At 40.1% G+C, this 120,173-nt stretch overlaps 1 protein-coding gene across 9 annotated transcripts; it reads right to left on the minus strand.

The window, feature by feature from the left end:
* Positions 1-28,259: 28,259 nt before the first annotated feature.
* On the minus strand, positions 28,260-119,887 carry qkia (QKI, KH domain containing, RNA binding a). 9 transcript variants are annotated; one of them, XM_068006733.1, is made up of 9 exons: positions 119,540-119,887; positions 99,139-99,281; positions 85,370-85,486; positions 67,639-67,782; positions 42,118-42,205; positions 39,573-39,851; positions 35,137-35,211; positions 33,154-33,266; positions 28,260-32,324 (listed from the first exon to the last, which is right to left on the minus strand). In XM_068006733.1, exons 1-9 carry the CDS (start codon positions 119,679-119,681, stop codon positions 32,301-32,303), a joined length of 1,125 nt encoding a protein of 374 aa, XP_067862834.1. In that variant the 5' UTR covers positions 119,682-119,887; the 3' UTR covers positions 28,260-32,300. The 9 variants fall into 9 exon arrangements, 7 of the variants coding, with proteins under 7 accessions (XP_067862834.1, XP_067862832.1, XP_067862833.1 ...); XM_068006731.1 differs by having other exon boundaries at positions 39,573-39,875; XM_068006732.1 differs by having other exon boundaries at positions 67,639-67,800.
* Positions 119,888-120,173: the final 286 nt, after the last annotated feature.

The following is a 120,173-nucleotide window of genomic DNA, read 5'->3' on the forward strand; positions in this document are numbered from 1 at the left end:
TTAAAAATTACTGAAGACAATATGCAAAAACAAATCTCTACAGTAACAATCATGGGATACTATTTAAACTACCTTACCGCCTTGCTAAACAGATTGCAGGTCAGTAAATTCTAAAACAAAATACAGAAAGTGTATACTTACAGTGTTTGGGGCCTCTGAAGGGAAATGCATGAGGTAAGATACAAAGTTGAAGTGAACGTAGGTGGAAGTTTTGGGACTGTTCTCGGTACACTTAAATGGGCAGACAGGTTTTTAAATGAATCGAGTGCCCAGAGGTTGCAGGTCTCCGTTTCTGCACTGCTGCACTAGGAACCCAAATGCTAAGGGTGCATTTACTTGTTGAGCTGTAAATCAGGAGCCCGACCTGACTCCAGAGTGAAGTTTCCTCCTCTGGGGGTTCTGACTCCAGATTTAGCCTGCATTTACACTATGGCCTGGAATTTTCTGCGTAATTGCACTCAGAGACCCGTGCAAACAGGGCGCAAAGCAAATACGCGGCCTAAAAGATCACGGCATGCTGGACGCTTAAGTACAATATGCCCAAATTTCCTCGATCTTTTACAATTGTCTATCGACCCCTCCGCCTGAACGCATCTCTGCTCGTAATAATGACCCCCGCCCCCAAGTTACGGAGCCTTGTACGCAGGTTTCCTGCAATTGCGCTCGCTCAGAAACTTCAAATTACAACCAGATTTTCAGGTCCAGCAGGGAACAAAGTCATTTTTCAGGTGTTTTATTGCAGTTTTTATAAAAAATTTACCCTCACTGAGGCCTGCGCTCTATTTTCTGTTTCCTTGAATGCATTTTCACGACATCAGTTTAAGTTAAGACTTGAAAAGCTTCTACAATTGTAGGTTCTTAAACATGCTATGCCTATTGTGCATGAATGATGGTCAAATTGGTTGAAACTTTAATCTTCATTCTTAAAGAAGGAATATAAGGTCAGTGTGGCGCTTTTCTTGGGCCCCAATTGTTTACACTGATTGCCACTGATTTATGGCCATTTTTATGGACGTATACTAATGAGAGTTGCAGGAAATTTGAGCGTAATTTGACATTGGCGGCACGGGCGCGGAAATGGGTGGAATTTCAGGTGCAATGTCCACGTAAGAATTTCCAGATGTATAACGGAAGCATTGGTGCAACACAAAACCAAAGTGTAAATGTAGCCTGAGGTAAAAGTGCCTATCGTAAACACTGCAGACAACGAGCCTATAGATAATGAGGTGACTGCAGTATTAATAGTCTGACCATCCTTTGAGCGTAAAGTGAAATAAACATTCCACTGCTCACACTGTTACTTGTCACCTTGTGCACGCACAAAAAAAGTTTGTTTAAATAATGGAAGGAGTGAGCACACCGGCTGGAACGTGTCTGCAGCAGACTCCAGGGGCACGATTTTTTACTCCGAGCCGGGTACCCCACGCGGCCACAATCGCAACTCAATTGAAGATAAGTACTTGAGCTTCTGGGTTTCCCACTCACCAGGCAGCCAGAGCGACAGGCTGTCAGCAGTGAAAGGAGCTGCAAATCAGAGTGGGGGGGGGTGGGAGGGAGAGAGGGATCACCGGGCTTGAAAAAAATTCAGAGTGGGGTGGGCCACCATCGGAGATTGATAGTGGATCCAATCAGCAACGGAGATTGGGGGGGGGGGGGGTGGTCGGCCGATCGCGGGGTTCCCGTCAGCCAGGTGGCCTTGTTGGGCCTGGATGAAGCACTCCTGCTCCTCTGTGTCCACAAGCAGTGCAACAGAGGCACTCACCTCATGGATCCAGCTCTTCCCACCTGCTTTCACCTGACATGATTCAGAAGCAATAGGAAAACCGAACAGGTAAGATCATTTTAATGTTCCAGATACAAAATATTAAGCACCTCACATACTTCAATGAGGTACAATGCCCTTTAAGGTATTGGCCCGCTGGCTTTAAGTGGGGGCAGGACTTCCTGGTGTCTGCTGTCCATACGCATACAAACCTGCCTGGGTTAAACCCAGAAGTGGCAAGTTGGAGCCCAGGATGCAGTCCCACTCCAAAAACCTGTTATTTTAACCTCCCTCCCATTCCCAACCCACCGGTTCTTGGGGGTTAAAATATACCCCCAGATGTCATCATGGCAACTAGATGTCCAGACTGGTTGCGAACTTATGACCCATTTATTCTGAATTTTATTTCTGACCTACTAGAACAGAGGTTTGTAAAGTTCACAAAGTTCCACAATATTAATACAAGGGGCAGCAACCATTGGCTGAGAGCGATGGCTACTTTTAAAATGAGGAGTAATTCCACTTCTCATTGAACCAAGTGGAAAGATATGCTTTGAGTTGCAACATCAGTCAGCACAAGGTATCTTGTTCCAGCATGCAAGGGACAACAAGTTGGTACCTATTTTAAGGTTCCACTATTAAGGTCTAACTTCAACACAAAGAAACAACTTAGTTGAACTCTGAAGATTATAGTGGCATTTATTTACCGCAAGTCCAAAAAATATAAATCAATATCTATTTTTAATAATTCTTCCCCACCCCCCACTCCCCCTCTTCTTTGTGGTTATACTTTTCTTCCTCTTGTCCTTCAGGTTCAACCTCTTGCCCCCTCAATGTGTCACACAACATTCCCCAAGGTGAGATCTCTGCTGCCAGATCTCCAATCAATGGCGCACGACGGCCATCTGCTCGGATCTGCAGAGCTGCCAACATCGGGGAAATGTTGGAAGTGACATTTGTGATCAGTAAACGTGACACAGATTGCAAACCCATTTAAGAACGCAGAGCTGTCTTCATTTCCAAGAACGACACAGACCAAAGTGCCTCACATTTTAAATAAGTGTCACTTGCCAGGTCTGGGCTTGCTGTTTTGAGTTTCTGTTTTTGCGGGTAAGTATCCCTCCGAGACTGTGAACATGTCACACAAGCAACTGTGAGCATGACTCTTCACTCCACCACCTCATCAGTTCCCCTTTCCAACAGCTACTCTATCATTTTCAGTCGTTGAGGGGAGGGGATGAAGTATGTCAGTAATAGGGAATGGAATAATTCCACTCTCATTTCAAGTAATTATAGGTCATGTGCAAGGAAAAGCTCCCTCACACTACATGCCTTGACCCATGACAGAAGAAAATCCCTTAATGCACCAATGTGAAACCTCCATCACTTATGTCAGCTAGCCTGGTGGCCTCTCAGTGAGTATATACAATTAGTGACAAATAATGAGCAAATCCACTGGGAACTGATGTTATATTTATATAGCAGTTTATAATTATTTTATATTACTTCAGCTAGAAGTAGTTTAAGAGCAGCAACGTCATGGGAACATCACCTCCAAACCACATACCATTCTGAATTGGATACATATGGCTGTTCGGTCATTGGCGCTGGGTCACTATCCTGGAATTCCTTACCTATTATGAGAGCACCATCATCACAAGAACCACAGTGATTCAAGGAGAAGGCCCTCCACCATCTCCTCAGGGCAATTAGGGGTGGAAAATAAAAGCAGCATTGCCCATATCCTGAGAACAAATTTTTAAAAATGGTTTCTGTCATACATTTGGTTCTCAGTACTATAAAATCCTGCCCATTTACATTGTTGGGCAAACTCAACAGTATAGGTACCAAAGAGAAGCAATTAGGCAAATGCATTGTTTGAAGGTCACAATTCACAGCTTTATTTACCTTGCCTGAGGGGCACAGAAAGACTGCACAGGCCTGTAATGGAAAATCCACATTGTTTGGCTTGTATGGGCAGGTTAAGTGCTGAGCCCCCATGGTCACGAACAATGGTGGTCACTCACTCCAATTAATGGAGGGCGTCTTTGGCTTAGTGGTAGCATTCCCGCCTCCGAATCAGAAGGTGCAAAGTTCAAACCCCTCTCCAAACAGTACTGGCAAGTGGAGTCAAGAGGTCCGGCTCGGAATTCTGGGTTGATATCCAGCGAGGTACTCACACGCGGTGGGTGTTGGTGGTCCTCCCTCATTGTACGGGTTGTGGGAGCCTATAAAGCCCTCCCGTCATATAGGACTAAACTACACTATGGGCTGATATAAAGGTGGTCACATGCATGTAGGGAGCGCTCTCGTCATGGCCTTTCAGACTGTTAATCTACCTGTGAATCCTTCCACTATTTCACACTGTTCTCCAAGGGAAGAGTGTGAAGATATTAAAACAACAACTTCAATTAACGATTTGCATTGCTGCTCCAATGACGTTGCCTCTGGAGATGCTAAAGAACACTGTTTATTTTGGCGAGGTCTCCATTCAACAACTACAACTTTAATTTATATAGCACCTTTAGCATAGGAAAACGTCCCAAGGCACTTCACAGGAGCGTTATCAGACAAAAATTGACACCATACCAAAGGAGATATTAGGATGGATGACCAAGAGCTTGATCAAAGTAGTAGGTTTTAAGGAAGGTTTTTAAAGGAGGAGAGAGGGTTGGAGAGGTTTAGGGAAGAATTCCAGAACTTCGGACCTAGACGCCTGAAGGCACGGCCGCTAATGGTTGGGCGAAGGTTGTGGGAGATGCACAAGAGAATTCTTTTGGAAACAGTAGTGCTGACTCATTTATCTTACAGCAAAGCTGGTGAAATCAGAGCTGCTAATAGTAGCAGAGTTGGCAGGTAAGTGAAGCACGAGTTAAAACTGGACAGACTCATTTCACTTAGGACCATAGCAGTTGTTGGAAAGAGCATACCATCATCCCATCTGTTTGGATCCGAACCTAAATACCAGAGATGAAAGGGCATTGTTCTAACCTGCTGTGGCGCCCAGTCCCTTTCATAGGGCATGCAAGTTGATACATGATATTCTGTGCATTTTTCTCCAAGTAATCAGCAGAAACAGATTATTTTAGAGAATTATGAATTTGATGTGAAACTTGCTTCTCAAAAACTAGAACCTCTTGAAAAGGTTCAATGGTTAATATTGCTTCCCTGCACAATTTAATCCAATACAGTGCATTAATATTAAACAGTTAAATTAACTGGGAATAATTTCGTGAGCTTGCCTATCAAGCTTTACTTCTGTGCTTATAATTGCACCGTCTAGATATAGCATTTTGGTGAATATGAATTAAAACATATTTACTTTACTTGATTAAGTCTATTGTCTTATTCAGCTGAAAGCCCTTATCTTGATACTTCAGTTACTGTCTGCAGTTATTAAACATCTGACAGCTTCTTCACAGCAAAGCTAATTAAATAAATTAGATCCAATCAACCACAAATATAAACTCTAATATGCTTTCCAGTACAAAGTATGGGGGGGGGGGGGGTGCGGGGAGGGAGATTTTGACTTCGGCGCATAAAGTCAAATGTTGCAGAGCCAGTCAGGTATATACACAGGAATACGGGGTAGAGGCTGTGTCTAGTTATATTCTTCATATGGTATGACTTAAAGAAAAGTACTTGCACATTTCTATAATGCCTTTACCAGATCACGGAAACCTCTCTCAAAAGGTGCTTCATGCAATTACTTTTTGGAGCGCAGTGACTCTTATATAAGCAAATTTGACAGCTGTTCTGCACCAACAAAGACCCATGAGCCGTGAGACAAATGATCAGTTAATCTATTTTTTTTACATTGGTTGAGGAATTTTGGCCAGTACACTAGGAAATTGCCCTGTTCTTCTTCAAATAAATATATGAGATCTTTAAAGTGCATTTGAATGTACAGAAGCAACCTCATTCAATATTTCATCCAAAGGGCAAGACCACTGACAACCCAGGAGTTCCTGGTAAATTGCACTGGAATGTCAGCCAGTGCAGTAGACCAGGATGTCCTGCATGCCCCTCAGGTCCACTGACATTGGACATGAAAGCAATTAAGAGCTAAAAAGTTTTCAAATGAAGGGTCACTGCCCTAAAGTTTAAACCGCCTTTTTTCAGATGCTGATGGACTGCTGTGCATATCCAGCCTTTACTATTTATGTGATAGCAGATCACCTTAGACTCAGTTCCACATGCCAGGTCTGATCATTTCAGCAATACTGATTTCCATAAATGGACAAGGACTGGCTAGGAAAATACATCACAACTTGTTGTTTGGAAAGAACGATGCACGGCTGGTACAATCGGTGACACAGTGGAGTCAGGACTCTATTGGCTTGTGTTGTGGCAATATTGTACCTGCTGCAATGGGAGACTTCTTGGTGGTTAATGTGGTGACTCTTTAAAAAAAGAGTTCAGTGAAAGCAGCAGCCATGAAACCTCAGGAAAGGACAACAGCAACTTGTATTTATACATAGGGCTCCACTTAAAGCAGAAACAATCTCCAATTGGTTAGCATGGAGCAGTAATATCCATAGCACTCACTGCTTTCCTTTTTATAGTAATACTACTTGCATTTATGTAATGTTTTATTACATTGAAAAGTGTCAATCATTTTACATAAATTAACTTGAGTGCAGTGACAGCTGTCATATACAACTGGTTATAGTGTAGAGAAACCACCTGCTGCCAAATTCAAAACCATATAGGGATGTGCGGGATGAAATCTTGGTTTCAGCTCTGATGTTCGTTCTGTTGCTGATGAAAATTAATTGAAAACCTTCACTAATTCCATGTCTTAAGCCCCAGGAGTAAGTCGGGGTGGGGGGGGGGGGGGTGGAAAGTAATGTTCCGTTTACAAAACCAGACGTTTGTTATCTATATTAGGGAAGTTTGTGTGCTCTTCTGTTTTTTTTCTGATTATTGGATTGCTACACAAAAAAGCCTTGCAAGAAACGCTGCCTCACTGTACAGCTCACTTACACTAACTCCTCTTGTCTGACATAAATCAACCTCAGCCTGAAAAAACATTGAATTCAGTTTGTTATATATATTAAACATATTTGCATTTGCAACCATTTTCAGCCAGAATTGCCGAGTGGATGATCCTTCTCAGCTCCCTTTTAAGGTTCCTAACATCACAGAAGACAGTCTTCAGCCAAATTGATTCAGTCCATGTGACATCAAGAAATTGCTGAGTGCAATGGACAGAGTGAAGGCTACAGGACCCGACAACATCCTGGCTGTAGTTGTGAAGACTTGTGTTCCAGAACTAGCCACGCCTCTAGCCAAGCAGTTCCAGTACAGCTACAACATTGGCATCTAGCCGACAATGTGGAAAATTGCCCAGCTATGTCTTGTCCACAAAAAGCAGGACATATCCAACTTGGCCAATCACTGCTCTATCAGCCTACTCCCCATCATCAGTAAAGAGATTGAAGGAGTCATCAACCCTACTATCAAGCAGCTTTTACTCACCAGTACTCAGTTTTTGGGTTCCACTAGGACCACTCAGTTCTAGGCCTCATTGCAGTGGTCCAAACATGGACACAAGGTGAATTCTAAAGGGGAGATGAGAATGAATACCTTTGAAATCAAGGCAGCATTTGACTTAATATGGGCACCCAGTAAAACTGAAGTCAATGGAGATCAGGGGAAAAATCTCCAGTGGCTGGAATCATACCTGGCACAAAGGAAATGGTTGTGGCTGTGGGAGGCCAATCATCTCAGCCTCAGGACATGAATTCCTCAGGGCAGTCCTAGGCCCAACCATCTTCAGCTACTTCATCAATAACCTTCTCTCCATTATAAGGTCAGAGGTGGAGCTGTGCTCTGATGATTGCAGTGTTCAGCTCCATTTGCAATTCCTCAGATAGTACGAGCCCACATGCAGCAATATCTGGGCAACATCCAGGTTTGGGCTGATAAGTGGCAAGTAACATTCGCACCACACAGGTACCAGACAATGACCATCTCTAAAAAGAGAGCGTCTAACCACCTGCCTTTGATATTCGATGGCCTTATCATCAATGAGTCGTGAACCATCCGTATGCTGGTGGTTACCATTGACCAGAAACTCAACTGGACCAACCAGATAGATACCCTGGCCACTAGAGCAGGAGCTGGGTATTCTGCAGTGAGTAGCTCACCTCCTGACTCTCCAAAGCTTCTCTACCATCAAGTCACAATGAGTGTGATGGAATACTCTCCACTTGCTTGGGATGGGAGCAGCTGCAAGACCACAAGAAGCTCAACACCATCCAGGACAAGGCAGTCCACTTGATTGGCACCCAATCTACTAGCCTAAATATCGACTCCCTCCACCACCAGCATACAGTGGCTGCAGTGTGTACTACCTATAGGATGCACTGCAATACGTCGCCAAGGCTTCTTCAGCAGCATCTCCCAAACTCGCGACCTCCAATGCAGAGAAGGAAAAGTTGTAAACAATTTTACAACACCAAGTTATAGTCCAGCAATTTTATTTTAAATTCACAAGCTTTCGGAGATTTTCTCCTTCCTCAGGTAAATGTTTCAAGATCTACCTGAGGAAGGAGAAAATCTCCGAAAGCTTGTGAATTTAAAATAAAATTGCTGGACTATAACTTGGTGTTGTAAAATTGTTTACAATTGTCAACCCCAGTCCATCACCGGCATCTCCACATCGAGAAGGAAAAGGGCAGCAGCTGCAGGGGATCATCCAAGTCCCACAGCATCCTGACTTGGACATATATCGCCATTCCTTCATTGGCACTGGGTCAAAATCTTGGAAGTCCCTACCTAACAGCACTGTGCGAGTACCTACACCACATGGACTGCAGCGGTTCAAGAAGGCAGCTCACCACCACCTTCTCATGAGCAACTAGAGATGGGTAATAAATGCCAACCTTGCCACAGTGAAGCCCACATCCCAAAACTGTATATTAAAAGAAAGTCTTCATTCCCATCCTGAGGACATGCATACAAGAGCAGAATTTGGGTACTCTCCATTTTCCACTGATATTTTTTTTTTTATTCGTTCACGGGATGTGGGCGTCGCTGGCGAGGCCAGCATTTATTGCCCATCCCTAATTGCCCTCGAGAAGGTGGTGGTGAGCCGCCTTCTTGAACCGCTGCAGGCCGTGTGGTGACGGTTCTCCCACAGTGCTGTTAGGAAGGGAGTTCCAGGATTTTGACCCAGCGACAACGAAGGAACGGCGATATATTTCCAAGTCGGGGTGGTGTGTGACTTGGAGGGGAACGTGCAGGTGGTGTTGTTCCCATGCGCCTGCTGCTCTTGTCCTTCTAGGTGGTAGAGGTCGCGGGTTTTGGGAGTGCTGTCGAAGAAGCCTTGGCGAGTTGCTGCAGTGCATCCTGTGGATGGTGCACACTGCAGCCATAGTGCACCGGTGGTGAAGGGAGTGAATGTTTAGGGTGGTGGATGGGGTGCCAATCAAGCGGGCTGCTTTATCTTGGATGGTGTCGAGCTTCTTGAGTGTTGTTGGAGCTGCACTCATCCAGGCAAGTGGAGAGTATTCCATCACACTCCTGACTTGTGCCTTGTAGATGGTGGAAAGGCTTTGGGGAGTCAGGAGGTGAGTCACTCGCCGCAGAATACCCAGCCTCTGACCTGCTCTCGTAGCCACAGTATTTATATGGCTGGTCCAGTTAAGTTTCTGGTCAATGGTGACCCCCAGGATGTTGATGGTGGGGGATTCGGCAATGGTAATGCCGTTGAATGTCAAGGGGAGGTGGTTAGACTCTCTCTTGTTGGAGATGGTCATTGCCTGGCACTTATCTGGCGCGAATGTTACTTGCCACTTATGAGCCCAAGCCTGGATGTTGTCCAGGTCTTACTGCATGCGGGCTCGGACTGCTTCATTATCTGAGGGGTTGCGAATGGAACTGAACACTGTGCAGTCATCAGTGAACATCCCCATTTCTGACCTTATGATGGAGGGAAGGTCATTGATGAAGCAGCTGAAGATGGTTGGGCCAAGGACACTGCCCTGAGGAACTCCTGCAGCAATGCCCTGGGGCTGAGATGATTGGCCTCCAACAACCACTACCATCTTCCTTTGTGCTAGGTATGACTCCAGCCACTGGAGAGTTTGCCCCCTGATTCCCATTGACTTCAATTTTACTAGGGCTCCTTGGTGCCACACTCGGTTGAATGCTGCCTTGATGTCAAGGGCAGTCACTCTCACCTCACCTCTGGAATTCAGCTCTTTTGTCCATGTTTGGACCAAGGCTGTAATGAGGTCTGGAGCAGAGTGGTCCTGGCGGAACCCAAACTGAGCATCGGTGAGCAGGTTATTGGTGAGTAAGTGCCGCTTGATAGCACAGTTGATGACACCTTCCATCACTTTGCTGATGATTGAGAGTAGACTGATGGGGCGGTAATTGGCCGGATTGGATTTGTCCTGCTTTTTGTGGACAGGACATACCTGGGCAATTTTCCACATTGTCGGGTGGATGCCAGTGTTGTTGCTGTACTGGAACAGCTTGGCTAGAGGCGCAGCTAGTTCTGGAGCACAAGTCTTCAGCACTACAGCTGGGATGTTGTCGGGGCCCATAGCCTTTGCTGAAGATGGTTGCAAACTGATATCTGTTCCCCGGTAGGGGAGATAGCCCACTGCATAAACTCCCCCCCCTCCAACAAATTACAAGACTTTGCTAAAACATTGTGTGTACACGTAGCAACAGGGGAGGTTTGACTCACATTTAATCTCAATAATCCTTGCAGACCTTCCAATATCAAGACCTGGCTGCCTCTCCTTCCACACACTGCTTCACATATTTGCTATCTTCACCAAGGAAGTGATTATTTCTTTTCAGTTGTCAATCTGAATAACACCATATTATATAAGCAAAAAATTAGATTGTTCATTTTAAAAGGTAAAATGCTTATTACTACTTTTGATAGTGGCAGCCAAAAAGCCACTTTCATCTGAATAATCTTTGTTCAAACACAGAATCATGAATATTTCATTTCGCTTGGATTTCAGAATCAAAACGAACTAGTGATCGAGTAAAATCATTCACAAATTATTGCACTCTGAACACCCATCAAATTTCAGTTTACTGTAGGTTATTACAGAAATAGCTCACATACAGGGATGCTCTGGTACAGAAACAAATTTCAGGGACATTGCAGGGAGTTTTATTAAATGTCATGGGTGTGTCACCTCAATCGAAACACCATGTAGGAAACAAATATTGACTACAGTTAAGGACTAGAACAGTAAACTATTGATCAATGGGTTACAGAAATAAGAGTGCTGTAATTAAGACTGCCCACAATTCCCGAGAGCAAGCTCTTACTCTTGGTCAGGCTGTCAAAGGAGACACCAAACAAAGGAAGAGGGGGAGGAAACCCAATGAATGGCTCACCTCAGGCTGCTCTTGATCAACCAGCAGTTTTGGCAGACGACAGGAAGACTGCCGACTGGATCTTGACCGGGGAACAGTGCAGGAGGGAAGGTGATCAAAAGAATAAAATGGGTTGGTGGAAAGAGTGAATGAAATCAATCGAAAAATGACAGGGCTTGAATTTTTCAGATTTTAATATTTAGCTCCAGCCACAGCTAGAGTATTGAGTACAGTTCTAGTCACCACATTTCAGGAAAGATGTGATTGCACTAGCGAGGGTACAGAGGAGATTTACAAGGACATTGCCAGGACTGGAGAATTTTAGCTATGAGGAAAGATTGGATAGGCCGGGGTAGTTTTCTTTAGAACAGAGAGGGGCGGAGGGGAAATTTAATTGAGGTGTATAAAATTATGAGGGGCCTAAATACAGTGGATAGGAAGGACCTATTTTCCTTAGCAGAGGTCAATAACCAAGGGTGGGGGAGGAGGGGCATAGATTTAAAGTAATTGGTAGAAGGATTAGCAAGGACTTGGAGAAATTTTTTCACCCAGCGGGTGGTGGGGATCTGGAACTCACTGGCTGAAAGGATGGTAGAGGCAGAAACCCTCATCGCATTTAAAAAGTACTTGGACACGCACTTGAAGTGCCGTGTCCTACAAGGCTACAGATCAAGAGCTGGAAATGGGATTAGGCCGGATAGCTCTTTTTTGGCCGGCACCAACACGATGGGCTGAATGGCCTCCTTCTGTGCCATAAATTTCTATGATTTTATAGGTATTGCCAGTTATTTTTGCAATTTAATTTGAGCATCCAAAATGGTTATTGCTGGGTGACCCATTAAATTGTGAGGATTCATTATTCATGAAATAATGCAACTTATGATTTCCAGAAGGCATCTTAATATTTATGGCATTCTGGATATGTATATTCCTTTATTTTCAAACACTTGCAGTTATATCCTCTGACCAAATGTTGGAGTCAGCAAGGCACTCAGGCCGTTTGGCAGGGCAGCTACAAAAGAGTAAAAACCAGGTCGCAGTCGAATGGTATTCATAGCTCTGGAAATATTCAGGGCACCAGAACCTTAGGTTAATTTACAAACTGGTTACATATCTGAATGGATCAAGTGACATTCAGGGGACATGCATGTTACTTTAGCACACATTAATATAATTCTCTTCATTAATATAGAATTAGCATCTCTGCGAATTAATTAGATGAACAGATTAAGCAATGCTCCGAGCGTGTATAATTCTGTGAATTAATTATGCGAACAGCTGAAATCACATTCAGTGCACGGAAACTTTCTGTTGTGTCTATCATCTGAGCTCATTTTCTTCTGCATTTACGGATGCATCAGGCTCTCGGCTCTGAACTGTGCTCGTATCAATTATCGGAGATCACATTTGTTGTTGAACAGCAGTAAACAGACCTAGTCTGGGGTGAGTTAGCTGATCTCAGCTGGGGCTGCAGGGCAGGGCACTGCGATTGGCTTAAGTTATGAAAGAAGGAAAACAAAAATGAATTAATCAATACTCCCACTCTTTCCAGCAGGAGTGACATGATCGCGAAGTGCACGTGTGGATTTCGAAGGAGGAAGGGATTGATTTCAGTGGTGAGGTCCTCCACGGTCGAAATGCCCGCTGACATTCTGTATGCTCACACATTACGAGATACTCATCCAAGTAGCTGCACCTAGCAATGGGACAGTGCCTGCAGGACAGCAGGGGAGTAAACTGGAAGAAAAAAAAATACAGCAGTACATATACTGCCACTGATTGTCCCGACACATATCCACTTCCTCATGTCTGTCCATCACTCTTAATGTGAAGGATTCCTTCCAAAAACAGAGAGGCCACAGGACAAGCTGTTAAAGAGTTTGAAGAACAAGTACATTCAGGCAATTATAAATCATATAAATGCACCCTGTTAAAGTTATTGAAAGCACTTTTCTAATTACAGTTCAACTTGGCAGTGAAGCCAGCAGAATCACCAGGACACAGAATCCAGCTGATCACACTCCCTTCTATGGTTCAAGGCATTTACCCAGCTGAGTCACGCAGGCCTGTAAGGCCCCAGGTTCCATCTGGTCTGTACTGAGTTAGTTGATTTGAGCAGAGGTGGTTATAGGACACCAGAACTGGCCTCAGTACCCCTGGGTTGGCAAGGTTTAAAAACAACCAGGATTCAAACTCCCAATTGCTATCCTAATACCGCTGCTGGAATTGCACATACGTGACATCAGCTGTCAACACTCACCATCAAGGCTAACACGAGAAATAGCCACTTATACAAGGTACTAGAGGGTGACTGGGGCCCGTGGAACTGTACCCACACATGAGCCAACACTTTCAGGACAGGCAGGCAGCGGGCAAAGAAAGGAAAGTGAACATAGTAAAACAAATAATAGCAGACTAGTAAGTTACAAATGTAACAAACAGTAACAGTATTGAAGACTTCAATGACCTCCAGTTCTGCCATTAGTTCAATTCCTCAACATAATACATATGATCATTATCATCAGCAAACACTGACTGCAGGAACCCCATGGAAGTCTAGTGATTTATTAAGAGTTGTAGGGAGCTGTTTTTTCTATTGCCTGAAGGTATTTAAGATCACATTTGAATGACTCAGTGCAATGCTCCTTTCTTAAAGGGGTGTTTTTCTCTATCTTATGTCTTGGTCTTCCTGTGCCACATACAGAGGGCAACCTACTCCTAAGACCTCTGCCAATACCACTTAAACTACTACAAGGAGATACAAGAGAGTAAGTGACTTCCTTTGGAGATACAGCTATCCCCCATTCCCTACCTCCCCATGATAGTATGGTTGAGATCAGTAACTCGCTTTATAAAAGATCATGGCTACCAAAGTACATTCTAATACTCCATGGCACAATGCATTGAGGCTTCAATAAGCAATGCCACTACTGCCCTAAGCAAACATTTCTGAGGCATTGTTTGCAGCAAGTATTTTTATAACATAACTCAGACATCATAGAAAAGACGTGGTCCCTAAACAGTCCAGGCAATACTGATCAAAGCACCTTTCCTGATAAACTTGGTTAAGAAAGTTTTTAAGATTATTTTGGTCTCTCTCTTTTAGGGTACAGCAGATGTCACACTCCCACCCTCACGTTGCAAACAGAAGGACGACCCTTGCAATAAAAATATAGTCTGTGACTAAAAAAGGACAAGCAATAATTCATCATCTCATCCAAACAAAAGTATTTTACCATACTAGGCATTACTTCACAATGTTCAAATGACAATACTCAATATACTCCAATTTAAGACATTTAGTTGTATAAAGAGCAAAAGGTCCTACCAACAATGAATTCATTTTACTGAAGCTTGAAAACCACTGTCCATTATACAGCATGGCTGTAGGTTTTGTGTTTATAGTTTACCCGGAATGCTAATTAACACATTTCAATCTACTGCTGCAGAAAATGCTTTTACACTAGTTAGGGAGACTGTAAAAACACTAATAATAATGGCTAGCAACACTTCTGATTCATCTCCACTTCACACTAGAAAAAAACTGCTTTGCCTTCTAACCTGCTCCCTAATTTTCTCCTCTCCAGTTCTGAAGCTCCCTACTTCTCATTTGGGTTCAGTACCTCACCCATGTGGCCACTCTTTACGCACAAGCAGAAACAGTGTGTGTTGGCAGCTTAGCGAGCGTGGATGGCATCACAACTGAGTTTGATCCCCACACACACCTTTATAGCACAAGTCACTGGACAGTAATCAGGAGTGAGACTCCTCCCTTCCCCAGGGCACCGAGGCCCATTACAGCTCCAGAACTACCGCAGGGCGCACACAATTCTGATGGACACCCGTGGTCCTTATTCTTTTCCATCTCACAGCAGAAAATTTGCTTTCGTAGCACATCTGATTTCATCTTTTAAAGTCATTTTTAAAAAGCAAGCAAACAAATGACCTGCTGCTGAGCCTTGTCCTGTACTGCTCTATAACAATAGGTCACAAATTTAAAAATCACAAAAGGAATTAAAGGGGACGTTACAAAAACAACCACCCAGAGATTGGTTAGAATATGGAATCCTCTGCATAGTAGTATAATTAGAAAAAGGGGAGGGGATATAAAAAAACATTGAAAAGTCAGAGAGGAAGTATCAGTGGAATAATGTAACAGATCAAAATTGGTCAAGTATTAGAATTTGAAGAAACAAAGGATGTGAAAAGCTAAGGAAGTGAGATGCTGGAGGTAAATGCAGGAAATTGGAAGCGATGGAAAACTTGAAGGGTCAGGTATTAAATTAATACAGGTTTAAAATGAGGATATACCTAAAGTCTGAAGTCAAGTGATCTGGAGAAAAGATGAAATATTGTTCCTGAAGCTTGAGTATGTGGAGCTTTATTGCAACAGTGTACAAGGCCAATGAGAGGTCAGACTGGAAATGGTAGGGGGAGTTAAAGTAGAGAAGCATAGATGACTTGAGATTCAGAAACAGATGTATTTGGCAAAGCAGTAACTTAATCTGCGTTTGATCTCCCTAACGTAGAGGAGACCACCTCATGAGTAGCGAATACAGTATACTTGAGTCGAGGAAGTATACAGCGGTGTTGGGGCTGTCCAGGGCCCTGGACAGTGGTGTGGGAGGTGGTAAATAGGCAGATGTTTCCTCTTTTGTTTGTATGAGAAGGTACCAGGGGAAGGGCAGCTGGAAGTTGGTCTGGTGGAAGAATAAACCAGGATGGTGCAGAGGGAACTGTCCTTCCGGAAAACAAAGTAGGGAGGGGAGGGAAGCCAACATGTGCTTGCTGGTGGAACCACATTGTAGGTGGTAGAAATGGCAATGATGATCAAATAGAGGGGCTGGTGGGTGGAAGGTGAGGAGGCTCAGTCATGGTTGAGAGGAGGAGGAAGGGATGAAAGCAGAGCATGGGAAATGGGATTGACGTAATCACGGGGAATCTTCAGCTGAGGGAAAAGGAGGACATTAGAAACTCTGGTGGAGAAGATAAAGTTATCAGAGTACATGGGAGAGAGAGACAGAGAAGCTGGAAGAAAGGAAGTGTTCTTACAGGAGGCAAGGTGGACAATAGCATATTCCAGGTAGCTGTAGGAATCAGTGGGCTTGTAATGGATGTCTGTGGATGGACCATGTGAAGGTGAAGCATGGGTACATGACCCATTAAACAAATTCAGATTCATACGTGTAAACAGAAATGAGCTGAAAGACAAAGCTGCAATTTATCCTTAATAGCATGGATGAGGGCACTCTGTCTGATAAACTGGAATAATATGTAATTAGGGAGATTGTATGCACTCTTCTTTTGATTATATATTCATGATTCACAAGAAAGCAGCAACTCCCAAGACTGAAATAATTATTATAATGATGTACTCATCTTGGCATTATTCAGGAACAGGTCTCAAAATGCAAGCAAAGTGCAATTAAAAATGAATGTTTAACTTTTAAATATTAAATACAGAATAGATCACTTCTGTAAAACAGAATTTTATCTGACCTGCTGAATACAGCTCACACTGGGATGGAAATCTCCCCTCTGTTAGATACAAAGATTACAAGTGAGTGAGTTGCAATTAAGAGGCATCACTGAGGCAGAGAACAGGAAGCTGTACTTTCCTGGCCTGGGAATGCTAAATGCTAATATCAATAGTTGTGGAAAAATATTTTCTTCCCCACATACTGACATCCCTCACTTGAACACAAAATTCCCCAGAAAATTATGTATAATGATCCAGCCTTTTGTCCTCACAAGTTAGCGCTCACTAAGGACTGGAGATTATAGAATTTCTGGATTTTCATCCTCACATATTAAAACATGAGCGCCCCAGTTTGGATCATCAGTATTACATTAACATCCCTACAATAGTCCAGAGGGTGACAGATACTAAGGATAACATCCTGGTGACAGTCCATTGCTGCTCCCCCTCCCCCATGAGTGAACAAATAATGACTGCCATGTGCCAGTCACGAGAGAAAGAACAGTGGTATTGCAATAATCGAGTTGCACAAAGTGTCGCTTTTTAAAAGCTTAATCAAGTATTTAGTTTTGAATTACATTGCAAAACATTTAACTGAAGAAAAAACATTGGCCGTAGAATAAACAGATCCAGCATTGCAACGAAAAGGCACTGTCCTTTATTAGTATTGAAGATGTACCTTACTTCGTAAGCTGATCAGAATGCTGCCCTTTCTCATTCATTACATGCTGATTAGAAGTATGTGTATAATGCAAGAATTGTTTGTAGGTAGCAAGACCGTTGTCTACATTTCTTGTAGAGGGCATCACAATGGCACCTGGGTAAATCTGAAGCACCATTTGGCTATAGCATTGGGCAGTGTTGCCCAATAGAAAGCACTGACTAGCCACAGACATGCCTATGGCAACACTGTTATAGCCACATGCACTAATTTTAATAGAAAACACCTTACATGTCCTCACAATACAGGTAAATGTACTTAAGTATCTACCACCACTCAGTAACAGAGGAAGTAAAGCACTCAATGATCAAAAAACATTCGCACTCTGCTTTTCATCTGACCATTTTACCAATAATCATACCGAAAGGTTAAAATACAAATGCATATGCCTTGCAAATATGAGTATTGAGATCACATGCCCAAGGACAGTGTCCGTAAATCATTTTTTATTTACTAATCAGAAATGCAATTAGTCACATCTGGATTCGCAATTAGTCACATCTGGATTCCCAATTAGCCACATGTGGTCAGTATATTAGACAACACTGGCATAAGGCCATACAAACCAGGGCTGAGCCAAGTTAGCTAGGATAGCAGTGGGGCAGTACAATTGGCCTCAGCTGTTTCCTGGGCTGGAATGGAGAGGAAGATAAATTGGCCAAGATTCCCATTCATGATAACTATCCAGTAGCCGTGGCTGCAAAACGCCCATGGGTAGGGGTCAGGTGAGGTCAGGCTCAGCCAGGATGTTTCCCTGCGTTCAAATAGCCTGCCTGCACTTGCCATCCAGACTCTCAGATGAGCAATGGCCTCAAGGGTGAGGTACTGAAGGGCTGATGGTGCTCATCAAACTGTAGCCCAGTAAGACTAAGGAGAAATGGGGGCAGAAAGAAAAAAGCTATTTTTTTCTTTTAAAAATAAATCAGGTTAAAGGCAATGAGACCACGATTCTTTAGATGCAGTTGGATTTCACACTAATGGTTCGCAACTTATAGTCATATGCAACATCTATATATTAAAAATCTTACATCGGCATGTACACTCTGCCAGCTTACTATTATACATTCTTAGGTCCATATTTATAATGGAAACTGCCTATGTTGACATATCACACTAGTTACATCCCCTCCCCAGAGATGCTGCACCACCATCACTGGCAGCAGGATGTAATTGGTACTTTCCATTATAAATGTGGACCAAGGAATTTATAATGTAAATATACAGGGAAAGAATGTATAACTTTAAAAAGACTGAATTTCATCTATGCATGCTGGTTCAATTATCCCCCATTCTCTAAAACCAATTCACCCGAAGACTACAATTGGTCTCTGCTCCCCATGTGCAAAGCCATGGGGAATTGATGGGTATATAGAAACTGTGCACACCACTGTAAGACCAGTTTAAATGTTAATCAGTTCTTAGGATACGGTGGAGCTCTGCAGTTACTCAGTAATTTAAGAGAGAACTTTAAAATATGGTTATAGAAACTACAGCCCACATTAAATTTTGCATCAGATTTAGGAAAAATAAATTTGCATCATGATCTGTAAAGGTTCACCAACACAAACAAAAGAAAAAATTGGCAAATTCCTCCCAGGTTAGTGGGACACAACTTGGACTTGATTTGTCAGAATGGCATCACATGTAAGTGATAGGATGATGCATTTCAGCATGACTTAAATAGCCACATTGTTCGCATAGAAATGAAACTAGGTTGGCTGACCACCACCTTGTGAGGGTGGTGCCCCTTTAAGGTCAGTCTCAGTTTGTTGTTCTTTACAAATTTTCTTCAGAGAAAATCATAATGGGTATAATGTTTCAGTAAAAGGGTAGAATGCAGCCCCACTAATGTAGAAAAGTGCTGGAAAGAGTAATTTCAACTGGAAAAGCTTTTTCCTCTCCTCACTTGGATGCTCCAGCCTTAATTTTCCATGTAGAATTGGTAGCAAGGAATCTCACCTGCCAACAGCACATTAGAAATTCAGAAAGTGCACTGCCAACAATTTGGACAGAAAATTGCAGGCAACACAGTTGCAATCTCCTGATATATGCTAGCAGCAGGTGGCTCCTTACCAGCACATGCACAGAAAGTGACCTCCAGTCTGATCACAGAAATTACAGCACAGAGACCATCCAGCCTAACGGATCTGTGCCAATGGAGCTATCTCTTCCCCCATATATTTTTATATTCATTTTCAAATACTTAGCCAATTTCTTTTAATAACCTTGTTTCCAGCATCATTTCAGTGAGCCAGTCTAACACACTTCCTACAATGGGGTTTTTGTAACTGCACGCAATATTCCAACTGTGGCCTAACCGATGTTCTGTAAAAATTCAACATCACTTCTTTGCTTTTATATTCAATGCTCCAAATGTATAAAACCCAGAATCCTATTTGCTTTTTCTATCTGCATTTCCACTTTTAAAAGGTTTATGCACCTGCACCCCTAGATCTTTCTGTTCATCTAATTAAGAATGTTACAATTTGGGGTATCTCTCAAAATGTACTACTTGACATTTCACTGCGTTGAACTTTCGCTGCCACCTGTCAGCCCACTCAGCTAACCTGTCTACATTGTCCTGCAATCTATAATTTTGTATCAGCAAACAATGGTATTATCCATATGTCCAACTCGTCTATAAATGGAAAAGCGGTCATGCAGAGATTCCTGGTTCACACCAGCCACTCCTATCCTTCCTTATTTCGCCAGCCATTTCTTTATGCGGTTGATATTTCCTTTAGTACCATGTGCCTTAACTTTTGTAACAAATTGCTGTGGCCACTTATCAAATGGCCTCTGCTGTACACCTATTACATTCCCTTTGTTCATTTAGTGATAATCCTGAGTTTACCAGAATTTTGAACGCCTCTACTGGATCTCCCCTCTCCACCCCCTTAACACTCTGATCCAGGGAGAAGGAAAAATCCCAACTTGTTAAACCATTCCAATCTAAATATTATACACTCAGACTTCTGTTTCTAGGTTCTGATCAGCTGAAAGTCATTTTATGTTCAATACTCCAAACAGCATGGTAGCATTTTATGAAAGGATTTTAATACTAGATTCCATCCATATCAAGAACTGTGCATTGTTTTCCAAAGCACATCACAGATCATTGGTAGAATGTAAAAACATGATCATCCAAAGTTCATGTTATTGATGTTCTACTACAGTTAACCTAAATATGAGGGAGTTTTGCCAGAATGGAAAGCTTCCATTACCAGCATTCAATAGAGTGGCAAGGTACTGCAATGGCTTAGTGCAGTGTCACAGATTGTGAGATTTCAGTTCCATCAGAAATTCAGAGAGGATTGGCAGGCAGAGCTAGCTACTTTGTTTCTGCTTACTGGCAATGGTAGTCAAGCAAAAAACATCTGGCATTCTACTTTGTATCACACTGCAGCATTTCTTACTACTTGGCCAGAGAACAATAGCTGGGGAGATTTACTGGTCTATGGCTGCCGTCTCAACTAGAGCAGGTGGCCATGGAAGGTACAAGGGGAAGAACAGTACACCAAGGGGAAGGGGGTAATTTAGTTTAATCATCAATAAATTGATTATACCACCATATGCTCACATATCCAGCAATAGTGCTTTCTTGCCCATAAGAAGCTTCTAATCAGATAAGCAGAGGTCCCTCAAAGCCTCTTTGGGATGGACATTCTCAGTGTATAAAAGTTTACCCTGAAGTGGTTAGATGACCATATGGAGTTCATCTAAGACTCAAATTTTAGAGATCCTTTTAAAATAATTTAAATTCCATAATTCCTTAGAACTGACATATGCCATCTCAACACTTAGAGAAAATTGTTGCCCAGTTAATTATTGATTAAAATAATGCATAATTGACAATCCTTGTATTAACTATCCAACTCAAGGACCAAAGATGAGTGTGGTGGGACAGTTACCCATGGAAGCTTATAACAGGAAGACTATTAGCCAATATGTAATCTGCCTATTGAATAGATCTTCTTGCTTCGGGAGACTGAACAAGAGGTTAGAGTACTACCTGCCCGCTCCAATTACATATGCAAATAGTTATGCTCAGCAAATGCGCAAGGATTACTCCAAATGGCTGTTTTCCAGAGATCTTCAATATAGATTAAAATTGAAATTTCAACTCTTGCCAAATGACCTTTGACTTGACAGAGGAGGCTTCCTCTCCAAGACATTCAGATACACTGGCCCAGTCATACCAAATTGACCACTTTTCTGAAATTTAGTTGAATCATTTTGGTAGCTGAGGTTTACACTTCTGAATGATATCCAGCAAGTCCTGCCAAGAAGTGCGTATGTGAGAAAAATCAGATGAGGCCAGGAATAGGTTTGGCTGTGATACTCACCATTGTTCAGTGGCTGACTGACAGACTCACTTGACAAATAGCCACTTACCAGACTGCTAACATACATGAAACTGTACCTCAACAGCCAGTACTGTCAGTTTAAAAAAAGGAAATAAATTGGAACCCCCACATCAATAAAATGATGAACCAGGTCGCCACGGAAGCAATGTTTCATGAGAACTGATTAGTCCATTACAAACGACTGATCCTGTTGGTGTGTGCATGTGAGGAAAGGGGATGAAGTGTAGAGGTTAGGGAGGAAGAGACTTTCACCTCCAAGTCCTTCACAAAGATCTACAATTCTACCATTAAAAACAAACTTTTGTATGAGTTGGAGGAAGGCCCTGGATAATGTCAGGCTAGGAACAGGTGCATGGGGAAAACTGGGAATAAATCACAAGAAAACAAAATGCAGGAAACCAAAAAGAGGAAAAAAAGGGAAGTTGGAGGGGAAAGAATGGTAAAGGTAGAAAGAAAAAGGAAGATAAAGTTAAGAAGATTAACTAAATGTGGAAGCTACATTGAAAGGCATGAAACCGTTAAAGAACCATGCACAATCAACACTATAGCCAAGTTTCAGAGCTCTCGGTGTGATTTTTGTGTTCACTTTGTCTTTCTGCCATCATTTATGCTGGACAGAGTAAGTGCCAGCAAATGGATACAATTTGTATGCGAGACACACTGGAAATGCTGCAAGAGTAACTGATGCAGCCAGTCCAGGACAACCATAGCTCTGCCCCTACAGTAGCCCAGCTCTCTGTTGGTGAAAGAGGAGGGGAATGACCTCATCAGTCGAAAAAGTTGCCCGTGTACAAATCTGGAAAACTATGGGTCATCTGGCCAGACTGCAGGCATTCTGGGTAAATTAAAAGCAGTCATCTTTGCATTAAAAGAAAATCCTAAATATTGTTTCTAATTAAGGCTAGTGCAAATTTCAACTACGGCCCAAGCAAAACTACAAATCAGTAAACTGGTTAACGTGCTATGGATCGATAACGATAATGCCTGAAGAGCCTTGAATAAATTTGCCATCAGATTTAACACAGAGCAGAGGAAGTGTGTGTAACAGCTAATTAGTATCCTGCTCTTCAAAATAGTTAGTTTTTGACACATGCTTGTCTGGTTGAATGACAATGGGGAAAGGGTCCATGATAATGGTCACTAAAATAGTAATAGTCAGGTTTTGACCAACCAAATGGAATTTCCCAAGTGTCAAAAGCTGAGAGAATGCAAATGTTGATGTGTTTAATCAAACAGAAACAGACTACAAAATACATCACAACTATTAGCCAGAGCTTAAGTTTTTGAGCAAGATGCAATAACCTTTGATAAATATGTACATGCAAGGTTAGTTAGGCTAACTTAAGAATATGACAATGACTTGCTGCAGGCATTCACAGAGAAAGGCCAACTGCCAGCCTACTATAGGACATGGCTGTATATTTTGGGCTAGTGTCAGACAGACAGCTGTAACGTTGGAAACTTAGTGACATGTTAACCAAATGCAAACTTAATTTTGCTAGGCTGCAGTGTAATCTTGAAATATTGAAAATTAACTTCTACAAAACAGACCCAGCTAACACTGAAATATGTTACACCTAAGTTACAGGTGAGTCCACAATTCAGGTTCTTGTTGAATGAATATTACTGTAATCTTCAACACCCAAGTTATAGATGACTTAGTTATTGAGAAGTTAATGACAAGTTATTGATGACTTGAAGTTAATTATACTTCAGTGTTGGTCCTGTTGATCGACATGGCTTGGATAACTATGGATATAACGTGAACTAGGCTATGTGGGACAATGAAAAGGCAAGATAATTTAGGTTTCTTCTAAACCCTAGCACGCCAGATTGTAATTTTCTCATCAGTATGTGGGTTGGGGAGGAGAGGCTTGCCTGATACCCTAATATAGTTTAAATATTGGAATTCACAATACAATATTACTCGCATACTAGTCAATCTCCTGTGGCATTGCAAATTGGAGTCAAGACCTAGTGTAGTCTTACGGTGAAGCAGAATTGGAAGGTTGGGGAGAATTGGGCAAGGATGCCCCCATTTTAAAGTCATACACTTTTATGTAATACTTTGATTTTATATTTTTATATTAGTAAAATAGTAAAACTTGCACTTCCACCATAAGCAGAGGAGGAGTTGGTTTTAGAGCATAAGAGTTTCTTCACAGTACAAGCAGAAGAGCTGACAGGTGCAAAACTAAAGTGCTACAGAACCACCACTGGCAGGAGTGTGTAATTACAGTGTGACAAGTTTACAGTTTCCAGTATAAATGTGAACATAGGCATATATAATGGAAACACTGGCAGAAAGTGTGCCTTGGCCCAAGACTTGATATATTATAAATTCAGCACAGATACTAATCACTAATGCTGGAAGGTGAAGCTGATCATTTTTCATTAGTGGCAGGTCTGGGAGCATGGCAATTCAATCTGTAGCCACATCCCAAAAAAAAATACATTCCTCAAAATGGCCCCAGCTCCCCACCAATATCAAAACTAATAAATGTTGAGGCTCTGGATTTAGCGCAATGTGGGGTGTGATTCACAAGTAATACAGTAAACAATACTCCAGACCAGAGTACCATGAGGCACAGAACCTCGGCTTCAGTTTAAGCACTGCTTTACTACCAATTGAGAAAAGCAATTCAGAGTAGTCACCAAAGCATTCTAGTTTAGAAAAACAGCATCTTTTAAATTGGGTGCTCAAGAGGTGATGGAAAATTGGTACTAGGAGATTGAACACTTACTGGTTCCAGGTGCAGCATAAAAGCTCCCTGTTCTATATCAACTTAAGAGCATTCTGAATATACCAGTTGGTATTTTCCATTGCCCACAATCCTGTGGGGTGTGAGCACTAATTAGGGGTCGTTTTGTTCCCAGTGGGCATAGGCCACAGCACTGGGCCAAGATTGCCCCTAATTAATTTCAGATTGGACCCAGACAGCCAAAGGCGAAAATTCTACACCAACCCAATTGTCTATAAGCAGCAATATTAAGCTCTAAACAGCACAACTAACTGTATTAATATGAAAAGTCAGCATGGATTCTGAATATGTTCAAGTTTGTGATGAGAAAGATGTGAGAAAGGAGAAAGCATTTTAAACTAAATTATTCTCCTTAATGCTAACATTTTCAAACACAACAAATTATATTTAGCTTTCTCTCCTATATCATATTCAATGTATAGTGTGGTTATCCTCCTTAAACACACATACATTTTGTAAAGATTGTATTGTAAGGAATAGAATATGTAGCTTACCATAGTGAAACTAGTACCCATTTTGGAAACTCAATCAAATCTCATATCCTTAACCCTAGGTCATAAATTTTGAAAGATTTTCTTCCTCACTCCCACCAAAAGTTTAAGTGAAAGTGATTAAGCAACAATGTTCCTCACTTCACCTAGAGAGAGTTTGGCTGAATATTTGCCTCATGCCAGTGAGTTGCTGCAGTTGCAGAAGGGCAACCCATATTTGCCTACATGTAAGTCACTGCATTTAAAGTAATTTATTGCTTAAAGTGCTTTGAGATGAGAGACAATATATTAAACAAAATCAATCTAGTCAAAAGTGCAACTGAATATTTCCAGGCATTAAAAAAGGACACTGCATGAGAATGACACAAAAATGCTTCCTGAACATCATCACTGGAAACAAAAAAACAGGTACAATGTTTGAGTTATTTATTTCACTACTGCTATTTATGAATACTGATGTTATTTCAAAATATGAAGCTCAAACTTGTACTAAAGTCCTAATATCAGGCCTTTTCAGAAAACAATACTTCTGATCTCCACGTACCTATCACATGTACCAAGTACAGAAATAATTAAATGCTTACTTAAAAAAATAGTAAAATACAGTTCCACTGAAGTACCTAAACAAAAGTACTGCTCCTGCAATGGTTATCAAGTTCAACAAAGCATGGTTGCAGCCACAAGAAGCATATTCTGCTTGTTCAGTTACATGAACCCTACAATGGCAGCAGTTTTGAAATTACTTTGACTGGTTTATTAAGAGACACACCATCTCCTTCAGCTCCCAAGAATGTTTACAAGAATTACTTTTTTTTGGCTTGAATCTATATTAATGTTTTTTTTCTTAAAACAGGAATTAGGCACCAAAGCAAATTAAGGGTGAAAAGATATGCTTTTTAAATTTGGATTAATTGCTGTGGTGAAAAATCAAGCTAACTCTACAGCATTCAATTCTGCAAGAATTTGGGGAAGGTAATAAAAAAAATGAATCAGCTACTAGATGTATTGGCCTTCAAGTGGGTTATGCTCAATTACTGTTAATTGCTGACAGTGGCAAAAGGCTTCATTCCAACAAGGTTTTCTGAAACAAGCAACTCCGACTATTTTTAATGGAAGCTTTGATTATATTACTGATTTGGAGACAACTATGAACACCTGCATCAGATTAGTGGAAGAAAGTGTATATTGCATTTAGAAATCAACTGCATAAGGAAGAATGAAGGCAACACAATATCTGCTTGGGCTGCCAGCATTCCTCCTTTTCCAATCCAAATATCCCAGTTTTATACCTTAGATTAGAGGTTCAAGATTTCTGGTAAATCTGAAAAAGCTATATCCAATTTATCATTCACCACTTTACAAAAATATATACTGTGCAGAATATCTTGTACAATGGGAAAGGAGGCAGGCTTGTTGGGCCTGATTGCCTTCCATTCGCAAAAGTTTTATGTTTTTGTACATCAGAGCATGGATCACAGTTTGTAGTGGTACCATCTGTAGAGGTTTTCAAATTTTGGTTATTAGGCAAGTACTTCTGAAAATGCATTAGATATTCCATTAAGTAACATAAAACACCTAAACATTCTATCAGAAATAGCTCACTGTTTTGAACTGAGGATGACGTTGCTAGAATGTAAGGATTCCATGCACAATGTATTCTGAAAACATGGAATCAAAATTAGTATTTGCATTAATGATTGTGCCTAAGCAGTTACCATGGCATCACAAGTTAGGTTCACAATGAGAATTTGTGTGTGTTTTTGCTTTGTGAAACTATATATCCTGACCTAGATTTTATGCCAAGGCATTAGTTTACTGCAGCCTGGCATAACACTGAACTATTCCCAGTCTTCTGATGACCATGCTGATCCATATTTAGTCAACAGGAGATACATTTACAGCACCAAGATGGTCTATGTCAGATCAAATGGTTCATTTGGTTATCATTTTATGCAGCCAAACTGGAACTCAAACAAACAGAAACTGTAGAAAACCATAATCATTATACAATTGGACTTAACAGGAAAAGTACAGGGCTATAATATTTAATATGATACAATGAAAAAATTATCCAATACTTTGTTTGACACCATTCCATTTTATATTTCTACTTTTGGACACTATGCCATCTTAGTTTATCTACCTAATAAAAGACAACTTTCCAAATGAATCAGCAAGATCAAGTATGAACACATTGACACTCAGTGCCATAGGGCAGAGAGAGATGCAGGTTTTAGTCCTCTTCTGCTTGGCAACTTGCAGCACTGGTCAGATGTCTGGACCAAAACCGGAGTCCTAGGCTCTGAACCTGAATCCCATGCACAAAAAAGTCACCCTACATTGGCAGTTCCATAGGACTAGCTAAAGAGATCTAAAAAATGTACAACATAAGAGGCATTTCTCAAGCTCATTTATAAAAATGCTAATCTGAACAGTTTTATATTCGGACATCTGATGTCCAAATATAAAAATGCTATGAAAACATCATTCAGCTCTCATGTTGGCATTTAGTTCTCTATATAACAATGCAGTAAAACATGCATTATTGGATGACAATTTCAAATTTGTTTTTCCTGTGGGGATTTAAGTGGTTAGCCTTAGCAACTAGACATTTTTGGTATATTTGATATCAAAGTTGTTTGGAACATCTTCAGATTTCAGGAACTTTCACTGGAGTTTTCTTTGCCTTGTGGCTCACTCAAGTTACAAATAGTGCAGGGAATTTTTAATTCCAAAATATTAGGAAAGTGTCCTATTGTACACACTATAATAAAAAAAAACACTGAATGCTGTTGCAACTTGTATCTAAATGTAAAATGGTGGTTCATGAATTATCCAAAACGTACACAGATGGGTGCCATAATTTAACCATCTGGATGTACAAAATTATTCAGCAGGAAGTTGGATGCAGTTCTCTCTTTTCATTTACCACTTTACTCCTCATACATTTCCATTTTTGTCCAATCTATTTTCTGTTTACACGACGTTTATGCCATTGAGTCACCAGTTTCCTTCCACCTAAGGTGGTGAAGCCCGACCAGTATCAGGCTACAAATTGTACAGCCTCCATCAGAACGTTCCATCTGAAACATGCCCAATTTAAAACTGCAATATTGAAGATAATTGGACTGAATATTCATACCATAAGTATCTGAAGTGTGGAGAGATAGCAAATCACAGCAATGCACAGAAATAAACTGCATGCTATGCAATGGTGAGGGGGGGGGGGGGGGGGAGGAAAGAGAAAAGGAGAAGGGGAAGGAGGACAAAGAGGAAGCATCTTGCATTCCAGTTCTTAAAATAGAACAATGTTGAGAGATGGGAAGTTTCCACACTAAAATAAATTTATTCAGTATTGCATGGTCCAATTGGTTACAGAAAATAAGTGCTAATTAAATCTTTCCTAGCACAGTTCCACCCACTTAATGTTTAATTTACATCAGAAAAACAATTTTAATGTTTTAAAACTTACATGGTGTTATGAGGTTTTAAACATCATTTATTTCATTAATAACATAAAAACACAGCTGGGCTGTAAAACATCTGAGTAGCTAGCCATCTTGTCCAGTAATGCAGGACAATAAAGTCATCAATATGATTGAATGTAATTATACTGCAGATAATGATCAAGGAACTCATTTGCATTTAGAAAAAAACATTTTAAGCTTGATACTGATGTAGGCAGACATTCCAGTTTTAACAGTCATTTTATTGCACGCATACAAGAGAGCTCCTTTTGGTAGAAGTTACATACAAGTGAATTTCAAATTTAACTATAAATACTACTAATATATACAGTTTCAAACAATATCACTTATGCATAATCTTATCTTAAAGTGAATTTGCAGGCATGTACTGACTGCATTGTGATTCTCTAAATGTTAATGTACTGTATTAGATCTTCAGTGTTTATTCTTTCCCTCCCAATTTACATAATATAAAACACTGGGAAGCAGGCCATTTTACAGCATATTACACTGCACACTCAGTAGTCCAAGGACTGGTTTACTACCTGACTGTCTCCAATTCTTCTCTGCGTCCGCACCCCCACCCCCCCCCCCCCCAAAAACAGCATAAAAGTTATTGAAACCTTATTTTCTCCAATCATTGATTGTGTGCCTCTATGAACAAATACCTTCTGCATTAGTTAAAAAGAAGAAAGAAAGCACGGAGGCCAGGTCCAACATTAGTACACAAAGAAGGTGCTTTAGCTGGTAGGCAGTAGACAAGACTGGACAGATATCTCAAAAGAAATGTTACTTTGTTCCCGACCCTGAAGGGATGATGTACACATCACCCTCCAGGCTCTACATCAATATCGAATGCCGTTGCTTATTTTGTTGTGCAGTGCAAGTAAGTCAACAAGACGACATAGCACATTATTTGGAGCAATTTTCAGCAAGTGTTATTGTGTGTGTGTGTGTGTGTGTGTGTGTGTGTACTTGAGAGCAATTCATACTCTTCAAAAGGTTAGTCCAGTGAACCAGACTGTTCATCAAGTGTTAAAACAAACTATTCAGCAGTTAGTAGATTTGTACTGTAACGTTTATTAAAATAAATGCCAGGGTTAATAGAAACAGCAAACACCATGAAATAAAATGCAAGCATGTAAAAACATTTTTAACAAGAAACTTATTAAATGGATAATGAGTTAACAAGTCAGAAAAGGCAACACTCCCAATGATAGATTATGATTACGTGAATCTGCAATGGTTTCTGGCTATCAAAACCACAGGGGCCTCAAAATGGGAACAAAAAATTTGTAAATGGTATATAATATACATACAAAATGAAGATAGAAAAATACATTATAAACTTGTAACAATGGTGGTAATTACATTTTACATGTGTGTAGGCAATATGTTGAATATTGTACACAGCATATGTAACTGCTTTGCATTCAACCAACCATCACGTAACAGCAGTGTCTTAGAGCTATACTCAATGTAACTGAGGGAATACATAATACTGTCAAGAAAGCTTTCAATGTTTTGGTTACAGAAAAATAACACTGACAAAACACTGAGTTTACAATAGTTGTATAAACTCAATGAGAGTTGACAAAAATAATTAAAACATTGAAGGGCAGCAAGTAATAAACACATCTGAGATCATTTCAAATTTGTTCTTATGCGCTTTGTTCTGAAGTCAAACACTGCAGCATTGTAGTAGTTTAGTGATAATAGCTGGTTTGTTGCCTTTTTAATTAATCAGGCAAAACTAAGCCAAGAAGGCCTTCATTTTGTAAGTGACCATTAGAAAACATTCTTTCTTTAGACTGTTTACTCAAAAAAGGCTTCAACTTTGTGAAAAAAATGGCACAATGAGAAAAAGTGAAGGTATAAAACAACTTAGGAAGACACAAATGGTGGCACAAAATACAAGCTAGTTGAGAAACTATTTCACACTTGTTGCATAGAATCAATGAACTGAATTCTTCAGACAGGCCTAATCTCATGTAAATTTGAGTAGCTTCACACAACTGTCCTCATACTATTCTATCATCTTCTGAATACTTTTTTTTGTCAATAAAGACTGCTTTCCTCCTCTCTAATGATGGACTGGCATGCATCAGACTTAAGTCAAACAATATATGTTAGACACTTACAAAATGACCAGGCATATATAAGGCACTATTTTGCTTTCTTTATGCTCTTCTCTTTTCTCACCCACAACCCTGCAAAACCCTAGATACACTGTTTTGGTCTTCAGTTTTTTTTTACCACAACCATCCAGTATCACTTCCATTACATTTTTTTAATTTTTTTTTGTATTTTGTTACTGCAAGTAAGTATAAAAAGCTAAATTGTCAAAAATATATATTTCTTCACCAGCACCCTGTAAAAGTATCTAGTTTTCCTCTGTGGTTTAAATGCACTGTACTTATCTACACTTTTATAACATGTATATAGCAAATAGAATAGGCAAGCATGGCTTTCACATCCTTCTGAAAGAAGTGTCTATTTACGAAGAGAGAATTAGAAACAGTTTTTTGCATCCAGAAACGTGACACATTATGAATGCACCTCAGTGTCAAGGTATACGCGAACAGTAAGAATATCATTGGTTGTACTTAAATCAAGCTAAGCTCAAATACAAACTAGTACATTGGATAAATGTAGGAAGCTCAAACCAATTAAACAAATAAAAACACTAAATAACTTGGGGAAAACTTTGCCAGGCAGCTTTCATCTACTGTGCACAACAGTAATTGGAGATGCTAGATGCTTTAACAATGAAACAGTAATCTGATTCCAGAAGCGATATTTTGAACATTTTTGACACTGTGGTTTGTCTGTGTGGGCTGGTAGTACTGGCAGTAGATCTCTGGGTCAGATGGAGAGTCAAATTCAAATCTAGAACAGATTTGAACACCAATCTTTTGGGAGACAGAAAAAGGTGCAACAGAAGCTTTACTGGTCATTACACAGGACATCAAAGTGGAGTATTTCACATGGCAGAAAGTGAGGTCTGTTCCACTTGAAATGCACTGTCAACTAGCAGACAGCCATTCAATGATGGCTGTGGCGAGGTCCCCAGATTATCTTACAAACCTGGCAGAAGATGGAGGCTATAAAGCTACTAAATAGACATCTAAACAGGAGAAACTTTAAAAAAAACCATCAGTTTTGGTGACTGATCTAAGTGGTTGAACTTTAATAATTTTGATCATGTATCCCATTTTTACTATGCTTTTTTCAACAGCTTTAATAACCCAGAAACTTTTTGTTTAGTGACTTGCAATACTAAATGGCATTCTTATTCTGACGTGGCTCAAAAAAAACTGCCAGAAGTGGCCTTAGTGTGTTTGGCAAAAAAACTATGGTACTGTATACAAGATATTTTAAATCTTTGTTCGCAATCACAGAGGTCGATACTACTTTTGTATTGTCAGTGTTGAGCTCTTCCCCAAAGTACTTGACCCAAGGTCCATCCATAATGTATCATCACAAATGCATTCAGACTTTTTAAACTACAACATAAATTACATCAGATCTCATCACATTTGTCCGTGGCAACTGCCTGTACAGAGCTCAATCCCCTGCCAGTGCTGTTAGAGACCTTTCTTACCATTCTTTAGGGAGAATCTTTAAGAGATGATCACTGAGAAACAGTGGTGAGGGATGAACTGGACTTATTGCTTTAGTATTATTCAGTGCAGGTTGTGGTACCACACATTCACCCAACCAGAAAAGCTGTGGCTGGAACTTTTTTTTTAAAAAACGTTGTTAGGTAACGAGACGAACAGACAGTGCCTCAGCTCGCTGCATTGAAGACAGGCAAGCATAGGCGATAACCAGTTAACTGATCAGCAGGCAGGCATGGTCAGGTCATCATTGGGTGAAGAGTTCAGAGGTCAAAGGTCATGGGTTAGTTGCCTGCGGCAGCTGGGTAGTTAGGAACATAAGAAAACAAAAAGATAGAAAAAAGATATTAGTGTCAGCTAGTGAAGACTGATGACATGAATACTAACCATATAAACTAATAAAAACAATTTTTATTGACATAGATCTAAAAAATGTAGTCAATCATGAGTAAAGTATCATGACTTGAGCATGAAAACATGTCAAACTTCAACAAAATGAACAAAAATACACAAGACTAATGGTTAGTAGTAGTCACTATATAAAGTTCAAGGCTGGAAGAATTTTTGTAAAAAATACAGTGGCCCAAAACCAAACAAATTTAGAGCATTGGTCCATTAATTACAGTTCTAGTCCTATGAAATAGACAGCAGCAAGTACTTAAATAAAAAGAGGGAAATTTTAAACTGACAAAATACACATTAAATTAGGCCATATTGTGTTTTTAGACACATCATGCCACATTCACTTCTGTCCTTACTCCATGGCTCCCTTCAACCTAAACACCACCCCCACCCCACAGACTGCTGCCACATCCTTGCCCAGGGCACCAGGTCCTTCCTTCCCAATCACAGAAATAACTGGGAAGGTCCTGAGTCGAGTATCGAGACTCAAAAACCACTGCCTCTTTTTGCAGGCACACAGATTGAGGATTCTAAATATCCAACAACTGCACTTTAGTTTTTGTACTCATTCCAGAGATAATGGAATCCCATTTAAACTTTAGTCTTCCTCACAAGCATGTGACAGCTGTCGGTGCATCGTGTGTCGGAAAACAGTATTAAAGATCAAAACTGTATGAATGCATGTGTTCATTTTTGGTTAATAACTAGAAGCCTGTAACTTTACATACTGGATACTGTTGAGATGGTGATCCTTTGGTCTCGTACAATTTGAATTGTGGTCCTGCCAGATTTTTGTAGGGTCCAGGACCCAGGACCATTGGATTCATCCAGCCCTGAAGGTCTATAAAAAAAAATTGTGGGAAGAGAGAGACAGCAAAAGAATTCAAAATGCTTTTCTAAGATGGTTTAACTACAGCAAAATGCAAGGGCAAAAGTTACCTTTACCACAGGTGAAAGTTTACATTTAACATATTAGGAAACTATTTTGCTTCCAAACATTCATGTTAATTATACAGCATTAAAAAGCATTGTTGCCATGTTTAATGTAAAAGTACAATTCTACTGTTAACCAGTTAATTCATAGATTATTGGCAGGAGCCAACTATCAATGAGCATTTCAAGTCTGAAACTTAACACTGGCAGAAAAAAAATCTACACAAAAATTGCTGCATCAGTTCCAAGTAACTACTTGCAGTTCAATTTATGTTACAAAAGTGCTCATCAAACATACAAATGGCATTGACTTAAAGCCAATATTGTGTACAATTAAATCAGTTAACGTTTATAGCATTTCACATACTAGGTTAAATTATTCCTAGAAAGAAGCCATTTTTTGGCACCAGAGTGGGGCAGTGAAGAGAAGAGACTGCACTTCTGCAGGTACATACTGTTCCATATTCACATACCACATCAGATTTTTGGAAAAGATGTAATTTACTTAGCTGGCACCAAAATATACATTTAATAACTTAAACAACTTCACCCACCCACCCTCACCCATAAATTGTAACTAGTGCTACTTGGGAGCAGGTTGCCTTTTCTGTTCCACGTGAAACATTAAAAGCATTATTTTAAATATAAATATAGTGAACAAACTCCACAGGAAAGGAAAATCTCGAGAGAAAAGTTAAAATGCCAATAATAGTACAGTTACCCAGGGCAAAAATTCCAACACAGGAAAGCTAGACAACCATTACTTTATTAAGACTAAATCAGGATCAAAAACACATTTGCAGAGAACAAAAGTGAAATACAAACTCAGTGCAAATTTGAACAATTTTACCAGAGTAGGCATAACCCTTGAATATGCACACCTACAGTAAATCCTCAGGTACCAAAGTTAACTGTAAACACATTTCCAAACCATGTAATAGAGGACTGAATTGCTATTCAGGCAGTTATTTACAAAGCAGGTTTCCAGCTCCAAAAGTTACTACCCCTTACCTCTAACTAATTTCTGTAAACTGTTAAACTGAAGAACCAATTACAGTCAAAAAGGTGCTCTAGCCACTAAAAAAATTACTTCAATAAAATATTTCAATAATGCCTGTTAAATTTTTGTTTACATGCCCTCACTACAGTCTTAGGCTTATCTGCATCTAACCAATTTGGAACCAGCCATTATAAAATGCTCCTGCTTAACAAGTTTATATTGCCTTGCAAATGTTAAGAATTGCAGGAAAAAAAATTGATCTAGTTCATTCAAGCAAGATTAGACAAAAGATTAATAAGGAAATGTGGACATTTTAGTAGCTTCATAACTTTGAGCTCCCCTGGTTTAAAAAAACCCCGAAACGTCAGTGACTCATCCTGCCGTACACGAGCAGATAAATATAAATATATATTATATATAGATATATTTTTTTTAAATGGTCATGGTTAACATTTTGCAAAGTCACAGATGGAAGGTTAAACTGATTGTAGATTTATGTAAAACAGTTAATTATAGTAAGTGCAAGCAAAACCAATTTTAATTTTCATGACTTCTTGTATTTACTGCTTTTGTTACTACCATATTCAGGAATGTAAAGTACGTACTTTTTAAATTTGCATCAGTGTTCTTTATTGCTTACTGGAATAAATCAGTTTGTGTTATAGTGGGTCATTTCATGCTCTTCAATCCATTAAACCAAGTACTTCCTGCTCTTGGAAAGCCACGGTTTTAATACTGATCAAAGTAAATGCCATTTTGGCTACAAAACTAAACTAACCTCTGTCTGCGGTCACAATCCTTTGGTAAGGATGGACACGCGAATCATGCCTCCGAACTTTAGTTGCCATCGCACCTAGTTAAATTGCAACAAGTCCAAAAGAGAGTTAGAATATTTTAAAAAAGGAACTCAAAATTGGTGAAGTAGTACACAATTCAACAATATAACAGCACAATGACTTGAAAAGTTATGCAAAAGTAAATTTAGGTAGTCTTGCCAGACAACATTGCTTTACTAACTGCTTATCTCAGTACTGTGCACTGGGGCTGTTAAAAGGGTCTCATTTCAATGGATACTGCAAATAGTAGGAGCTACATATCAGGCATGTGTTTACAGTCCTGTGTGTATACTTGATCAATCTGACTGATATACAGTACAAATGATTAAGCATCTAGGGATAGAAGTCGCTTGTCAATATACAAACTCCCAAAAAGATGACCTGGGTATTTGTTGCACCACCTTTGTATCCAAGTAAATTGCTCAAACGCAGCCTTATTTTCAGTATTAGCTGTTTGGAGTATTCCAGTATGTAAAAGCTAGCTGAGTGCATTTTATCCACTTTCAGCTGCAATTATCTATGGCCAGTTTAATAATGCCATCCATTTCTAGAATTAACAGTAATTTTCTAACTGTCAGCACTTAAGCTCTAAGCTTCTTTTCTTGAATCTAATTCACTTTTTAAAAAAAAATTAAAAATCCTAAAATAGGACACCAGTTGATGGGATTATTGTAAACAGTGATTAAAAATGCACCTTATAGTCAAATGAAATAATTACAGGATTTGTTTCAATAGCATCAAGGAAAGCCCTTATCAAACCCCAGATGGCAAAGGAAGAAAAAAAAAGTTATATTCAGAAAACTGGTTTGCTCCATTACAGCATTGTTATATATAAGCTCACTGAAATGTTGTGTTATTCTGGTATGAATGATCTACATATAACTGATAAATATAGCCTGTATTTAACAAGGAAAGATTCTGCATAACTCAAAAGCATAATCCTTCTAAAGATAGGTCTATTACCGATTTCAATAATGTTATGTGGCTTCTGGATCCTTTGTGAAACCTGTAGATTACTGTGGACCTTGTTACAAGTTTTGTGATGTTAGGAAGCCCAGCACCACACAAATAAGTTATATCTACTTAATTATACTCTTGTGCTACGTTGTTAATTAAGTTAGCACCAGTAAATGTACAAGAAGAAAAACTGTGGGCATCAGTTTACATATGTAATTTAGTGCAGGAGAGAGATCTGGAACCACAGTAAAACCCATCAGCATCCATTGATAAGCAGTTAGTAAAAATAAAGAGTACAAAAATAAATGAGCCTTGCACCAAGCAGAGATTGAAACACTGCAGATTTGGATCATGAGTGCCAGTTTGGCAAGTGTCAGTGTGTTACAAGGGTTGATCAGTGGTTAGTGTGCATGTGTGATACAAAGATCTGATTCCAATACCTCTTGTTCTATCCCAGATAATTAAACAAGAAACATACTTCACTAACTCAAACAGCATTTGCTGCTTTACGGTACCAACAGGAAAAGGGGTCAGGATCAGCATTTCCAGATTTTGTACCGGAGCTTTCTTCAAGACAATAGTTATAGAATTATTTTTTTTAAAGCTTCACCTAAATCTTGATCCAATTCACAAGCACAAAAAACAAGACTTTTTTTAAGCACTGATTCTATCAGGTTCCATTGTAATGATTAACCCTTAAAGCCCTAGCCACAGCATTTACTTGTGAATCATAATTTCTCTTCAGTTAGCAGGTTATGGGTTAATTTAAATTACCAATGGTTATAGATTAATGCTTTTACTGAGACCAAAGCACTAAGCCACCATTTCAGGGGAAAAAAAGCAAAAATCAAGGTTTGGTAGATCAAAAAATCTTGGACCATCTAGGATTCCAGTATTAGTCTTCATATGACCTTCACATCACTGAAGCTGCACCTTCTCAAAAGGTAATGTCTTATTCACATGACAAGTCAAGCAAAGAACACCCTAGATGCAATTCAGAGCTCCCTCTAAACTGCATCATTGTGCCTTAACCACAAACATAAAAGCCTCAAGCAAGATTGCCCATTTACTCCTGAAATATCAGCAGTTTTACAATGTGGGCCTGTATCCACTGGAAAGTGAGACAGAAATTGTGCATACTTAGAAACATTGAGATATAAGAGAATAGAGACCTTTGTTATATCAATTTGGGTTGGATTTAAACTCAGAAAATAGACAAGAGCAAACAGTGTTGAAATCCATTGCACCACCCAGTCCCTGACATATTTCTTGCAATTTTCCATTCTGACAGAAATTTTAATGCAGTCCCAAGGGTTTAAAAAAAAAATGCCGATTTAGAGCTGCCTCCTGAGAATCACATCAGAACCAGTACATTCTCTACCAAGGTAGTGCAGGCATCTACATTTAAAAAAACCAAGAGATTCTAAATTATTTCTCTCTTTTTGAAATCTGGCATCCTTTGTGGGAAAGCTGATAACAAACCCCTTTAATTCTGATACTTTTTTGGTTTATCACCGTACACATCATCTCCTTGCTGCTCCAAGTAGTGGTTTGATAGGGTATGTGATATGGCATTCATCCAATCAGGTCTTCAGTGTATCCATTTTTCAACATCGTTACAAGGGAAAACTTGCCTCAAAAAAGTGCTTTAGGTACTTTAAACCACTGACTGTGTCCTTAAGTCTTAGGATATATTGTATGATGTGGTAAAGCCTGCCAAATACTGAACACCCTGTACCCAAAATAAGCATGGCTATACTGCTCGTGTTTCAATGTGCTTGGTCAGACTCTTCACTTCTTCTGAGGAAGTTATTTTTTTCCTGAGGATTCAGACACATGTCCCATGCATTCTTAGCCTTTTGTTGGAAAAGCCATACCTAAGGACAAACAATCAGCAAGATAAGACAGTTAACCATTTTCATTTGGACAGAATCTTAAATATGTTTGACATTGCACAACACATCCGTTGGTTTGTCCCAAAAATATACAAGGAACATTTATTAAACTTCTATTGTGATTAAGTTTTGTGTCCCCTGCAAACTCCTCCACCTGTCCCCAAACAGTACCTGCTATACTCTTGCTCAACTAGGAATGCTGGGTAATCTGGAAACTGATCTGAGTGGTGGAACAGGCTTGAGGCACTGAATGGCCTACTCCTGTTCCTATGAAGTGGGAGGGGGGAAAATAACCACAGTACTGTAATAATTTTGAAATATATTTTGCAATTAATTTCACTTTTAGTCAGTGTTATCCAATTTATAAAGGTAGACCAGAATTTCTAAGTCATGTTCCAACTTTACTGGGTAACCAGATATGTTCTCATTTTAAACAATGAATAACTAGTAAATTTGCAAGATTAGAGTGGCTTTAATAGCAATAGTTATTATAGCAACCATACATTTTCTCACCAAGGATTTCAATTATCCAAATATAAACATTTACTGCACTCTAATGAGCAAACAAAATATCATTCAATAATAGGAGCCACCATTTCACAAGATGCATATTTCCCTCCATATTAGGGAGGTCCATCACACACAATTTTCCAATAGCAGAGTCAAGATTTGGAGTTCACAGTTACACGGTGTATCAAAACCATCAATAAAGCAAACTATTTTAAAAAAAATTCCAGTCACTATTGTAGCACAAATGAGCTAATTTCTATAGGGCAATTTGTCCAAGTACAGCAAGATAATAACTAGTAATTTACAGTAAATTATATATGTTCAGTTTTTTTTAAAAGCTTCAGTTACCAAAAAGCAAAGGCCAATCAGCTCACTGAAACACATCTCTCTAGCTGACCACCTCTCCCTCTGCAGCTTCTAACTACTTTGAATAACTCTGTGCCTCAACTACACTACCTGGCAGTCAATAGGAAGATCTCCCATATATATATATATATATATATATATATTATATGTATAAATTATAGTTTTAAATTTACATTGTACTAATTTCCATTCATAATCTGGTATTATCTTATCTATTTCACTTAAGATTCAATATATTTAGTGGAGTGATAAGTGATTGATTACAACAGTTTTGTTCATTTTAACTGGCAAGTAAAGTGATATGCCCTTGAGAATAGCAGTTATATTGAATGGTATTAACCAGAGTGAAATAGAGCTCAGCTCCAAGACCATATTTAAGTGACACAGGACAAATTCAGCCCTCCCATATGACTGATATAAATTTTAGTCATTTTCATTTGGCAACATGAATCTGTTTGCACATCTCAGTGTAAAAAGGTACTGCAATCCCTCAGTCCCCCTTTATGGGGAGAGAGAGTTGCACAAATTAATAACAAACAGAAATATTAAAGATTTATAAATCAAGACATAGCAAGTTATCACCAAATAAAAAAATCAAATGAAATTTCATTAAGTTTACATTTAAAGTCTTGCTTTCCAACTTTGCTTACCTAGAACCCCACTCGGCTCCATTGGATATTCCAGTAGAGATGCAGCTGGTGCCAGAGCATATGGGTAGTCGTAGGGTGTTGTATAGATTATACCAGCTTCTGGTGAAGGTGGTACTAAGGCAGCTGGATGAGGGGTTCCATTAGGCATTACTGCAGTTGCCTGAATTGGCCTAATTATATTCATTATGGCAGGACCAGCTGGCGTAGAGGCACGCAAGGCAGCTGGTGGAAGCATGGGCGCACCTGGTGCAGTTATCAGCCGTGGACCCTGTGGTGTTGCTGCAAGAGAAAAGGCAAGGGTAGCTGCAGTAAGCAACAGGGATCGAGAGGAGGGGAGAAAGGAAGGTGAGCAGGAAACAGGAGGGCAAGAATTAAAGGAAGAAAAAGTATGATAGAGAAGGAAAACAGGAAATTAGTCCATGCAATGATCACATGTACTGACAGAAGCATCCCCTATTTGCAAGGCGATTGCCCATTACCAATATTTATCAAACTACACAGTGCAAATTAAACAGTGATACATACAGCAAATCTCAACATGCACAATAGACATAAATCTATAGTTTAAATAAGCCACGTGATAAGCAATATTCAACACCAGTCACCCGAGATCAAGGAAATGCTAGTGCCATATAGTGTACCTAACTTTCTTGCTTTCTGTTGATACATTGCATCCCTAATATAGCATCTGTTCAAAAACAATACCTACAATATTCTGAAATAGAAAAGTATGAAAGCAATGTGCAAATTTCCCCCAGATTCACAGGTTCTTCAATCAAAAGCATATCTGTGCATCACTACTCAATACAACTCTTCAATCTTCATCCTTGAAATGGATTTCTATCTTGCCGAATCGATTCCCTTGTTTCTAGTTTCAAATGTTATATTACCCAGATCTCCGATGAAATGTAGATGAATAAAGATATCTACGTGCCCCAATTGTTCTCAGGTACAGGTACAGGCACGGGCACTTCCATGTGCTACAGTATGGAATTCTTACTTTATCAGCTGCATTCAAATGAGCGAGTGCAAAATTTACCAAAAATGCACTTACGTTTTGTACATGCAAGGTGATGCCACTTGTTTATAGGTAAGTTTCACAGAAAATCAGTACACCATATGAGCAATGCCATCAGTTTGTGTAACCAGTAAACTTGTATGACAAATACTGCTGCCACACATCACCAATCAATAAGGAAATTACATAATAACTCACCAATTCCTACAACCTTAACTACAAGCTAGAATTAACTCGAACCTTCCCTCAAAAAGCGTAGCGGGGCAACTTCAATACTTAATTTAGAATATTCTAGCAGAGTCAGTCGAATGTTTGTACTGTCGAAAGTTTAACATACATCAATTGGCATCACCTCATCCATGTATTCAGTATGCATGGCTACATGCTTGTGCACACCAATCATGCAAGTGAATATTTTGAAAGGAAAACCCATGAAGTTGGTGTTCAGAAAACCGATCATAATTTAAGACATGTAAAGGTAACATCTTATAAGTGGACAGAAATGAATTAAGACAATGTTCCACTTACAAAAGCAAATTCTAATCTATTCCTTCACAGATCAAAGATTAGACTAGAAACAAAACTGATTAAAACAAATTAAATATTTAGGGCTGTGACGAAGCTGATCTCTCAAAATTAAGTTTAACATGCCTTTGCTAGATTTTGGTTATGTTCAAAATCTTCAATATTCCAAATCATCCAGCTCTTAAATTAACAAGTAACGAAAGCTTCAGAACTGACGGAGACATGGTCAATTTTTAAACAAAAAGTTTGTTGCAGCCCTATAATTATTGAATTTCTTTACTTTTTAATATACTAACAATCTTAATCAAACAACATGCAGCTTTTGAGAAGATGCTATATAAATACAGATTTAATTCCTTTCATCAGAAAACCTGGCATCAATAGCTTAGTGAAACTTTTAATCTTGAAAAAAATAGATGACCTCTTTATTCACATAGCTACAGCAGCTTTCAGTTTTTTCCCCTTCTCTCCTGAAAGCATTTACAGTTTGACTAAACAGGAAGAACATTGAGGAATGCAAGTCATATGGACAGCTACTCCATCACAAAGGGCTGAAGGGTTAAAAGCATAAGATACCTGGGAGTGCTCCACAAACACTCAAGTGCCCGAAATTGGAAGGTATTTCATTTCCCAGCACTACTCGTGGTAGAACAGCAGGTCAACATTTACTGTCCAAATTTACAGACAAAGAACAGACAGGTGGGCAAGATACGAGCGCGCTGTTGGCACCGTACACGTAGGCAGATTAGTTTTTTTTTAAAAAAGGGTACAGGCAGTTGTCCAGTATAAACTGGAGTCCAGCTGGGAACTGCAGAGATTGTCAACTTATTTCACTACTTTTACATAAGAGGAGACTTTTCACTCCATCAGTCTAGATTAGATTCATATCTAAGTTAACAGATGAAAACATTGTAACCCACTGCATCCTTCAATACCCTAAGCTATTCAGTGTATCACATTAAATAAAAACAATTACACTCAAATAAAATGCAGTTCCCTTACGTCCTTTGATATTGGCATCTCTGTAGGTACCATTAAGAATAGCTAATTCCATCAGTTGCATCTTCTTCAAATTGTCTTCACCCTCTGCCTGCAATAATGAACATGGCACTGTTAATTATACAAATGAGGAGTTACTCTGTACTGCTTTTATTCAAGTACCATATATTGCCATCAAGTCCATGGCTGCTTGTGTTAATGAATAGCAAAAAACAGTAATATCACAAACCATGTCCTATTCTAAATTAGGATCTCAAAGCATAAAACTATCCAGTGGTAGGGTATATGAAGATTTGGTCAACAAAATTAATTCCACAGTAAGAGAGGGGGGAGATATCTTTTGTTTTCAAGTGACATAATTGGAAGTTGCAAATATTGCTGAAAAATTAGAGGATAGATGGATTGGAATGGGGCAAGGGAAAGAAAGAGACTTTTGTGCAACAAATATAAAAGTGGAAACATTGCTGATCTTTTAAAAATTAAACATTTACATAGATTACCACAAGATAATTTAAAGAAAGAGATCAACCGGGAATATAAAATGAAGGAGCGCCAGGAAACTTCATTGATTTTGCAGCAACCAAAAACACAAAATATTGAAACCAGCAGTTACATTGCAAAAAGTGCTGGGAGTGGGTTGGGGGAAGCAAGAACACTGCACATGATTGACATGGGCCAGGTCCTGGGAGAGCAAAACTAAAAGCGATCTCTCCGCATACTCTAATTTTTATGTTAGTCTGTCATCTGTCTCCGACAGGCCCAATGAGCTTTTTTCTTTAAAAAAAAAGGGGGAGGAATGTTCTTTACACAAGAATGTTTTTCTTTCTTCACAGTCCCCCTTGCCAATTTTCTTCCTTCAGAGGCAGCAGCAAGAGTGAGATTCTAAGAATGACTACTTCTATTGATGTGAAAAACATAGATATGGCAAATTTACTTTAATAGCAAAAAAAGAGTTTTTAAAAAGCTATACATCTGTTATAGCCCTTTAAAAATCACTGAAGATTTTAGGAAAGATCTTAAAACCCAACAGACACTGGGGAAACAAATTCAACTTAAAAACACACTGCACAGGGGAAGAGAGAAATGCCAGCTGATTGAGGCAAAAGAACACTAGTAGCAGTCAGTTTGGGCTTCGAGGGGGCAAGCAGGTGAAGTGAAACATGAAACAAATGTTAATTACATGTTCAGGACTTCGGTTTTAAAACTTTTCACCTCCAAGTGGCTTCAACTTAAATGATTTGAACACTTCAGAAATAGGAATATATAACCTACGAGTTCACCCAGGCCTCTTTTCTAAACCCTCCCTTATATGGTGTGCTCCCAGAAGAGAAACAAAAGTTGGCGAGTACCCATCTGATTTTCGCTGCAACGTTAGACCACCTGTTTCGTGATTGTAACCGTGAAAAAGACAAGACACTGAATTGGGGGGGGGGGGGGGGGGGGGATTGAACTTGTTTTGCACTAATATCCAACACTGCTGTATTATAAATATTAAGTTTCTAAGTTTTAAGCCATACAAGGTGCGTCACAGTTTATAATGCTGATTGGAATATAATTTGTAGGCAGCAGTTCGAAAGAGCAAGTGCAACAGCAGTCAAAAGTTGGACTTTGGCGCATCAGTCTTAAAGGGCCAAATACTCCTTTCCTTCAGTTCAACGCTCCAACAGCGTAAAATTTTTAATCAGATTTGCCTCCATATCCCAACCGACGATCTCACATGTGCAGCATGTCCTTACCTATGCTATGGTGGCAGTCAGAGATGAATTAGTGCTGCTTTTGCCTGGAGACAAGGCTGGCTAATCTTCAAAAGAAAGCCAACAGTTCAGACGCTGTGCATAGACAAGTGGCACTGCTTTGCACTACTTGATAAATTTGCAGGTTATAAAGTTAAACAGACTCAAGGGAAAGATATGCCATTCAGCCTTCATACTTTATTTTGCTAACTGGTGGCAGCTGTGCTGTAAACTGAAGGTGATGGACAGTTTTTCTACAAAGAACACTCACCTCCACCCAAAAAGAGAAATAATTGGTTGAACATACTATGAATTAGCCCGATAGCATGAAAATCGGTACCCACTCATTTTAGAAGGTCCTAAAAAGATGCTGTTACAAGATTCCTGGTCTTGTTCTCATCAATATTTTATTCTAGGCTATGTTATCCATTCACTGTAGAATGCATGCCTGATTCCAAGGACTATGTTTACGACAAGTAATATACACACCTACATACACATATACATACTCTAATCTTACAACACTTGTGTTAAGCCTGAAACCACATAACCAGATACAATTAAATCCAAGAGATCTAGATGCTGAAGTTTCCCACCCCCTCTGAAAGGGGCCAATTGACCAGTATGCTGCATTTGCTTGCAAAGAATATCAAAATATCATGGTCATTTGAAGCATGCTTGTTTTTAAAATCTATACTGAAAGTACCCCCCCATCCCCTTCAACAGTACTAAACTATACAGACCAGGAAGAGTGAATTTATCCACAACGATTGGGGATCCAAAACAGAGTTCAAGTGTGGTAGTAAGAGAAAACAATTAGTCTACTCCTGATAATTCAAAGTTTTTTTTTGCGCTACAAAATTTGAATTATCCAATAATTTGAACTAAACAACATACACCCAAGTGGGAACTTAGTGCTAAAATGAAACTGAATTAGCAGATAATTTAAATTAAGCTAATCTGAATCAAGATTATACTGTAGAGGCAGCATCTTCTATCTCATACCTCCCAAAATAGTATCAAACAGAGTTTTGGTTACTGGGTATATTCACCCGATCACAAAGAAGATTGAACAGATAACACCAGTCTCCAATCCACCTGTTTCACCTCTACATACAAATTAGCATTATATATGACCTGGTTTGAAAAGCAACAGTCTAGCTCAGTAGGCATCAAAACACCCGGAAAGAACCTGCATTTATATAGTACCCAAAAGGATAATTAAAAAGGTAGGGGGTGGAGTCAATTGGGGACAAAAAAGAGAGATCTTCTTGTGGAGGCAGAGGGCATGGCTGAGGTACTAAATCAATACTTTGCATCGGTCTTCACTAGAGAAGAGGATGCTGCTAAAGGAGGTAGTAGCAATATTAGATAGCATATAAAGAGGTGGTATTTAAAAGATTGGCAGTACTCAAAGTAGAAAAGTCACCCGGTTCAGATGGGATGCATCCTAGGTTACTGAGGTAAATAAAGGTGGAAATTGTGGAGGCTCTGGCCACAATCTTCCAATCCTTTTTAAATGTGGAGGCGGTGTTAGAGGTCTGGAGGATTGCAAATGTTACAACCCTGTTCAGAAAATGTGAGCCGGTTCAGAAAAGGGGAAGATAATTGCCACTCGGAAAAGTATGGGCTAATAAATGAAAGTGGGCACGGATTTGTTAAAGGAAAATCATGTTTAACTAACTTGATTCAGTTCATTGATGAAGTAAGAGAGGGTTGATGCATAGATGAATTTTCAAAAGGCATTTGATAAAAGTACCACATAATAGACTTGTTAGCAAAATTAAAACCCATTGGATTAAAAAGAGACAGTGGCAACGTGGAGACAAAATTGGCTAAGGAATAGAAAGCAGAGAGTAGTAGTGAATGGTTGTTTGTCAGGCTGGAGGGAAGTATACAGTGGTGTTCCCCAGGGGTCAGTATTAGGACCACTGTTCTCGGATATATATTAATGAACTGGACTTGGGTATACAGGCTATAATTTCAAAGTTTGCAGATGACACAAAACTCAAATGTAGTAAACAATGTGGAGGATAGTAACAGACTTCAGGAGGACATAGACTGGTGGAATGGGCAGACGCATGACAGATGAAATTTTAACGCAGAGAAGCGTGAAGTGGTATATCTTGGTAGGAAGAATGAGAAGAGGCAATATAAACAAAATGGCACAATTTTAAAGGGAGTGCAGGAACAGACAATTGGGGGGGGGGGGGGGGGGCGGGTGGCAGCGGTGTATGTACGCAATTCTTTTAAAGGTGGCAGGACAAGTTAAGAAAGCTGTTTAAAAAAAAGCATATGGGATCCTAAGAACATAAGAACTTGGAGGAACAGTAGGCCACACAACCCCTCAAGCCTGCTCCGCCACCCTTGGCATAGCATACAAAAGCAAGGAAGTTAAGGAAGCAAGGAAGGTGTTTTTATAAAACATTGGTTAGGCCTCAGCTGGAGTATTGTGTTCATTTCTCGGCACCACATTTTAGGAAGGATGTCAAGGCCTTGGAGAGGGTGCATAAAAGATTTACTACAATGGTGCCAGGGATCAGGGATTTCAGTTATGTGGAGAGACTGGAGAAGCTGGCATTGTTCTCCTTCGAGCAGAGGGTTAAGAGGAGATATGATAGAAGTGTTCAAAATCAAACAGTTTTGATAGTTCTCCTTATTTACTCTGTTTCCAGTGGCAGATGGGTCAGTAACCAGAGGACACAGATTTATGGTGATTGGCAAAGAACCAGAGGCGACATGGGGAAACATTTTTTTTTTTACACACAGCGAGTTATGACGATCTGGAAGCAGATTCAACAGTAACTTCCAAAAGAGAACTGGATAAATACCTGAAGGGAAAAAAATGACAGGGCTATGGGGAAAGAGCAGGGGAATGGGACTAATTGGACAGCTCTTTCAAAGAGTCGGCACAGGCACGATGGGCTGAATGGCCTCCTCCTGCGCTGCACCATACTACGAGATACAATGATACAACAGGACTAAGATTTGAGAGTGTTTAGCTTTGAAGCCTAAACTGCACTTTTAAACATCATATGCTAAGATTCTTACTAACTCTGCAATAAATGCATGTAGTTTACACATTCGAGTCTGCAGCACAGAAAACAGGCCAGCCAGCCTAACTGGTCTATGACGGCATTTATGCTCCACAGGAGCCTCCTCCCTCCCTACATCATCTAACCCCATCAGCATAACCTTCTATTCCTTTCTCCCTCATGTGCTTATCTAGCTTCCCCTGAAAAGCATCCATGCTATTTGCCTCAACTACTCCTTGGGGTAGCATATTCCATATTCCTACCACTCTTGGGTTAACTCAATTCCCTATTAGGTTTATTAGTGGCTATCTTGTATTGATGACCTCTAGTTTTGGAAACATTTTCTCCACATCTACCGTCAAACCCTTTCATTATCTTAAAGACCTCTTAGGTCACCCTTCAGCCTTCTCTTTTCTAGAGAAAAGAGCCCCAGTCTGTTTAGTCTTTCCTGATAAGTATATCCTCAGTTCGGTTATCATCCTTGTGAATCTTTCTTTGCACCTTCTCCACTACTTCTATATCCTTTTAATAATAGAGGACAGAACTGTGCACAGTACTCAGAGCGCGGTCTAACCAAGGTTCTATGCAAGTTTAACATAACTTCTCTGCTTTCCAATTCGATCCCTCTAGAAATAAACCCCAGTGCTTGGTTTGCCTTTTTGTGGCCTTATTAAGCAGTGTCACTACTTTTAGTGACTGTACCCTGAGATCCCTTTGTTCCTCTACTCCAATTACTCTAGTTATCCAAGCAATATGTGGCCTCTTTACTCTTCCTACCAAAATGCACCACCTCATTCTGATCTATATAAATATTCATTTGCCAATTACACACCCATTCTCTAAGTTTATTAATGTCTTCTTGCATTGTGACGCATTCTTCCTTTATTAATTATACCCACCAATTTAGTATCCTCCACAAATCTTGAAATTGTACTTCCGATTCCAGAGTCCATATCATTAATGTCAGCTGTGAACACAAGTCCCCAGTACCAATTCCCATGGAACACCACTTCCCGCTATTTGCCAGTCTGAGTAGCTACCCTTAACCCCTAATCTGTTTTGTAGCCAGCTTGCTATCCATTCTGCCACCTGGCCTGACTCCACATGCTCTGACCTTAGTCACGAGTCTAATGTGGTACCTTATTGAAGGCCTTTTGAAAATCCAAATTATATTACATCTAATGCATTACCCGTGTCTACTCTTCGTTACTTCTTCAAAGAATTCAATAAGGTTGGTGAAGCATGTCTTTCCCTTCTGAAATCCATGCTGACAAGTCCTCGTTATAGTTTTGTTTTCTATTTCATCTTTGTGTAAGGATTCCATTATCTTTCCAACCACTGACGTTAAGCTAGTTGGTCTATAGTTCCCGAGGCTGGTTCTAGCTCCCTTTTTAAACATAGGAATTACATTAGCTGTCTGCCAGTCCTCGGACACTATTCCCCTTTCTAATGACTTTTATAAATGTAATAGTGCCTCTTCATCTCTTCCCTAACATCTTTCAATATGCACGGATGCAATCCATCCGGACTTGGGGGTCTATCCACTCAAGTTTTATTACTTTATCAATTATCTCCCTTTCTACCATAACTGTCTTTATATCTTTTTTGATCTCTTCCTCTAATGTCATGCCCACCTTGTCAGTCTCCCTAGTAAATACTGAGGTGAAGTAACAATTCAAAATTTCTGCCATTACCTGTGAGCTTATCTTAATTTTTCTTTTGTTATTTATGTGTCAGTAGAATACATTATCTTTTTATATTTCTTGATAATTTAATTGTAGTTCCTCTTCACTTACCTAACTTTTTTGACATCTTTCCTAACCTCTTCATATTTCCTTTTATCATCCTTTCATTTGTCTATGTACTTAAGGCTATGCCTTTTTCTTTAGTTTCAATCTTACCCATCTCTTAATTCATTCATGGTGTTTCATTATTGGCAAGTTTGTTCTTGCTTTTTTAGAGGAATATATTTCTCCTGAACTCTATTGATCACCATTTTAAATATTTCCCACTGCTGTTGTCAATTTTTTCCCCCAGTTCACCTAGTTCCACATTCATCCCCTCAAAATTAGCTTTTTCCCCAATCACTTTTCCTTTTGTCTTACTTACATCTGTCTCTATTTTAAAACTTATTACGGTATGATTGCTATTGCCTAGCTGCTCCCTTACACTTATTTCTCTTATCTGCTCTGGTTCATTTCCCATTACTAGATCAAGCACTGATTCTTCTCTTGTTGGGCTTCTAATATACTGGATAAGAAAGGAATCCTGTACACACTGTAAAATCTCCATTCCACTACCTGTTCTTGCCTGTTTATTTGGGGGTAGTTGAAATCTTCCATGATTATTATTCAATTTTTTAAAAAACTCATTTCATAGATTTGCCTACATATTTCTTCCTTCAATTCCCTTCGACTATTAAGTGGTCTGTAGAATATACCAAGTAAAATAACTGATCCCTTCTTTCCTCTGTCTCAATCCATATGGATTCTGTTTCTATCTTATTACATATGTCCCTTTTTTCTATTGCTATTACTTGGCTGTAATTAATAGCGATTCCACCCCCTCCCTTTTCCTTTCCTATCCTCTCTAAATAGGTTATCACATCAGCTATGATCTTATCAAATGGCAGAGCAGCCTGCTCCTGCTCTTAATTCGTATGTTATATCCTGTAATATTTAAACTGCCAGTACTGTTCTTTACGTAGTCACGTTTCAGTTATTTCTACGACATCTGGCTCTTCGCCACAAATTATTGCCTCCAGTTCCCGTGTTTTGTTTTGGAAGATGTGACATTGCTGTAAAGGCAGTTTAATTTGTTCTTAATAATTGTTCCTCTCACTCGATTCCAGGAATGTTATAACAGTTACCTCATTAAGTCAATTATAAATTGGAAAATATTTCTTGTCACACTAATCCCTACAAACAAAATACAAGTTTCAATTTTGTCCAAATTGCACTCAAGCAATTGTGCAAACCTGAAAACTATTTATACAGTTGATATTTAAAATATAGCTCAGTTTTAAATCATTCAAACTACAAACATGTGCATGAAAATATTCTTGCACATTCAAAAGCTGGAATGAACAGGGTTAGGAAAGTGACTTGTCTTCACCAAAACTGTCTCATTCCATGGTTGTGGGACAATAGTTACTTGCAGTATAAAGGCGCTAAAGTGATATTTATATTACCAGCATTAAATACCCAGGAACTTCCATGGCAGCACTGCAACATGAATGAGTTACTTCCATCTTGGGTAATAATGGGTGCCGCTGGGCAGCACGCTCCGTGTATATGCAATGTGATTCCTGAGCAATGGAAACCAACACACATTACACAACTCATTCAAGTACAAGTGGTGCTGCAAAGTTAAGTAGTAAACTCTATCCATTACTAAATCTTGGTGGATCTATTCCTTACGTATTCGAGCAGATGAAGACAACAGATGGGTAAAATATACCAGCTGTTCCAACTAAAACATCGATGTGTTTTTATAAAAAGACACTAAGCCTGCCATAAATACTTAAGACCTTGTCGAACACTCACAGGATATGTGATGAAGCCAGCCACATCATCCAAATTCTACAGGACAGTTATTTGCTGGTTCAACCAAGGAGAGCAAAATTAAAGGTTCTCAGGGGTTTTTGGGAAAAAGTAATATAATCACTGAGTTATGAAAAATGGAGGTAAATGTCAAGTATGAGACCACTTAAATTGAGTTGAGTCGAGGCCAACAATGTTAAACACCAGTATTAGAAATGTAAAACCAGCTTCCAAATGGTTCTGCTGTTGAAGTCAGACAAACCTGGGCTGTAAGAGGTTAGAAGGTTCCAGGTCTGTGCTCAACTCATCTCAGGTAAGGCAACTATAGGGATGCTACAATTGGTCCTTATGCTTGGGAAGGAGGGAGAGGAAAAAAAGGCTGATCTCCCCCTCCTGATCTCCGTTCAGCGACTCCCGGTGAAAGGGAGTTTGCACGGACGTTGGGCAAGGATAAAGATAAGGCTCAACTGTGATTCACATTCGCTTCCCTCCTCCCCCCCAAATTTCTGGGCCCACATTTGGAGCTGCTATTTGTCAGAAGGAGTTTGTGGAACTGCACTCTGGTAAGTCAGGAGTAGGTAATTCTCAAAAAACAAAAAAAAATGCAGAAGTTGTGTTGCAATAAGTCACCATGAAAATTGGAATCAAAATGGATAACAGATTTAATTAAAAAATTAAACAAAAATATAAGTACAAAGTAAAACTGGAAGTTCACTTAGGTCCAGCATCTCCATAAAAAATTTGTACTGTTGCTGTATTTCTAGATTTGTGATCCGTGAAAAATCCTGTGATATGGACAACTAATAAATTAACTATCAGCAGGAGTGGATAATCAGAACTCGTCTAGATCAGCAGTTTCCAAATGGTTCTGCAAATATCAATACCAATAGAATCGTGTTCCTAAACACTATGAAATCTCTGCTAGAAGTGCACATATGGACAGGATCAGGAAACAACTGATGATGATTAGCCTTCCAAGGTTCAATATTAAGGTTCACATGAATAATACACTTGGGTGAGATACCAGAAGGTGCCCAGAACCCTTAAGGCCATAGCTCAACAAGGAGAAACCCTTCAGGACAGGAGAGAAAATTTGGCAAAACTTCTGAGATCAAATTTTATACAAATACAAAATATTTGAGCACTGAAGTCAACGGCAGGCTATCTGGAGTGAGTACTAGGTTTCTCCCAAACAATTTATGAAATCAAACATCAACCGTACTTCATTGCTACAACTAACTCCGATAATTAGCATTGAGATTTGCAAACATCCGAACAGTAGATCTCCCGCCTCCCAAAATGTGTAGATATTATATACCAGGAGGCAAAGAAATTTCTTAAAACTTTACTGTAATCCATTCTAACCCCATTTCGGTTCCTGTCTAGTACAGGATGTGGAAGTCTCACTGTAGTACTAAAAGCGAAAGACATATTTAGACCAACTAATCAAAATACTGTAGCTTTCTACTCATGTTTTCAGTAAAGATCCAAAATGCACCATTACAAAGCTACATTTTAGTGTGTTGCGAATTGCTTACTCAACAATGGGACCATTTCTCATACTGGTCCGAAGCAAAAATCTAAAATTACTCTGTCCATTACAATTCATAAACATTGACACATCTTAGCCTCAATTGTTCAACTGGGACAGCATCTTTCATTATATTTTTAGGCTGGGTGCTCAAAACAGGTTTTTGATTCCACTGACCATATCAAGCAGCAATGGTACTGGACATTTAAGCTCATTGACATTTCTGCATCCAAACTTCCAAAACAACAATGGTGGTCAGATCAGGTAGTCAGTCAACATTAAGAAAAAAGTTTAAGGTTAAAAATCCGTATGTGTCAATTACTGTGGGCCATTTATATCACATACAAGGATCGGGTCTGCGGTATTCCTTTAAAAGCTTGCAAATTTAGTTTTCATGTATTACCTGACCAAACATTCAAAGCAGTTTACAACCAATAAAGCTATCACCATTCACATAGAACCATGTGTCAAACTTACTTCTTCCTCATCACCTTTCAGTGACCAGTATTGAACTGCAGCACTACCAGATTTAGCAAGAACTTCCACTTATTCCTCCTCTCCTGAAAACAGCAATTCAGCCTGGTACCAGCTGTATCTCTATTCTTTGAGTTCATGAGCTAGCTACTGTTTGGGTTGGGGCTGGAAAAAGGAGGGAGAGGAAGTGGGGGAAGGAAGAGGGGAGAGGGGGAGAGAGATGGGGAAAAGAGATAGAGAAAGAGGAGGAGAGATGAAGAGGAAGGGGGGGGGAAGGAGAGATGAAGAGGAAGAGAGGGGGGAAAGGAGAGATGTAGAGGGAGAGAGGAGGGGGAAAAGGAGATGGAGACGCCCAACTGTATATGCACACATACACAATTGGGACACTACCTATTTTTCTCTTCCCTTCCTCAAGCATGTTGAGACAGATGTTAGCCAAATTTAGCAGACAGCAGTAATTGCACCAACACAGCACAGACCAGTGATCAAAGCCGTGGCCTTCCTCATGCTGTGTTCACCCTGAGCTATCAAGGGGTTAAGAGTATTAATGCAGGTGCAACAACTTGCATTTATATAGCACATTTAATGTAGAACATCCCACAATGTTATCGGACAAAATATGACAGCGAGCCACACAAGGAGATATTAGGGCAGGTGACCAAAAGCTTGGACAAAGAGGTAGCTTTTAATCAGCACCTTAGAAAGGAGGAGAAAGGAGCAGAGGGGTTTAGGTGCAGTCTATTATTATCTTGGATTCATTTCATTACAGGCAAAATTACAAAATTAACTTGTAAAATCCAAGTTATTATAATGCTAAAGCAGCAAAAATATTTTTTGTTCATAACCCCTCTAATCAGTTCAAGGTCAGTGAACTGATGAACACTGGCCTTAAATCGACAGGCACAGTATATCTTTGGGAAGATATGCTGTTGCTTTGTATTTTATTCGTTTTGTCTCAACACTTGCAACCTTTCTCTGAACTGTGCACTACAGTGCAATTGGTTTCTAACTGGGGATTAAGAACCACATTGTGCTATTTATTTATATTTCTCCCAGGTGCAAGTCTCAAAATCCCTCATTAAATCAGAGTAGCCTCAAGTAATTCAATGTCCACACTCAATTCAATTCCAGCATTCTTCTCTAGTATCTAGGTCATAAACCGGAGATTAATTTTGCCACAACAATTAAGTTTCAAACTATTCTGAACCAGTCTATTGCTATATTCAGTACTGTGCATTTTGCAAAATAGTTTTTATTGGAAGAAAATGCCTTTGGATCCAATTATGCTGCATAGTTCAATACTCCTGGTCTTAAAGGTGATCCTTTAATACTTGGAAGAACTAGCCAAGTATCTTAGGATTTTCCAGGCTAAATACTGCTTTGTATTTGATATTGAACCAGTTTCTCATCCCCTCTCTCCAAAACTGTCAACTCAGACACTGAGTGCAGCTCCACAGGCATTGACGTATAGAGCAGGGATCAAATCTGGGACTCTCAACCTGTATGGCTCAGTTGAAAAGTTACCATTCAACTAATTCTTCTTGAACTGTTCCACTGATGACTCCTGGTTCCACCTTAAGCAAGTTAGATACATGAGCCAGTTGTAGCCAAGCACCTTTTTTCCCCTACGTAGTTTTAAGCAAACAATTCAAAATTCCAAGAAACACAAACTCATTGAAGCCATGTCCAATGACCGCTCTGGGATTAATACAATATTGTTAACAAATGCACACAGCATTAGTTTTAAGTAATGTGGAGAAATCTATGCACAAATGCAATAATAAAACAGGAAAAAAAATCCTCAATGTGCCTTAACTAAATCATACAGGAAATTACTAAACTTGATCTTTAGTAACTATGTAAATAAAAGGTAGCATCATCTTGGAAAAGCTGCTTTACAGACATTAAAAACTCTATTGCATTAACCACAAGTGACCTGTTTAAAATCAGGATAACACTATTGCTAATGTGGCTATTTTTTAAAAAAAAGTCACAATAGGAGAATGAAAACTTCCTATTTGTGTCGAGATTGAATGAACAAGGAAGCAATATACTCACTAATTAAATCTGGTTTGCATCTCACTGCTATGACTTATTGGATTGCTGCATTTGGCCTAACACACACAGTTTACAAGGATGGAGAATCAATCTTTTATGGTGAAAAGTGGAAGAGGTCAACTTCAACCCGATTTTCTTTGTTGCAAAAGTAATAAAGATGCACACTTCTACAGTTTATGAGAGATATGTCAGCAAGGAAAGCCTACAGCACCACCAATTTATCATTTGGTTTTGAAAAAAGGTCCCCTTTGGATGGCATTTATAAAACATTCCAGAGCAACTCCTCAAAACATCAAGATTTAAAATGCAAGTCTTTTGGATTCTGTCGGCTCAAGTGTACACATTGTACAAAACGCCTAGTGATAATTTTGTTTACAATAGTACAAATTGCATCCTGGTCAGATTTTAAAGCATGCAACTCAAATTATGAGCGTTAGCAGTTGTTTGTACAATCTGAGACCATAGATAGAAAGCAGGGCCCTTGCAGTGAGCCTTTTGGAATTCAAAATTCAGCAGTTACTCAGCACTGAAAAACTTAAATATTACGCAAAGACTGTTCTTTGGTTGGAATTCAAGCTATGTCTGGAGTCAATCAACTAAAACGTTACTAAAAAGGTTTAGCAACCTTGAATGGCTCAACAAGTTTCCCGAATGACAAGGCCAGCATTTATTGCCCATCCCTAATCACCCTTGAGAAGGTGGTGGTGAGCCGCCTTCTTGAACCACTGCAGTCCGTATTGAGTTAGCTATTTCAGCCAGTGTAGTAACTGGGGCGCAATTAGCTTGGTGGTGCTTTGACCTGGGGGGGGGGCGGGGGGGGGCGTCATCAGCCAGGCGTCAATCGTTACCTAATCGTCTCCATCAGAGACTGCACACCTCTACCTCTGCAATAATGTCTGCTTATATCCCTACCTCAAGTCTCCTCCCCCACCCATGAAACCGTTAAAAAGCCTTTATCAACTCCAAACCTGTCGTTGCCGGCCTTTCAGCCTCCATAAACACCATGCATATCCTGTCTTGCACATCCAGCACTCCTGACCTCACTAACCTACACAGGGTCTCCAACCTTCAATATAAAATCCACCTCCGAATTCTCAGAAAGCACCATGGCCTTGCCCCAACCCATATTCACAACCCTCTAGCCCCATATTACTGCCAAACACACCATTCCCAACTCCAGCCTCATCCATCCTCACCATTGATGACAAAGTTTCCATCTGCCTAGAATTCCCTCCCAAAACCAAATGCCCTCTGCCTTTCCTTTAAAAACCTCCTCAAAACCCATCTTTTTAACAAAGCTATCGGTCACCTCATTTAATTTCCTCCCTGACTTAGCATTTATTTTCTAAACACGTATTGATGAAGCACCGTAGCACATTCTTTACATTACAGGTGCAATATAAATGTAATACTTTGTCTATCAATATGCGGCTGAACACTAGGGTCTTTTTTTAAAAGTCAAATTCATGTCCAAGCAAATAAAGTAATATGTGAAACAGGCCAAAAACGTTGATTAAGTACATGAGAAAAAACATGACAAAATGTCTGGTTTGTGCATGTTTGATAAATAGCTCTTTAAACATACAATAACCATTCTATAAGGACCACACAATGTTACAAGATGTGATTTTTCCATCCTTAAAAAAAAATCAGTATCGGGAAAACAAATAAAAATTCCACTTTTTACACCCATGTCAGTGAGCATTTCAATCAATCCCTGCATCGATCAAAGAATACTGCACTAAAGTATCCCAAGTATTTAACTAATTGCAACAAGACATTTTCAACTCCACAAACGTCCTCATGATCCAAGTGGAACTAATTTAATGCAAATTGATTTAGAATGGTGGGTAGTTGTAGGCTGTGGGCCCACAGCCAATAGGAACTGGTTTGAAACTACTGAAACTCATTTAGCTTTAGACTATTAAAAATCAGAGGGAGGCGAATAATTCTATTAGTGTGGGCTGGATTCAAACACTCGTTCCAGGAAGTGAAACAGTATTCTAATTTTTCAGCCAGCCAGAGGGATCATGATTCATTACTACTTCTGTTGGAGCTCACGACTGAGCCAATGATTCAAATTTAAAGGTGTTTAGTGGCGTTTGTTAAAAAAAAATTATTTCACCCCTCTCCCCAAAATATTTTGAATTCTGAGAATTCCTCAAGTATTCTCATTTCCCTACAAATACCCACTCCCTTCATTCACATTTATCTGTGCACAAGTCATTGTGAAGGCATTTACCACTCCAGATTGTAAATCTACCAATAACTAATTGATGGCTACATTAGAATTTGTCAGCTCAGCCTGCAATTAGGTTTTTCTCAAAACAACATGGTACCTGCAGCAGTTTTAACATGTATAAATTATTGCACAGGTATTTGTACACAAGCAAAATCCCCAGCAATTAGAAATCTCAGCATATTTTACACATGGTGATTTCCCAAAGTTACTTTGCAGATTTCCAGAACAAAGTCAATGCGGTCAGCGTAAAATCGGCCCGTCAGTGTCTAAAGTATCCAGGTGTGGTATAGGAGCTCGGAAGGGGGAAGAGAAGTGAATTGTGTAGCCCATTAAACAAGTACAAACTTCCAAAATTATCTGATTTCACAAAACATCAAACTGCAATTGACGTTAAATCAAGTTAGAATTTTAAAATGTTAAAATCTTCTACATTCAGATTTTAAAAACACTATAGGATAAATCCTAATGACTACCTTCTCAAATATTTACTTGCACTACACACACATCCAGTTTTTTTTAAAAAAAGAAAACAGAATGAAGTTACCTAGTCACAGCCACCATCTTTACATTTGAAGTTGATCTAAAACTTCAAATGTTTTGTTTAGCATTTGTACCCAGTGGCCTGTGCTGCTCTAGTGAGAGCAATGGGAATATTTGTGAAGTTTTGTCTTTAAATATAAAGTCAAATTAAATTAAACAGGGGCTATATTTTTAGACAATTACTCTGATGCAGCAATTGTGGGGCAGGAGAGTTTAAAATTCTAGAACCATTACTTGAAATCACTGCTAATCCACCATTAGACTAGCATAACTCCCATCACATTGCTGGGTTGCAAATGTCAGTCCCCCTATAGACTTTTACATGACAATTACTGTAGTTAATATAATGGACTAAAAGTGGAGAAGTTCAAAATGTTAAGTGTGGGCTAAGTGGAAAACTGGCAACACAGTAATGTGCATTTGTCCAGTAAGTCAACGCTTTAATTCGGCCAGACTTGTTTTACTTGTCTCATTTTGATTTTAGTTGGCAGTCACGTTTCCTACATTATAAGTGACTAATTTCACAAAAGTGCTTCAATGGCTGTAAAGAGCTTTGGGATGCCCGGAGGTCATGAAAGGCACTATATAAATTCAAGTGTCTTTTTTCCAGAACAAAGTGTGGTTGGGGGGGGGGAGGAAGAGTATTTCATAACTGCAATGGTAGATTTATGACTGGGTACAAGTCATCTTTACTGTCTGAGGACCTGTAGATCAGCAAATAATTCCACATTTTTATTAATACTTCAGCTCATCAATTACAAAAGTATCAGGGCTCAAAAGTATCACTATATAATTAAACTAGGATATATGTGTTCAATACAAAGAATTATTAGCATTTTCATCCCTTTGGTCTTTCAAGCTTATCATGTTGCAACTCTACTCAACTCACATTAATGCGTTTCAAATACCACTGGATTTAAAATTATAAAAATATATAAAGTTGTCAAGGAATTACAGAAAGGGGTAATAAAATAGAAAAGACTAGGGAAACATAGCAGGTCAATCAACATCTGTAAAGAGAAGAAACAAGTTAATATTTTGGGTGTATAACTTTCATGAGAACTATTGAAATCTTTTTGGCTTTAAAAAGAGGTTCAGATCTGCATCTTGGTGGGGGTATGATGAAGTTATTATACTTTTCTAAAAAAAATGAACTCATTTTTGTAAAAGACTAGGCAACAGCCATTATTACACTGACTGGCGACAACCCATCTTAGAATCATAGAAGTTTGCAACATGGAAACAGGCCCTTCGGCCCAACATGTCCACGTCGCCCAGTTTATACCACTAAGCTAGTCCCAATTGCCTGCACTTGGCCCATATCCCTCTATACCCATCTTACCCATGTAACTGTCCAAATGCTTTTTAAAAGACAAAATTGTACCCGCCTCTACTACTGCCTCTGGCAGCTCGTTCCAGATCTTATTTATTTTCTTAGAAGTTATTCTTTTTAAAAATTAATTTAAGGGAATGTGGGCCTCACTGCCAAGGCCAGCATTTATTGCCCATCCTTAATTGCCCTGGAGAAGGTGGTGGTGAGCCGCCTTCTTGAACCGCTGCACTCCCATGTGGTGAATGTACTCCCACAGTGCTGTTGGGTAGGGATTTCCAGGATTTTGGAACAGTGACGATGAAGGAACGGCAATATATTTCCAAGTCCGGAAGGTGAAAGACTTGGGAGGGGAACATGCAGGTGGTGTTGTTCCCATGCACCTGCTGCCCTTGTCCTTCTAGGTGGTAGAGGTCACGGGTTTGGGAGGTGTTGTCAAAGAAACCTTGGCGAATTGCTGCAATGTATCTTGTAGATGGTAGACCCTGCAGCCACGGTGCACCGGTGGTGAAGGGAGTGAATGTTTAAGGTTGTGGATGGGGTGCCAATCAAGCGAGCTGCTTTGTCTTGAATGGTGTTGAACTTCTTGGGTGGTCTTGCAGCTGCTCCCATCCAAGCAAGTGGAGAATATTCCATCACACTCCTGACTTGTGTCTTGTCTATGGTGGAAAGGCTTTGGGGAGTCTGGAGGTGAGTCACTCACCAGAGTACCCAGCCTCTAACCTGCTCTTGTAGCCACAGTTTTTATGTGGCTTGTCCAGTTAAGTTTCTGGTCAATGGTGACCCCCAGGATGTTGATGGTGGGGGGTTTTGGCGATAGTAATGCCACTGAATGTCAAGGGGAGGTGGTTAGATTCTCTCTTGTTGGAGATGGTCATTGCCTGGCACAAATGTTACTTGCCATTTATCAGCCCAAGCCTGAATGTTGTCCAGGTCTTGCTGCACGCGGGCACGGACTGCTTCATTATCTGAGGGGTTGCGAATAGAACTGAACATTGTGCAATCAGCAGCAAACATCCCTGATTCTGATCTTGATGGAGGGAAGGTCATTAATAAAGCAGCTGAAAATGGTTGGGCCTCGGGCACTGCCCTGAGGAACTCCTGCAGCAATGTCCTGGGGCTGAGATGATTGACCTCCAACAACCACTATCATCTACCTTTGTGCTAGGTATGACTCCAGCCAATGGAGAGCTTCCCCCCCCGCCCCGATTCCCATTGACTTCAATTTTACTAGGGCTCCTTGATGCCTTGGTCAAGGGCAGTCACTCACCTCTGGAATTCAGCTCTTTTGTCCATATTTGGACTACGGCTGAAATGAGGACTGGAGCAGAGTGGTCCTGGTGAAACCCAAATTGAGCATCAGTGAGCAAGTTATTGGTGACTTAGTGCCACTTGATAGCATTGTCGATGACACCTTTCATCAGTTGCTGATGATTGAGAGTAAACTGATGAGGTGGTATGTAGTCGGATTGGATTTGTCCTGCTTTTTGTGGACAGGACATAACCTGGGCAATTTTCCACTTTGTCGGGTAGATACCAGTGTTGGCTAGAGGCGTGGCTAGTGCTGAAGCACAAGTCTTCAGCACTATAGCCGGGATGTTGTCAGGGCCCGTAGCCTTTGCTGTATCCAGCGCACTCAGCCATTTCTTGCTATCATGTGGAGTGAATCGAATTGGCTGAAGACCATTGCAAATGCTTCAGTCTTGTCTTTTGCACTCACGTGCTGGGCTCTGCCATCATTGAGGATGGGACTGTTCACGAAGCCGCCTCCTCCTCCTGTTAGTTGTTTAACTGTCCACCACCATTCACGACAACACGACTCCATGTCGCAGGACTGCAGAGCTTTGATCTGATCTGTTGGTTGTACACTTTACACAAGAACTGTGGTTCATCAAGGATCTATACCCTACTTAGAATCATTTAGCTTTATCTTTTAAAATGGCATCCGACTCATGCAATGACTCAGCTAGCAGGTGCACGATAGAATACTGAGTCACAAAGTCCAAGAGGGTTCCAGGTTCAGTTTCAGTCTCAATCTGTGCATAGTAACCAATCGTGGTGACAGGCACTATTGTGGGTGCAATGCCTCCAGGTTATGCCTGGGAAGTGGGGGGGGGCGGAGATGATGGGCTATGTTTGGGAACCTCGATTTATCTCAATAGTCTCTGCTGGAAAGTCTGATGCTGATGAATGAAGAACAGACGATTATGGTTACTGTAACATAACCCTTCTCTTCCCACTCATATAGCCAGTTAATACTGACCAAAGTTCGTATATGACAAATGGCCAGTTGGATGAGAAATTGGAGAATTTCAATACTTAAGTAACCATTCTCCAGTAAGAGCCACTACCTTCATTATGAAAGAAGGAATAAAAAAGTGTAAATTTGAAAACACATCAAATGTTTCCCAAGCAATTTACAAGACTCATTCAATTCACTTTTTCTCCTTCGCTAGCTGAGGTTAAAACAAGATGTGCTTTTAAAAAAATATAGCCTTTTAGAAATCTCTACAAGTACCAATGAGTGCTAACAGTACTTCTGTTCATACACGGGCAAACATGCAAACTACTGCCACTTAATATCAAATCAGATTTAGTCTCTTCTGGTTCAATTAGACAGCATCATTTATTTGCAATAGATCTAACTAAGTTTGCGCAGTTATCTCTGGTTTTAAAATGAATCTTAAAACTTGCATTCTGCACTTCATATAAATCCAATTTTAAAAAACTAATGTATCACAACGAAAGCTAATTACATGCACAGTGATTGTAGCAGCCAGCAATCAGAAGGCAGTCACTGCTTACAATGATCATCCTTTTGCTGAACTGTTTCACAATGTCCCCCAATTTATTCAGCACTCACTAACTGCTCAAATTCACTTTACTCATTAGCATTGCACTTTTCCAAGCTACTAGAGGAAACTGTCAAACTCTTTATTAGAGCAATCACCAGTTCATGTTCAAATTCTCTTCTGCAGTTTGCTTGAGTTCTCCTCCTCATGCAAGGAATGAAAATTTTAAAGTCAAATCAGATTTTCAAGAGTGCCACACTCCCAGCCTTCACCCCCATCTCTCGCCAACTGTCGTCTTCTCTCCAACACCCCCACCCACTCAATCATGCAGTCTGCTCATTAAAGGCCTTGGAGCAAAGCCCACTGAAGACTCATCAGGCCAGATCGACCAAATGGTTAGATTCCCTATTCATAGCACCAGAGTCCCCGATCCTAGTTTTGGCAGTTTATAAATCCTGCTCTAAATCTGGCTTAACTTAAGGTGAAGGTTTAGAAAGTATGAAATTTGACTATTGGTAGGTGGACATTAGAAATAAAATAGTCCCTTCCTAAAGGCCATTCACATCATCAATTTTAGATATGATCAGTGCCAGCATGAACCTTTTTAGTATCTGATGTCAATGCTTTGTTCCTTTACTCACTAGGTCAGCAGGAACCTGTCAATACAAAATGGACGACACAGGTATCGCTAGTGATTTTTCATAATGAGCAAATGACACTAGGGTAGATGGAGAACTCTTTCATCCACTACATTGGCAGCTACATTTTAGGATTCACTTAATAAAATCAATTCAGCCATAAATAAAAACCATGCAAATCTGCCGCCACCAACTATCAATATACAAATTGGCTGACGGTAGCTTTGTGATATGGCATACCAAAGCGGACAAGAAGTTTCCATAGAAGGCTTCTACAGTGCACAAAGCACTGAAGTAAATCACAAACATTACCAGATTTCTGGCATTTATTCTTCATCCAGTTGCACTCAGTTGTACAAACCCTAAGAACTGTGTTAGAATCTACAAGTCATCGTCGCTAAACCTCCATTTATTGCATACTGTCAGTCACCAAATGCACAAAACTGCTAGGCAAGACTGAAATTTATGACCAGATTCTGAGAAACACCATTGGGATACCAGATACATCACCCATGAACAGATCTTAAAGGCAGAATAGCAGCAACCACAGCAGAAGCAGTTCATAAGAACATACTAAGTGCAAAAGATATCACAAAACAGTCACTAACATTGCCATATATTTAAGTAACCATATCAATTCAATTTGATGCAGTCACCAGCCAAGTCCTTTAACTTAAAATCAGTCTGTCAAACCTCAGTTTTCCCATTTGATAAAAGTACGCAGACCTAATCCACAAAAATATGCAGATTTATCACCTGTCAAAAATATTGAAACAGATGTTTAGGACACTGATTTGTTTGTATGGAATTCCTGATCGAGCTTATTTTACTGAAAAAAAGTTCGTATAATCGAGACGACAAAACAACACAAGCACAATCTATTTAGGAGTTCCTGCCAGTCAATGAAGGAAAGCTTGTAATCAAATTTCTGCCATTCATTCCTGGAGAATGCTTTGCATGAACATTTAGGCTTGGATTGTTCAATTATACATTTTTAGGCTCGGATTTATAGAAGTTAGATGCCTAAAAAAACCCTTGAAATATTTACTGAACCCCTCTTTATAGAGCATAGCCAGAATACCGCATCACCACAAAGTAAAATTTGAGATAACTGCAGTGTTAAGTAAAGTGCACTCCAGAAAATGCAGATTTTCACTAATCAGTTTCATGTTTCCATTCATTCCAATGGAATGAACTAAAGCTAACATTACAAAAATGAAAGCATATACGGAGGTGACAAGTTTCAAAATTAAGTTACTTACACCATCGGCAATTTTGATCAAGAATTTGAAAGGACTAAAAATATTAAATTACCTACTGTTGGTTCAGTCTTCTCACTAAAAAGTTCAATCTCAAGGGATGATTGAATTTTCTCCTTGTACGTGAAGGTTGAATAATAAAATGCATTCACGACTATTCCAATTTAAGTGTAGGACGACACCAAATTGGGGGGTGAAGTTAATGCCAAGGAGTACTGCGACAAAATACAGGAAGGCATTAATAAACTTGCAGAATGGGCATGTAAATTGGCAAATGAATTTCGATATAAGTGTAAGGTACTACATTTTGGTAGGAAGAATAAGAAGGCCACATACTCCTTGGATAATAAGAGTCTAAACGGGGTAGAGGAGCAGAAGGATATGGGGATACAGATGCACAAATCACTAGAAGTAGTGACGCAAGTAAATAAGGCCATAAAAAAAGTAAACAAGCACTGGGGTTCATTTCTAGAGCACTGAAAAGCAGAGAAGTTATGTTAAACTTGTATAGAACCTTGGTTAGACCACACTTGGGAGTACTGTTAACAGTTCTGGTGTCCATATTATAAAAAGCATATGGAGGCACTGGAGAAGGTGCAAAAAAGATTTACTAGGATGATACCAGAACTGAGGTTATACTTATCAGGAAAGACTGAACAGGCAGGAGCTTTTTTCTCTAGAAGAGAAGACTGAGGGGTGACCTGATAGAGGTCTAAGATTATGAAGGAGTTTGACAGGGTAGACGTGGAGAAGATGTTTCCACTTGCGGTGGCGACCAAAACTAGGCCATAAAGATAAGAGTCACTAATAAATTCAATAGGGAATTCAGGAGAAACTTTCTTTTTTTACCCAGAGTGTTAAGAATGTGGAACTTGCTACCACAAGGAGTAGTTGAGGCAACTAGCATAGATGCATTTAAGGGGAAGCTAGATAAACACGAGGGAGAAAGGAATAAAAGGATATACTAATAGGGTTAGATGAAGTAGGGGGGGGGGAGGGAGGAGGCTCGCGTGCAGCATGAACACTGGCATGGACCTGTTGGGCCGAATGGCCTGTTTCTGTACTGTATATTCGAAGTAATCCTATGCTGACCATTTACATGTTGCTTAAATGGAAAATTCAGCAAATGAAACTCCAATACATGCCACAGTCACTAAACCATTTGCATTAACCACTGAAATATGTTTTGCTATTTAGAGGGTATGAGGACTCTATAAAGTATTGATTTCAACTGACATTACACTCCATCATTCTTAACAGTCTGCAACCTTGGCAGTCCTTTCCACAAAGTTAACCAAAGAGCAGAAAAATACACACCTGTCGTCACTTAAAATTTTGTGCATATAAACTTGCTGAAAGAATCCTATCAAACTGCACTGACTTTCAGTGAACATGTTGCAGGACAGACTCACTACTGCCATTAAGTTTTAATGTTCAGCTCAACAGAAACAGGCTATTGTAGAGTTCCAATACAAGTTAAAACAAAAAGGAACCTCATGAATGGAGCAGCATTTAACATGAACTGAAAAATTCAAGAGACAATTTCATGCTGGTGAATAAAGCTAGGTACTTTACTCACTAAATGTTAACACTAATATTAATGCAAGCCTGCCTAATTCAAGGGGAAAATAAGACCATCAAGTAGCACATTAGTTTGGACTTCTTCAGACATACTAAACAACTCCATTAAAAAATGAGTCTCTTGGCTCACTGTATCCATAATGTAAAGTTAATTTACATTAACTGGTGTCAATAGCTTTCAAATGTTAATCTAAGCTTTGGCTATCCATTCCCTTATTTCAAATGGTAACAGTTTTGCATATACATAGTTGTGATTTTGTGGGTGAATGAAATTCTAAGAGCTAGGACACTATTTTGTATGTAACAGGTCAATGGATAGAGCAAGAGAGAATAGGTGCTGCAGCTTCCTTTGCTCAATGTATTGAAAGGGCCTGAAATCACCTAAATCCTGTTCTCCATTTAAAATTAAATTGGAATAATTTAGGGTCAGAGAAGAGAAAAGGGAGAAAATAAGCAATAAAGGTTAATGCGGCCAAGAGGCCAGGTAGCTTGGATTTTGCACGCCTTTGCAGCGTTTTCCGAAGCAGAAAGAGAGGTGGTCCTCCAGTGGTCTTTCTCTTCCAACCCTGTCTTCAAGCATGGCACCAGAAGCAGCAACCGCCCTTTTTAATGACTTGATATTCACTTCCCCTATAGATGTTACTTCCCATAGGTTTAGGGGAAAAAAATTGTTCAAATTGAAACTTTACCTGTTTTTGAAGGCTGCAAATATTTTGACATTATTTCAGGAAATTAAGTTATAGAACCTCCATTATCCACTATATACAAATTTTTACAGGCCTTACGGAAAGCATTACCTCATGGTTCAGCATTTTGTTTATGCATACATTTCATCTCTAATATTTATATTGCATTATCACAGTCTTGTAATACTGCACCACATGTGTAAGACCAAAATTCAGGGACTCTCAATTATTTGCCAATCTTCATCTTACACACGGGTCACCTCCATTTTTGTGGATAAGGTTCCTTTTTCCTTAGTCAGCCTGTACTGTGAAGTAAGTGGAATACATACATTTAATGTGGTTATTCTGATCCAGAAGACTGGAAACAGCTTCACAATGAAAACAATATTTTGTTCTTAGTGCACTGGCCACACAATTGGCACATGTACTTAGCTTAAAACTAGGATAGACATTGAAGAGTTAATGATTTATACCTTAAATTATGTAACCCATTCTTTTGTTCCATTTATACAGCATTTTCCAACTGGGGAGATCGCCGTTCCTCATTAATGTTTTATCAGAGTTTAGGATCACCAAAGTGCAGGGAGGTATTTTGCTTAATATAGAAAATGTGCATGCATTGCATAAATGGTGTAGGTTGTGCACAGAAAAAAAAACTGCAAGCTCTGGAATGGGTTCAAAAGGAGGATCAGAGATTCTACAAGCTCTAAAGGTCGAAGAACTATAGAAGCTAAAGGAGTTAAATACGGTCCCATTAGAGCTGAAAAAAAGATCTCCCATCGCAACGCTGACAGCAAATCAGAAGAAATGGTGTTGAATAAGCAAGCGCAAAATGAAATGGTGTTGGTGAGAACAGATGATGTTTGGGATGGAGTACTGATTCTGTGAAGATTTGGATGTTGGTGGGGGAAGAGTTTAGGGGACTGGGAAAGTGACGTGCATGGGAAGATCATGAGTAGTTTGGGGGATAGCAGTGAGTATTTGATGAAGGAAAATATTGACAATTAGGCAAAGGTTACTTGAGGTAGAGCACAGAGTAGTGATAAGGTGGGGGGCTGTAGTAAATAGTTGAGGGGTAGGTAGTACTTGGTGTAAATGAGTACTGGGGACAGAATTAGGCAAGTGAGTTAGAGACAAGCAACACAGGGTAACATGAGGCAGCAACTGCAATGTTAACTCTTTCTTTCACCGCAGATGCTGCCTGATTCGCTGAATATTTCCAGCACTTTGTTTTTATTTCAGATTTCCGGCATTTGCAGTATTTTGCTTTTGACAAGGGGTGGGGGGGAAGTGAGCAATTTTGGAGGGACTAGTTAGCATGTGGGTGAAAGGTGATGGATATGGATATTGACAATGAATTGGGGTTAGTGAGTAATAGGGAAGGGAACAGCTGAGGGTTAAAAAACTGTGCGTAGAGACCCATTTGTCAGACTGGATGAGAAATTCTTCATGTTGAACAGAAAAGCAAAGAAGAAATCTCAATCTAAAGCACAACTAACTTAACATTTAGCATTATCTAGTATATCAGTCTGCCAACATAGATTATTGAAGCATCCGTACAAGAAATGGTTATATACGCAACATGGAAGAAGTACAATTGCATGGGTCTGGTGCCAAAGCATGAAGAAAATGGTCCGAGTCTCGTACTGGGATCTAAACATGAAAGACTAGAAAATCTAAATAGATCATTCTCATTTGTATCTTTTGTCCTTCCAGGTTTAGTAAACAGTTGAGTTTATATTTTTGTGAAAGCAATCCAAGTGTACTGAAATAACTATTTACAATCATTTTGGAAGCAATTTCACACAATCACTCAATTTTAAAACTGTATTGCCGCAGTGAGTTTTAAACTGCACCATAGCAGAAGCAGCGATTTCTGAAAATCCCTCTTATGGTAATGTTCAAAATTCCATGTTACCCACTATCCAGTATTTTCGAAAAAAAAGTTACTGCCAAATATCAATTCATATTCGATATGGATATTTAGGGACAGCAGATTTCATTAATTACATTTTGAACGCAAAATATTTAGTGAGATAACTATCAGCAGGAGCATCAGCTAAAAATTTCCAAAGCAACTTACAGCAGGCACAAGTAGTTTCTTAACCTCTTCAACAGCTCTTCGTAACTTCAATTCGGCTCTGTTTTGTGTGTCTTCAACGGTTATTAACACATGGAGCTCTTCATTCAGATGTTCCCAGTTGGGTTTGCCTCGGTTCTGTTCTTCCTGTAAAGACAAGAAAACCTACATAGAATTACATAGAATCTACAGCACAGAAACAGGCCATACGGCCCAACTGGTCTATGTCCGTGTTTATGCTCCGCTAAATGACCTCTCCTCACCCTGCCCCCATATCCCTCCATTCCCTTCTGCTTCATGTATGCATTAAGACTCCCTTAAATACATTGATGCTATATGCTTCAACCACTCATGTGGCAGCACATTCCATGATCTCAACTCGTAAAGAAATTCCTCCCAAATTCTTCATTTGATCTGTTAGCGACCAACTTATATTCATACCTCCTTGTTCAGGACTCGCCCACAAGTTTCTCCACATCCACCCTATCGAACCCCTTCACCATTTTTAAAGACCTCTATTATGGTGGGGGAAGAGGGGGAGAAGGGAAAAACAAAGTAATAGTAAACAAAGTGCTAGGGAAATTAATGGGACTGAAAGCCGATAAATCCCCAGGACCTGATAATCTGCATCCCAGAGTACTAAAAGAGGTAGCCATGGAAATAGTGGATGCATTAGTTATCATCTTCCAAAATTCGATAGATTATGGAACAATTCCTGCAGATTGGAGGGTGGCAAAAGTAATCCCACTATTTAAAAAAGGGAGAGAAAATAGGGAACTACAGACCGGTTAGCCTAACATCAGTAGTAGGGAAAATGCTAAAGTCTATTATAAAGGATGTGATAACAGGACACTTGGAAAATATCAACAGGATTAGACAAAGTCAACATGGATTTATGGAAGGGAAATACTGTTTGAGAAACTTACTGGAGTTTTGAGGATGTAACTGGTAGAATAGATAAGGGAGAACCAGTGGATGTGGTGTATTTGGATTTTCAGAAGGCCTTTGATAAAGTCCCCATAAGAGGTTAGTGTGCAAAATTAAAGCAAATGGGATTGGGGGTAATATACTGGCACGGATTGAAAATTAGTTAACAGACAGGAAACAGAGTAGGAATAAATGGGTCTTTTTTGGAGTGGCAGGCAGTGACTAGTGGGGTACCGCAGGGATCAATGCTTGGGCCCCAGCTATTCACAATATATATCAATGATTTGGATGAGGGAACCAAATGCAATATTTCCAAGTTTGCTGACGACACAAAACTAGGTGGGATCGTGAGTTGTGAGGGGGATGCAAAGAGGCTTCAAGGCAATTTAGACAAGTTGAGTGAGTGGGCAAATACATGGCAGATGCAGTATAATATGGATAAATGTGAAGTTATTCACTTCAGAAGGAAAAACAGAAAGGCAGAGTATTATTTAAATGGTGATAGATTGGGGAATGTTGATGTACAAAGGGACCTGGGTGTCCTTGTACACCAGTCACTGAAAGCAAACATGCAGGTGCAGCAAGCAGTTAGGAAGGCAAATGGTATGTTGGCCTTCAATGCAAGAGGATGTGAGTATAGGAGCAAGGATATCTTACTGCAGTTATACAGGTGAGACCACATCAGAAGCATTGTGCGCAGTTTTGGTCTTCTCACCGCCTGCCACCCCGAAAAAGACCCATTTATTCCTACTCTGTTTCATGTCTGTTAACCAATTTTTAATCCATGCCAGTATATTACCCCCAATCCCATGTGCTTTAATTTTGCACAATAACCTCTTATGTGGGACTTTATCAAAGGCCTTCTGAAAATCCAAATAAACCACATCCACTGGTTCTCCCTTATCTATTCTACCAGTTACAGCCTCAAAAAACTCCAATAGGTTTGTCAAATATGATTTCCCATTCATAAATCCATGTTGCCATTGAGGGATTGCAGCGATGGTTCACCAGACTGATCCCTGGGATGGCAGGACTGTCATATGAGGAGAGATTGGGTCGACTCGGCCTGTATTCACTCGAGTTTACAAGAATGAGAGGGGATCTCATTGAGACATCAAATTCTGACAGGGCAAGACAGACTGAACGCAGGAAGGATGTTTCCCCTGGCTGGGGGGGTCCAGAATGAGGAGTCACAGTCCCAGGATACGGGGTAGGACATATAGGACTGAGATGAGGAGAAATTTCTTTACTCAGAGGGTGGTGAACCTGTGGAATTCTCTACCACAGAAGGCTGTGGAGGCCAAGTCACTGAAAATATTTAAGAAGGAGCTAGATAGATGTCTGGACACAAAAGACATCAAGGGGTATGGGGAGAGAGCATGAATATGGTGTTGAGATAGAGGATCAGCCATGATCACATTGAATGGCACAGCAGGCTCGAAGGGCCGAGTGGCCGACTCCTGCTCCTATTTTCTATGTTTCTATGACAAGGGGAGAAGGGAAAAGGAGGGGGGGAGGCTGAACAAAAAAAATACATGATTCTGGCTCATTATCTATCCTGTTTTAGATGCATCCAGGCAATTAAAGTTAAATGTAAAACTTCATTGGGAACTAAATTGATGCATTAACTGCAGTGGTTTTTCACAGCACATATCCCCAGTTGCAACATTACCATGAAATCAAAATATCTTGGAGCTAATATCACTTGTGACTTAATATTCACTTGCCCAGAAACAGTCATTACAAAAAGGAGTCACCATCTTGAGGACGCATTGTTTATGAAAGCAAACTCAAGCTGAATCAACTAAAAAAAAACAGATGATTCGGCACACATCTGCCAGTATAAACTTAAGGAAGCAAATCAGAGACGAAACAAAGGGAAAAGATTGCAGCATACACCGGCCATCATTAACAGCAATAGAATCAAAAGTCAATCAAAAATTATAGTCAAATCTCCTCTATAAATGAAGTAATCTCCTGCAATGCAACCGGCTTTGTAATGACACAAAACACCTTGATTTCATCTAACAAAAGAAAATTCTGCTGGAAATGTAGACACAGTTATCCCAAGTGACTGGAAACTCCTAGGTTTGATCACCGAAAGAACTATGGAATCTTGCAACTTAAATTCACAATGCATGTGTGTCAGCAGCAAGAACAACAGTGACAAAATAGGTAACCCTCAATAGTTGATGGTTGTAAAAGCATCCAGTTTGAAGTACCACAGCAGGTTTCTTTTCCAGGGACTGGACGTTGGAGTAATGTCAGTGCAGTGACACTAAGCATTTAATTTTCTGCTCTAACAAAATTCTCGATGAAATAAAGCAGCAACGGTTGAAAATAAATCTGCTTCAAAAGACTACCCAGCATGGAAAAGGACTAGTATTTGTTTAAAGTGCTCCTATTGCATTCAGATTTGAAGTTACAATGGTCACCAGATTCCACTCATTTCATGGAAAAACTAGATCATGGCAATGCAAACGGCAGATTGCAGCCCCACACCTGAACCAGGAAGGCCTTGCATCTTGAAATAAACACAAGATAGGCTACTCCCAAAGGTTCTTTACTTGCCCCTGAATAGATCGTTCTCTTGCATCACCATTATGATATTTATTTGAATATAGGCTGTGATTTTAAAGCACAAGATAAAAGGGTTTTAGGTTTGGATTGTGATGTGAGTGTTAATTTCCTCCCACATACAGGACCAGCCTATAATTTGAAGTGCACTACTTTTGTTAACAAAATGCACCAGTTTGCTAAATAAGGAACATTAGGATAAAAACACAACAGTCCCACTGTTGCAATTTTTTTTTAAAAAGCAACAATTTTCATTGCAAAACATATTAACGTGCTGTTGCAGTTTTAAAAAAATCCAGCAAGTGAAACACATTTTAAAAAACAGCAAATGTGGTTCAAGCTCAAATAAGAAAAATAAAGTGAATGTTGGGGACAGGCAGATTTATACGTGGGCAAAAGTAAATGAATGGACTAAGTTTAACAATAACTCCAAATGTCAAATCTTACTGAACATTAATATTGGACCTAGCGATGAGGGGTTACACTTATGATGTGAGTCTTGAGAAGTTAGGGTATTCCTTCAGTAAAGCTGAAAAGGTGACAGTAGAAATCTTTAGAATTATTAAGGGTATAAGTGAGGACAGAGAAGGTTGAGGAGAGATTTGATAGAGGTATTCAAAATCATGGGGGGTCCAGACAAAGTAGATAGAGAGAAACTGTTCCCACTGGCAGAAGGGTCAAGAACCAGAGGACAAAGATTTAAGGTGATTGGCAAAAGAACCAAAGGTGACATGAAGAAAACTTTTTCACACATCAAGTGGACAGGATCTGGAATGCACTGCCAGAGGGGGTGGTGGAGGCAGATTCAATCATGGCCTTCAAAAGGGAACTGGATAAGTACTTGAAAGGAAAAAAGATTTCAGGGCTACGGGGATAGGGCAGGCAAGTGGGAACAGCTGGATTGCTCTTGCATCGAGCCGGCACGGACTCGATGGACTGAATGCCTCCTTCCATGCTGTAACCTTTCTATGATTCTATGACAATGGTAGCACCTTTAATGCCATTTAGCCTCACAACTCAAGTGCAGACCTGCAGCCTTCCTGCTCTGCGTAACACTGCTACAAAGTCTGCATTATAGCTTCATTTTACGAGTGATGTATTGAAGCAGCTCTAAAGCAGACTTTGGTGCAGCACTGCACCACAGACCAAATCCCCATTAATCATAATATGCACACACTATCGTCCACCAAATAAAAGGGGAAAGGAAAAACGTTGCAATTGCAAAAAATGCTGCAATTGGGAATTACCTGAAGGAGTTACTTAGGTCCATTCACACTTAAAGCTTAACGTAGATGCTGAAGGTACAGACATACCTACACAAGCTTCTAGCAGACTATGGCCTGATGAGATAATAGTGACCATCGTCAGACCCATGTTTCTAACCCTTCCTCCCCATCAATAGTTAATGTAATTCTTCAGCACTACCTTCAGAGTGTAAATTGGGTGTTAACACCTGAACTGACTTCGAAACAAAAGCAGTGCAAGACCATTCCCAAATCAAAATCATTTCACATCGACACTCATGAGCCAAACAGATATCACCCACAAAAAAAGTTAAAATTAATAATTCCTCGTGACTGGCTTAAAATGGTCACTTGGGGTGTTTTACCAGTATCAGGGACCATCAAAATAATTTTTTTTTAAACCAATTTCCACAAATAAATCCAGATTTTTTTGGCTTGTGAATCAGTAAAAACTGACCAATTTGACAGAAAAATGCACCTGAAATTTCCCATTATTTTCTTACCAAAGGTCTGATCCAGAGAGGCTTAAGCATCCAATCGATGTCAGCACACGTGCTGCACACATTGTGTTGACATCATGATGTGCCCACACCCTAAACCCGTTTTCAGCAGGAAAAAAAAAAGAGAATGCCCTGCAATTCACTTTAGTTTTTAAATAAGGACCCAGATCATCTTACTGCTATGAAGAGGATATTCCTTATACATCAAACAAGTCTTTCATGCCTAGTAAGGGATGGAGCAAGGACAGCAATGCACAGTTGTCACAGCAATAAGTCCACCCCCAACCCCCGAATCATGACGCAGGTCACAAAGGTTGTGTTTACTAAGAGCAAGATTGCAACTATTCTGGTCAATAATCTCCAACAATTTATTATCCCACCATCATAATGGCAGGTATATGGCTAGAGCCACAATACATACAGGTTCTTCAATTTTACTTTTAATTTGAAGAAACACATCTGGGGTGAAATGAGTGATGGTGAGCCTCGAAAGTGGTGTCTGCGAACTGTGCAAATAGTGAGCTGTCATTTAGCTTGAATGTACAATGGAGTCCCTTGGCTTGTTATCTTGAGTTTTAGAAATCTTCAAAATAAAATTAATTTTATCAACACTTTGCCTGGTTTTTGGCGTCCATTCCCCCTATTGATTTTCTCTCATTTTTAACACTAAAGAACTTGAAAACGCATTTTCAAGTGGCAATAAATGCTGACTTCAATGATTCTTTTGAAGTTATGAAGTTGAGTAAATTATAACAGCTTCACAGTCCCAAGAAAATTGTGTGCATATCTATTGTCACACTTAAAGAGAGATTAGAAGTTGAATATTTACCTGTAATGGAACAGAACATTTTGAAGGAACTTTTTTTAAAAAAAATTCGTTCATGGGATATGGGCGTTGCTAACAAGGCCAGCATTTATTGCCCATCCCTAATCGCCCTTGAGAAGTTGGTGGTGAGCCGCCTTCTTGAACTGCTGCAGTCTGTGTGGGGAAGGTTCTCCCACAGTGCTGTTAGGTAGGGAGTTCCAGGATTTTGACCCAGTGACAATGAAGGAACGGTGATATATTTCAAAGTCGGGATGGTGTGTGACTTGTGCTATGTTTGAGTGTAGCATCGAAGACTCTCCATTTAGAGCCAGAAGGGTGTGAGAACTGAACTAGAAAAGCACAAATCAGTCAAAAGAACAGGAAATGGTGCTGGTGGAAACCTACAAAAGATACCGGAGCAGTGAAGCCATGGCTGGAAATTTGATTATATAAACATTTCTGACCCTGAGTACTGAACACTGCAGCTTATCTCTTCAAATTTCAAAACTATTCCTGCAACTTACTTTGCATGTTGTTTTCATATATGTCTTATGTATAGAAAAGTGAAAATTTATCGATCCAATGCTAAAGAGATGTGAAAGCTTGATGCAGTGAAACTTACAACTGGGTCTCTCTAGTTAAAACTTCAAAAAGGAGAGTGTTTTTAAGGCATCTACACATTTGACTGAATTCTGTCAGTATAGTTATGAGCCAACATTCCAGATTTTAAAAAAATGCTTGTAACACAATGAAGTAGCCAATATGGTACAGACATACCTACACAAGCTTCTAGCAGACTATGGCCTGATGAGATAATAGTGACCATCGTCAGACCCATGTTTCTAACCCAATAGTTAATGTAATTCTTCAGCAGAAGTTTATTATTGTGCTCAAGGTTGAGGTATGTCTGTTTAAGAAACATAGTAGGATACCAACTTTTTCAGATGGGTGGGGGGTGATGGAGGAGAGGGAGAAAGAGGACAACAGAAGATGCAAAAACTGGTGGCATGGCTAGGATAATTTAATCATGCAATAATTGTGGGGTCTCTGCAGTTTTAACTCTTAACTTTCAGTATTCCATTCCTGCAGTACCTTTTTTTTACAAGCTGTAATTGCTTGAAGCAAAGTGGCTTCACAGAACTCTGATTTGTGGATTGGAATGAACAATAAATATCCAATTACTGGTATTCACAGACCCACAGGATTTTTGAACATTTAACACACATCCTACCTGTGCGACATTTATTTGACAAATAATGTTGAACACACCCACATTTTTTCTCCTATTTTGATTATCAAGAACTTCAAATAAGCCCAGGACTGAAATACGGGAAGACTTCCAGTTTTCCAACATAACTATTAAAACAGAACTGCTAAAATTCCAGTGCCAACTCTGAATAATGTAACAATGGACATTTTACTAATTCTTGCTTCCATCACCCCCCCTCCTCAAAAAAGGATGCCTTGTTCCCACAACCATAGTACCTGGTATCCGATTAGTCTGTGGCCGACACCAAACTAGATGGCTTTCAATTTAATATCACACAGCAGCGCAGCCTCAGCCATCAATATAAACTCTGCCACTGGAGGTGGTGACGGTCAATAAAATATGGCCACCAGCAGGCTAAACAGATGAAGTGGTCCAGCCCACCTCTGTACAGGCAGGGAAGCAGAACTGCTGATTTTCTCCAGCCATTGAGGAAGGAAATAATGTTAAAGAAAACAATGGCTTTAAAATGGTGCCTGTTTAAATCCAATTTAGCTGTGGAAATCACAGAAGGTGGCCATTCAGCCCACCATACCTGTGCCGGCTCTTCGAATGCTATCCAGTTAGTCCCATTCCCCCGTCCTTCACTCACAGCCCTGCAAATTTTTCCACTTCAAGTATTTATCTAATTCTCTTTTGAAAGTTACCATTGAATCTGTTTTCCACCACCCTTTCAAGCAGTGCATTCCAGATCACAACCTTGCTGCTTAAAAAGTTTCTCCTCATCCAGCCTCTGGTACTTTTGCCAATTACCTCAAATCTGTGTCGTCTGCTTATCAACCCTTCTACCACTGGGAACAGTTTCTCCTTATTTACTTAACAAAACCCTTCATGATTTTGAACTCTATCAAATCTCCCCTTAACCTTCTCTGCTCCAAGGAGAACAAGTCCAGTTTCTCCTGGTACCATTCTAGTTAATCTCCTCTGAACCCTCTCTAAATCCGGCCACATTGGATTCAGAGGTAGGTTTGCTTCCTCATTTCGAAAATGTTTGGATAGGCACAGAGTAAGCGTTGGGGGGGGGGGGGGGCAGGAGAGTTGTCTCTCAAATAGGCCGACGGTTCGGCTACCCGACAAAAAAAAATTCATCCGGAATTTAAAAAATATATTGTATTGGTTGTGCAAGAGCATTACTGACAGCTGCACATCAAATCAAGTCAACAGAAATCTATGGTTGAATATTAGTCTTAAGATGTTCATGGAACAGTTTCGTGCCTGCACCTCCCCTACGCCAATCCTCACAGCTGGAGAAAGTATAGATAATTACTGAATAAATTTTACAAAGAATGATCTATATCTATTGATTGTCAAAAGAGAGCCCTTCCCCTCTCAAGGCTTAAAAGTCTTGCTTCTATGCAGCATTGGAAGCCACAGTCATTTAGTTGCACTGTGGTTTAGCAGATAATAAGCAAACCAACTGTAGTGTTCCACAGCTGCCCCATAATAAAAAAATTCAAGCACAGACAAGGTAAATGGAGTCTCAAAATCCTAACACCAGCTAGCAAATTTTCAGAATATACTGCTTGTGCATTTACTGACCTCCACATTTCAAATCCCAGCTTTTACAAAAATGCTTTATTTCTTCCTTATTCACTGACAAAAGCTAAATTCATCCTAAAAAGGAAGGGAAATGTTGCAGCTGCAGTTTTATAATCATTATTCAGTTAACCTGAAGTAAAAGCACCGTAAAAACAAAGTACAAAATTGAAACCCACATCGCACTCCCTAATTTCCAGGAGACTTAATATAATTATGGCCAACTGTAGCTCGAAATACTTAGTTTGCATCCATGTTATCCCACAGTCAATTTATCCAATATGAAAAAGAGGTAATTTGATCCTCAGAAGTCACATGGTATAAATATGGAGCTTCTTTAAATGAATCTTAAAATTAAACATTCCAGTGAAAGGAATTAGTTTAATACATGGGGAAAAAATATTCCATCTTCTGGGATCTGACCCAAAATAAAGTGCTCTCGGCCAGATATCTGGCTCGTAAATTAATTTCCTGCATTTTAAATGATTAAAATGTTTGGCAAGGAGTGTTTATTATGAGGTAATAAAAACAGATTAGGGTTTTGGCAGCAGAGGCAACCGATATTGTGGGGCTGATGGGTCAGATGGGGGAGGAGAAAGGGAACTGAGCTGCAGCCAAATAGTACACCAAGCCTCCACATCTGAGCTTGATGTGGCAGCCAGGAAGGTAGATGTCAGTTGAAGTTGAAGCCAGAGACAAAGGCTTCAGTTTTGCCAAAATTAAACTCAGGAAGTTTTGGCTCCTCCAAGTTTTATTGGAGAATAGGCAATTAGAGACAGTAGCAACAGTCGTTGGGCCAAGGGATGAGGCAGTGAGGTAGAACTGGGCGTCATCAAGATACCGGACAACGTTGGAGATGCACGTAGATAAAGAGGAAGAAGTCATGGATGGAACCTTATCGTACATCAGGTGTGACTGTGTAAGTGTGGAAAAGAAAGTCATTGGATTTTTTAAAAATTTGTTCATGGGATGTGGGCGTCGCTGGCGAGGCCGGCATTTATTGCCCATCCCTAATTGCCTTTGAGAAGGTGGTGGTGAGCCGCCTTCTTGAACCGCTGCAGTCCGTGTGGTGAAGGTTCTCCAACAGTGCTGGTTAGGAAGGGAGTTCCAGGATTTTGACCCAGCGACGATGGAAGGAACGGCGATATATTTCCAAGTCGGGATGGTGTAAGACTTGGAGGAGAATGTGCAGGTGGTGCTGTTCCCATGTACCTGCTGCTCTTGTCCTTCTAGGTGGTAGAGGTCGCGGGTTTGGGAGGCGCTGTCGAAGAAGTCTTGGCGATTTGCTGCAGTGCATCCTATGGATGGTACACACTGCAGCCATGGTGTGCCAGCGGTGAAGGGAGTGAATATTTAGGGTGGTGGATGGGGTGCCAATCAAGCGGGCTGCTTTGTCCTGGATGGTGTTGAGCTTCTTGAGTGTTGTTGGAGCTGCACTCATCCAGGCATGTGGAGAGTATTCCATCACACTCCTGACTTGTGCCTTGTAGGTGGTGGAAAGGCTTTGGGGAGTCAGGAGGTGAATCACTTGCCGCAGAATACCCAGCCTCTGACCTGCTCTCGTAGCCACAGCATTTATATGGCTGGTCCAGTTAAGTTTCGGGTCAATGGTGACCCCCAGGATGTTGATGGTGCGGGATTTGGCGATGGTAATGCCGTTGAATGTCATGGGGAGGTGGTTAGACTCACTCTTGTTGGAGATGGTCATTGCCTGGCACGAATGTTACTTGCCACTTATGAGCTCAAGCCTGGATGTTGTCCAGGTCTTGCTGCATGCGGGCTCTGACTGCTTCATTATCTGAGGGGTTGTGAATGGAACTGAACAATGTGCAATCATCTGCGAACATCCCCATTTCTGACCTTATGATGGAGGGAAGGTAATTGATGAAGCAGCTGAAGATGGTTGGGCCAAGGACACTGCCTTGAGGAACTCCTGCAGCAATGTCCTGGGGCTGAGATAATTGGCCTCCAACAACCACTACCATCTTCCTTTGTGCTGGGTATGACTCCAGCCACTGGAGAGCTTTCCCAGATTCCCACTGACTTCAATTTGACTAGAGCTCCTTGGTGCCATACTCGGTCAAATGCTGCCTTGATGTCAAGGGCAGTCACTCTCACCTCTGGAATTCAGCTCTTTTGTCCATGTTTGGACCAAGGCTGTAATGAGGTCTGGAGCAGAGTGGTCCTGGCAGAACCCAAACTGAGCATCGGTGAGCAGGTTATTGGTGAGTAAGTGCCGCTTGATAGCACTGTCGAGGACAACTTCCATCACTTTGTTGATGATTGAGACATCATCAACAAAGTGATGGAAGGTGTCCTCGACAGTGGGGTGGTAATTGGCCAGATTGGATTTGTCCTGCTTTTTGTGGACAGGACATACCTGGGCAATTTTCCACATTGTCGGGTAGATGCCAGTGTTGTAGCTGTACTGGAACAGCTTGGCAAGAGGCGCAGCTAGTTCTGGAGCACAAGTCTTCAGCACTATAGCCGGGATGTTGTCGGGACCCATAGCCTTTGCTGTATCCAGTGCACTCAGCTGTTCCTTGATATCACGTGGAGTGAATCGAATTGGCTGAAGACTGGCTTCTGTGATGGTGGGGATATCGGGAGTAGGCCAAGATGGATCATCCACTCGGCACTTCTGGCTGAAGATGGTTGCAAACGCTTCAGCCTGGTCTTTTGCACTCACGTGCTGGACTCCGCCATCATTGAGGATGGGGATGTTTGCAGAGCCTCCTCCTCCAGTTAGTTGTTTAATTGTCCACCACCATTCACGACTGGATGTGGCAAGACTGCAGAGCTTTGATCTGATCTGATGGTTGTGGGATTGCTTAGCTCTGTCTATAGCATGCTGCTTCTGCTGTTTAGCATGCATGTAGTCCTGAGTTGTAGCTTCACCAGGTTGGCACCCCATTTTTTGGTACGCCTGGTGCTGCTCCTGACGTAATGGTAGGATTAGAACCATCTAAGATTAAAATTGATGTCCAACAAATAATGGGTAACTTCCACAGAATGTGCTGTAGATTAAAAACGTGCTCCATTTGAAGGCATTTCTACTTACAAAACTAGAATCGGGGGAAGTGAGCGCGTATGAACAATGGAACCCAGTTACTTAGTTCTTGGTTTGGACAATAACAAACCAATTTCATGTTTCAGCTTCTTCAGACACTTGCACAATTCGAAGAACAATTAAAGTGAACCACAAACTCAATTACAATCTCAAAATGTGAGCTGAAGAAAAACGTAGATTGCACGAAAAAATTTATAAGATGTGAGTGTTGGAGAAAAATAAAAACTGTAGGTAGTATGCGCACAACTTGGAGTATGGTGCATTGTTCTGGTCTCCACATTATAGAAAGGATGTCGAGGCAGTGGAGGGTGCAAAAAGATTCACAGGGATGATACCAGAACTGAGGGGATATCCTCATCAGGAAAGGCTGAGCAGGCTGGGGCACTTTTCTCTAGAAAAGGCTGAGGGGTGACCAGATAGAGGTCTTTAAGATAATGATTAGGGTAGACAGAGAGAAAATGTTTCCAAAACTAGAGGTCATCAATATAAGGTAGTCACTAATAAATCCAACAGGGAATTCAGGAGAAACTTCTTTACCCTGAGAGTGGTAAGAATGTGGAACATACTACAACAAGGAATAGTTGAGGCAAATAGCATGGATGCATTTAAGTGAAAGCTAGATAAGCACACAATGAATAGAAGGACATCCTGATATATTTGATGAAGTAGGGAGGGAGAAGGCTCTGTGGAGCATGAACGCCAGCATAGGCCAGTTGGGCCAAATGGCCTAGTTCTGTGCTGTAGTTTCGATGCAACACAATGACAATGTATGTAAGGCATATGCACACCGCATGGCGCTCATACAGGCTTAATGAGTCTGCAGGTTAAATGACTTAAGTATTGAAATTTTACACTCTCACTTTCAAAACTAATTAATGGGAAGATTTGATTTGCAGAACAAATTTCTCAGAACAAGAGCAAGAGCAAAAACCACAAACTCAGCAAAATTGAAGTGCCAATGCCTGGGTAAAAAGTTCTAATTTATTTTCTGGCCCATGTAATCAGTTTCTACAACACAAATACTTTAACCTCTATCAAACCAATCTAGAAATGTTCTCAAGTTGCTCAGAACACTAGCAGAACCTCTATCAAAGTTTTCAGTTGCTGCAACTGATTTTATTAAAAGAAAAATAATGAGAGATTACAGAACTCCTTTAGAACTTTATTCGCAAACGCTGCCAAAACAAATTCTTTTGTCGGAATCAAAAAATAATCCAGAAAAATGCATACAAGATTTTTTTTTAATATAAAGTAGATTTGCACTTTTAAAAAAGTCTGTACATTCTATGTCATTTCTATCAATGTGGTCTCTCCTCCGAAACTGAAACTGAAGAATCAAAACTTAGGGTGAGATTTTACGCCACCCTGCAGGGTGGGAACAGGGCAGCCACAAAGTTAAAATCACCTTATACGTGCTCGATTCTTGCCCACCACCTCATGAATACATGCAAATCAGGGTTCTAACATCTCATCAGAACCTCAATGCACTTCTAACTTGAAAAAAAAATTGGAAGTCCTGCTCAGTGCCCAACCCTGTAAGTAAAACCTAATGGGATTAGTTTCAGAGGGCCACAGGGAGAACTTAGCTGCAGACAGTCAGATTATAGGAATCTGTGTGCCATTGTGCTTTTTGGATTTCCAAGGGATTTTTGAGCTTGGAGATTGCTTGTTTGACTTTTCTCATCTTACTCACCCTGAAAAAGCAGTCACAGCAATCATTGGTGCCATTCTTGCTTCATTGTTTTGGATGGCAGAGAAGAAAGGCAGTTGCAATAACATCAGCCTCAACAACCAGGAAGAGCAGCAGGTGAACCGGTTCAGAGACAGGTGAGGGGGCTGTTCACAGGAGGCCTTATTCAGCCCATAGTGTCGAGGCCAAAAGTGAGTTCCCTGGATACCTCAGCAGTGCACGAGAAGGCTGCACAACTCCAATGGCCATCAAAGTCACCATTACCTTTAACTTTTTTTTGCCTTAGACTCCTTTTCCAGGGTGCATCAGGGGTCATCTCCCAGTCAGTAGTGCACAAGTGCATCAAGCAGGTCATCAATGCCATATTTGCAAGGGCCAATTAATACATCACCTTTCCTCTGGAATCCAGTCAAAAGGTGCCTGCTCTGGGATTTGCAGCAGTGGTTGGCTTCCCTCGTGTTCATGGGTTCACAGACTGCACTCATCAGCCAGCAGCTTTCGTCAACAGGATGACAGAGTCACGTCCAGTCGTGACTGTCTCATCACCAACTGCATCTTAATGTCTATACTCCCTTGTTGTAAATGCTAGGAGATACTGATCTAACCATGTACTGGCATTTAAGGAAGCCTTCCTTCCACAGACGCAGTCCGCGCCCGCATGCAGCAAGACCTGGACAACATCCAGGCTTGGGCTGATAAGTGGCAAGTAACATTCGCACCAGACAAGTGCCAGGCAATGACCAACTCCAAGAACGTCTAACCTCCTCCACGTGACATTCAACGGCATTACCATCGCCAAATCCCCCATCAACATCCTGGGGGTCACCATTGACCAGAAACTTAACTGGACCGGCCATATACATATTGTGGCTACAAGAGCAGGTCAGAGGCTGGATATTTTGTGGCGAGTGACTCACCTCCTGACTCCCTATAGCCTTTCCACCATCTACAAGGCACAAGTCAGGAGTGTGATGGAATACTCTCCACTTGCCTGGATGAGTGCAGCTCCAACACCACAAGAAGCTCGACACCATCCAGGACAAAGCAGCCCGCTTGATTGGCACCCCATCCACCATCCTAAACATTCACTCCCTTCACCACTGGCACACCATGGCTGCAGTGTGTACCATCCACAGGATGCACTGCAGCAAATCGCCAAGGCTTCTTCGACAGCACCTCCCAAACCCGCGACCTCTACCACCTAGAAGGACAAGAGCAGCAGGCACATGGGAACACCACCACCTGCACGTTCCCCTCCAAGTCTCACACCATCCCGACTTGGAAATATGTCGCCGTTCCTTCGTCGCTGGGTCAAAATCCTGGATCTCCCTACCTAACAGTACTGAAGAACCTTCACCACGCAGACTGCAGCGGTTCAAGGCGGCGGCTCACCACCTTCTCAAGGCAATTAGGGATGGGCAATAAATGCTGGCCTTGCCAGTGATGCCTACATCCCATGAACAAATAAAAGACCAGTTAACAAACTGCTGTGGAGCCATACTTGCCAGTGCACCAAAAATATACTTCTTTCCCCCTAAATTCGCAAAAGAATGCATTATTTTAAGAAAAATACCTTCTCATTCATGATGCAAATAATCTTGGATCTGAAATAGCTAGCCAATTCCTGCTCTCAACTTCACCTAGTTTGAACATGTGTATTACTTAATTTTGACAATTTAGTTTTCAGCATTAACAATGCAGCATATGCCTGGAAGCTTTGCAGCAATGGCAAGTACAGGCATGCTTTATATTTAAAAACAGATCTCTGACCTCTCATGTCTTCCAGAACTCCAGTTAGGATTTCAGACAAGTGAATTAGTCTATTAAGGGAATGCTAGCAGCTAGCTGTATGTAGATATCAAGTGCCCTTTGATCAACTGTTAAGTTAACTTGAATAAAAAAAGACAAATAGGACTGCTTTTTAGTTCTGCTTTAGTCATTTGTTCCAAGCTGCAACTCATGCCAAATTCTTCTTCACTTCATGTCTGTCTCTAGGAGGTTTGTCAGCATCTCAAAAGAAAACCCATCCTTCAGCTGCTGACTGGCATCCTGATTATTTTCCTACATTGCAACAGTGACTACACTCCAAAAGTACTTCATTCGTTATAATGCACTTTCAAACGTTGGATGTCGTGAAAGGCACTATATAAATGCAAGTTTTTTTTTGTATATTAGCAGTATTTTCTTTTCAGATTCTCCACATGGGTAATTTCAACCTGAATGTTACCCAATGTTTCCCAATTGTGCTTCAGTTTCCATCTAGTTTGTGTATCCAATTTCTTCCTTTTTAAGTCATGGCCACCTCTGCCTTCGCACCCATCCCCACCCAATCCAAAATTGGTCAAGTGCACTTCTTGCAAGAATGCTAGGTCTACCCATCAAAAATATAGGGCAAATGAGAGCCTCCAGCATGAGGAGTGTGTCAATGTGAGCAGGGTTCATGGTTTTCCCCCCCATCTCAAATATATTGATTATCTACAGCAGGTTGAAACTTTGGGATACCTGTTTTTTTTGCACACTTCAATCGTCACATCAAAAGTTTAGCAAATGATTTCAAAACAAGGAGAGGACTGCACTGTCCAAAGTAGTCTCCCTTGTTATTGAAGGAGCAAAGGGAAGGATGTTTGGGCAGTGCTGGTGCAATTCCCAGACAGAAAAAAAAACTGCCTATAATATCATTTGGACACTTAGAAGCCATAAGGATAGTTGAAAAACAGATTCCACTGGTACAGTGCGCTTTTCTGATATTGTTGAGACAATGTAGAAAGCACATTTAACTAAAGCGATACTTATCGCAGGAATACCAAGTGTGGATTAAGAGAGACACCTCCTACCATGTACATTCCTCACCTTGACTTTAAGAGTTATATGGGAACATACAATGTTTGTCCTCACAGTAACTTATAGAAACATTTCATCTGGCTGGTTAAGCCTTGTTTAGGAGAACTAATACTCACTTTATTTACGCAAAAAAAAGCTGCATGTTACACTGCTGGAGTGACTCGCAGAGTGTAACATCTACCCTGCAAGCCCTCTTAGAATCTTATATGTTTCAATGAGATCACCTCTCATTCTTCTAAAGTCCAGAGAATATAGGCCCATTCTACTCAATCTCTCCTCATAGGACAACCCTCTCATCCCAGGAATCAATCTAATCAACCTTTATTGCACCCCCTCTAAGGCAAGTATATATCTGTCCTTAGGTAAGGAGACCAAAACTGTACACAGTACTCCAGGTGTGGTCTCACAAAAGCCCTGTACAATCGCTGCAAGACTTCCTTATTTTTACACTCCAACCCCCTTGTAATAAAGGCCAACATATATCATTTGCCTTCCTAATTGCTTGCATGTTAACTTTGTGTTTCATGTGCAAGGACACCCAAATCTCTCTGAACACCATTTAATAGTTTCTCACCATTAAAATATTCTGCTTTTCTATTCTTCCTACCAAAGTGAATAACCTCATTTCCCCACATTATACTCTATCTACCATCTTCTTGCCCACTGAATTAACCTGCCTATATCCCTTTGCAGACTCTGTGCCCTCTTCACAGCTTGCTTTCCCACCTAGCTTTATATCGTGAGTAAACTTGGATACATTACACTCAGTCCCTTCATCTTAGTCATTAATATTGATTGTAAATAACTGAGGCCCAAGCACTGATCCCTGCGGCACCCCACTAGTTATAATCTGCCAACCCGAAAATGACCCGTTAATTCCTACTCTCCTTTCTGTCCGTTAATCAATTCTCAATCTATGCTAGTATATTACCCCCAATCTCATGAGCCCTAATCTTGTGTAACAACCTCTTTCATGGCACCTTATTGAATGCCTTTTGAAAATCCAAATATACTACATCCACTGTTTCCCCCCCTTATCTACCCTGCTAGTTATACGCTCAAAGAACTCCAATAAATTTGTCAAACATGATTTCCCTTTCATGAAACTGTGTTGACTCTACCTGAACATATTTTCTAAGGGCTGTTACTACACATAGATTAATAGATGCCAGCATTTTCCCTACTACTGATTATCAATCCAACTGGCCGATAGTTCCCTGTTTTCTCTCTGCACCTTAGTCATCAAGTCTGGCTAGGCTGTTAAATAGAGGTCTTACCTTCTTTTTGTCCCGCATTGAACTTTTCCCTCTAACCATGATCTTGCAACCAGTCTCTGCTTCCAGTTGTTTTGCTGTGAGCCCTCTTGGGCCAAGGATTCTGCCAACAAAGTTAAACTGAGGGGAGAGAAAAAAAGTCAATGTCAGAATTCAAGAATGTAATTAAGTTTAATTATACAAACTGGACAGCTTATTTACAGTACTGAATTAACCATGCAAAATTTAGACAGAATTTTGAGAGAAGATTTGAATACACAGTCGTTCACTTTAGACTGCCAGAAACTTGTTGCAAGCAAGGTTCTCTGGGACAATTATTTAAGTTTTCAGCTCACATTGTGATGTGCAAATAAACAACATTCAAGTAAGAAATCTACTCAAAATGGCAAAAGTAGTTTTAGCACAGCAATACCTATAGTATAGTAGATTTGGTATATGTTTCACTGCAAACTCCCATTTAAACCAGGTCTTACGCAAAATCTCCTTATAAAAAGTTTCCACTTTTTTTGTAATTACCTGTAACTGGGAAGGTGAGCGAGAGAAAGAATGGAGAGAGGGGGAGTCAGAGTTAAAGAGATGGGAGCAAGCAAAAGGGAGTTAAAAGATGTTCAATTTTCAAAAAGACCAGTTTCATTTTGAAGCCAACTAGTTATCTCACCTGCATTTTTTTGAGTTGGAAAAGATAAATGCTCTAATTGCTAATCCTATAAGTTAGAGATAGAGATAGCAAAAAGAGAATCTTTCCATGTGTAATTTTCTTCTTTTGAATTTTGGAAGCAAACACAGCCTCCAAGGAATCAATAGGAAAAAAGGGTAAGGGGGGAAAATAGGTTGAGTGACAGGGCCTTTCATCTCCTTTGTGGAAAGGGAAAAGAGAAGTCCGGGGGAGTGGATGGAGGGTTAAGATTGAAGCGAATGACAGTAAACGAGGGTGGGAGAGGAGAGGATGAAGCATGCGGCATTGGGCGGTGGGGGGGCGGTGGGAAGGGCGCTACTAAGGGCCACATTTTCCCTGCAACCTCAGTACCAAATACAGCTTTCAGCTGTTGGTGGCTCTTTTCCCACCAACTCCCACCTGGAAGCAAAGACCAAAAAAATGCAGAAGCAGGTAGGGGAACAAAGTGTTGCAGAGAGAATGAATCAAGAGAAAACAGAAACAGCAACATAAAGACAAGACAGGTTAAGAGACCACATTCTCTAACTTACTGTGTACAGCTTCACAGCAGGTAGACTAGTTAATCCTAATTACACGTATCAATGTATGAATGAAAACAAAATGGCCAATTCTGAATTTGTTGGTGTTCTCAGCATTAATTAATAGCAACTGTAGTTTTCCATTCGGCAAAAACAGAAGAAATCGTGACACATTTTGTAGCTATGTATATGCAAAAGAAGTTCTGAGTTCTTTAAATGTAATAAAGACTGCAGGGTTTCAGTTCTTAATTTTCATCCTTTAGGATCCTGTATTGGCATTTGTCGGTCTCACTCTTAAGTTGTCTTTTATAGTTTGAATTTCCTCCCATCACTTTTGCCCTGCGCTCATTGCAAATAGACAGTTTCATAAGCAGTTCAAGTCTCAAGAACCCAAAACAATATCACTGTGTGTGCTATGAATGAGATCGTATGCCTAGGATTACCAATTATCTATCCCCTATTTACAGCATCAAACACGGTTGATCACGCTGTAGTGCCTTTGTGCTCCCTAACTCCTTTGAAACACAGAATACCATAAAAACAAACGACCTGCACTTTTCACGACTCAGGATGTCCCAAAGTGCTTTACAGCCGATGAGGTATTTCTGAAGTGTAGTCAATGTAGGAATGTAGGAAATGCAGCAAACAGGAAAGAAAGACTTTAGTTACATGGAGAGACGAGAGAAAATGGGGTTGTTCTCCTTCGAGCGGGGAAGGTTAAGGAGAGATTTGATAGGTGTTCAAAATCATGAAGGGTTTTGATAGAGTAGAGTAAATAAGGAGAAACTGTTTCCAGTGGCAGAAGGGTCGGTAGCCATACGAGCCTTCTCCCTCCCTACTTCATCTACCCCTATTCCTTTCCCTTGTGTGCTTATCTAGCTTCCCCTTAAATGTATCTATGCTATTTGCCTCAATAACTCCTTGGGGTAGAATGTTCCACATTCTTACCACTCTTCTGATAAAGAAGTTTCTCCTGAATTCCCTATTGGATTTATTAGTGACTATCTTATATTGACCTCTAGTTTTGGACACTCCCATAAGTGGAAACATTTTCTCCACGTCTACCCTATCAAACCTTTTCATTATCTTAAAGACCTCTAGCAGGTCACCCCTCAGTCTTCTCTTTTCTGGAAATAAGAGCCCTAGCTTTAGTTTTTCCCTGATCAGTAGATCTCCTCAGTTCTGGTATCATCCTTGTGAACCTTTTCTTTGCACCTTCTCTATTGCCTCTATATCCTTTTTATAATATGGACACCAGAACTGTTCATAGTGCTCCAAGTGTGGTCTAACCAAGGTTCTATGCAAGTTTAACGTAACATCTCTGCTTTTCAATTCTATCCTTACAGAAATTAACCCCAGTGCTTGGTTCGCTTTTTTAAAAAATGGTTTTATTAACCGGGGATGCTGCTTTAAGTGATGTGTATCTGGACCCTGAGACCCCTTTGCTCCTCTACCCCATTTAGACTCTTAATGGTTTTAGACAGGTAATTGCCAAAGAACCAGAGACAACAAGAAGGGAAAAAAAATTATGCAGCAAGTTATGATCTGGAAAGCATTGCCTGAAAGGGTGCTGGAAGCAGATTCACAGAAAATAGGAGCAGGAGTTGAAGTAGGCCATTCAGCCCTTCGAGCCTGCTCCGCCATTCTGTGAGATCATGGCTCATCCTCTATCTCAATACCATATTCCCGCTCTCTCCCCATACCCTTTGATGCCTTGTGTCTAGAAATCTACACACAAAGGGTGGTAGAAGTTTGGAACTTCCACAAACAACAGTTGATAGCTCAGTTGTTAATTTCAAATCGGAGATAGATTTTTGTTAACCAAATGTATTAAGGGATATGGGGCTACGACAGGTGTATGGAGTTAGGTCATAGATCAGCCATGATCTCACTGAATGGTGGAACAGACTCGAGGGGTGAAATGGCCTACTCCAGTTCCTATGTATTACAGTAAAAACATGAACAAAGCATAGAAATGCTTTTTTGAAAACATTTTAATTCACAGACCAGAGTACAATTTCATGGCAAGCTCTCCTCAGCATGCAGTGTGAATGCAGTGAAATGTAATGCATTCATTTGCCAGCTATTTATAAATTCAATGACCCACTTTAAATATACGCACTCAAAACACCTTCCACAAACAAGCACCTGTTCACACTAAATGAAAAACAATGTACATATGAAACCACAAGATGCTACTGAACATTTGCTATGTATTAAAGTCCAACAATTCCATCATTCCCAAGATCAGATCAACTTAAGCGTCATTTCCCTCTCTTGTGCAGATGAGGATGCTGCAGTCTCACTGATGCAATGCAGGATACAGCCAGAGAGTGACAATGACAAGATTGCAGTGCTGTGGGAATTCTATCAGCCTCTCAAGTCGAATCACGCTAGTGTGAAAAACCCTTTAACAATTGCAATTTAGCCACTCACCCAAGTCTTCAGACTCCAACTGCACAATTCATATTTATGGTACCATGACATTTTCTCTCCCATCTGACAGTCATTTCTTCTAGAATATTCTGAATTATCAATTTTACATAATCCAGTATTCTGGTGTGATCAACTCGTGTATCAAGATTAAACAAAAGTTCAGTCAAAATAGTGACAGCAAACCCCTTTGTTCACCTCTATACTAAATGCATTAGCCCTCATTTTCTAGCCCTTTCTATTGCAAGATTTAATGTTTGCATCATAGACCAACTACTTCAGTAGGGTTTAACTCTTTGTTTCAGGGATCACATACAACGACTTGCATTTATATAGCACCTTTAACATAGTGAAATGTCCAAGGGTGCTTCACATAAGCAAGTATTAGGACAGTGATCAAAAGCTTGGTCAAAGAGATAGGTTTGAATGAGCGAAGTAGAGAGGCAGAGGGGTTTAGGGAGGGAATTCCAGAGCTTAGGGCCCGGACAGCTGAAGGCTTGGCCGCCAATGATGGGGTGTAGGAAATCAGGGATGCACAAGCTAGAATTGAAGGAACGTAGAGTTCTCGGAGGGTGGTAGGGATGGAGGACATTAGAGATCAGGAAGGGCGAGGCAATGGAGAGATTTGAACACAAGGATGAGAATTTTAAATTTGAGGCTTTGCTGGACCAAGAGCCAATGTAGGTCAGCAAGCACGGGGTGGTGGGTGAACTGGACTCGGTGCGAGTTCGGATACAGACAGCAGAGTTTGGGGATGAGCTGAAGATTAGAGGACGGAAGAGGGATGCCGGCCAGGAGAGCATTGGTTGTAAACGGTGCAGTACGTCTTCATTTCATCTTTTATCACAGTAGATAATACCATCACAAACTCTTGGAAAACATACACAAATGGCAGTGAGGCAAGATTATGTTAGTTGCAACACGAGGCACACTGATGCATTTTTAAACAGCTTCCATGTTGTTTATCATTGTACTGTATTAGGAGATTTACTAGGGAGATCTATTCCAAAATATTAAAAAATGTACACACATTTATTTATATGGAGTGAGAAGCCCAATCCAAGACAGTGTGCAAATTGAGTAACTTTGCAGTCCATACTTCACAATCAACTACAACTCTTACGAGACAACACCTACATTATGCCCTGTGGAAGGCATTGAGCTAAGCATCTAATTTAAAGCTAGATTGCTTGAAAACTATGGCAAATTAGGAGCCCAAAGCAAGAGCAGCCTGACACTATCTTATCCAATTTCATGAGAAAGCTCCCTCTCCCCATGTGATGTCATGACATTGTTCAGTGATATCAAACACATCTTCATATTGAAGATATGACACAGCATTGTTAGGTCAACACTCCAAATATTTGCTAGCCAAAATGTCACATCCAGCTTGCACTTCCCATTTACCACCAGTTCATGGCATCAGGCAGTACAATGTGGAGGTACATTCAAGAGAACACTGCCCTTAGGGTGCTCTCCTGAGACCCAGCCTACAATGTAGAGTGCCCTCCAGTCTACTAACATTCCTCCCTATCTCCATAACATGTGCACTCAAAATGAGTGCCGTTGCCCTTATATATCAAAATGCTAAACAATATTCCCCTTCCATTATTGTAGTGACCGTCGAGCAATTTTTTCTAAAAATAGAAAAACCACCAAGCAAGCATTTCCAATATGCTTAGCAAGCAGATACAATTTAGCTGGCCCATTATATTTGAAAGACAAAAACAAACTGCATTATTAAATGTGTAGAGGGATGGCTGACTAGTGACATCATTTAGCCAGATGAAATCAGACTACAGTAGCTGCCAACAAAACAATTAGTTCAGCCATCCGTGTGGCTGCGGGGGTGAAGAACATATTTTAACAAATTTTTCATATTTACGACAAGCTTTAGTCATATTTGTGTTTAAAAGGGAAATTATTAAATGCCAAGCTGCAAGAGCTGCTGGATGAACCAATGCTTTCATTCCAACTTTGTTTGCTGGCAAGGAGAAAAAGGAATCTATTAACACCCAACATGGTTTTCTTTCAGCTAATTGGAGAAAATAAAAGCTTAGTTGTGAGAAAGTGATCGCTTAACATCACAATCCCATAGCTTTTAAAGTATCTGCAGAAAGAGAGGGAACAACACCTGAAATGCAACCCTGCAAACTTTAGCTTACCAACTCATTGTAAAGCTACTAACAAGTGTGGCATTGCTAGCTGGCTGGGGGAGGGGGGACAGGGAGGAAAGAGAATAAATATACTTAATTCCAGTTAAGACAGAAACTGATGCCAGCTATCAGTAGTTCTTAAGACAAGCCAATTATAGGTAGAAAATAGTTGTAAACAGGATTTGCAGCACCCATTTAACCAGCAGTTAATGACCTCTTGCTTTTAAAAAAAATGTTTTGCACAAGTTCACATGATTTCTCATGTCATGGTTTGATAAGCGTACACACTACAATATAGAATACACAAAACTTGCAGGGACATACAATAGTCATGTACAGAGTTCTATACATTAAGGCAACATGAAAATCCAACAGCAAGGCTTAAATGTCAACATGGCAGAATTGTGAACTGATTTTTTTTAAACTGTAGATAAAACCAGTCAGAAGCTTTACCTCACTTTTCCTACCCCCTCCCAAAGTAGCATCAGCTAGGATCTATTAAAGTGATGCAACCTCATACAAAATGTTGAATAAGGTTTATATCATTGATCCCAAGGTCCAGAGGAACTATACACACTTAAAACGTCTACATGCTATTTCTCAGCTGTCAATAAAATATGGTGAATGCCTCTAGAGCTTTCTTCGTGCTTAAGTGCATGGTCTTTTACTTCCATCTCTTGAAACTGAAAATAAATTTGCCACAAACTCAGCACAAGGGCACTATCACAGTGCCAAATAGTAATTCCAATACAATTCCAGTAGACAAGTACTTAAGTGCATGGAAATAAATTTTGCAGCAAAGTTGAGCTAATTAATGCAAGCGGGGACAAGAATATTCAAGGAGATGCATTTCAGTCAATGAACCACTGTCTACACATTACCAATTCTGAAAGAAAAAAAAAGTTGAACAGGATTTGAGATGCATTTTACACAGACTCAGTAGTTCCTGTAACCACAAAACAATTAACAGGTAGAGAGCTTCAGGTTACAAGACGACTTAAGAGGCCATCTCATCAAATACAACTCTGGTTTAGCTTCCATGCCAACTGACATGATAATTTCAATTCAGGTTGATTAAATCTCAAGACAAACGTGGAAGTCGTCACCTCCCCCCTCCCCCTCCACTATGTTCACCTTAGGAACTGAGCAAAGAAAATCCATGCTCCATACCTCAAATGACCATTAGCCCCAAAACTACAAGCAGGTCCAAGGATACATCTCCCCCATTCAGCTAGTTGCTTAATTTTCTTCAATTCTACTACTTCTAATGCTCAAACAAAACATCAACATTAGCCAAACCTAATCTGAGTAGTAGTTTTATTCCTGCATCAACTCAACATTTGAATCCATCTTAAATTTTAAACACAATCCTATTATCCTGTTGCCACCTTCCTCTTACTCAATTTAATTCTCATCTATGCCGATCTAAATACACACCTTATTTTTCTTCCTCCCAGCTTTCACCACATTCTGGAGGTGGAAATAAGTTCCAAAAACAAGTTGGGCTTTTAGTAGCTGAAGTCAAGTTTCAATGAAAAGCCCAAGGCCAAGACACAATCACCACAAAAGGAGTCGGCCCATTGAGTATCTCCCCAAACTAAGCAGTGCCCTGACAGGTATATTAGTCTGTGGTATTGAAAGTTATGGCTTTCTGATGTCACAGGGCTAAGTGGCAAAGCAGATTTTCATACAAGATTGCAGATGAACAGCAAACCTATTTTGGAGTTTTGGCACTACAGCCTACATGACAGCAAAGCCTGAATTAATTTCAGTCAGGTTAGAAATATCAAATATGCTCTCAGATGAGATGCATAACATCCCATACAGCTACAAGTGAGCAGCAGATTTAGTATTAGCTAAAAGATCAAACATCTGTAGGGGGAAAATGCAGTTTTGTCACCACAGAATTACCAGCCATTCCCCTAAACAGCATGCTGAAGTCCCTGCAGTTTTCTCTTCTGATTTAATGAATAACTGGTTTGAAGTCAGTGAACTGCTTCCTCGACCCTAAATCCAATCTCCCAGGAGACTGTTTGGGTCTCAGTAACAACTTATTCACAGTAAATTTTAATACACTCATGACATCACACAATTAAACCATGTCAATGTACAGCTCAAAAACATACAACAGTGCTTCGAATTCAGCTTTTACGAAACCAAAGCTGATTCGGAATATATGCCATGAACTTCAAGTAAACGGGCAATATAAAACTGGTTGCCAAGACTAAAAATTGCCATGATAATTATTTGGGGCAATCAACTGGGTATGGTTTTATTTTTGAAAAGTCAAAAGTTATGGAAATCATGTACAATTAGTTAGGTATGTCTGTGATACCTAAATTATAGATAACGTTTTTCCTCCCACTTCTCATATTGCCTTATGTCCCTTATCTATATCTTGCTTCTCCCCCTTTCTTATTCTTTTACCCTTCATGTTGGCAATACTCATGCCTTTTTATCTTCCCCCACCCTCCAGAATTCCCTGAAGTGCAAAGGAAAATAGGCTCCTGAAAAGGAGCCCATAAGCTGGCTGTTGAGGTGGAAATCCAACGTTAAGAACTGTCGAACAGCTTCATTTACTCCTGCAAAACGCGAAAGTTGTGTCAAATGTTCTTACGGGAAAAAAAATTCAGAGCAAACCAAATGTGTGTTGATTCTGCAGAAGAGCTTGGCATGACAGACTCCAACCCATCAGGAAGAATCATGACACCCCCAACCTCTGCTTTTTTTTGTCTAATCACAGGACAACTCATGACACATGTGTAGTTTTACCAAAATCCCAAGAAATCTATAATCTTAAAAACTAGTAACATTTTTAATAGCTACCTGTTTGAAATTACCTTCTCTGTTAGATTACTTACACAAAAAAGGGGTAGGAAAGAAAAGAATCCTGAAGCAAGTTTGCATCTTTAAATTGCAGAGATTGGGATAGTACAAACAGATGATTTGAAGCAGTTGCAGTTAAGATTGCTGTGTTGAGCCAATCCTAGTTTTCAATGCTCCCACCAAAAATAAATGTGGATTCATTTCAACTTGAAGTTTATAGGTTAAGTAGTTTAAGGAAAATGCAATTTTCTTCCATTTAAAATTCTGCAGGAATGATTTCACCTAATATTTTTTAAACTGACAGGTGTGCAGCGATGGCAATGTCCAATTTCAGCTCATCTGTATGGTGATCAAAAGCACTAGTCAATATTAGAAACATTTGCAGGAAACAAATTACTGTGAACTTCAAATTTGGGAACTCACTGTGCAGCTTCAATTCCCTGAAAAAGGTTTCATAAATGTGGTAACTGATGTAGCTCAAAAAATCTGCAGTGTTTGGGGTGTATGCGATACCATGAGGCTTCACTCCCTCCTCCCAACTAAAAATACCAAGATAAAATTTTAAAATCTTATGTAGGATTTTAAGAATAATTTTGAGCACGCTAAACATAATTAGCATGTAGTACAAGCGCTTCTGTAAGAAACAGCAAGATATTAAACTCTGCCCATCATTCCAAAAATTAACAGAACATCCAATGTTTACATTTATCAAGGCAGGTTTATTTTTCCATGATAAAGAGCCTAATCAAAGATATTTCATGATCATATTGTAGCATGGGAAGGAGGAAATGGGATTTTGATCTTCCAAGGAGAGGCCCTAAAACATTATATTTTTCACTCATCTTCCTCTCCATTAAAAAAGTTGATCACTTGATCTCAAATGGACTGCAATGTAATTGATCCCAGGTGAAAAAGGACCACAGCTACATTCTTTCAGCTTTGCTTTAAAAATGGATCCATTTTCTTAGTGTCCTTCAGATCTGTTTAGCCTTCAAAATAATTGCTATCAAAACATATCCGCATCAACAAATCACTTTGGGAACAAAATTTAACATGGCTACATTAGTTGAACGTAATATCTAGACTTGAGCACAGTCAGTTTGTCCCATTTCATTCTTGAGCATATTACCACTGTCATAAAATACAGACCAAGCTTTTGAAGGATAACAGGGCATGGATTCTACAAATCTACAACCTCTACATAAAAAGGTAAAAGCTGCAAACCAAAAACTTCTTCCAGGCATCTCTGATGCAAAAGGATTTTTTTAATGTAAATATGAAATCTGTTCTTTCTTCAAACCCCCCCCCCCCACCGACAAACTCTTCCAATCAGTTTTACATACCATTCCAAAGCAAGCAGGTACAAAAAATGTGTTCATATCATGAAGGTAGCTTAAAAAGAAATCTGCATTACAAACAGAGACCACTAAGATTTAAATCAGGTCAATTGGCATTACAAATGCAGCAATTTTTTAAAAACATAATCAGAAGTAGCCTAAATGATTTAACAGTATAGTGATGTTGCTCCAGATACTTTACCTGAAGTTCTACATTCAGGAGGTTGGGGATTGCCATACATCCAAAATTATAGCAAGGAATAATAAATCCTTGTTACAGCCAGTTATCTGTAAGGCTGTAATCCTAACACTGTCATGGAGGCCTGAGCTAAAAAATTAACAGATCTGGCGATTAAAATACAAAGGAGGTATGAGGTAGGTAGGGGACCAAGTGCTAGGAAAGAAGTTCTACTCAGCTGTGTGGACTGAAATACAAATTAAAACAAAAATGCATTCAGGAGTTCAGTGCACAATCTACTTTGGAAGCTTGCATCAGCCAAGTTTGGTTAACAGGAAACATTCATATTACTGTAGTCTAAAACAGCAGCCAGAGATTGAATTATTTTGATCAAACTAAGTTGGGAGCTTTCTCCCACCTCCCCTCACCACCCACCCTAGTGATCTGAAGGGAGAAGTCAAGCTGGAGCATGGTTCCAGTCATGAGCAACCATCTGGCACCTTGCCAAAATAGCAATACTTCATGTGCAACCCTGAATAGCAAGTGTTAAGCAAGCTACTCAACCATCTGAGTCATTGCAGCTGAAACAAATTTTGTCCTCAGACATACACACTTAAAATTAGTAATGGAAGTCAGTGATCATGACCAGTAATCCTGGCTGATTCCAACCCCCTCCAAGTGGTTATATTATTAACTGTGGTGCTCTTTTGTGGACCCCAGCTGAGATCAGCTAACTTAGCACAAACCAGGGTCAAGCCTGACTTCCTGGTCTGTAGCATTCACTATCATACAAGGTGTATTCATCCCGTGGAGATTTTCACATGTGCATAGTAGGCTATTTATGCAATTTCCCAAACTGTTACCATCAGGTTCATTCACAAGTTTCTCTGACAATGGGCATGTCTGCTCAAACACTCACTTCTAACTTTCTTACTACCAATGAAGAACTGAATTCTGTTCTCACTTTACACCATCAGTGCCAACTTGGAATCATCCTTTCTGCTCTTGAGCCCCCTCCAAAATATCAATGTCCTTTAAAAATTGTCAGTTTGGCTCACTTGGTAGCAGCCTCAACCCCAAAATCTGACAGTTGTGGGGTCACAGTCTCCAGAAAATTATATAGGCAGACACTTCAGTTCAGTACCAAGTGTGTTGCATTGTCAGAGATACCACCTTTCAGATGAGACGTTAAACAGAGGCCCAGTCTGCTCTGGTGGACATAAAAGGTCCTATGGCACTATTTGGAGAGTAGGGAGTTCTCCTGGTGTCCTGGCCAATTATCCCTCAACCAACATCAACAAAATAATTAATTTGGTCATATTTCATTTGCTGTTTGTGAGACCATGTGGACAAATTGTCTGTTGTGTTTGCCTTCAAAACAGTTACTATAACTCCAATGGGTATACCTTTTTGTTTCAACTTACAGTACCTTACACAGGCACTCCACGCACACCAGTATGCTGTGCATCTTCCAGTTGACGAGAAACCTTCCACGACTAGCAGTCATCCCACAATTGCTACATCATATTTCAATATTATTTTAACATTTCTTAAATTCAATTGCATAACTAATCTTTGTAAGCTTCATCTGTTTTTGGAAAATCTAAGCAAATATCCACTTGGATTCCCCTCAACTAGTTACTCTTTGAAAAAGATTCCAGTAATTAATTTTGTTTTAGACAGCGCATTACTTAGAAGTTGATGACTTATTATAGCCTCTGTGGTATTCAGATGGATATGGATAACATCCCGTAATATGCTTTCAAGCATTTTCTACAGATGTTAGCTAACAGGTCGATATCTCCCAGTTCTGCCTCGCACTTTTTTTTTCGAATATCAGCAAAACATTTACTACCCTCCAGGTCTCACCCATTTTCTAGCCTGTTCACAACTGCTTCAACTTGAAAAAGCTGCTGGAGATGCTTCTCTCAGATACATGCCTTTCTACATCTGCCATTTTCTAGATCTACATCTCGCTTAATCATCCCTAGAGCTCTCCTCATAGTCCCAGAAACTGTTCATCTAAAAACTCTTCCATAACTGCAATACTTTTGGCATTGGCTTTATTGTATCACATCCAATGGTCGCCAGAATGAAATATACTAGTTTGGATCAGCCCGAATACCGTATGTATCTGCTCCACATCTCCACTTCACAGACTACCGATTATTAATTACAAAATTAAACCAACACCTAATCCTTCTGGTTCTTCATGCTACCTACTTAACTTCAAATACAGAATCACCTATTATCACATGTAAAGTTGCCATTGTATGGCATCCTAAAAAGGTATGCTTGTGAATATCCAAGTTCCTTTCAAATCATTCTATCTTTGCTGTAGTTGATGGAAAAGCCATGATCTCGGGGCTCCCCCAGGAGTTTGTCCTCCCTCCCTCAATGTTCTTCATCTTTGGCTTCTCCCATCTATCATCCAACACTATCCATTCTTACAGATGACTCAAAACCCATTCCCCTCAATGGCTGATTAATTGCATCTTGATTGCCTCTCTGCCCTTCAGCAGGGCAATTAAATCTGATTTCTTGAAATTCTTGACATGTCTTTTCATGTTTTTCACAATTCCAACCAGCAGCTACCATCTCTCCCACATCTGTACACTACCAACTCTTGCCTTTGATGGCTCCAATTTTAGTTCTCCATCCTTTAGACATTTCTGCCTATCTCAAGTACAACTCTCACATCTGCTCCATTGCTAAACCTGCCTCCAAAATAAGCTTCATTTCCTCTTGCTTCTTCCCCCCCCACCCTTTGATAACCCGTGACTCCTCCACAGCCCAATCCATTCAAAACTAACTCCCCCATATCTGGGAAAGCTCTTCTAGCACCCTTCATTTGTGAACAAAAGTGCTCGTTGTTCAATAGACACATCAGTCTGATCTATGGTCTCCAATTTTCTATTAATTTCACAAACCATTACCCCCTCTGCCACTATATCCATCCTTTCAACAGATGTCATATCCCGCTCATCAACGCTGCCACTTCTCTAGCCATCTTTTAATTCACTTCACTGATGTATTATTTAACAACCAGATTCTCAAGGTTACTCCCTTCTCCTTCCCCCATTATATATAAATTTGTACTGAGACAAAACGTTTATTTACAACATTTTAACTTATGGTTGCAGTTTACAACCAAATCACTGCAATGTAAACAGGATGTCAGTATTTTACATGGGGCATGTGGAGATTGGAGGTATGGAGAAACCCATCCGCCAGAAAAACAAAAAACAGCGGGTACAAATCATGAACTATCATTGGATATATTTGAACACGATTTAAAAAGGTAATGAAGCGCAGTAAAATTGGGCACCAGCTGCATTTTCATTCCAGTGTTTACAGCATGCAAACCTGGGGGTGAAACGTATACATATAAAACCAATATTCCACCAACTAGAAGAAAACCATCTCAGTATTTTTACAGTATGAATTTAACTCAGATTACTTCTATAAAATATGATTGGTTTGCAGTTAAAAACAGGCAAATAAAATGCAACCAATATCAGTATGTTCTTCAGCTTCAGTTTGAAATCTGAGTTTCTCCCATTTATGAAAGTAGGTGGGTATTTTGAAGATCTGTACAAATCAGAAGTGCCTATTTCGTATTAAAATAATTTTTTAAAAGATACTTACATCTGGATATTCTTTCACAGGCACAAATAGTTTTTCTTGTAACTGCATAATAGGTCCTATGGGGTCTGGTAGGTCCATTGGCAGCTTGTCTACAAGGCCATTCATTGTATCAGTATACATGTCCTTTCGTACTCTGCTTATTTCTGTAAAAAAAAAATGAAGATTTTCAATTACTCAAAAGGGAAGTTCAGAAAGAAAAAGTGAGTGCAAATGTTCAGAAGCAACAAATCTCAGGCCTTTACAAAGCTAAATTTAAGTTCCAATTAGACTATGCACAAAAATAATGTATGGTGGGTTTATTCCCTACAGAAAAAAATCTGAACCGAACCATTATTTTGAGCTCCCAACAGCTTCTTGATTAACAATCCCAGAACCCAATTTCTAGAGAGGAGGAGGAGTGGGGGTATACAATGCAGCTAAATTTCACATTCTTAGTTAACTAACTGGAGGAAAACTTGAAATGGGTGAAGACAACCAGAGAGAAGTCCTAGAATAGGGGTCAGAGGATGACACTTTGCTCAAATTCAAGAAATTCGTCATCAGGTGCAACAGATTTTCAGTTAGGATTAGAACACACACCTAACTTGGGGTCAATGCGTGCTGGCAAAAACAAAAGGACAAAACATGAATCACTACCAAAGGCTGCATTAATCCATTCTAGACAAGTGACAAAATTTGTAAACACGAATAACCTGTGATTAACACTGGTCAGTTAGACAGGTGCCTATAAGTTTCCCTCAAATCATTCGAGATGATGTGTAATGCAATTAAAATAATGCAACATTAAGGAAATCGTCTTGCAAATGCTTCTTGCCCACGCTCAATTCCTCATCAGATCTACAGTTGGGCAATTAACAATCTTGAACATAGTCTCTGGAATTTGGATTTCACCTCATGTATCACCTTCCAAAAGTGACGTCAGGCATAACACAATCCACTGGGGTACATAAGAACAGGTCTCATTTAGGAAAAAGGATACAATGAAGGAGCAGCTGTCTGTGGGAGTGTGGTGCTAGAACCAAATCTGCAGAACTCAGTGTACAATTTTAAAACCAAGAGCTAGCATGAACAAGCACCTGCATTGGTTTGACAGATTTCCCCCTCCACTGAATGGCAGCCTATGTCCTAATGCACATGGAGACCAAACAAATGTGAATAATGGAAACTGTTGCAGATGCATAGTATTATCCTTATAAAAGGAATTTAAGGTAAAAAAAACACACTTAAAAAGGCTCATCTACTCAACTCTAAAGAAGATTTTATACTTTTCTTAATTTGAAATGGTACACCTAGCATCTGGGGAGTCAGCATCCAGAGTTTGAATTAGAATATAAAAAAAAGAGCTTTGAAGATTATCCACCTAACCAGCACCACAGATTTCTGACCAGGGGTTCACAAAGACCTGCACTCCAGAGGCTCCCAAACCTCTCTTCCCCACCCATTCGGCTAAGCATTTTTTGCGGGATGTTAATATGGCTTTATTAATAAATATCTGGTAAAGATTAAGTGGCTAACGCCACAAAAAGACACCAGGCACCATGGCTGCTTTGGTTGTGGCTACCAAGAAACACCGTAAACCCAACACAAAAGACAATACTAGAAGTAAATCAACTCCAACATTACCCCCATTTGCTGTTAAAAATGGACGCCAAAGAACTGGGTGTATTACATAGCGGAACCTACATACCCTCTCAAGTTTGAGACGGTCTGTTTGGAAGGAAGGGTATTCCTGAACAAGTGGAATTCCCATAATACCTTAACCAGAAAATGGATTTGAACCGAAACTTCAGGTCCACATGACTGCAAGAAAGGAGTGTGCACCATTAAACCAAGAGTGATGTCACCCAACATACATGACAGAAATACTAAAACAAAGACAACTGTTATATTGTCAAGCTCCATCCTTCACTGCCTAACCAGAATTGTCAAAGTCACTCAACCCGAAAGCTGCCTATAAAATGTGTTAGCATGAACAAGCCAGCCAAGTCAATCCAGATATTACATACGACAACCCCTGATTTACTTCACAAGCTAGGATTTTATGGTGAGGTGTTTCCATACTTCGTTTATCAAAATAAAACCCTTGCATTTTACCCTTCTTTAAAGTCATCCGTTTATCTTTTGCAACAAATGTAGATGTTAAAGAGCCTAAAATTGCTTACAACATGCTGAGATCAGTGAACCAAAGCTTGAATCCTGCTTAAAGCCCAACTGAAACATATTGCACATTCTAAGCTAATCAAGAACTTAACACAAGTGTTTGGGTGCTCCACATTTCCAGCAAATTTTGCTTAATTAAGTGTACAAAACCAGGACTCACAGAATTCACAAGATTCACAGAATGTTTGTGGAAGTAGTTAGACTTGAACACCCTGTTTCAAGAATTCCTCCAAATTTAATCCAGTATGATTTCATAAGTATTTAAAGATAAAGGAATATTCCATGAAATTGGAGGTAAGCATTAATTCTGTCTTCAGCTCAAGTTGACCGTAAACAAAATTCCATGTTAATTTAAGGCAAAAAGCTATGGTATAGACTTTCAGGTAGCACTTCATTCGTGGAAGAATGCAACTTATCAAAACGTCTACAAATTAAACATTAAGGTTAACAGCTCCCGCCCCATCCCATTTTGGTAAGCTTATCTCCTGCTTTAATTTATCAACTCCCAAAATAAACCAACATGTGCAGCATGGAAAAATGTCAAGCCTTATCGAAACAGTTAACATTCATTTAAAAAAGGTCTAATCTACAGAATGTGAAACCTACTCCGCATGACATCCCAATCTCCCTGTGGGAAAATAGAGTGGCACTTGGTTATCTAACTAATGGCGCTGGAGGAAGATAAACGATAGGATACAAGTCACTTTTTTTAAATTCAACATTAGCAGCACTAGACTACATTTATCAAAGCAACGCAAAACGACTGTAAATCAAGGCTCAAATTTGCAACAGAAAATAAACTCAATTGAACAATGTAAAGATCTTGCATTGAGATGCATACACGAGCTTTAACCTACCATGACGGTTCAATGGTAGCATATTCAGTTATGATACGAGCAACCGTAGTATATAACCTGGTATAACTAAGTAAAAACCACTCATAATGCAAAGCCAAACTGATAACAGATCACAGGAGTTCTTTCCTCAAACTGTAGCTCTCAACTGAAATAGCTTTTCACTGCAGTAAAAACATTCAATTTGCTCTTTTAAAAAAAACTGACCAACTGAAGCCAAAAGTATCATTTACGTATCCGACAATACATTAATTCTTCCAACTCTTAATTGTACCTTGAAAAACCTCTACCACCTTAATTGTTTCCAAGTATTGAACACGAGGTAGATTTTACTTGGGGAACCCAACAGGTACGAGACACTTGGTGCACTGCGCTCAGAGGAAAGCTACCCTTAATTTCCTGTCAGGGGCCCCTTGTGCTGAAAGGGAGGAGCCTTTGTCCTTTTTGAATTTTATGTGCAAGTAGTTTTGGGGAAGGCTTTTTAGCCCTGTTGTCTCATTGGTACATAAGTCCTGAATCAGAATACCAACAAATTGATATCAGCAAATTAAAATATATCCAAATTAATGAGAACATGGGTTTAAGCTTTATATGTGGGTTCCAAGGTGCCACGTACACGACTACAAGTCCAAGACTAATTTTGGACACCACTGACCTACAAGATTCAAGATTAGCTTTGTCAGCTGCTTCATTGGTAAACAAAAAGCCCGAGCTTGCATTTATATAGTACACCATGTGTCTTGGATTAACTGAATTCAGGAGGTATTCAGATGGCTGGTCTTATGGAAATCTCACAATGCCAATAGTTGAAAGATCACAGAAGGAAAATTGGTCATTTTCTATACAAACGTACACCAGTCATTCCCTGTCAGCCTTTTCAAGCTTCTTTGCTTCAAGCAGTAATTTAATGAGAAACTCTACAGCTAGATACCCTTGGTTCTACAAGAATCTCATTAAGTAAACACAAATATAAAGCTATTCTAATCAAAGGATTGCATCCCTTAGGACATCTAAAATACTAAAGAATAGAAACCAAACCTGACCAAATTAATTAATCTGGGAGTCCAGAGGTACAATCAACAAAAGAACACAATCAAGGGAGAAGACATTAAAAAGGTAGCACCACACAATCAGAATTGGGTAAAGTAACCACAAATCAAAATCAAATCACTGTAAAAGCTCGTAACAGATACACAATCATTTTACGTGCAGTGAATACTACTTTATAGTAAATATACATACTATGCACAGGATTGTCCATGCACTATTCCAAAAATCACATTCATAACTATATTTTGCAACATGATTCTGTAGTCACCCTGCAGTATAAAGTGAGATAAATTCAATGCAATAGGAACCAGATCATGTTCTGTAAAAAAAAAACAATTCTATAATATCAATGGACCATTAGATCCCAGCACAGAGCAGTGCTCGGTAGGATGGATACGGAAAGAGAAAGAGAAAGAGATAAGGCGGAAACTTATCTGCACAGTCACCGAACTTCCCAGCCTCTCGATACACTTTTGTACTGGCCTTGAGATGTTTGTGCCACCAGTTCCTGATGCACGGGTTTCACAGCTAGTAGTAATCCCAAAGTAAATTTTCCAGATTCACCAAGACCAGCTGCCATGGATACCAGTATGTCAGGAACCAGTGGAACAAGCACCCCATCGAGGTCAAGGTAAAACTAGTTTCAACAGCCCACAGGAGTGATCTGACATTTAGGAGTATTAAGCACTTCAAAAATTGCAAATCTGAAATAACAGAAATTGCTGGATATTTACATAGTAGGAACATTGCCATCTGTAAAGAGAAAGGAGACATTGGCATTTTGTGAAGTATCTTCACCCAGAAAATTATTCTGTCCTTTCCAGTTCAAAAAAATAGGTAGTACAACAGGCAACTTAACATGTACTTAACTGGGAATTAGAAAAAGGCTCGTTTGAAACCAGATTTTCTTGGCCCTTGTAATTTATAACATGCTTTCAGGAGCCACGAAAGCATCTTCATATTTGGAAACGATGGATTCAAATTCTTTTAGTTTGAAATCTCTATACAATGGGCCAGAATTTAGTGAGCGGCGAACAAACCCCTTGCCCATATATTCTCCATGAGCTTCTGCACTGGAAGTTAGAAATTCAAGCAGCACAGCACCCTCTACAGGGCATCTGGGACCTGTATGAACAGGACAAGCAACTGTATATCTCCTTAACCAACCAGATTGAAAAGTCATTAATATACAGCTCTGATTCTAAACCAGGACCAGGAAGTGTAAGTTTAAATAGTGAATTTAATGTCAAATGTCAGGTACAGAAAGCAAAATAAAGAAAGGGAAAGTAAGATTGGATTAAGAGAAAAAAAAGTTTTTAAAATCTCCAGTAACAAATAAAGGCTGATGGGATGAGACTCCACAGTTGTAAAATTTAATTTTCAGTGCCAATGAGGTTGTTTGGCAGTCATTAAGACTGGTCATTAAAAGGGTGCTTAGACTGGAATGGACAAGCCCTAACTTTGTGCCACGTTTAGTCCGTATCTACAAAGTAAATACAGGAACTTTATGACGTTCAATGTATTTGAATGGTGAGTCAGACTGAGAGATATCATTTTTGCGAAGACAATGGAGGGGGAGCACATCTCGGCCAGCAACTTCCAGATTTACACGTTTAACTGCACGTGCGCTTGCCGGAAGTTGCTGTCCGATTTGCACATAAACAACGGTGACGCTGTTAGTCCCACCGACATTTTCACAGTGAATTCTGACCCAGTATGTATCTTGGCCACTGATGCAGCCTCCCAAGCCTTTGTGTCACATTATAATCTCATTTTAAGGAAGTGTGAGCACAACTTGGAGGAGCTCAACCCATCAACCCACTTGCATTTGATGACATAAGAACATAAAAACATAAGAAATAGGAGCAGGGATAGGCTGTATGGCCTCTCAAGCCTGCTCTGCCGTTCAATAAGATCTATGCTAATCTTCAACCTCAACGCCACTTTCCCGCCCGATCCTCATATCCCTTGATTCCCTTAGTGTCGATCTCAGCCTTGAATATACTCAATGACTGAGCATCTACAGCCTTCTGGGGTAGAGAATTCCAAAGATTCACAACCTTGAGTGAAGAACTTCCTCCTCATCCCAGTCTTAAATGGAAGGCCCCTTATCCTGAGACGAGGCCCCTTAGTTCTAGACTCTCCAGCCAGGGGAAACATCCTCTCAGCATCTACCTTGTCAATCCCACTCAGAATCTTATATATTTCAATGAGATCATGCCTCATTCTTCTAAACTCGAGAGTAAAGGCCCATTCTACTCAATCTTTCCTCATAGGACAACCCTCTCATCTGAGGAATCAATCTAGTATTGATGGCATGGTGTAAGAAAACAAGGTAAATTTCAACAGCTATATTTGAACTGACTGAACAGGTCCCATCATGTGTTGGCAGTGTTCAAATGGCAGTGAACACGGAATTTTGGTAATGCAGTACTGATTCCTCCAATGCAGACTGCCAACTCAGTGGTAAATAGTCAGAGCCTAGATCTTCATTTGTGCAATGCTGCACCAACATTGGTATAAAAAATGTTCCCTAAAAAAGTGGCAAATATTTCCACACAAAATTTTCCTACTTTGTATATGTTCTGCTCTACAGTAATAACTTGAGATAGCATTTAAGGAGAGCACATATTTTTGTTGAGATGCAGCAAGGTAATTATCTTCAGGGGTCACATGGCACTTAATATGTCAGTTCAAAACATGCTCCCAAGACCAGACAAAAAGACTTTCTTTATCATTAATTACAAATCAAGCATCTCTAGGATTGAACCCTGCAAACTTCTGCTAACACTAGCTCAAATGGTTTGGCAACAAATCAACTGTTACCATCTTCTAATGTGGACCGACAAGGAGGATGCACAACAGAATTAAGCAATTAATTCTGCACACAGAAATGATCAAGAATGTAGGAGAAGCCCGACTTTCTCAGTGAGCTGTGGTAAAATCAAACAAAAGTATTTGCATTTGTTTCCTGTTAACAGTTCAATGCAAGAGTTGGGTAGTTGCATTTGGTTTTATACCTGCACAACTGCAAGCAGAATTGATTTTTGTATTAACTACTGCAGAAGTGTAGCCAAAAAATGAAATTATAAGTACATTACTTCCAGACAATATTTCAAATCTTAAATTATAGCAAATGAAATTGAGTAAGCAATCGCCATTTAGCAGATCTAGTATTCACTCCATTCAAAGTGGATACATGTCAGACTCGTTCCCTTTCCCAATCACCACCTGTTGATATATACACCAGTGTTTGTGCACCTATTAAACACATCCTTAATGCTTTTTTGTCCGCACAAAATGTTATTACATCGATTTTGTAAAGGATTCTATGGACCGAGTCAAAAGGAGAATTATTTTTCTACATCTAGATTAAATTTATCCATATGGCATTTCCAGTCAGTCATGCACACAAACTCATGCAAGACAAACTTCTAAAGATCAGTATATTTCAAAAAAGGTGATAAATGTTCTGAGAATAAAGGATCTCAATAATTTACTGGCTCACTTTCTTGCCTGTAAAGACCCATTTGTAATTTGCATATCTGTGAAACTTTTATCTGGACCTGTGTAATGGTTTTGAATACAGAGAAGTCTTCCATACAATATCTCTACTATAACCTATTATGATGCTCAGTGAAACCTTTTCAGTTTATAAAATTATCCAGTTTAACAGTATTACTGTAGACACACAATAACCGGAATACAGAACTTGAATGAAACCATCACCAGCTTTTCTTTCCAGAGGAAGGAAAAAGCCTCTTCAGAATTGAAGCTCATCAACTAAAAACAAGACAGCAAAAACAATTCCATACATTGTTAGCAGCAACCAGTGCTGGTCAAATCTTGATCTTAAGCCCAAATATTTCAGAACCATACCAGGGATGCCATGGTCACCAGTGCAGGAAAGAAACAGTTGCCAGTGAGTTTATTACCAATAACCAGCATCCTTCCTTTAGGCAGGTTACATTGGCCTATGAAATGACATTTCAAACTGGAAAATTTAAATTGCAATCACAGTAGTTAACTCAACAAAGAATGGTTATGACTACCTACAAATACAATTTATGACCCAATAGGGCAAACATTAAACTGAAGCCCAAGGCTGCTTCAAGTTGGAAAGTTCCATCGCAAGGGTCTCAACACAATACCAAAAATCAGAGTGCTTTATCAAAAAAAGACCTAATATGTAAAAAATTACAGAAATAACCCAAATTTCCAATTACTACGGTGACATAAGCATAAATACTGAAAGAAAATGAAACGTTTTACTTTATCACTAAAACTCAACACAATATTCAGAAGTTCAAAAACCTGGTTAAGATATGGGTATTAGCACATGTACAATGTGCTGAAGTATTAATAGCTACATTTTAAGAGATCTCTAATTTATACCAAAGTACACAGAAGCCCATTCTGCATAGGCGTCGGGCTATTTTTCACATAACTTCTTTACAAGAAGGACACTTCCAGTTCAGCATCTGGTTAACTAGCTAATTTTCATTTGTAATTCTTTAGTCGACAGTATCATCAAGTAGGAGGAGATTCTGCTGCCAAGAGGCCAATTCACCATAACAGAGGTTAAAGAGGTAGTGCCGGGGGGGTGGAAAAGAGAAAAAAATAGGAAACGGCTGCTCGATGCAGATGTTCTGTATAAAGAACGCTCTGCTCCGACTGATCAATGTATACGTCCCGACCCTCAGAAGCAAGTTGCTGGAGGTCTTCCAGCATCTCCCAATGCTGCTGGCAACCTCCAGCCTGTTGTTCTCGCTGGAGACTTCAACTGCATCATCGATGCGACCGGACGATCCAGCTGGGTCGAAGGAACACAACGTCCAAACTCCTGAAGGAAGCGGTGAAAGACGCAAAGCTTTGCGACATCTTCAGCAACACTGCAGATGGAGTGCCGCAGAGATACATCTGGTCCAGGCCACACTGGTCTGTCCATTCCAGGATAGACTTCCTATTTGTGTCCCTAACACTCAAGGTCAGAGCCACCAATGTCCAGCCAGTGATCTTCTCTGACCAAAGCATGCAGGATCTGCTCCAGTCGATGGGGTTGATGTCAGGGAGGAACTCAGAGGTGAAGGGCCAGCAAGCCTCACTCTTTGCCTCCAAGCTCATCTTCAAGTCCAGAGTCCACACTGTGGAGCAGGATGAGAAGTGCTCACGCTTCTTCTTCTAGAAGTTGGAGAGATCTCTGCGATCAGCAGCCAGGAGGTTGAAGGCTCAGTGACATCTTCACAGGCCAACATGGTGAGGATCAGCAAGTCCTTTTATGCCGGGCTGTATGACGCAAAGCCCACAGACAACACTGCCTTCCTGTCCTCTATCAGAGGTCTTAGAGATGAGTGGGCAGGAGAGCATGGATTGACCGCTGGTCGCTGGTAGACATTTATCCCTTGTCCCCTTCACAGTTAGTTCCGAATACCTGGGGATCTGGTCCCGGGGACCCCAGGCCTGCACCAAGAACTTGGAGGAATGGGTAGCCAAGGCCAAACGGAAGCTTGATATGTTGTTTGGGGGGGGGGGGGCACTCCCTCTCCATAAGTGGCAGGAACCTGATGAGGCATGAGGTTGACACGGAACATTCTAGGGTTCCTGCAGGGAAAGGAGGGTGAATCCGATTGGGCAGTTCCCCGACCAGCCGGCTATGCCATTTGACAGAATGTCTCGTCGCAGAACTGACCAACAGGGACCAGGAGGTAGCTTGGATGGTGATAAGAAGGGCCCTCCCAGTGCAGTCTTCCCAACATGCACGGAATCTCTGCCATCGCGAGCTGCCCTCGAGGCTGCGGCAGGGACAAAACCATCGCATGGTGGGCTGCCCCTTCATGCAGGTATGGAGAGAGGTGCGTTAGTATCTGTCCCGGTTCATCCCAAACAGTTCGGCAACACAGGACACTATGCTCTACGGGCTGTTCCCCGGGAATCAGACCGAGACAGAAATCAATTCTGCTGGAAGACCATCAACTCACTGAAGGAGGCCCTTTGGTCTGCCCGAAACCTACTGGTCTTCCAGCTGAAGGAGCTGTCCACGGCCAAGTGTTGCCAACTGGCACACTCCAAGGTCCAGGAGTAGGTGCTGCGGGATGCACTGAAGCAAGGGGCGGCCTATGCAAAGGCTCTATGGAGAGAGGCCACCGTCTAAGGCCATCCCACTTTGTTGTACAGAATGCATTAAAAGATATGTACCGTGTTTTGAATTGTAATGACAGGCTCGGAGTGTGTATGATCTGTACTGTACTGTTCTGTTTTGAATTGTAATTGTGTATCCTTAAATTTTATGAAATGAAGTATATGCTGAAATTTTAAAAAGGAATAAGTAATATCGATAGCGTTATTATGGCACTTGAAAAATCAATGGGGAGGACAATCGCAACCAGCATTTTGCAGGAATGATCCAACACACTGCATCATAGAATTATGGGATACTGGTATACAACTCATTCTCTAAAACAACAACCCCGTTTCAATCATGCTGCTGTGGGCAGTCACCAAGTGGCAGCTAGCCATTTCTCTCCAGTCAAGAAGTGGGGAAAAAAGACCAATATTTTTTTTTAAAATTAGGCCCTTTCACTTGCTACATCGAGATAGCTTCTAAACAGCAAGTGAAAGTGGATCTATAATTTCACTTGCTGCCTTGCCTCCTTTTGTTGGAAAGCAAAACAGGCAACAGCATTAAATCCTAGTTCAGTCAACATCCCACAGTCAGCTGTAACAAATGGGAAGCCAGAGATGCACTGAGTAGCAGATCTGCCAAGGATCAAGGTGGAGAGGGTCATAAATGGCCTAGGGTTGTATTATAAGCACTTACTGGTGCAGAAGCTGAAATTTTGACTATGAATCTGAAAATGGTTTAACAAAAAACTATTCAAAAAGGTGCTCTTGCACTAAATCTGGTTTTCACGTTTACTTGACATTTTCTCTTGCTCAAGTCACTCCAAATATTACTTGGCTTGCAATGCTCTGGTGTGTTGCAGACCCAATCACTTTCTCATAGTTGTCCTGTTGTTTTGTGAGTAATAAAAATAATGATTGCATATGTAGTTTTAAAGTCACAGGAGTATATTTAAGCAATACATAAAGGAATACAAGTTCAGAAAACATTCACCAGCTCCTCTGAGCTGTACAAACACCGAGACACTTTAGTGTGCAGGGGAAGGTTTATTATGAAGTATATGCTGATACGCCCAAGCTTATTGCTATTTATTGCTTATTTGACAAAAACTGCACAATTTTTGACAGCAAAATTAATCTATTTTGTAGCACCAGTTTTGGAATGATGTTTTTACAGAAACAATGGAAGTACTATAAGTTACCAATTTCATTATTGAGCAGTAGAGTCACATGACTGCAAAATCAATCAAATAAAATTTTGTGCCTATGTGTCACACCTGCTACAATATTGGTCACAAAGGAGCCCCTGCCCGCATGGTTCAATAAGCAAATGGATAGCATGATCTGATATGGTGCCATACCACCTAGGAAGATTCCAGCAGCAATCCCCGATTTCTGTTCATCTCCGCCAGGAAACAAGGATATCAGCTTCAACGAAACTGAGGCATTCATTTTTGGAGGGTGGGAGTGGGGTATAAAAGGAAAGAACAATACCCGGTGACTATCTCATAGCTGGTGTTAGAAAAAGTGGGGTGTGTGTATGTCAGGAACAGGCTCAGCAGTGACACTCCCTGCACCCCCTCCATTTAGCAACCTGCCTGCCAACACTAATATTCTCACATGAACAAAGGCCACTTGGGCAAGGCAGAAAACATGGTAGATTTTAGGTTTCTTGGTTAAATAAACACACAGTTCTGGCTTCTTCCTCAACTACAAGATACAACAACTTGCATTGATATAGGACTCAATGCAGAGAACATCTCATAACACCATACAGAAAACAGATACTGATTGGGAGAAAAGGAATGTGGGAGGGCAATGGGAAAAACTTGTTAGGGAGGGGAAGTAACAACAGAGTGACGGGTTCAAGGGTGGCTTTTGAAAGCAGGTTTTTTTTAAAAAAAAGAGCAGATTCCAGATGATGGGAGCACAATGGCTAAAAAAACAGCTGGCAATGGTACAGTGGAAAACGCCAAGTTGGAGAAACAAAGGGTGCACAGAAGCTTCATCGGTTGGAGGTTAGAGGCGGGAAGGCACGACGATGGTGAGATATGAATGAGGTTGTGGAGGGATTTGGACAAGAGGACTAAGATCTCGGTCTACTTTTGGAAATTCAGTCATTTTGCACTAAAAATATTCAAACTATCCAACAATTCAAATTAAACAATGTATTAACACATTTAAGTGGGAATTTAGTCAGTATTTTTCAAGATGGAAGATTGATCAGGTGTCTATGAAGCTCAGCTCAGTGCCAAGCAGGACATCAAGGCTTTTCAGCTGCAGGCTACGGTTCAGGTGGCAGCCAAGGAAGCATGTTTTAAGGCTGTAGCAAGGAAGTGCTGCCAGGAGTCAGAACAACTTCAGTTTTACCAACATTAAGATAGAGAAATTTACAACTCACTCACAGCTTAATGTCAGACAGGCAGCTGCAGACTGTGGTAACAGCTGTGGAACCAACAGTGGATGTGAAGAGGTTAAACTTGGTATCAGCATACATGTGGAAATTGACTCCATGCTTTGGATGACATCACCAAGGGATAGCATGTAAACGATGGAGATGAGCAGATGAGAAACTATTAGAGATATAGTGCCTCCAACTAAATATCAGGAAGACCGAAGCCATCGTCTTTGGTCCCCGCCATAAACTCAGTTCCCCAGCCACTGTCTGAGGCTGAACCAGTGCGTTTGCAACCTTAGCATCCTATTTGACCCAGAGATGAGTTTACAGCCCCATATCCATTCCATCATCAAAACCGCCTACTTCCACCTCTAACTTCACCCTTCTCCACCCCTGCTGCTCAAACCCTCACCCATGCCTTTGTTACCTCTAGACTTGACTATTCCAATGCTCTCCTGACCAGCCTCCCATTTCCCACCCTCCATAAACTTGATCTCATGCAAAATACTCTGCTGCCCATATCCTAGCTCACACCAAGTGCCATTCACCCATCACCCGTGCTCAGTGACCTATACTGGCTCCCAGTCCGGCAACGCCTCAATTTTAAAATCGCCATCCTGGTTTTCACATCCCTCCATTGCCTCGGTACCAAATTTTGTTTGGTAACATTCCTGTGAAGCGCCTTGGGATGTTTTACTACTTTAAAAGGCACCACATAAATGCAAGTTGTTGTTGTTTCATAGCGACTGGAATGGAGAAAGCTGTGCCAGAAGCGGTGGCAGAGAAAAGCGTCAGAGCACAATGCTATAGGTGGCATAAGGAATAGGCTTGGGCAAGACTATGCACAAGACTGACTGCACAATGAGGATTCAGTGTTGTGATTAGCTGATGTCATGTAATGAAATACAATTATTAGAAATTACATTAGCCAAAATAAGAATCTACCTAATGCAAAGCAACAGATTTAAAACACTGGTTGCAAAGAATGTGCCAAGATCAGCATCAGATACTCAGAGCTTGCATCTGGACTACGCAAATTTACCAGTTATTTGGCAAGAGATTTTTTAGAAGCAACCTTAATGATATTAAATAGACTGTTAGAATAACAATGATTGCTTGGAATGTTAAAACAAGACTTTAAAAAAAAACCAACGTCATTAACTCTCTTCCGTCGTCTTCCCCACCCCCCACATTCACTTGCCTACCCAAAATTAAAGAAATCCAGATTTTAAAAAACTCAAAACCAGAGATCACTATTATTCAGAAAGCTCTATAGCCAAGCTTAAGAAGGGTTAACGAAGTGCCAGATTAGAAATTGCTGTCACAATTTCTATTTTTTTCCCTAGCAGCTCCTGCCGTGTAACAGACAAGTGGAAAATATTATTCTTAAAGTAAATCAGCTTGTACCACACTTTGATTTTTGACAGGATATTGGGGGGGGGGAATAATTGTGTACGGTTGCTTCAAAAGCAGAGGCTATACAGTGAATCCAATACTGCAACATACTTGTATGGGGAAAATGAAAAAGTGGAAAGCTAGCAAGTTTAGCTATCAATATAAAACGGATCAATCTCTTAAATTCCATGATTTTTAGTCACAATAAATACAGACTAAGCCACTATCAGTGTGACTGGATCTCAGGTTATAATTGTTTTAAAATAACAGTGAAGCATAAAACCTAGAAAGGAGCTATACACTTGCATAGTGAACAGGGCTTCTCTCAAAAATCATTTGGGAGCACTTCCAAAATTTAGAATGTGATTTAATTGGGTTTTAAAAGTTGCTCTGTGAGTTATATTTCTAAAAAGTTGAATATAATCATGTATTGTTACAACTGCAAACCCAAATACTTGGCGTGAAAAGATCACTCAGTAAATTTCATGACCAACGGTCTTCTGCCAAGAAAAAAAAACAGGTGTCACTCCATATCATATTCTAGCTACCTGTTGGTAGTTGATAAAAAATTTAAACTTCAGCAGAGAGAAATGGTACTGTAGTGTAGTGGTTATGGTGTTGGGCTAGCAATCCAGGGTCACGTGCTCAATTCCACCATGGCAAGTTGTGAAACTGAATACAATAAATCTGGCAATTTGTGGGCCAGCGAAAGGCCATGAAAGCTGCTGGATTGTCAAATACCTAACTAGTTCACTAGTATCCTTCAAAGAAGGAATCTTAACACTCCACTCAGGGTTGCTTAAACGAGTGCAGTCTCACAGTACATGGTCAACTCAATGCTCCCTCAAATTATTTTTTTTACACTCTGGTGTAAAAGCAAGGGCCCAGCATCATTCACATCCCAAGAACAAATGAAAAAAACGCTAACAATTGAAATAGCAGTGTTTTCTCAGTTAAAATGAAATATCACTTAACATAATGAAGTTCAGATTCTTGATGTCTAACAGTATTCGGCATTTTTTGGAGAAAGCAACGAACACGTTGACTTTTAGAAGACAGAATTACTGGCAGCATTTTAATTAAACTTCATCCAAATTCAGTAGACAAGTACTTCTTGAAAAATGTGTACGCCAAGAATTTTGAGCTTGAAGTTACAGCACTGTCACTCATCAATTAGAAAGTCAATGAGAAATGAAGCAAGCAAGTTGTAATCAGGACTTTTGCAGCTGAACAATTAGTAATATGTGATTCCTGCAGCAAGTAACTATTTTCTGAACTTTACATGCCAGGAAGTTACCAAAAACACTTTACACCAAAATAAAATCACATGCAGGTTTATCTAAACCAGGTGGCCAATGAATAGTTCCACTGTCTGAAAGTATGCTGACATTGATCAGTGCAATAGGCCACATTCCAGCTATTACTTACTGTGTTCAATGCCAAGCTATCTCCATGTGGAATTCATATCTAACATTTTCATTGTGATCTCTGATCTGTCGGGCAGCTGGTCTATGCAGGATTCTGACACCCACTATCAAACATTTTCAGTACTCTGGAAACACTATGTCACATGATGCACTCCAAGATGAAATGAACCAGATCGTTTAAAACCAGGAGTGCTTTTGGAAGGCTCCGTATGAGGTTATGGGATAAAAGGTACATGAAACTGGCAACAAAACTTAAGTTTACAAGGCAATAGTTATAACTGTTTGTGTGCAATAGTTGGACCACTTTATAGTTGCCACATCAGAAAACTCAATCACTTCCATCTAGGTTGCCTCAAAGATCATGAAAATTCAATGGTGACACAAAATTCCAGACACTCCGGTCCTCAGAAAAGCAAATATACCATGCATAGAGGCAATGATAGTAAAGGCAGAGCTAAAGTGGGCTGGTCACTTAGTCCAAATGCCTGATACTAGACTACTCAAAGTAGTGAAGAACATATGGAATTGACTTCTGGGTAGGTTGGTGGAAGTGAAAACCCTGGAATTCAGAAGCAGTTATGTGCTATGATTGGGGAGAGGGCAATGTTTTTCTGGATGGACAAATTAAGATGAGTTGAATGACTTTCCTTATCTATATTGCCATGTTAGCACAGCAAAATGTCAAATTTGTGCTGCATTATCCATCTTTTAAAAGAAAGCAGAGCTATAGGAGCTATCAAGTCAAGTACTTGTCCTTCAACCAACACAAAATTACAAGTTTAAGGACTGCTAGTATTGCTACTGCACCTCACCCTTGACAACCAGGAAGGCTAGCAGGCAGAGAGATGATCAAAGTGTCAGTCAAAACAAACTGATTGACACAAGCTTCAGGAAGAGGATCTCATCTTTCTATTTAAAGTTGTGTCCATGCCACAAACAATATCCATCACCCCTTCGAGAGCACCTTATTGTCACAGCCACAGTCCCACTTCAGAAAGACAGGCTATGAAAAGCAATTGAAGGTGCAAAAATGGACAAATAAGGCTTTGTTCATCTTTCCACCAAGCCGATTTTAGTTTACTTTCCCATGCAACCATAGCACATGCATCAGTCCATTTAGCTCTTACAACACTTGTGTCAAGTAATCAACCACTCCTTCTGTGAGAGGCAGCAATTGACATGTGTTTCCTCCACTAGTGTATTTATTTGTTGCTCAGTGTGGTGTGCATTGGGTAAACCAAATGCTGATTAGGTGAACAAGTATTAGCACAAGTTTTATCCTAACCTCCTCAAAATTCTAGATCTTAATTTTCAGCCTCCAACACTGACAAGCTTCAGGAACAGGATCTCATCTTTCTGGTTAGCACTTTGCAGCCTTCTGGTCTGACCAGACTTTAGCAAGCACTGTATTTTCTGGAAGCTGGAGATATACAGCAAGTCCATCAATATCGGGCAGAGAGGGAGGAAGCAGGGGAAGAATTTGCCTTGCGGGTTTCCCATGCAAAGGTTTAGTTTGGGGCCCCTATGTTGTACAAGACGACGATATTAAATTATACCGACTTAATCCGAAGTCAAATCAACACACTGGGTGTTCTCATCATCAGAACACAGTTCTGGTGAGGATTTGTGTTGGGGTTTTGGCATGTCTTTTCAGGTGCTGGCATAGTGAATCTTTTGTCTTATTTGGCTATTTTTGCACGTTTGTGTTCTTTTAAAGGACTTCTCATTGTCTCTCTCCAATGATCCTTTACACATCATCCACCAGTTTTCACTTCTTCCCAGCTTTTCAAAGAATGGCAAATGCTCGAGATGCATAGCAGACATATTTAATACCTGCACGATTTAAGTAACAGGGCTGAACAAAACGGGGGTGGGGGGGGAGGAGGGGAGGAAAGAGGAGAAAAAAGGAGAACCACCCTGTTGAAGTTAAGCATTAGTAATTCTGACTCCTGTTAGATGGGATAACCAGCAAATATGCCTTTAAAAAGTGACAGGAATATTTATGGTGCCCGAGAAAAAATAAAGCAAAGGAATGGATAAAAAAATTGCAATGTAATCAGATGAGGCATCACCCATGTACAAAGAAATATGTTCACTGAAGTGCATACCAACTTATCCAATTTTTGTAATATACAAACCCAACACCCTAGTGAATTCTGAAATTAGAGCAGAGATATTTGAAAAGTTAAACAGAGTTAAGCTCAATAAACCCTCCAAACCAAACAGCATATTACCTAGGATGTTGAAGACTCAGGATGAAATTCATGGGACATTGGTCAATGTAGAAAAGGAAAAAAGTAATGAGTCTTTTGGAATGCAAATGGTAGCATGTTAACAGTGGCTATATTTAAAAAGAAAAAAAAACAAATCCAGGTAGCTGCAGAACCATTAGCACATCATTAAGGATAAAATCATTCAAACGATTCTCGGGTTAGGTTGGAAGGGTAACTGCAACTTACTGCAGCCATCATGGGTTTAGATGGAGCTTCCTGTGCAACAAACCTTTGGCAAAGCTGACATCAGATAGTTTGTTCAAAGCTTTCTCAAAGTTCCAATAAAGTACTAAAGATATCTAAATTAAATTAAACTAGAAACTAGGGACTAGATAAGTTGGTTAAGAAATAAAAGTACAAAACTGAAATGCAGGATGAGACTGAGAAGGTGCTGATCTGAGGGGCTGGGGCTTGGAAACATTTCTATCTACATACTGAAGAGAAGCAAGACTTCAGGTTCATGACCAAAAATTAAGCAGGGAAAGCAGTGAAATCAAGATGACAACAAAAAAAATGCATATTTCACATCAATTATGCTATGCAATGGAAAGGAGGGGGAAATATATGGCAGTGACATTTAACACTGGCAAATATAAAGCAGTGCCCCTTGACCAAAAAAAGTGCATCGTAAGTATGGAATCAATAGGCCGAATTAAAACATGGAAGATTGGAAAGGTACCTGGATGTAACAGTAGTGTGTCAGGTAAAACAATACAAATACTAGGATACATAGCCAGAACTGTGGAATACTGTGCAAGTCCACAAAAGTTATGTTAAAAGCTTCACAATGCTCTGTTCAGACTACATTTGGAGTACTTTTGTTTACCGTGGTGACCAGAACTGAACAAAGACACAGGCATTGGAAAGGCTACAGAAGAGCAATATACAAATATTTTTATTTGAAAAGTCTTGATAAATGTTTGGAATAATCTGTCTAAAAAGGTATTGGGGGCAAAAACATGTTAATTCAAACTCCAAATGGATACAAAGACGGGATAGTCAGGGTATTTGAGGTACAAACTTCAAGAGTCCAAATTGCTTGTACTCATTTATGATTTCTCTTAGGTATTGTTGGCAAAGTAAGGGGGCAAAAACAAAAAGATCCACACCCTCCAAAACAATGGCAGCTGAGAATATAAATACATGCTTTCCCATCACACTACTGTAAGGTCAGTGCAACGTCAGTCTTGATATGCGGATTTGCAAGTAAACAGGAACTAGATGAGAGAGGGGTTTGTTCTTTTTTTAAGGGAAGTAGCAGCACTTGGACACAGGTCAGCAAAACCTGACAAGCAGGAAGCTTTGCAGAACAGATTGAATTTGGCTGCTACGATCCTCTCCAGTTACTACACAGGAATGCAAAACACGTGTTAATGAAATGCATACAAAAGCAACTATTCGGTAGTTACAACAAACAAAAGATTATCATTTAGCACCCAACTACAATTATATACCACCCTGTATTAGAAAAGTCGTTACGCTATGACTCAAATCACTTGAAATTTTAGCTAATCCGATAACGCAGTTGTTACAAAATAAAAAGCAGCCTAAGCTCATTTTTTTTTTAAAAAAAAAAGATTATTTCATGTCTTTACAGTAATAAATGATTTAGGAAATCCATTCAGCATCAGTCTCTGTTAGCATCCACCGAAGACTGTTCTGAAACTTGTTTTACATCGTCTAGCGCAGCCTAGCGTTCGAGCAGTAGTTGCATTTGCACTTTCCGATGTGCCTTGCGGGCTTCGGGGGAGGGGGGAAGCAAACTAATCAGTGACCTTTCGTCTTTTTAAAAAAAATATATATACATATATAAAGACGGTAGTTTCGAACATTTTTTTTTACAAAAAGAACAAAGCGGCAACTATCACAAACATGGTGGGTTTGGTGCACGAGCAGGAAAAGGAGGCTCGGCTGACTTCCTCTGGAAAGATTCCCGGCAACGACGCACGAAAACAAAAAAAAAAGTTTTAAGCGAACTCCGCAGAGAATTTCAAACTCTCAAAACCTACCCCCCCCCCCTCCTCCTCCTCCTCCCCAGTGCTGAAGATCGCCGCAACCTTCCCGGCTTCAACTCTTACTCAAATAACCCCAGTGCGCGTTGGTCAGGGCTCGTTGACCTCGGTTGTAATTGTTTTTTTATATATATTATTAAAAATGAGAAAGTTTTAATATCGCCTCTTCCAAAAATTAAGGCATCACCCGCGGCCTATAATTTCAAAATGGGGAGGGGGGGGGGTAAGATTTAGAAATAAAGACCAAAAAAAAAACCCCAAAGTACCAATAGAAGTGGGAATAAAAACTACAGGGAAATATTCGCAGCCCACGCGTCAGAAAAAATAAACTGCTATTATATGAAAAGAAAAGTTTTATTTTAGGTCGAGAAAGGTTTGCCCCCCACCCCTCAGTGTGAGGCACTAACCGCTGCCCGCAATGTCGGTGCTGCGGGCAAGGCCTGCACCCCCCCTCAAGACTTGTGCGCTCACCAGACTTGGAGGGGGTGGTAGGGAGAAGCGGGCGGCGCCGATAAGAGGCGGTCGGGTTGTTTTTTTTAAAAAAAAAATCTTTCTGATCATTGCGAACTTTTTTCTTTTAAATGTCTGATGGGGAGGTTTAAGATTCGGTTCCTGAGGCGTTGGTGGTGGTGGAGGAGGTCGGTGCCCTCTTTCCTCTCCTCCTCCTCCTCCTCTTCCCCGGGGAATGTCCCTCCTTCCCTCCCTCACATACCTTCATCCAGCAGCCGCTCCAAATGCGTGAATATCCCACAAAAGTTGGGCAGACTCGACATCAATTTCTTATCGTTCATCAGCTGCATTAAATAGTCGGGAGTCGGTCTCGGCTTCTCCTTCGTTTCCATTTCCCCGACCATAGTTCTTTTCTTTTTGAGGACTAATTTATAAGATTTTTATATATATGTGTGTATATCAAAAAAAAAGAAATAAAGACCGAGGTTTTTTTTGTAGTAAAATCGCCCTCAGCCACCGACACCGATCCTTCCACACTTCAACTCCAGTGTGTGTGTAAAAAAAAAAATTTTTCCCCAGCGCGACAGCGACACATTCGCCGCTCTTAACTACCCGGATCAATCTAACTTGACGTCGAATGTGCGTGACGATTTTTGATTGACGTGCCGCCCGGTCCAGTCCCCCGTCGTAGTGTACCCGCCCTGGCGCGAGGAACCGGCCACAACGGACCAATCGGCACTCCGAAAGGGCGGGACATGTCGTCAACAAATAAGGAATCTCAAACCAGGTTTGGTTGAATCGCACAGCCACAAATTCCTCCCCCCCCCCGGCAACACACGCCTGTGTGGCGATTTGCGCATGCGTGGCGCGCCGAGCTGCTGGGCTGACAAACGCAA

The sequence above is a fragment of the Heptranchias perlo genome, chromosome 26, assembly GCF_035084215.1.
Source record: "Heptranchias perlo isolate sHepPer1 chromosome 26, sHepPer1.hap1, whole genome shotgun sequence".
Taxonomy (NCBI): Eukaryota; Metazoa; Chordata; class Chondrichthyes; order Hexanchiformes; family Hexanchidae; genus Heptranchias; species Heptranchias perlo.

What these genes read in the sequence shown, in the direction of transcription:
- qkia (XM_068006730.1), bottom strand. Translation starts at nt 119,681, where the DNA reads ATGGTCGGGGAAATGGAAACGAAGGAGAAGCCGAGACCGACTCCCGAC. An exon ending in AGAAACTACTTGTGCCTGCT is followed by an intron (nt 42,206 to 67,638) that starts GTAAGTTGCTTT and finishes TCATTATTGCAG; the next exon opens with GCAGAGGGTGAAGACAATTT. An exon ending in GGAGCCGAGTGGGGTTCTAG is followed by an intron (nt 35,212 to 39,572) that starts GTAAGCAAAGTT and finishes CAATTTAACTAG; the next exon opens with GTGCGATGGCAACTAAAGTT.